Here is a 144,179-nt window from a genome sequence, read left to right on the forward strand (position 1 = left end):
AATTCAGGGAAGGATGGAGGCCTCCTCCACCTGCTGCAAACTCTCTTCCTCTTCCCTTAAAATGGGATTTCCCTTTAATTTTATTATTCCTCTAAGATTCTGTAATTAATACATTATTGGGAGTTAAACATGCTTTCTTTAAAGTAAAAATTCATTTGTAATAGTTACCAGGTTATCAATAATGAATAATGTGTGAATTGATCATAGTGTTTTTTTAATACACCTGCCTAAAAAAATGGCCCCATTTCCTATCTTGGAACGGAGGGGAGGGAGATGAAGGGAAACAGGAGTATGCAGCAGGCCAGGATGAGGGGTGCCAAAGAAGGGTTCAGAGCATGGTGAGAGCAGAAGAGGCCTGAAGGGACACAGATGATAAATGCAGAGAGAGCAGAAAGGAAAGTAAAAAATACTGGAGACACATCCCCACTTCGGAAATTTTCTTGAAACATCTGGAGATCAAGAGTAAGATGAGAGAAAAAACATCTTCACGGACTCAAATGGACCCCAAATGTGGGCTCTTATTGCTGAGTCAGTTATCTCACGGGCTACAAACGATTCCAGACTAAAAAGGTTATCCTGACCTAGCTTCCGTTTCCTACCATCCAGTCTGATGGAGCACTGTCCAATCCTCTGGCTGCATCCCCAGGGGAGTGCACACTAGGGTCTGAGATGTACTGTGGGGGAAAGGCTGCCCAGCCTCGGAACCAGGGATAACTGTGCTCTTTATAGCGGATGCTACGTGCCTCATGCATGTGATGCTGTCCTTGCACCGGCTGCTAGGAAGTTGAGTCACATGGAGGCCAGCTCCAGAAAAGCGAGCGGTATATTATGGTGTCTATGACATGTTTTCTGGATTCCAAGCTGCTGCTTATTTTTCCTATCCTTTTTGGTATTTGCCATCCCCCTTCTCCTCTCCCATATTAAGGAAAACATTGCAAGCCACCTTAATTTCCTTTTTGTCATGAGGCAGGGCGAAAACAATAAATATGCATATTGACATTTGCTTGGGAACCTCGAATGGAAATTCAAGGCTCTTTATTCTGGTTAGACATCAGATCACAATTAAATCTTCCTCCAATTCTCTGTCGTCCTGGTAACTGCTCTCTACTTAGAACATGAGGGCGAGATTACCCAAAAGGGTCTGGAAGGGGAGCAAGAGCTTATTAAGGAGCTCTTTCGGATGCTCAGAATCACGCAAGCTGTGCCAGAATGGTAGCGTGGAGTCGGAGAAAAGCCCCCCTTCAGGTTATCCCAATCGCTGTGATGTATTTGGGCTTTGCTGCCGTTAAGTAGTTATGTACATTATAATAACAAGATTGGCTATGGCACACCAAAAATATTGACAATGAATAGTATTTTGGATAATCACAGATTGCAAATCCTCTTAAACGCATTCAACTCTAACAGATATATTTAGACTTAGATGAACAGTAGCTGGAGGAATTTCTTAAAGTGTCAATTGGTGTGAATGAATAAAGATGGTTTTAAAGGAGCCATATTGCTTAGGGATTAAGGCCAACTGGAACAATTCACGTTAAAAAAAAAAAAAAAAGCCTCCAAGCTCAAGAGAGCAGCTCCCCTTTATTCAATTGAGGCACATACACTGGAGTCCTTGAGGCCTGGTGCTGGCAGCACTGCCATGACGGTTCAGCTCTCTCCATCCATAGAAGAGTTTTTAATTGTGCATAAACGGGAACGCACAGCTCCTGTGAGACAATGTTTGTAGCAAGGAGGAGGAAAACAAAATTTAAGTAGCAATCATTTTTATTTTGGCTTAACAGATTTTAGCAGGAAGACTCTGAATATGAATCGGCTTCATTTTTAAATCCTGAAGACAAATTCTGAAGCAGCCCATAAGGTGCCACTTTAGTCTGAGGCAATTAAAAAAAGCCTAGAATAGCAAGCAAGAAAAATCACACAATTTGTTTGGACATTGCAGGGGAAAAGTTACAAATTATATGAGCTCCATTCCTATATCCTCCCTACATCTCTTTGCTTTTATCCTCTTCCAGGGTTTTGGAGGTGGGAATGGGACAGGAGACATGGGCATAAAGCGTTAAGAAACGAAGAAACGTTTATAATACTTAAGATACTGCTTGTCGTGTTTTAATTGCCGTAATATAAAGCATGTTACAAGCACTTAATAAGGATTTATCCCCATAAGTGAGTGGGTCTTCTCAAGAGTTGATTCCCCTCTTTGGGGCACTTGATGGGATGAGCACTGGGTGTTATGCTATATGCTGGTAAATTGAACTCTAATAAAAAAAAAAAAAAGAGTTGATCCCCTCTTTGATAATTTGGGGCAACACTAAAAAAAATAAAGACTTACTAGAAGTCATTTCTCTCTTTTTTTTCCTTTCATGGTCCTTAAGGACCACCAGAGAAGGCATTTTCGAACTTACATTCTTTGTTATCTAGAGTGACCTGGAAACTACTAGGAACGTAGTTTCTCAAAGTGAACTACTGAGGGAGGGTGCCCAGGTACTGGGATTTCCTGTAGGTTCCACTTTTAATGTCGCCTTCACCATCTTCCTGTAGCCTGTAAGAAAGCCACTTAATGATGAACAAAACTCATTAGTATAAAATCAGGCTGAGTCTGTATAGTAGCTGTTCACAATGTGGAAAATCACTTTTTCATGGCTTATTTTCTTTTAAAATGTATGCCCCTTTCCCATCCTTAATGTGTTCTGTATATATGAAACAAATACTCTTCACAGCGGGACCTGGACTCAGGGGCCTCAAAACCCAATAAAAGAGTCCTGGAGCTTAATGGTCCTTAAACGCTCGACATCTTTGTCACTTAATGTAAAATCCATCTGATCTAATAGCCGTGACTGAATTATAGATATATAATTTTTTTTCTATTAAATGTTAATCTTCTGACTTGGCAGAGCAATAGAAGCTCTAAATTATTAAGAAGGCAATAACCTCTCTAAACTCTTTCCTGAATTCAGAATATTCCCAGGACTGCTATCGTGAAAAACAAATTGCAAAGCTGTTTAAAATATAAAAATCAGGCCCACTCAGTACAATTTGATGCCAAATATCTATTATAATGGGCATTATTTTTATTGATGTCTCTTCCAGTATTTCACAGAGTAGAACATATATAGGTAGGTACAGATACAGACATAGACGCACACACGTAGACACACACCACTACTGGGGAAGCAACCCTCACAAGTCTTGGCTCTTTCTCATTTACATATGACATTTTTGTAACCTTCCCTTTTTGGTTGAATCCATTCATCATCGATGTTTGTTCACGCGGGCATAAATAATGAACATGCCCCCTAATGCATAAGTGATGTCACATGACCAATTATGCTAACCACGAGTGCTCTTAAAGCCCAGGGAGCTTCCCTGGAATGCCACCTCTGCGGCAGCTTCTTCTTTCTTTCTTTCTTTCTTTTTTTTTTTTAAATCTCTACAATCATGGCTCTTGTGAGGCAGAGGCCCCTATATGTGGTCAGAAACAGAAGCCCTAAGAAGCAGGTTATTATTAATCTGGAGAGGTCCAATCTAGGCAGCTTCAAATAGCCAAGGCTGGGGCATGGAAATAATTTCCAACAACAAAGTCTTGGGATCCAGTTTAGGCGGGGTTATCACTGAATGAAAGGGAGCAGAGATGCCCATTTCCCGTTTTGTATTTTGTACATAATATGTTTTACAGTGCCATTTTTCTTCATGCTTTCTGAAACGTAGTCACTGCTGAATATCGCTCACCACATTTAGCAGCCAGGAGTGAGGCCCAGTCTCTTCCTTCTCTGGCAGGCGCGTACCACCATATTTTTGCATGCTCATCTCAGGCAATTCTCTTTCCATCCTTATTTTGGTGCCAGAGGTACTGCTATTACTTTGATGCACAGAACTTGCAAGAAGAAAAAAGATCACGCAAAGTTGCAGAGTCCAGCGATGGGAATAAAGAGGCAGTAAGAAGTTTTCTTCCACTGTAGTGAAGTGGATGTCCGGAGAAGCTTGTAGCCACTGCCATCTAAGATTTAGCTTCAGTGGGAGTGGAGACTAATATACCTCATCATCCTGGGCACCCGAAATTAATGTGAAACTCTTCCCTTTTCTAGCTTGAAACAAGTAAACCAAGAACATGAACCCTTCAGGTAGATAAGAAGCATGTGTATGAGAACAGTTTTTATTTTTTTTATTTCTTTTTAAATATTTTTTTAAGATTTTATTTATTTATTCATGATAGTCACAGAGAGAGAGAGAGAGAGGCAGAGACACAGGCAGAGGGAGAAGCAGGCTCCATGCAGGGAGCCCGACGTGGGATTCGATCCCGGGTCTCCAGGATCGCGCCCTGGGCCAAAGGCAGGCACCAAACCGCTGCGCCACCCAGGGATCCCTATGAGAACAGTTTTTAGATGTTTGTTCGAGGAAAGCTGGTAACAGTGGGGGGTGGGGAAGCACTCATGTTGGGAAGCTGCAAGGTTTTCAAAGCAGCAGCAATGATCCAATGCAGAAGAGAGTTTTAAACCATGTAATATTTGGCTAGGGTCAAGAGCAAAGGCTGAAATAAAAAGCAAGCCAGCAGAAAGATTTGGCTGCATTTATCTGGGGTTTTAGAACAGTGCAGGTATAGCTAGTGAATAGTCACTGTAATATTCAAATTTTAAGATGGTCATTAAATGAATATTCAATTTTAATAGTTATTTTATAACATGGACCCTCTGGCAAAAAGAATGAGCTTTCCTGATGAAGCAGGAATGATAAGAATGAAACTGAACAGTGGGAGAGTAATAGAGCTTTCAACAAAGGGACACATCCCAATAGGAATCTGGTGATTCTTTCAGAGAGCACTCACATCGCAGACACAACTCATCTTCCTTCAGATGTCATAATTTTTCTGAACACAGAATAGCAGAGAGACCAGCATTGCCCACTGTATATGCTACTTGTTTACCGTCTAAAAAGCTTTAGCCTTCGGTGTTATAAATGCAATGTCTGCCTCTGATATCAAAAGGTGGGTGAGAGAAACACTGGGATTAATTCAAGGAGGTTACTCGCTCCTCCACTCTGTATCACAGACCAAAAATGGGCAATACCATCTGTACACTGGACCCCAACACTCCCTATTCCAAATTCTCCAAAGTGGCACATGCCAAAATTGGCCTTGTAAATCTTTTATGAGGATGTTCAAAACAATATTCTACAGAAAACATTTTATTAGTGATTGAAAACAAAATAAAGTACACACAAGATTCCCCTCCCACTTCTATTAAGGAAAATACAACACTGAAATGTGAGTATTCAGTAAAGAACATTCTCTACTTCAGAGCTTCAAAGGAGACCTAAATAAAACTCCCAACACAGAACTCATGCATAAGAACATGAAATATAAAAATCAAAGAATCCAAATATTACTCATGTAAACTATCTAAAGAATTAAAAATAAATCCAATTCTGATTTTTCACTGTTTCTACACTGAAGAAATATGATGGCTTCTGGTGGGAGAGGCTATTTTGAGGGCTGTTTGCCTTGTTATTACACAAAATCGGAACAAAAAAAATCTGGTTCTGGATGTTCAAAGATTATTGCTGGCATGGTCAGCGGAATATGCGACTCTTGATCTCGGGGTGGTTAGTTTGAGCCCCATGTTGGGCACAGAAAAATAAGAAATCTGGTTCAGGACGCTCAAAGATTATTGCTAAGGCATATTTTGCAATTAAAAGAAAATGTGTTTGAAAAGATTAATTTGTTCAGTTTATTTGCTAATGGTCAAAATAGTGATGTTTAATCTGGATGGTAAACAAAATACTAATAAAAAGAGCAAAAGATATAACTTTCCTTAATGAATGTACTCAGTAAAAATGGTTGGTTACAATAGAGTATTTACTAAAACATGGACAATTTTATTATTTCCTTGCAATCTACATTCTTACAGTTTATTATTGCGTTTTGTCTAAAACCTAAAAAATCTGTTTTCTAAAATCAGTTCTCTAATGTTGCAAGAAAACTGCATTTCACATTATTAATTTCATTAGTGCAATTTTCCTATAAATAATTACAAAGCATTTGGAGGATGTGTGTATAATGACTGTTTGGTTTGGTTACTATAGTAGCAAATGTCAACGTAATTGCTAAAAAAAAAAAAAAAAAAAGCCTAAAATTTTTGACAGTTTTTGAAAAATCTACTATCCCATTTATCATAGTTCTCAAAATACTGTGGCAAGAGAAATCACCACAATTGAAAATTAAGGTACTGTTGTGGATATTATGAGGCCATTTTAATACAAATTCCTGATACATTCTACCCTCATCTGTTTTTAATCTAAATGTAATTTAGCACTGCACACCACTTTATGAAAAGAAATGTATTTAAAGGGGCATAAAAGTTACTAGTATAAGAAGAAAAAATCTGTACTTCCAAAAGAAGTCAAAGGCACTCAGAAGTTACTTCAATAAAAATGCAACTTGGCTGGCCAAGTTATGTATGATGCGTTCCTTAAAATCACATTCAGTCTCATGGCTCAACCGAAGACCTGAAAGATCTTTTGATCCACTTACCAAATTAATTTCCCTGAAAGAAATCTTTAAACAATTATTTCAGCCTACCCCCTCTTCACATGCTCCTACAAAGGTGGCTTATGTTTTACTGGGGACTCAGCAGCTTAAAAATATGTAGCCTATCCAAGGCAAACTGTTACATTGTTTGCCTAACCATAAAATTAACCTATATCGAATATAAGATTTAAACCGATATGGAAAAACTCAGTAACATACCCATCTAATTAAAAAAAAAAAACTTGCTGATGAAACAAAATATATTTTATTTCAATTATACTAGCACAAGGCCCAGAAAGGCCATGGAGTTGCAAGGGGAATGCTTGGCACCATCAGCCAAAGCACACACCAGCCAGTCAGCACTGCCTGCTAGCACACGAGCCCCTGCCTCATCTGTATGATCTGGAGTAAGGCCGCCTGCACATCTTCATCCATGTGACCCTTGAGAGAAAGAAGAAAGGCAGAAATATTTTATGTCATCTTCATTTATGCAAGAACTCTGAAGACTGAGGCTTTGAAACAGGGCCTATGTGGTTGTGATTCAGCAAATGCTAAAGCCTCATCATCCCAGTGATATTTTAAAGGATTTACTGGAAAAGAGGGCAGAGCTTTGTGAAAGAAAGAAAGAGAAAGGGAGAAAGGGAGAGAGGGAGAGAGGGAGGGAGGGAGGGAGGGAGGGAGGGAGGGAGGGAAGGAAGGAAGGAAGGAAGGAAGGAAGGAAGGAAGGAAGGAAGGAAGGAAGGAAGGAAGGGAAAAGAAAAGAAAAGAAAAGAAAAGAAAAGAAAAGAAAAGAAAAGAAAAGAAAAGAAAAGAAAAGAAAAGAAAAGAAAAGAAAAGAAAAGAAAAGAAAAAGAAGGAAAGCAAAGGAAAGCAAAGGAAAAGAAAAAAGAAAAGAAAAGAAAAGAAAAAAGAAAAGAAAAAGAAGAAAGAAAGAAAAGACAAGACAGACAATTTAAAAGAAGCACAAACCAGCTGCTCTCAACACTTATTATCGGAAGACAGATGGATAAACTTCTCTCATTCCCTCTTTTTTAATAATAGCTGGAATAATAGGGGCAGCGTGAGTTATAGATGAGCAAGGTCAACTACAAGTTTTTTTTCTGCTCCTGATGAGATACGTTTTTGTAATTAGAAAAGTAATTAATGAAAAAGACCCTTACTTACATACTTATCCTAAGTAGGATCACATGTATCATTCTGCAACTTGCCATTTCACCTAATGTCACAAAGTCGTTCCCCAGCTATATCCCTAATTATTTTAAGTTACTGGATAATACTGCACCATATGGAAGTATCATCATTTCTTTACTTGTTCTCCCACTGACAGCCATGTAAGGTGTTGCCTGTCTTTATGGGCAGATTCCTAGAGAAGTTGCCAGATCAAAAAGCAGGCTCGGGGCCCCTGGGTAGCTCGGCTGGTTAAGTGTCTGCCTTCTGCTCAGGTCATGATCCCAGGATCCTGATTAAGCCCTGCAATGGGCTCCCTGCAGAGCAGAGAGTCTGCTTCTCCCTCTACCTCTCCCCCTGCACCTAGTGTTCTCTCCCTCTCTATCTCACAAAAAAAATAAATAAATAAAATCTCAAAAAAAAAAAAAGGCAGGCTCAATTGTTAATTTTGCTAAGCACCACAAAACTTCCCTCTATGGGCATTGTAATGATTTATACTCCCACCAACAGGGTATACATGCCAATTTCCCAGACACCTTGGCCAACACTACAGAGTATCATCTTATTTAATATTTGCCAATCTCATAGGTGAAAAATGGTACCTCCTTGTTTATTTGCATCCATTGCCAATGAGGTTGAGATCTTTTTATATGAATGTTTGCCACTTATACTTAGGAAGAAACACTTTGAACTTAAAAAGATGGCAAGAGGTTGATTAAATGCGAGTCAATATGGTAGGCTTACAACACCCTCTTCCCCTTTTTCTTTGCTTGAACACTTGAATAGGTTTCAGCATAACACTTCCTATTAATATAAAAAGTTATGCTTCCAAAATCTGTTTCTATAACAGCAGGATGTTTAAATTTCAAACATTAGCCATAGTTGACTAAACTGAATTTCTTAGTTAACTTTATGATGCCAGAAGGCAAGACTACTTCAGATGCCAGTTGTTTTTGTTATGTTTCATTAGGAGTCAGTAGAATTTCAACTTTTGGAAGCATACATTATACAAAGTTGAAAGGCTCCTTAGTCTGCAGTGTCTTTTGGCAAGAGAATGCTCTTCCTCCTTTGGCCAATAGCAGGTCCAAATGAGTACCTCATCCTCTCTAATACACATCTACACTTTTCTACAATTTCCCTCCTACAGTTCCCATTCTGCCGGCCATCAACTGTCTTTTCTAACAGTTGCAATATACAGTTGACTCTTGAACAACACGAGTTTGAACCATGTGGGTCCACTTACACTCAGAATTTTTTTATTATTAATGCCACAGGGTATTATAGATGTATTTTCTCTTTCTTATGATTTTCCTAATGAGATTTTCTTTTCTCTAGCTGATTTTATTGTAAGAATACAGTATATAATAAATATAACATACCAAATATGTGTTAATAGATTACTTATATTATTGGTGAGGCTTCCAGTCAATGATAGACTATTAGTAGTCAAGTTTTTGGGGAATCAAAAGTTATATGCAGACTTTCGACCATGTGGGGTTGGCACCCCTAATTCCCACTGTTCAAGGGTCAACTGTATGTTCAAATCCCAGCTCACTCTCTAGCTCCTCAAAAGAAAGTAGCCAAGGATACTTTCTCTTATCATACCATCTTTTTCCATTTGTTTCCCCCTCACCTCTGATAGAAAAGAAAGGCTTTTTGATTTTAAGAATTTGACACTGTAAAGTTCTTCCTTTTTATTATTTTACCTAGTTCTTTTTATTAAAAAATGACCTTCTTGGAAGCTTTCTCTCAACACTTCAAAAAAAAAAAAAAAGGCAGCGTGGGCTGACATTTCAAATTCTAAACAAGTCCTATTATATTTCACCTGCCATTCTAACATTGTCTCTTTTAGTACGTCTTCTTGAAAAACCTATTCTGAGAATTTTAGAGATGCTGATCATAGGATTTCTACAGAGCATTAAGAATGGTATCCTTCATATGCTAAACATTTTCTTAGTGTGATTTATTTTTCTAAAAAAAAGCTTTCTCATCATACCCTCAAAGAAGGAAATTCTTAACATTATGCTTCACCGAGTTTAAGCCTTAATAAAGCCTCATTATTGATAATCTCCTAACAGAACCACTTTTTTCCCTTACATTTTTATAATTTTGTGCACACCTTGCCATTTTTGCACCTCTGTAGTATTTTTTCTACATTTCAAAGAAATACTCCTGAGAAATACTGAAGTCCTCTCTCTTTAGCTGACAGCCAGGTATGGATGTCAAGGCATTATCTCCAGCTAGCAGTACCATTAACATGTGCTGCCATCATCTGTTGCCAAACGGTCTAGAAAATGAGTGACAAGCAGATGGAGAGAACACGAAATTTAAGATGTTGTGTTACCATATAGCTTTGTAAATTTCTCTGCAAGATACACAAGCCATGATTAAAAGAAACACAATTATTTTTAAATAAGCAGATGGGATACAACTACTTTACACATCAATGACTTTCACATAAATTTACTTGACAATTAAAAAAATGTCTTCTCTAAAATGGGGATTAAGGACTGCAACTGTGTTGAGCACTGGGTGATGTATGAAACTGTTGAGTCACTATATTGTACACGTGCAACTAACATAACACTATGTTAATTCTCTTGGAATTTTTTTTAAAAAATTGAAAGGATTCTCATAAAGAAAATAAAAAGGATAAAATGAAATCTTTTCCAAAGGAGAAATAGTGTTTTACCTGTGCAGCACTCAGAAGGTGTGTCCGATAAATCGCAATCACCTCTTGGTGCTGTCTGTCAGTGTCCTAGAAATGTGGAAAGATGGACAGATCAGAGTACATTCACGTTTTCCAACACATGGAGGCTCGTGACAGTGATAATGCCACCTTCAGGCTTGATGCTACAAAACCGTATTGTGCTCCTGCCACTTTATGTTCCCGCCACATCTTCTAACAAACCACCTTGGGCCCACCAGATGCAAAACTTCATAGCATAATGATAGGATAAACTTTCCTAATCAATTGTGGGAGCATTCATAGTGAAAGTGATGCCACTTGTCCTAGGTAGAATGAAATTACCACCTTGGTTCACATCTAATGCCACGAGATCATGCACTTACCAACTTATATTTTGGATTATTGCAAAAGCTTTCCATCTTGTCTTCCTGCCTCTAGATTTTATTTTCTCTCACGCTTCTGAGATTAAGATAGCTCTTTTCTCATAGCACTTTTGGCTCAAAACCTTGGGAGAAACTTCATTACATATAAAAGAGAATCCAAACTCATCAGCTTGCTTCTCAACAGGGTTGGCAATTTAGCCACAAATACAGCTCCTACTACCAGCCAGGCTGATCAGCCTTTCACTGCCCCGTGGGTATGCCACTTGCATTCCACCTCTATGTTTTCTTTCATATGATTTCCCTTGCCTGGAAGATTCTCTGTTTCCCGTTCACCTACCAACACACCATCTACCTTACAAATTCAGGCCACATGTTCCCTTCCTGTTTGACTAGCTCCCACCACCACACCAGTGATCTTTCCTTCCTGTGAATTCATATCACTTAGAATCTGGGATCTTATTCTCAATTCTATATTTTACATTTTTGGTCTTGTTATTTTACTTTGCATGGATCTGTATTTTTGCTTCTTTAACTACCCAGAACTCCTTGGAGCAAAAACTATACTCTATCCCTGATGGTGTTTAACACAGTATCATGAACACACTAAATGATAAACAAATATTTCCAATTTTTGAAGGGACTACCATATCCTTTTGATAAGATCCAATCAATAATTTGTCATCATTAATCTGCAGGCCAGGTGAAAAATAGCTTTCTTCTATTCAAAAACAACTCCTTACCCAACTCCTACAGAATGAGACATCATTAGGAACAATTTACATTTGAGCAGACTATGTTTTCTTTAGCATTTCCATGTAATTGTATTACCTCATCAGATTAAAAAGGCAAGCAAATAAGTAATCAGTTCTTATTAGCCTATTTTACAGATAAGGAGGCCAAGGATTAAGGGGGATGGTCCATATCACTTGCTTTTAAGTGGTAGAGTTTAGAACTGAGGTCCAGTCTTCAGTTTCTCAATCCAGTTGCTTTCTTTAACTGCATATGGGATACCTATATGTGGATGGATATATATATATATATATCCATCCACATACACACACACACACACACACACACACACACACGGATGTTTTCTTTGAATATACAAGGTATAAAACCAGAAGGATACCTACCTTTATTTGTAAGTATAAAATATTATTTTTTAAAAACCCTCCTTTAGTTTAACGGACCAATATTTTAGAGTGTGCTGCAGTTAGAAAGACACTAGAGTTGGAGTCGGCTAGTCCCAGGATTAAATTCTAGCTGCATGTCCCTAGGCACCAAGTATTTTCATCTTTGCTTCCTTAAGAACTAAAGGGGGGGGAACAAAAGCTCTTTGGGAGGGTGGTGATGAAGAATCAAGGTCAGAGTATGTAAAGTGTTTAAGGTTGTGCCTGCCATACAGTAGGCAGCAAATACACCATTTAGTACAAGTAACTTTTAGCAAAAATGATTAATTTCCTGGAGCTGAGCATAGCCACAAATTATTGTGATTTCTAAATAAACTTTAACAGACTAATATGAACCCGCACATATGGGCATGAAGGACTCAAGTCCAGGGTACTCACAGCCAGCTGCTGCTGTAGAGACTTCACTTGGTGCTGCAGGGTGTCAATCAGCTGGCTCTGCCTCTTGCTGGGACTCCCACTCGGGGAAGTGAGCTGTGAAAGGCCACTGAGTGCCTGTTTGAGTCTTTCCACATCATTAAGCAGTTCTGTTATCTTAGAAAGAAAGAAAAAAGGTATGGGAGAAACATAGATTATTCACTTATTCGATTCTAATGAACACCTTTACACAAAAATCACTCCTGAGGCACACAATTTACCTTCATACACCAGAAAATTGAGGAATGAATATTGTCAAGATTGTTATCAATGGTATATACAATATATAAATAATGTAATTTCTTTAATTAAATCCCTCTCAGCAAATTCCTTACAAAAGCATTACCAAATTGAGAATATATATCCTAAGATCTGAATGTGACCTTGGCCTTCTTACTCTTAGTTAATATTTAAGTACCTATTTGAAACATAGGAACTCATGGGGCATTGCCTCCAACGAAGTTTGAAATGCGAGCATGTAAATCTAGCATTAACTCAAGTGCCTTGTTCGTCTCAAGAATGTATGATTTTTAGACTACTTTGTCTTAAAGGGTGGGGAAAAAATCAGGAGGCTGTTCAGACTAGAAGAGAAAGCAAAGGCTTTAGTTAAAGTCAGACTGATCTATTATTAGCTATATGAGCTTGGTTAATTTCCTTTAACCAAGGGAAGGGGTGGGGGTTCTACCATAGTTAAGAAAATCAAATGCAATCATAAATATGTGCCTGGAATGTAGTATATGCTCAGTAAGTGGCAACAATTTTAACTAGTTATTTAAGAACTTGCTACTACACTTATACACTCTTATATTCATAACAACCTTCTGAACAAGCAGAGAGCATTTAAATTCCCAGCCATATGAGTAGATGGATCAGGTTAGTGCTTGTATTTCTCCACTGAGGAGGGCTAGGGGTGTGCCTGCTTTTAGTTGTCACATTCCTCCGAACTGACCACAGCACCTGGCATATCATATAGAAAGCATTTAATAATTATTTATTGTACTGATAAAGATGCACCCAATCTTCCTGGTTTCTCGTCTTCACAGTACACAGTACTTCTCGTCTTCACAGTACACAGTACTTTATGCCAATTACCAGGTTCAAAAATATTGTTGAGCACCTATTCTGTAAATTGTATCATGAGAACGAATGAGAAGAAAAGGTCTGACCTTACTAGCTGGTTGAGAAGATCAACCACATAACTCTTGAGACAGAAACGTAGACATTTTAAACGGATGGCAATGCTAAGAGAAAACATGCATTTGGGGAGAGGAACAGTATACCGGAGGCTAGGCTGGATGGTGAAGGCTTTTGGGAAGGAGGATACGTTTTGAGGTGGGCATTAAGGAATGTATGGGACTTAACTCAGTAGGACGGAGGGGCAGGGCACTCTGGGCGAGGAGACCAGTCTGTGTAAAGAATGAGGACAGAGTATACAAGGAATGGGAGGGCTCGGTTACTGGCATGGGTGAATGCCAAGATCAAGTCTGGGGTGCTCCCCAGTGTCCTTCGTTTCTTGCAGCCTCTCTCTCATCACCCTTCTGGTACCCTAAAACCCACTGGATCTTGACTACTCACTTACGAGGCAAGTGAACCTTGAATCTCCCCATCTTTCTTCAATTCTTGGCTCTATCAGCTGAGGAAACCAGAGGACAAAAGCTTTTGTCTGTAAGACTTTACTTTTTTTTTTTTTTTTTGATCCTGAATTTCTTTGCACACTAGTAGTCTAACCGGAAAGGTGGCATTGAGCGGTCACAGAGTTAATGTTTTTGTAACCCTGTCCTGTGGGATGCTGTGATAAAGGGCCCCGCTCCACCCTGGCAGCTCTGCTCTGGAGCTTCCAAAGCAAAGCCATGCAGACTACTCGGTGCCTACCTTATTATCTTTCGCTTCGATCTGTTTGGCAGATTCCTGTATTCTTTTCTGTAACTCTGTGATTGTTGTTAAGGACTTATCACACCGCTCCTGCTGATCCTTGATTTCTTGCTCAATGCTGAAATGTAGCAACTCCTTCTCATCTTTGGCAGACAGTTGCTTCCTTTGGGCACGCAGCACCTCCTCGCAGGCTTCTTCATACTTCCGATTCAGATTGGCCAGTTTTTCATTCAGGTTGGAAATCTGGGTCTCCAGATCACTTTTTGTTGCTTTATATTTAGACAAATCAACTACCTCTCTTGTCTCTAGTTTTTGTAATGCTTGTTTTGTGTCCTGAACCTCAGACTGCAGTTTGGAGACCTCTTCGGTTTTGTTTTGGCTTTCTTCTTCCTTTTCCCTCAGGCTGGCCTTTATCATGCCCACTTCCTTCTCAAAGGCTTCCTTAACCCGCAGATGCTCTCCCAGGGGCACTGAAGAGTTCTTTTGATTCTCTAGCATCTGATGCAGTTTGGCCACTGTCTGCTGCTCTTTCTCATAACACTTTTGCTTATTCTTCAGTTCTTCCTTGAGATGCTCAATTGTGCTGTTAAGAGATTTTTTCAGGGTCTCAACTTGTTCCAATGGAACATGTTGCTTTTGCAGAAGGGTCTGGGCTGCAAGAAGCTCAGAAGTCTGTCTGGCATTGTCGTCAACCAGCTTCTCCTTCTCAGTCTTTATCTCACTGTACTTCTGCAACAGGTCTTTCAACTGTTTGTTGAGCTCTTCTGCTTTTCTGTTGAGTGCTCTTTCCATGTCATGAGAGTTCTCGATGAGAACATTCTTATCTTTTAAATCCTTCTGAAGAGTGAAAATCTCCTTCTTCAACTTGTCATTCTCTTGCTTGTACTTCTTGGCCTCTTCTTCCCTGACGTGATATTTTTGCATCTGCTCCGATAACTGTTCTTTTAGTTCTTTCTCTGTGGCTTTAAATTTTCTCTCGCACTCTTCGAAGCTGATAATAGGAGCATATTTGAGCTTAATGCATTCTTGGATGGTGTCAAGTTCCTTTTTCTGGGCTTCAATTTCTGCGTGTAGTGTCACAATCTCCTCTTGGCCCTTTCTGTAGTTGGCCAGTATTTCTGCACTGTTATCCTGTACACTCTTCATGTTCTGATTTATGGCACTCATCTTCTCTTCATGCTCACGGAGGCTGATGTACTCGGCTTTTATTTGGCTCTGAGTGTTTTCCAGGTTTCTTTTGAGGATTTCATTCTCATCTTTTGTTTTTACAAATTCCTGATTGAGATCTTCCCATTTCTTCTTCGCATCTAGTAATTCTCTATTGGTCTTATCCAGCGTGCCACTCAGCGCGGTCTTAACCTCCTCGTGGGTCTTAGCCGGCACATACTGATTACTCAGGGTCTTTTTCAAGCTAGTGTTTTCCGACACGAGGGCGTTTATTTTCTCTCGGTCTTCCCCACACTTCTTGTTCAGTTCCGACAGCTGTCGTTTGAGGTCAGCGACGCTGGATTTCAGAGCTGTGACCTCTTTTTGGTGTTTCTCAGGAGGCACAAATACAGTTTCTAGGCGGCTAACGTTCTTACTTAAACTGTCATTTTCCAACAGCAATTTCTCCATTTCCAGCTGCTTGTCTGCGCATTTTTGCGTGACATCTAAAAGCTGTTTCTTCAGTTCCTCGACGGTGACATCATGTGACTTTTTCATTTCTTCACTCACTTGTAGGGGAACATAATGACTTTTTATTTCACTTGTTAAATTATGTACTTGCTGATTGAGGAGCTTATTATCCAGATAAACCTTTTCAACGTCCCTTTGCAACACCTGATTTTTCGACGTGAGTTCCGTGACCTTCTTTGCAAGTTCTCCTGCTCTTTGCTCCAGTCTGCTCTTGAGCTGCTCATGCTCCTCTGGCTTGACATGCTGAGCAAGTTTGGCCTTACAATTCTCAAGCTCTCTCCTTAACTGTCTGATTTCAGTAAGTGATTTTTCATACTCTCTTTCTGTCTCTCCAATTTTTTTCACCTTCTCATTTACTTCGCTTGATAATAAGCTCTTCATGCTCTCAAATTTTTCAGTTGGAACTGACAAGGTCAGCTTTGCTAAGAGTTCCTTTACCTGGCCTTCCACCTCAGCAACCCTCCTTCCTTTCTTGTCTCGCTCCGTTTCACACATACTGAGTTCCTTCTGCAATCGCTTATTCTCTTCCACCAGCTTGCCTTCATCTCTCCTAAACTGTTCTACTAGCAGCTCATTTTGTTTGATTTGGTTTCGCAGTTTTCCCACTTCTGCTGATGCACCCTCATATTTCGCTTTCATGTCCTTCAACTGATCCTTCAGCTCCTCCATTAGTCTGTGATTCCCTATAGCTGCTTCACTGGTCAGGTGCTCTTTAAGGGCAAGAAAGTGTGTCTGCATTTGTTTTACTTTACCTTCCGACTCATACATTCTCTTCTGCACATCTTTCAATGCGTCTTCTAACTGCTTTATCTGCTCATCAGAGTCCTCCTTGATGCGTTCACATTCTAGTCCTAAAGCTTTGCACTCAGCCACCTTGTGCGCCAGCTCGTTCTGGAGCTTGAGGCGGTCTTGTTTGGCTGATTCGCAGAAAGTTCTCATTGCTTCTAACTCTTTCTTTAAGAGGTCATTTTCAGAATATGAGGTTTGATTGGGTAATGATAGCTCCAGTGGTCTTAACATAGACCTGCTTTGCATGTGGGCTGGCACCCCTGGGGAAGTACACTGAAAAGGGAAACAAAAAAAAAAACAAAATACTAATCACAAAGGCATAAAGAAGACATTAACTTATTTGCCAGACTTATAAAGTTCCCACATCACCAATAGTCTGTAGCTTGCAGACTAACCTAGTGGAAAAATCAGTACTGATTTTTGAGGTAAGAAAAACAGTTCTGGGTATGATTCACTTAATACACTCTCAAGCAGTGGTACTTTGAGAGTCTGTTCACTTTAAGTGTATTTCTGGCAAACGAAAGAAGAAAGGGGTGGCCTGGGTGGCTCAGAGGTTTAACGCCACCTTCAGTCCAGGGCCTGATCCTGGAGACCAGGGATCAAGCCACGTTGGGCTCCCTGCATGGAGCCTACTTCTCCCTCTGCCTCTCTCTCTCTGCCTCTCTCTCTCTCTCTCTCTCTCTCTCTCTATCTCTCTCTCTCTCTCTCTCTCTCCCTGTGTGTCTCTCATTAATAAATAAAATCTTTTTTTAAAAAAAAGGAAGAAAAACAAAGAATAAAAATAGTTATGGTTTCTGGAACCTATTTCCTCTTCCTTTCTCTACTCACAGTAACTATCCACAAGTGATATCAACTTTATCAAAATACATGTATTATTTCTATGCTTTATAGCACATAATGTGCTTAAAACTTCCAATTCTGAAGCAGGTCATCAGAAGCCTTGAATCAAAATAAGTATTACAATTTTAAATCTGCGAATTATTTCATAGAATGACATATTATTTAACTTCTAATAAGATAATTTCTGAATATCTTCATTAACTCCAACGTAATATTCTTCAAATTATATTTTTATAACCAGATTATATTTTTTTTCAGATTATATTTTTGCCACCAAAATAAACACAGCTAATATGAGTTGTTGAGAGAGTATTAGTTAACTCATAAAAATGAAACCAGTTTTCTTCTCTCAAGGAGGATGAACTAGAACTTAGCATATGATCTTAGTACAAAATTTGATTGACATCTTATTCCCTCCACTAAGAGTTGACACAAAAAAGAAGTATAATTAAACTTCCCATGAAATAGTTCATAAACATAACATATAACCACACGCAAGACTAAGTTCAATTATTTTATTTTTTCCCATACAGCCTATTACAGTAAGGGCTCTTTGCAGATACTAACTCAATAAAAGCCACGTGCTGTGCATAACATTCCACTATTTTAAGAGGCAGGTTTTATTGTTGTTCAGTTAAATCTACGTTGCCTTCCCCTGGATCCAAAAGAAGAAAATTAACAACGTGGAATAATTTCCCAGCCTCATTCTTCTTCTAAATTACCTTTCAATTTACCAATGATCTTTAGACTAAGACTGATATAATTTACCGCTTACACAGCTTTACAATTTCCCTTACTTGTTTCATTACAATCAAATATTTACCTAATCTTAAATACTTTTCAGATGAGATTCATTTTCTCAACTTAGAATCTTAGAAGTTTCCAGCTTAAAGTGATCTTAGACATCACACAGGCTAACTCTCTCTGCCTATAAATGACAGAATGTTAAAAAGCCCTTAAAAGCCCAAATATTTATCAGTTCAATCCATGGCAGGTGCTAAAAATGCAAACTTATATATACTATAAAAATAAGAAGCAGACAAACAAGAAAATCAGACACCGCTACCTCTTGGAAGCTTTCCTTATTTTGAAGTGAATTTCCAACACGTAGAATATATATTTGAATACAAGAAAAATACATTTCAAAGCTAAAAAAATCTACTTCTGAATTATTCATATCTGTCTTCCCCTTTATATGGGCAAATAAGAAGAGCTGACCAAACACGGTTAATAAATACAAGCTTACTACCAAGGACAATGGAATTGTAATTCAAATCTCTTATTTAAGCTACTGTCATCAAAAACACTCTAGAGGGCACCAGAAACAGTAATATCTGCTTTTATTAAATTCAGAACACCAAGAATAATTTCTCTTTGATAATGAAAACCATATTCAATGTATATATACTGATATATAATGCTGCTTTCCTCTTTTTAAAAAGGCACAAATATTTTTAATAAATTTTTTAAATCAAAACAGAATTACCTGTGAATCTGTCATGTACATTTGACCCTGTTTGAGAAGCATATCTTCTTTTCCTACATAAATCCAAATAAATGATATCTTAACTTAAATATCCACACCAAAGTAGGCTAAGAATTGATTTGGTGTTATTATGTCTCTTCTATTATTCAAAAAAAAAAAAAAAACCAAAGCCTGGGTTACAACATAAAATTATCCATGTTCTAAAATATTCCTGTTTTTCCCTATTATTTCTACATACATAAAGGAAGTAATCATATTCTTCTGCATAGATCCTAAGTTGATTTTTAGAAATATATGACTGTTAGACTACATAAGCTACATAATTATTATAAAATAATCTTACAATCAGTCACAATAAAAATGGTGTTCTTTACAATTTATGGAATAAATATTACTGTTGTACTTAGCTTGAGGATAATTTAATATTTACTGGGAAGCAAAAAATGGATTTTCTAGAGAAATTATATATAATCAGCAAACAATACACAAAAGTTATTAATCAGTCTTAAAATAATTAAGAAATAAGTATTTATGCAACTTCTAATTTTAAAATGCCTCTCTGCATTGAGACTATATCCAAAGATTTCTCCAACTCAGAAAACTATGTTTCTTTTCATAAAAAATAAGCTCCAATATCACAAGATAAGTGTCTATTAATCAACAAGGCAAGTTTGGTAACTCATACAAGATACAATTTAAAAATAGGTGGCTAGGGAAAATCAGAGCCCCAGTTTTACCAGATTTTATGTTAGAGGCTACAGTAGTATCTTCACCACTTCTACTTCCAAGTGTTTGGGCATAACACACAAGTAGTAGAAGTTTAGCGGCAAGATTCATATACAGTTAGATGAAATAAATAAGCATAAACATTCTTCTTTGTTTAAGCTAGGGGGACGGTCATGATAATCTATGCTTTTGTACTTACGGTTACTAAAATGACTTCCTGATCCTAAATGATCGCTCTGAAATCAGAAGCATAAAAAAAAATTTAGGTGAATACTGCTTCATTTTGTTAAATTCTGTATCTATTTTAACTCTAAGTGATCCAATCATTAAAACCACATTTCAATATTCCTTGTATCTGCTGAGTATTACTCTACTTGAAACCATAAAAAGACACAGCACTAGTGACAATTTGAGAGGCCAGGTGGGAATAAACTACTTCACTAAGCATTTTAATAAAAGCAGCCAAGTGTTTCAAGGAAAAACTTTATTGCTCAAAAGAAAAAAGAAAGTGAGCCTCAAATGAACTGAAACAACTTTCAATGCATACGCTGTGCTGCTTCTTTACCTCAAAAGGAAGAAAATGCCATTCATGCATCAAGTACTCACTTTCCCACTGTTAGGAGCAGGAAGCCTGCCTCACTCTGAAATATTCACGAAATCCCTTTTTTTCAGAATTTATAAAATACAGATTACTTTTGGAAGGCAAAAGAAGACAGAGCTGGAGATAACACTGAAGCAAGGCCTACACACAATCAGAAATAAATCCATCAATGCATCAGTTAGGAGAAGGAGAATAAAGGAGAAACTTCAGGTATTCTGAATTGAAGTCTATTTGAACTGGTCCTTTTTTCAAGTCAGAATTGAACATATAAATTCAAATATTATACCTACGAGAGTAAAGACATACCGATATGAAACTTAATCAAGGAAGTGAAAGACCTGTACTCTGAAAACTATAAAACACTGATGAAAGAAATTGAAGTCAACACAAATGGAAAGATATTCCATGCTCACAGATTGGCAGAATTAATACTGTTAAAATGTCCAGACTACCCAAAGCAATCTACAGATCCAATGCAATCCCTATCAAAATACCAACAGCAGTTTTCACAGGACTAGAACAAATAATTGTAAAATTTGTATGTAACCACAAAGACCCCAAAGTGCCCATGCAATCTTGAGAAAGAAGAACAAAGCTGGAGGTATCACAATTCCAGATTTCAACATACATTGCAAAGCTATAGTAGTCAAAACAGTATAGTAATGGCAGAAAAACAGACACACAGATCAACATAACAGAATACAGAGCCCAGAAATAAACCCATACTTATACAGTTAGTTAATTTAAAACCAAGGAGGCAAAAGTATACAATGGAGACAATACTGTATCTTCAACAAATCGTGTTGGGAAAACTGAACAGCTATGTGCAAAAGAATGAAATTGGACCACTTTTTACACCATACACAAAAATAAACTCAAAGGATTAAAGATCTAAATATGACGTGTGAAATCACAGAACTCTTAGAAAAAAAAACAGGCCATAATCTGTTTGACATTGGCCATAGCCACATTTTTCTAGATATGTCTCTTCTGGCAAAGGAAACAAAAGCAACGATAAATTGCTGGGATAACATCAAAATAAAAGGTCTTTGCACAGCAAAGGAAACCATATAAACGCCACCTAGCAAATGGGAGAAGATATCTGTAAATCATATATCTGATAAGGAATTAATATCCAAAATACAGGAAAAACATACACAAGCCCCACATTCCCCCCAAAATAATCCAATTTAAAAAATAGGCAGAGGACATGAATAGACATTTTACAAGAGAAGGCATACTGATGGCCAACAGACACATGAAAAGACACTCAACATCACTAATCATCAGGGAAATGCAAGTGAAATCACAATGAGATACCACCTTACACTTCCCATAATGTAAAAATATCAAAATATCAAAAAGACAAGAAATAACAAGTGCTGGCAAGGATGTATAGAAAAAGTAATACTTGTATCCTTGTGCACTGTTGGTAGGAATGTAAATTGGTGTGGCCACTCTAGAAAACAGTATGGAGGTTCCTTGAAAAATTAATAGAAATACCACATGATCCAGTAACTCTATTACTGGGTAATTTACCCAAGGAAAACAAAAATACTAATTCAAGAAGATAGATGTACCTCTATGTTTATAGCAGCATTATTTACAAAAGCTAAGATATGGGAGCAACTCAACTGTCCATCAATAGATGAATAGTTAAGAATATGTGGTGGACGTACACACACACACACACACACACACACACACACACACACACACACTGAAATATCAACCTAAGAAAGGGTGAAATCTTGCCATTTGCAAAACACGGATGGACCTCGAGGAAATTATGCTAAGTGCAATAAATCAGACAGAGAAAGACAAAACTGTAGGATTTCACATTATATGTGAAATGCCAAATACAAAACAAATTATCAGATAAACAAAAAGTAGAAACAGACCCATAAATACAGAAAATCATCTTATGGTTGCTGCAGGGCAACCAGGAGGTAGGAGAATGGGCAAAACGGATGAAGAGGAATGGGAGATACAGGCTTCTAGTTATGGAATGAATAAGTCATGGGATAAAAGGTACAGTATAGGGAATATAGTCAATAGTATTTATAACAGCGTTATATGGTGACAGGCAGTAGCTACACTTGTGGTGAGCACAACATAACATAGAGAGTTGTTAAATTACTATGTTGTGTTCCTGAAACTAATGCAACATTGTGTATCATCTATTTTCAGTTAGAAAAAAGGGAAGATGTAGTTCATGTTTGTGTATCTGTGTGTGTACTAATAGCTATGTGTCAAAATCAAATAGGTGACAACAATAAAATGGTCTATAGTTCTGTAACTAAGTTAATGCCACCTCCACTAATCCGTAGCGTCCCAAAGGTATGGAAATATGTCTAAATTTAGTTAAGCTCTTTGTTTTATATAATTTTTAATATTAGACTTTGCAGTAGCTACCAAATGAGCTTATACATATATAGGTTGGGGGAGACCTACACACATAAGGAGTTCAAAAAAAACTTAGTTTGGGTTTATTACTTTTACTTGATTACCCAAATAAAAATGAACAGATGAGTTGTAACATAAAATTAGCTTCATTCTAAAATACCCATATTTTCCCATATTTTTCCTATCAACATAAGGATACTGCTTACATATTATATATTACACATAATGCAGCATTCCTGTCGGCACTTTATGAGGAATTTTTATCATGTGAGATGATATAGCGGTAGGTACTCAATATTTATAAATAATACATTCTTAGCTTTTAATGGTTACTTTCATAAATACTGGGTCACATATAAAGTGGGCCTCTAATTTTCTTCTTGAAAGTAAAACACTCATTTCTAGTATAAAAATTCATCAAAATTAATTTATGTATCAACTAAAGAAAATGTCCCCATTGGATTATGGGAAGAAAGTTATAAAACAATATTCCCACCTGTTGAATGTGCATGCACAGGTTATGCACAAAGGAAGTTCTGAAAGATCAATCAGGGGCTGAGAGTGCTAGGATTATAGGTGTGTTTATTTTCTGCTCTTAGTTTAACCACATTTTCTCAGTATCCTAAAATATATGTGTTGTTTTTATAAGACAAAAACGTGTTGTTTTTCTACAATATATTATAACCTCGTTGAAAGTTATAGACTTGGCTCCCAAGTTTGTCGAAAGCTGCAGAAAAACATGTTATTATTAAGATGCAAGAGTCCACTCTTAGAAGAAAAGTAATACACATAAATAGTATCTGATTATAGATATCCAACTTTGATGGACACCTCAGGAATCTCATATACACATCTGTATTTTCTCATTCAAGCTATCTGAGCATGAAACTAGTCAGATCGCCTAGGTTCAAAGTTCTGGCTCTTCCACTTACTATTTACAGAGCCCCTCATAAATAGACTGCTCTGTGCCTCTGTCTCCTCATTTATGAAGTGGAGAAAAGAATAAGATCTACCATACAGAGTTGATGTGTCTATGAAATGCATGTACAGTGCACAGAGCAGTATCCTGGCACACGGTCAGTGCTATAAAATGTTAGCTATTACTAGTTTCACTATTAACCTTAAAAACAAACATCTTCAGAGAGCCTGGGTGACTCAGTCAGTTAAGCGTTCTCCCTGGCTCAGGTCACGATCCCAGAATCCTGGGATCAAGCCCCTTGTTGGGTTCCCTGCTCAATAGGGAGTTCGCTTCTCCCTCTGCTCCCCCCACCCCCACCCCATCCACGTATACACACAAACATGCATGGTCTCTCTCTCTCTCTCTCTCTCTCTCAATAAATAAAATCTTTTTTTAAATTTCAAATGTGAAAGATAGAAGCCACTCTACTAGTTCATAAGCTTATGAACCTGTATTTCTGAATAATCTTCAGAATTCAGTCATATATATGCAAACATGCATCAAGGCATAATTCATCTGCAGTACAGTGCATGAATGTTAAATGTGCAGCGCAATAAATGTCTGCATATGTATACCTTGGGTAATCACAACCCAGATCAGGACATAGAACGTTCCCAGCACTCTCAGAAGCTTCTTCACGCCCCTAGTCGGTAACCGCTCACCAAAGGGTGGCCTCTACTCTGACCTCCATCACCACAGATTAGTTTTGTCTGATTCCAAATTTCGTAAAAATGAAATCATGAAATATATACTCTTTGTATCTGATTTCTTTTCAGGCAACCATCATGTCTTTACATTTTTTTTTTCACCACTGCACACATATTTTTCATCTCCAAAGAAAATAATTGCTTTTCTTATGTACTTTGGGGTTATAGTACCCAGTAAAGATAAAAGATTCATATTGAATTAGCCACTTTCTTCAGTAGCCCCAGGGATGAACAATATTTATTAAAATATTCATTATGGCCTTGCAAAACAAACTTTGCAGGTGAAAAACTCCACTCTTCAGGAGAGTGGGCATGTCAGGGCAGGAAGCATGGTCGTGAAGGAAGCAAGTGTGAGGAGGCTTCTAGGTACTGGGTGTATTCTACTTTTTGATCTTGGTGTGTTTGACTTGTCAAAATTCTTCAATGTACACACTTTAACATGTGCACTTTATAATGTACACTGTATCTCAACAAAAACTTTTAAAAATACCACGACTTTGGAAAAACTAAGAGCTAACTGATTCAACTAAAGCTGAGTATATGAACTGAGCCTTACTGATACACTACTCTCAACCAAGCATTGTAGTTAATGCACACACACACAAAACCCTTTCTGAGATAATCCTGGAAACACACTATTCATTTGACACTTTGTTCTTGTCACCAATCCTGGAAATACGCCATTCATTGTTTGACACTTTGTTCTTATCACCATCATAAACATTGCAAATAAGAGTGTGAAGTTCTATAAAGGTAAAGACAAAGAGGAAGGCCAGGGAAGAGGACAGGGACGAAAGGGAATGCCCAGCCCACGAAGGTCAGTTCAGTGGTCTCAATTAACCTTTGCAAACTACTCTGTGGAGAAAGGCACCATCACCCCAATTTTGCAAAAGCAGCAGCAAGTTCAGAGACTTTAAATAAACTGCCTGAAGTCACACAATAAGGAAGAAAGTAATCATTCAAATTCAAGCCTGACTCCAAGCTCCTTAGCACTGCCCATAATGTGTTATACAAAATAATTTATTTAAGCTTTCTATACCTCAAAATATTTAAATCTGTTTTTCAGAGACTCAATAGTTCTTAGGCTTTCTTCATGTTGCTTTTCTTTAGCCACCAAAAGAGACTTCAGCTTTTCTTTCTGAAATGGAAAGGAATGAACATAGAGCAAAATCACTATGTGCAACTGAGTTAAAAATGTGTTTCAGAAATGTGAATTAGAATTACTTTGATTTTTTAGTATTTTAAACTATTAGTAGAGTTCAAAATTTCTACAAATATACTAATAAAATATATAATATATACAAACAATACTGTGAAAAATCACATTTCTGCTGGTTGTTTCAAATCTTAAATTTTCAGACATTTTATTTATAATGTTTAGAATTTTACACCTTTTCATAAAAGGTTTCACAGAAAATGAGGCATTCAGAGGCAATAACAACAAAATGCCATGCTTCTGTACTTAAAACATATTTTTATAGTCACAGTAGGTTTTGTTTTTCCCTTTAATCCTCGTGCCCATCCCAATTCAGGACTCAAACCTCTACAGCAATATCATCTTCAATTTACATAACATTTTACAGCTTTAGAGTAAAATCTATCATCCTACCTCACTTTCCAGATCATCAGCAACCATCACTTCCTAAATTTAAAAAGAAGAAATGTATTTTCATTAGTGAAAGTTTATTTTTAAAGGCATGAGCTCAGTGAATATTTTTGTAAAAAACTGGCACGTGTCTTTAAGATTGCGAACACGGGGGATCCCTGGGTGGCGCAACGGTTTGGCGCCTGCCTTTGGTCCAGGGCGTGATCCTGGAGACCCGGGATCGAATCCCGCGTTGGGCTCCCGGTGCATGGAGCCTGCTTCTCCCTCTGCCTATGTCTCTGCCTCTCTCTCTCTCTCTGTGTGTGACTATCATAAATAAATAAAAAAAAATTAAAAAAAAAAAAGATTGCGAACACGGACGTAAGGAGAAAATGTCTCTGGATGACCAATTCTGTGGTCTGAGCTGTCACTCGTTCCTCCCACTGACCACGTTCAAAAGCACTTTGATTCTTCTGAGAACCCATTAGTTATCAACTCCTTAATCCTCTTCCTCACATCTTTCGTCTACTCCTCTCTCTCCAACCCTCCAACCATGGTTCAGTGCTTTGCTATTACCGTACACTAACAGTATTCCCTATTCTTATATGTGACACTGAAAGATTCACGTAAAGATCCCAGTAAGATAGAACTTTCCTCAAGGGCAGTGACCTGGTTGTACTTCCTTTAGCATCTAGCACCATGACTTGACGTGGCAGGTGATCATTAATGATTTGTTATCAATGATGATCACGGATAGTAAAACAGTTTTTAATTTTTTAATATTATGTAGATTATTTACCTCATTCAGCTGTAGTTGTAAACCATTGACTTTATCCAGTAATATTCTCTGTTCTTGCTGAATTTTTCTCAACCTGTCTTTCAAATCTTCATTTTCAATCTCCAGCTCCTTAAATAGTAAAGATAACAGGTGCTAGACCAGGCTTAACAGAGCAATTCTTATGGAAGAAATTTTTAAAAGAAGTTTGTTATCCAGTACAGATATATACATACATAAAACAGCTTTAAGTCCAAAGACATGATAGTTTCAATGACATTGAAATGACTTAAAATTTATAGATCAGAAATAATATACACGCATACTAGTTTTATAGAGATTTGCTTTACTGTGCTTCGCAGAGATTGTGTGTGTGGGGGTTTTTTTTTTCTTTTTTTACAAATCGAAGGTTTGCGGCAACCCTGCATCAAGCTAGTCTATCAGCACTGTTTCTCCACCATCATTTGCTTACTTTGTGTCTCTGTCACATTTTGGTAACTCAAAATATTTGAAACTTTTTTCATTATGATATTAGTTATGGTGATCTGTGATCAGTGATCCTCAAAGATACTATTATAATTGTCCTGGGGCACCATGAACTGTGCCCATCTAAGATGGCAAATTTAACCAATAAAGGCTGTATGTGTTCTGACTGCCCTACCCACTGGCTGTTTCCCCACCTCTCTCCCTCTCCTCAGGCCTTCCTATACCTTGAGACACACAGTATTGGAATTAGACCAATTAACAACCCTATAATAGCTTCTACGTGTTCAAGTGAAAGGAAGAGTCACACATCTCTCACCTTAAATCAAAAGCTAAAAATGATTAAACTTGGTGATGAAGGCATGGAAAAGGCCAAAAGCTTGGCCTCTTGTACCAGTTAGCCAAGTGGTGAATGAAAAGAAAAAGTTCTTGAAGGAAATGGACAGCGCTACTCCAGTGAACAAATGAATGATAAGAAGGCAAAACAGATTTACGGCTGATTTGGAAAAAGCGTGAGTGCTCTGGAGAGAAGATCAAACCAGCCACAACATTCCCTTAAGCCAAAGCCTAATCCAGAGCAAGGCCCTAAGTCTTCTTCTATGAATTCTATGAAGGCTGCTAACGAGACATCCATTCTGCAGCCTATGGCTCAAAGAGTAATTTCAACTTTTAAGGCTTATTATTCAAGAAATACATTTTGTATGGCCACCTGAGATGGAGATTCTTCTGATGGATCTGAGCAATGGAAAATGAAAACCTTCTGGAAATCTAGATGCCATTAAGAACATTTTTGATTCATGGGAAGAGGTCAAAATACCAACATAAGCAGGAGTCTGGAAGAAGTAGATTTCAACCCTTATGGAGGACTTTGAAGGGTTCAAGGCTTCAGTGGAGGAAGTAACTACAGATGTAGTAGAAATAGCAAGAGAACTGTAATTAGAGGAGGAATCTGAATATGGGATTGAATTGGTAGCAAATTCCATGATAAAACTAATGGCTGAGGAGTTGCTTTTTATGCAAGAGCAGAGATGGAATCTACTTCTGGTAAAGATACCGTGAGGATTATTGAAATGGTGAGAAAGGATTTAGAATACGACATAAACTTAGTTGATAAAGCAGCAGGGTTTGAGAAGATCTTCATTTTGAAAGGAGTTCTACTGTGAGGAAAATGCTGTAAACAGCACACTACCAAGAAAACTTTTGTTAAAGGAAGAGTTCATCAATGTGACAAAATCCGTTGCTGTCTTATTTTAAGAAATTGCCACAGCCACCCCAACCTTCAACAACTCCCCACCATCAACATCAAGGCACCCCTCTATCCCCAGTAAAAAGATGATAACTCACTGAAAACTCCAATGATGGCTAGAATTTTCTACCAATAAAGTGGTTTTTTTTCTTTAAAAAAAAAAAAAAAACATTTAAGTAATCTGTACACCCAACGTGGGGCTCAAACTTATGACCTCGAGATCAAGAGTCACACGTTCTTCTGACTAAGCCAGCACCCCAGCAATAAAGTATTTTTAAATTAAGGTATATATATATTGGTTTTTTAAAATATAATACTACCACATACTTAATAGACTACAGTATAATGCAAACATAACTTTTATATGTACTGGGACCAAAAAATTCATTTGACTTGCTTTATTGCGATATTTGCTTTGCTGTAATATTTGCTTTATTTAACTGAACTGCAGTGTCTCTGAGGAGTGCCTGTAGAAGATTATGGTCCTATGCTATCTAACTAATATAAGTATATACAAGACAGCAAACCACCATGATTCTAATAAAATAAATAAAAGCATCACCTGGAAACAGAATATGCCATTTTAACTTTTGCTTAAACCTCTCAAGTTTATGAAAGTGTCCTAATGCTTTTACTACATTAATTATTTCAGTGCTCTGATAAAACATTTAAGGCTCCAATTTAGGGCTAGAGTTCACTTTCTTAATACTACATAGTAAAGTATAAAAGCCCAAATAAAATGCTTTTGCCTTATCATATGGAAAACAGCTACGTGATTTATATTTTAATGGCATTTCAGTCACAGACCATTTCATTATGGAATCCTCCTCCGACATAATCCATATAATAACTATTTTCTGAACACTCTGACGAACATAAAATGTATGGTTAAACAAAGTGGTTTCTTCTCATCAAAATAAAAAAATGCTTAAACAAAATAAATATTCATTTACGTTAACAATAACCATCATTTTTCATCACAGTACTTAGCTTTCTAAAATGAATACAAATTTAGGATTTATGGCCCAAAACAGATATATTTAAATCAATAAAAAAAAGTTATATAAAGTTGATAAATGATTTGCTTCCAGATACATACTAAAATAATACTTTCTGTAAGATAATGGGACACAAACATTCATATTAAAAATCAATTCTTTTATAAGGGATTGGGCAAGAAAACAAAATCACAAAATATAGCAGGCTGTCCTCCCTTCCGCTGCCCATTTATTTCCCCCACATTCCCTGCTCCTTCTCTTTCCATCCTACCCGACTACAAACAACATTGCAATCCTTTACAAAGAAGATACCATTTTTTTCCTTCTTACCTGAATGTTTCGATGCTCCCTCTGACTTGACTTCACATTTACTTCATCTAGCATGTATGGCAAATTTCGCTTTGGCAAAATATGAGAATACATGTTAGCAACTATGAAAATACAGAAAAGTACATTTTCCTCAGTAGGCAACATATCCAATTAGGGATCTGCAGCTTATCCAACATTAAATTTTGCTGTACATAACACAAGGTGGCAGTGTTTGCACTTAAAACTCCAAGCGGAAAGCATCTTTAAGGATAGAGGTTTTAAATAAATCGAGTGTAATTGATTTCAAAATACTAAGACATAATAAAATTTAAAATCCTTACTGTTAAGAAGGACTTATTTTAACTAAAGTTACCAAGATTTAAAAAGTAGAATTTGTACTAGACATAAAACTAAAGTTGAACTATATAAAGCATCATCAGCCATTCCCAAAGGAAAGATCTAGTACTTAAAAAGGAAGAAAGGGAGTTATATTAACTTTGAAAGGAAATATGGAAATCATTTATTTCCTTATGCACTGATAAAATATCAAAGGTATGATAAGAAAGAGACAGACAATCCTCTGACCAGCGCTATATAAAAAAGATCTCTAAATGACTTGGTTCAGTACATGCTCTGTTTTGTACACTTACTGCTTTGAAATCTTACTCCAGCCTAGAGATTTGCTTTAATAAAAACATAACACAATTATTAAACAAGAGAGCATATAACCTTCTTCTGGCCCAAACTGACATTTAAATCTACATAACAATTTAGAAAGCTACTGTCTTTCTTTCTGAGAGCTTAAAAAAAAAAAAGTGCTTTAATTCTCCAAGAAATTTTTTTTATGTTTTGCATTATATGTTGAGTTTTGTTTAACCACGTGTTTTCACTATCATTCAAATGAGTTTGTATTTAGAATTAGGTTGCATTAGAAAGATATTCCATATCCATGACTTGGCCCAAACTATATTTCTAGCCTAATTCCTTCCAGCAAAGGACTGTTCTTTGTGTGGGATCTGACCCATTTCCTCATTCTACCTTCATCCCCGCTGCCTTCCCTTCAGAGGGTCCTTCATCATCTGGCAATTGCTTATGTCACCCGCCTCTCCTCCTTGGTCATGTGCAGATCACTCCTCCGTGCTGACCTTCTACTGCCCCATGGATGTGTTAAACATAGTCCTATTTCAGGGCACTGGCACCTGCCCTGCCCTCTGCCCATGAGGCTTCTCCTACAGAGCCCTGTGGCTCCCCTCTTGCTTCCTTCAGGCCTCTCTGCTCAAATGTCACTTCCTGAGGAGGCCTCTGCTGACTGCATCATCTAAAATAGCTTCCTGCTTCTCCCCTCTTCATCCCCTAATCCTGTTCCACTTCTCTTCAAAGCAGATGCTATGATACCAAATACTAGCATTTGCTTATTGTTTTCATTTCTCTCAGTAGGCTGGGAGCAACAGGAGACAACAACTTTGTACACTATGATCCTCTAGCACTTAGAACATATACTAAGTGCCCCACAGAGGTCTGTTAAGCAAATAACCGAATAAATCTCTTTAAAATTTAAATTCAATTAATTAACATATAATGTATTATTGGTTTCAGAGGTAGAGCTGAGTGATTCATCAGTCTTATACAACACTCAGCGCTCATTACATCACGTGCCCTCCTTAATGCCCATCACCCAGTTACCTGTCACCCCATCCCTCAGTTTATTTCCTCAGTGTGTTAAGAGTCTCTTATGGTTTGTCTCCCTCTCTGATTTTGTCTTGTTTTATTTTTCCCTCCCTTCCCCTAAGATCCTCTGTTTTGTTTCTTAAATTCCACAAATGAATGAGATCAAATGACAACTGTCTCTGACTGAATTTGAGTAAGTCTTATTTTAAAAACTATACTGTAGTCTTCTTGATAACAGGGACTATATGTCCCTTAGTACAGGAACAAATCCTATTTACAGCAGATACTTTAAAACGTATTCAACAAAAAATGGAAGTACTGAGTGTTACCACTCCTAGCAGAATATTAACTCTGTGTATTCATTTAGATACCTCCTAGAACACTAAGTAGAATGCCATTCCCACATTAATACTCAATGATTCTTTATTTTAAATATATGTATATTTCGGAAATCACTTTTCTCTGATCCCATGTAAGATAACTGGCACAGACATAACATGGTGCATTTTTTCCCACTCTACTTCCACTTAGGTCATCTGAGGAATGGGGGAGAAGGTGGAAAGGGCTGCTCCAGATAGAAAGGTAAGGTGACAGCAGACATGACCCATGCATGAATGTATTACTTAATTCTGATGGACTAGAGAGGAAAACATGCTCTAGTATAGCTTTCGGATTCCGGTGAGAGGTAGAGGAATGATGTGCAGAGAGAATGATGATCAGAATTTCTCAGAAGGTACCTGATTACTCTCCTCAGGGTTTGGAAGTGCTCAGGTTCCTCTCACTAGAGAAAAGCTGAAAGTCTGGAAGGGAACAGCCAACAGAAGAGGAAAGCTGCCTACACTAGCTCTTGAGCAAGATGGTGACAGTGCAGTAAACCAGCCCCACTTACGCTAACCTGAAGAGATTAGGGGAAAACAATAAGACATTTACTGAGACTAGGTGGGACACAAAACCAGGGTTACATAGTGATTTGATAATACAACTAGAGCAAAGTATGAATTACTTCATGTACTGTGTTTTTTCAAAGTCCTTTTAAATAACAAGGCAAAAGAAGCACAAAGAAAGCAAACTATTAACAGTGGTATTGAAATCACAATATTAATCACTTTTGATTTGTTTTCTTTATTTTTTACAGCATTGGAAGAATTTTCCAGGAACAGTAAACATTTCACTCTATTAGTAGGGGGGAAATGTTTATGTTTATGACCTGCTAGGCTAAAATTCATAATTTAAGAATCTCAACAAAGTACAATATCTCTTATTTGAAAGGACTAGATGTTCAAAGTCAGCAATCAGGAGGCTATTTATTTCCTATTGGATATACTCTTTATATTACTGTACTTGAGATCCACAGTCTCAAGCTGAATGATTACATCAAAGCCTCAGGATCTTAATACCAGGGTTCTACATGGGCATGATTGAGCAGAGAAAACAGCATGCACTTAAGCCTGAAACAGTTACATTTAATCATTAACTGATAAATACTTTACTGAAATTGCAAAATATATACAATTTTTAAAAATTAAGATCTACCTGCTGTAAAGATGGTCCTTTCTTCCAAAGTTCTCTCCCTAAAGATTTAGAGAGAGAGAAAGAGAGAAGAGAGGGAAACAGTAAAAGAGCAGGTTACCTTGGGTAGATTACAAATCATGGATTCCCTAACTATACAATTGAGTCATTAAGGAAATCACTTTTAAACTCCCCTCTAAAGCTTACTACTTTACAGTTAAAATGACAATGACTTATTTTTACCTGTCAAATTACAAAATTATTAATTTTTTTTGCTATGACTACATCCACGTAGATAATATTCAATGCTAGGAAGGCAAGGCAATTGCAAAATACAAAATTTTTAACACTCGAGAATTGGAAGGCAATTTGTCAATATATATCGAAAGCGTAAAATGAGTATTTCCCAAAACCCATGATTCAATTTCTAGGAATTGATCCTAAGACTATAATAAAAATATGCTAAAATATGTGTTCATAACAACAGTCATTAAGTTTTTATACACATTAGCAAAAACTCTAAACAACTTAAATGACATGTACAGAAAACTACTTAATTACATTAGACTTTAATATATGGAATTTTATGCATTAATAAAAATCATACTATTGACAAAATATTTATGAGGGAAAACCCTTCAAAATTTATTACACAAAAAGTAATCTGCAACTTACTACATGTGACCTCAACTTCACACATAGGGAAAAGACTGGAAGGATATTTCTCTTTAAAAAAAAAAAAAAAACATAAAAAAAACTATTTGGTACAGATATCTGATAAATACTAGTTGAATATTTTATATACATGTTCAAACAATGATTCTTTCTTTTAAAACTTTCTAAGTATAAAAGCCAAGCACTGCAACCCTCCTCATCAAAAATCCGGATACATATTAGTAAAACACACTTGATTTGGCTCTTTCTCCCCATTTCTTAACTTACTCCATAGTACGGAGGCTTTACTTGATAAACTAGCCAACACACGCAACATGCACAGCCTCAAAGCAAATGACTGCCACAACACAAATACACAATGCCATGGCATAGAGGGAGATAGACCAGTGATGTGTGGCATTAAGGAATGCTTTGCTTCTTACCAACTGCAGTTCCACCATCTGAGTCTTTAAAAGCTGCTCTTTATTAAGCTAGGCTTTTCTAGCTACTTTGCTACCTACCTTTGTTGGTATTTTCTGACGCAGTCTTCAATAAAGTTAGAATGTCCAGATTGTCACCAATTCTTGCATAGTAAGAACTATCATGGCCCAAGGCATCCAGCAGGCTTACATCAGCACCATTTTTAAGTAAGACTTCTACAGCATCCTTACAACCATACTCGCAACCAAGCATGAGAGCAGTTCTAAGAAGGAAGACAGAAGCAATAAAAGACCTTGAGAAGACCCAAGAAAATATTTCAGAAACATTCCAGAAGTCCCCTTCCTAAAGAATAGATACTACTTTTAAAAGTCATACTTGTTATACAGATTTTACTTCATATTTTTATCTTGCATCAGCTTACATACATTTGTTACTTCTACTACCAAACTAATCTCCTTTATTCCAGTCCTTCCATGTTCTACAAGTTACCACAAAAATCTTCCACCACTGATAAGGTCACCCCAACTGCTTAAAACCTATAGCTATAAACCCAAACTATTCAAGTCCCTTCATGAACTGAATGAAACTCATCATGCAAACCTCTTCAACAAATCCAGATTCCAGTTCTGATTTCTCTCCTCAAAAGATCTTTCCTTCTCCTAACTGGAGACCTTCATATCTTCACACTTAATTTTAAATCCTGCCTCCTCGATAAACCTTTCTTAATTATCCCCATTATCATGGACCACTGGTTTATTTTGCCCTGACAGTATCATCAGCACTGAAACAATTAAAAGTACAAATAGCAATAATACCATGTAAACAACTGAATCATCATGGAAATTTAGAAGGACCCCTGAAATTATTTTGTCCCATTCCTATTTTAATTGTTGAGGAAACCAAAAAATATCTAATGAAATGAGGTTGACTTATCCTATATCTAACACAGTCCTTGACTGAAAATATTGGATTTCATAAGGAAACAGATTCTTGCCTTTATTCTATGTATGTCCTATTTCTCTTTCATACTTCCCAATAATTACTGGAATACAATTTTATATACACCAGGTACCACCAACAAAGTTGTTTTTTTTTTTTTTTTTTTTTTTTGTTAGGGAAAAATATTACAGATAAAGCAAGAAAAAAACAGAGTTTTAACTTGTTTTTATATTAAAATTTTATTTGAGATTTTAATTATTTCTGAGATTTATTTATTTGAGAGAGAGAGCAAGAGAGCAGTGGGAAGGGGAGAGGGAAAGGGAGAAAAAGTCTTAAGCAGATCCTGTGCTGAGCATGGAGCCCAACGTGGGGTTTGATTGATCTCATGACCCTGAAATTACCACCTGAGCCAAAACCAAGAGTCTGGAGCTCAACTGAATGCACCATTCAGGCATCTCAGATTTTAATTTTTTTAAAAGCCATTTGCTACCTTGCCTATTTAATATACATTTCCCTACCTCATTGTGTGTGTGTGTGTGTGTGTGTGTGCGCGCGCGCGCGCATGCATGTGCGGGGGGAGAGGGGAGCGTTCCAAAGTGCTTAGGAAAACAGAAGATCTATAGAAAAAAAAAATAAGGCATTATACATGGATCAACCCGATCATCCTTCTCTGATCCTAAACTTTATTTTTTAAACCCAATTTTCTCAGTCATGCTTGGAACCAGATTATAGTATCTGCAAAAACAAATGCCAAAAAGCCACTTCCTTAATAATCACATTAATGATTTAATTGCTTAAGAATTTCCTCCTTTGAGAGGTCTGAACAATAAAAACAAGGAAAGCTATAAAATCCGACATCTAAAGACTTTTATTACACGTGTATTTCCAGTGAACTACAAAAAATAGGATATATGTTTAGAAGAATAAAATTAAGTCAAAAGAAACCAACAATTTTACTAGTAATCATTTACAAAATACCAAAAATTTATTATAAATTACTGAAATGCTCCAACTAGGGGATGGGATATATTTCAGATATTCCATTGTCGGAAACATTGTAACTATGAACCTAAGAATTATAATAGAGCACCACCATACACTAGGCCTAGAGGAGAGGAAGGGGAGAATTATGGAAAGTATTAGAGCACGTCTACTAAAATGACATGGAACACAGAAGCAAAAATAAGCACAGGGATCTTCAGGGTGCAGAAATGAACTCGGTTTCAGAGATGGAGACGGTATTAAGCCCAGGCAGGTTAAGGAGAGAGAATACATCGAGAAAGTCTACGGAAAAATGCCAAGCTTCAGGACACCCAAGAACCTTTATTCTCAAAAGATTCACTAACAAAGAAGCAGACCAGAGGTGTGATTTTTTAAAATTATTCGCCCTCATATCTTATCCAAGCCCATTTTTCATTAAAGATTGTTTTAAAACTTTAAAATAAATAACTGGAATGTAATTCCTCTTTCTTTGGTTTTCTAACCTGAACACAGGCTCCAATCACTGCTTGGATTCCACATTTACCATTTACCCTGTCATCTCCCCCTATTTTCCTCTCCTTCCTTCATCAGACTCTGGGGAAAAAAGAAAGAAAGAAAGAAAGAAAAAGAAGTGGGTGCTAATTCCAAGGAAAGAGATATCCAAAGGGGGATGGAAAGGACAAGTCACAGCAGCAGAGTTTCAGAGTCACTGTGAATCCAGCTGGTGTCTGCGGAGCTGTGATAAAAAAATTACCTGTTTTGTTTGTCTCTGGAATTAATCTCTGCCCCTCGATCTATCAGCAGTTGACAGATTGCTGGCCTACACATCTGAGTAGCCAGAACCAGCGGTGTCCGCCCATCCTAAGCAACAACGAAAATAAAACAGCATTAAGACAACAAATCTCTCAAAACATAGAAGTTAGAATGCATGAGTTGAAATGACAAACATGACTGACTTACCACATCTTTGGCATTCACGGAGGCCCCATGGTCACAAAGCAGCTGTATGCTGGAAGGACAGTCTGCCATTGCTTTGAGGAACAAAGGAAAATGATAAATGGTGAACATCTGTTGGTAAGACACATGGTGCTCTGCTACGTCCATGTAAGGCATAAGCTCTCCAATTTCTAAACTACCAAGCTTCACATCGTCCACTCTCAGTGTAGCATTATAAGTCCCCATTATTGAATATGGCTAAGACCAGATCATTTTATAAATGTTGTATACAATTTACTGGGACCAAGGAATATTGTCACCCTTGCAGAAGACAATATACTGCTACCCTAAATGTAAACATGGAAATAAAGATATTTAAATTTTCTACTTATATTCTTAAATGTGGCTATAACAGACTTGATCCTCGAAGAATTAGCTCAATTTTAATGAATCATATTCAGGTCTTTATAGAAGAATCACAGTAAATAAGGTTCGACTCCTTTAATTCGTATTTCCTTTTAAAAGCAGAGATTGAGATGTCTGGCTTTAATGATGCAAAACAGGGTCATTTTGCTGAAAATTATATTATAAAACCACACACTACTTCCTCTCGACCAACACTAGGGTTCATATTTGTATTATGAAAAAAAATTGTTAACTTCATAAAATAATATTGTTTCAACTCCCCATGAGTTTTTATTAAAAGTTTTTATATTATTATTCAGAAATACTCCCCATGAGTGTTTATTATGAGTTGAGACTAGATCCATAACCACAAAAATATACTGACAAAGTCAGCATTCTTTTGTGTAAAATTCAATAAAATAAAACCAAATATACATAAGAAAATCAAGTAAATTTTCATTTCTGCTGTTTTTAATCCAGCAAGTCGTTTATATAAAATGCAGGATCAATCTTGAAAAAAAAAAAGGATAAACTGAAACTGAATACCTTAATTTGGGAATTGTAAAACTAACAACCTTTCAGGTCCAATTAAAAATAAGAATAAAAAAATGTAAAGCATAATAAATTCCAGAGCTACAATATATTGAACCAGTAAAGTCAGTATTAAAGGTGCCATAGCATAGTGGAGAGTGCCAACTGTTCACTAAACCGTGGTCACCCTTTCTTCCATGATAATGAAGCTGTGCTGGGCATACGGGGGCTCACCTGGAGACCACAGTTCCCAGACTCCCTTGCATGCAGGCACGACCACATGCATTAGATCTCACAGTGGAATGTGACAGCAGTGACGTGTGCTATCTTCTGACTCTAGGGCTTAAAAAGAGTGGTTTACACATTCCTTCATGATCTTTCCCCTTCCTACTAGCAGGAAGGCAGGAGTGCCTGCCATCAGCCACAGCTGTATAGACAAGGATAACCCCCCAGGCGATGGTAAAATGGCAAAATGGAAGAAATCCTGGGTCCCTGAATGGCCACAGTGACCAGAAGCACAAGCCAATCTGAACATCAGGACTGTGACATGAAAGGAAGCAATCTGTGGGGGTTTTTTAAGCCAGTGTTATTTTCTGGTGTCTTTGTCACAGCAGCCTAGCCTTATTCCTGAGACAAAACTGCTCTCAGGAGGTAGGTGCTGTTACAATAAATACCTAAATCATATGGCACTGGTTTAGTGATCGGGTACTAGGGAGTGACTAAACATATTTCAGGCTAGAAATCTTGTGATTTTTTTTCATGCTGTGGCAAAACATTTGAAAGAGCTATCATCCGTGATCATTTAAGTGTACCATATGACTATGGAGCCTTTCAAGCTGAAGCAATAGGAAAGAGCCAGAATTTTAGTGCATATTGGGCAGCTGCTTACTGCTTCTAGTAAGGTATGGAAAAGAAACAGAGGATGTCAAGCAAGAACCAGCCAGTTTATGAACACAGAGAAAAGCGAATAGAGAATGTCTAGAAATTTGGGACCTCAGAGATGTGGGGAAGCCAATTGTTTCTCTATGTCAAACAGCAAGATAGCACACTATTGTTGGTCACAACTTTTCTCAAGGACCTCCCAATAAGAATAAAAGAAAAAAAAATCTAGTCTCAGAATGAACATCATCGTAAGAAAAAAAAAATCATCGTAAGGATATTATAATCCTATTCAAGAGTAGTATTTCAGATGGCTGAGAGGTAGCAGCCATTAGATGAGGAGGCAGAGAGTCATCAGTCTACAAACAGGACAAGAAATAAAGGAGGGTTAAAACTTTATGTTCAGAAAATAACTTTGGAGATGGACAAATAGAAGTGGCTGACCACAAATAAACTAGAAAGCCTACCAAGGTATTATGGGAACTGTATGACCCAAAGTCCCAGAAGGCCAATCTGCTAACGCTCATGACTTTTCCAGCCTTCAGCTGCCTCTACAGTGCTCTTTGATGCACAATTTATCTGTGACCCTAGAGAATAATGGACGAGTAAGAACCTCCCAGGAGGCAGAGCGAGGGCCCACAGAGAACACAGGATAAGGGATCTCTCCTTAAAACCAAAAACCACACAGGGGTCATCATTATGAGGCTCAAATGATAACATATATGAGAATGCTTTGCAAATACCACCACTTTATACAAAAATAAAAGAAAAAAACACCTCGTGTAAAAAACTAAACTATCATAAAAGCACATAAAACATAAAAAGAAAAAAGTTGAAATAAATTAAGGTACCAAAGTTTGAAGGAAATTTGCAGTATATTGCATTTTTTTTGTATATTGCATTTTTAACACAGACCACTTTCATCTACTGCAGATATATTCCATAAACGTGAAAACAGAGGGTAGCTACTTTTCTTTCCTTTGGCTTTCCAGTCAACTGTACAGAATATCAGACTTAGAAGAGTCACATCAGAGGTCAGACTGTGGTATTTAATATCTAACTTTTGTCTCTAAGACACTTGAAGAATAATGCAAATACATTTAAATACACAGTATGATTTTAAAAATCCATGAAATTACTAATATAGATCCTTTTTAAAAATACAGCACGTTACAGTGATATGAAATGTAGCACTGAGGCCTAAACCAACAACTACCACCACCATTAAGAAATGACTACACACCAGGCACTAATTACGATTTAATTATAACCACTTATTGCAGTAGTATTAACTTCATTTTGCAGATGCAAAAAATGATGGTCAGACATGTTAATTAGGCAAATGTACATTTTAAGGAGTAAAGAATCATCTTCCCCTTTCTCCTTCCTACCAATTCCACCCCCACCCCACCCCCCACACACAGTCACAGGGTGCTTGGAGCTCCTTGAAAGCAGGATCATGTTTATTTATCTTTGGACTTTTAGTATCTAGCCAACCAGCCTGTAAACGTTGGCTGAATGAATCTTTTTAAGCTGTACAATCAAACTTCACAATATTCCGTTTCTCCATGAATTATACAAATATATGCATGTTAAAACTTTGAAATTAATTTAAATGCCAAGCTGTTTCAACAAATAAGTGCTATGTCCAAGTGAAACCCTCACTCACCTGCGTCATGAAGTGCGGTTCTTCCCTGCAGGTCTGCATGTTCAGTGGGACAATTGTACTGTTAAAACATAGAAACCTGGTCATCGGGGAGGGTTTTATTTTAAAGTTATACATCTAGACTCAAATGAACAGCTGTTATTTAATCTTAAAATGTCCCATTTATCAAAAATGCTAAAGACTACCAGACAACCCACTAAATATTTTGACATGAAACAAATATAATAACATTATACTGTAAATTTGCGTTCTTTACCAAACAGGAAAACATATGGTACATTATAATAGCCTGGGATGTAGGAACTGTTATTGTTTGGTTTTTTATCTCACCAAGAGTTAAAATTTGAACAACTGAATCAGGAGGAACAATTTCGCCTGTGAAACTTAGCGGTAGCGATGTTTCTGGAAATGTAGGATGGGATCCTGTACTTACTTACTAACTTACTTATTTATTAAAGATTTTATTTATTTACTCATGAGAGACACACACAGAGAGGCAGATACGTATGCAGTGGGAGAAACAGGCTCCCTGTGGGGAGCCCGATATGGTACTCCATCTCAGGACCCTGAGATCACGCCCTGAGCGGAAGGCAGACGCTCAACCACTAAGCCACCCAGGTGCCCCTGGATGGGACCCTTTAACTGAAAACTTTATTCAGCCCACCTGTTCTAGGAATTTTGTAGCTGCCTGACTACAAGTTCAACTAATATTGTGGATATCACATAATCTAAGTGACTGATGTTTATATAGAAATATATAGCTCCTATGCTGTATCACTTTATGTCATAGACCAGACGGCAGAAAATTCCAGTCTCCAGCTAATGTCAACAGGAAGGTCAAGCCTTTGTTATTTATTTTTAATACACTGAGTTATGCGATTCACTTCCCTCAGAGTTTTTTCTTTTTATTGTTCACATTCTTTCACAAATGATGGAAAAGAAATTACGTAAGCTAACAGTCAAAATTAACCTACTATTTTCTTTGATCTTGAATTCCAAAAACACACTGAAAACACATCTATTATTTGCAGTCAAAATAATAAAGCCGAGCTATTAACCACTTTTACTACCTGTAGAAGTTTTTGTAGACACAATGCATGCCCATACTTTGCAGCCAAGTGAAGAGCATTTCTTCCTATAAAAAAAAATATATATATATATATGTATATATATAAAATTTAAGATACACATGAAGGGTTATTTTATTCACAAGTGAATTTTCCATAGAAATTTTTCCAAGATTAGTTGACAGGATACTTATTTTGTAAGCATGCTTGCATTTTGGTTGATATTTCAGTAAGAGATAAAGTACACATCAAAACAATGAAGGTGGAAGGAAAAATTAAACATATAAACCCATAAAGAGCAAGAACTCTTGTCTTACCACTGTATCTCCAATACCTAGAGCGGTGCCTGAGACAGGGTAAGTAAAGTCGACACAGGAAAGAAGGGAGGGAGGGGGAGAAAGTGGAGGAGAAAAAGAGAATGGGAATAGGAGGGCGAGAAAGATACATAGATTTCTGATAACATTTCTGAACAGGCAGTATGAACACTAAAATGCAGGAAGTTAAGAGACTGAAGGAGCCTCGATGTCCATCAAAAGATGAATGGATAAAGAAGATGTGGTCTATGTATACAATGGAATATTACTCAGCCATGAGAAACGACAAATACCCACCATTTGTTTCGACATGGATGGAACTGGAGGGTATTATGCTGAGTGAAATAAGTCAATCAGAAAAGGACAAACGTTATATGGTTTCATTCATTTGGGGAATTTTTATATTCCCAAAGGGAATAAAGGGAAAGGAGAGAAAATGAGTGAAAATATCAAAGGGAATAAAGGGAAAGGAGAGAAAATGAGTGAAAATATCAGTGAGGGTGACAAAACATGAGAGACACCTAACTCTGGGAAATGGACAAGGGGTAGTGGAAGGGGAGGTGGGCAGGGGGTTGGGGTGACTGGGTGACGGGCACTGAGGGGGGTACTTGGCGGGATGAGCACTGGGTATTATGCTATATGTTGGCAAATTGAACTCCAATAAAAAAATTTTTTTTAAAGACTGAAGTCAAAGAAACTAAATTTCAACTAAAATTCAAAGTTCACTAGGACTGTGTCTCTGAAAATCAGACAACTTGTTCAAATATAATGTGTATTAAAATGTGCTGTTTTAAAGGAAACAAATCATCTGGAAGGTTAGCTCTGAATACAGAAAAAGGTAAAATTACAGAGAACATTCTACCTCCAAACATTATTTCTCCTCATTGTATTTCTTTACACATACATCTCATTGGATGGTGAAATATAAAAGGGTGTCACCAGGCCATTCCAGCTTCCAATCTTTCATGCTCTTGCCTTTCCTCTTTCTTCACAATCCTCTTAAAAAAATGATCTAGACCCTTCTGCTAGAAAATAAGTCATTTTATGTTCTGTTCATCCTAGAGGAAGGAATATGCTGACTTCAACTTTCAACTCTCACTCAGTTTTATGTGAGTTAAGTGGATGAAATTTTCCTGGATCTGTTCACTTGTGTGTCCTGACTAATCAGGTTCCAGAAGAAACAGCAGTGAGGCCCAGGTACAACATATTCATTCATACCTAAACACCCTCTAGTTACACATAAGTCAGATGTGATGATTTCAAATTTCAATTTGTTACTGTTCACGGACAAGTTTCCTAGAACTATTTAACACTGTGAAAAGTGACAAGGAAAATGGTCCTTTACATGGAAATTAAGAGGGAGTAGGATGGTGGGGACAGTTCCTAGTGTCCTACACAATGCCACAGAAACTTGGGTCGCATAAAAATGTCAGAGGTCGAGTATTTCCTTAGCAAAATCCAGATCTAGCCACTTGAGATAATGCAGAAAAAAAATTAAGGAAACATCAAATCTAAAGTACAACACTATGAATTACACCCAAGAAGCCTACCTGGTAAGACCGGAGTCACAAACACCTCAAAGCCAAAACCACACTCACTTGAAATCTGGTTATTTTCAACATACTTTCATACTACTAGCAAATAGAGGAGTTAAGATAAAACATGTAAGTTTTTTTTTTTTATCAAATTGCTACTGAATATCTACATCTGGATTATAACAGACAATATTACAGCAAATAAGACAAGGTCCTTGTCCCCAGGAAAGGACAACTCTAAGGACAAAAATAGTAAAACGAATAAATAACAGCAAAAACAAAAGACAAAGAGTTTAAGTGGAGTATGTGGTGATGCAGCATACAAAATGATGTCTGGTGTGCCTGGGAAAGCATTTGAGCTTGATCTGCACTGAAGGAGGGAGGGCAAAAGTCACATATTGGCCACTAGGCAAAAATATCCAGAGCAGAAAGAACAGACAAAAAATAAGATAGATACTTAAGTTAGAATCAGAACAATAAATAAATAAAGTCTAAAGGGCTCTAAAAAGGCATATGGTTAGTGTAAAATTTCAACAAATATTCCTCTACATCAATGGAATGCTTTTGTAAGTAATTAACACATTTTTTATTCATTCAAAGGTGGCAGATAGAGTTTGCACTTCAATTCAAAATTTGACATATCTTTAGGTCAAGATTTTCCTCACTGTGATCTCTTTTCCTCTGCCTCCCCTCCATTTCTAAACACAGTGCTGATTTAACTATAATGTATTTATTTGTCTTTATATGGAATCACAGGATAAAATATTAAAGTTGTTAAGGAGATTGTCTGTTCTAGGTCACCTCCGTATTTAATTGAATAACGAAGTAGAACTGCAGAGAAATAAGCTGTCAAGAGAACAGAGAATGGTTAGCCTGAAAAAACTAGAATGCTCACTGAAGAAAAGCAATAGCTATATTCAAATATTTAAAGGTCTACCTTGTGACATGTAGACAAACTTATGCTGTAAGATTTTTAAAAAGACAGACATGGGTATAACTAAGTTTAAGCAGAAGGCACAATAAGAAACAGACTTAAAACTGTCTCCAAGAAATATATAAATATATAAATATAGCTAACCAGATACAGAATAGGTTTCCTTGTAAGGCATCATGGTTAGGGACACAGACTCTGACCGCAGCTCATCCGGTTACTGAAGGGCTGGCCCAGTGACTCCCAGCCTCATTGGGACTGCGTGAGGATAGAAAGAGTTGCTATATGTAAACAGCTCAGCAGAGTAGCATGTACTGTGTCAGCTCTTCTTGTTATGGTCATTATTGGGAAGGCTCTTCTGGTTATGAGGCAGTTAGCTCCCCATCAGGAGAAATGCACAACTAAATATCGAATGACCTCATGATAGCATGGATTCACACACTCAAAAGTACATGAGTATAAACTAAAGGGCCTCTAGAGGTTCTTCAAACTCTTGAGATTCTAAAATCCTCTAATACTGATTTCTGTTTTGTAACTGACGCAAACCTACCTGCAGTGTCACTGGTTGTAATATCAACTCCATGTATAAGGATGGCATTCAAACATTCAAGATTCCCCTTTGAGGCCACAACATGGAAGCTAAACAAGAAGAAAATATTTGTTATGCCATAGAAACTACCAAACGTCAACTTAAATGTTATACTAATGTCACCTTCTATTCGACACACACACACACACAATTTTAAAGGCTACATTAAAACAACTATATATTTTATACCAGAAAAAAGAAACCTATCCCTTATTCTGAAAAACTAATTTTAACCCAGATTTACATAAGGAGCCAATACTGTCTAGAAGTACCTTAGAACCAATGGAATATTTCAACATTCAATAGTCTTTTTTTTTTTCCCCTAAAGATTTTATTTATTTATTTATTTATTCATGAGACGGGGGGGGGGGGGGGGGGGGCAGAGGCAGAAGGAGAAGCAGGCTCCATGCAGGGAGCCTGATGTGGGACCCGATCCCGGGACACCAGGATTATGCCCTGGGCTGAAGGCAGGCGCCAAACCACTGAACCCCCCAGGGACCCCTCAATAGTCTTAATAACAGAAAATTTACACCATGATACCATTAACTCTATAGCTTATTATTATTCAGTGCTGAATGTACTGGTGCTGGGGGCTTGATAAATGCAGTGAAAATTTTCTATTAGATTATTTTGCTTCATTTCAAATATATTGAAACTGCCAGAACAAATGAAGTTATAGCAGAATGCTAAGGCCAAAAACAGATCCAAACATTTATCCCTTTTCTTTAGAATGATCAAATTAAACCGTACATAGAAAAGCCTTCAAAACAACAAACTAAGCTACACTTGAAAAGCCGTAAAAGACCTGGTGTCATCTTCCCCCAAAGCACCCGCAACTACCACCTAATTTTTCCCTTTGTTCATAGACCCGTATGAGTGGGCCAAGTTTTACACAAACAGCCATGACTATACAAGCTTGTTAATAAGGCAAGGAAAGCCTGCTTAACTAATCTTAAGCCATAGGGTATTCAAGATACAAGAGAAAATATCCCTTTGTTTCTTTGATCACCTAATACTTTATTAATCAACAAACATTTACAGAAATATCCTGTGTGCCGTAAGAATGGACAGGGACTGATGGACTATACTCGACCAAATCCAAAGTGGTAAGTGAAGACAGTAAGGTTTGCTGACAAAGGATGCTGACTTCAGGTCAAAATAAAACTGAACCCTAACCAAGTACAATAACCACTGTGAAGATGCCAGGAGATAAAGGCTGCATGAGTGCTCAGCAAGCGGCCTGGATACAGACAAACTCTGTATCACACTCTCAGGAGGGGTCTTCCCTGACCACCCCTTAGAAAATTTTTACGTTTCCTCATTCCCTGAGATCTTAGTACTCCTGCTTCTCCAATCCTTGTCTTTATTATTCTATACAGAACTACATATTTTCTAATATGAAATGTAAATTCAAGATTTATTTTCTTTATAGTCTACCACTCTCCTCCCACTCAACTATAAGCTCAGCGCAAGCAGGGATTTTTGTCTGTTTTGCTTCCTATTATATTCCCAGACCAACTTACATACCAGACAGATGATGGGCCCTTAAATATTTGACTAACTGAATGCTTAGAGACAAAATCTAGAGGTGGGTTGCAAATCCATTTCTAGATATTACAACACTTACACCAAGTGTCTTGTAGAGACACTTGGCCATGTGTCTCTATTACGATAGATGTGAATACAAACCAGAGACCAAGTACTACTAAGCAAAATAAAGGAAGTTTGTGTACAATTTGAATTCAAGAAACAGAAATAGTGTGTGCACAGGAATCAAGAAAGTTCTCCTTACAGTGGAATTAAATTGCTGTAAAGCTAAGGGTATCAACCTCTCCAACACCAAAATAGAGAACTGTACTATGCAATGCACTGTTAGAACCTTTGAAGAGGGCAGCCTGGGTGGCTCAGCGGTTTAGTGCCACCTTCAGTCCAGGGCGTGATCCTGGAGTCTCAGGATCGAGTCCCACATTGGGCTCCCTGCATAGAGACTACTTCTCCTTCTGCCTGTATCTCTGCATCTCTCTCTGTGTCTCTGTCTCTCATGAATAAATAAAACTCTTAAAAAAAGAACCTTTGGAGAAATGGTAATTTCCTTCAAGCAAAGGTTTTTAGTCTCCCAACAATCTCGGAGGGAACATTTTTTGTTTGCTTGTTTCCCTTTCTGAGCTCAAAATATTTGGAAGCCTTATTTCTTCAAGATAATCAGCATTATGCTGATGATGTACTGAAGGGCAGAAACCGAACAAATCTACAATGCATTATTAATGCTGATGTGCTATAAATAGTGGACTTCGGAAGGAAGACATATCGATCACTAAAGTGTTTGCAAAGCATCGTAAAGGAAATTCGAAAACTTACTTCATAGAAATACTCGTTTTCAACTTCAAGTTGTCTTTTTTTTTAAATAAGATGTGTGTTTGTGCTTCCATAGTAAGAAATCCAGGTAATGTGGATGACCTCTGACGACAACTAGAAAAGCTGAATAAACTATAAACATATGTTGGAAGGCATCAGTGAGCTAAGAAGACTGTGAAAAATAACTAGGCCAGGATGCAGGGAAGGGCAAAGACCCAGAAAGGTGAGCTTGGTATTTGAAGCCATTTTTTGCCAAGGTACATGTGCTGATCCCAGAGAAAACAGCTGGGAGGCCAAACATCCTTCTGACAGTCTGAGGGGACAAGGAGACAGGAATTGGCATCTGGCTTTCCAAGTGGCAGCAGAGATTCCTGGTGGATCTGCCCCATTTTGCTTTGGCCATGGGCTTTTCCTCGGAGAGAGGTGAACATGCAGAAAACAAATCCTTGTAGTAACTTTAGCTAGGCTTTAAATATTTCATTTTTGAAGCTGGATCAAGATCAAGAAGCACATGCTACTTTTGTCTTAAATTTCAAAATTAAAAACAAACAAGTCACTCAAAATAAAATTAGTTTTATAATTACTGCTAATAAAGTGTATTTGTAACATGTCCTATACTTGACTAAATATGAAATGCTCTAATTAAGGAAGAACAGAGTTTGAGTTTGTGTGTGAATAGCAAAAGGGAAATATTTTATCCCATGAATCCTAAAAGAATTCTATTTCCTACAGTGAAAACCTCAGAGACTAACACTACTCATACATCCCACCAAACTGAAGCCCATAGTTCATCAAATTACACCAGATGTTTCTAACTCTGGCCCTTAATACAAATAGCTTTACTTAAAACTGAACCTCACACTGAAAAACTATGAACAGAAACTCAAGCAACCATTCATTCAGAACATTCAAAGCACGGATGAGCAGAAGTGAAGAAGTAAGGTTTCACTGAAGATTTTCATCCCAAAGATTTCCTTCATCTTCTAACACCTTGGCGTTTGGGAAAAAAGAAACATGAAAAACAAAGTCGCGTGAGGATATTAAATTTTCACTGATTATAGTGTGAGCCCTAGATATAGCTTAAAATTTAGCAAAACTAGGAGCAGGACTCAAAATAAGCAATGTTTCTGTAGGTATCAAATTGCCTACTTGATAAAACTGAAACAGTATTAAAAACCTGGAACTTTTCAGGGCACCTGAGGGCTCAGTGAGTTACATGTCTGCCTTTGGCTCAGGTCATGATCCTGGAGTCCCAGGATCAAGCCCCACGAGGGGTTCCCGGCTCAGTGGGGTGTCTGTTTCTCCCTCTGCTCCTCCCTCCAGCTTGTGCTCTTTCTCTCTTCTCTCAAATGAATAAAATCTTTAAAAAAAAATGGAACTTTTCAAACTTTATTGGTATTAAGAACTACTTGGTTTTCACGCCATGCTTTGCTATTTTTCCTATACTTAGCTATTTAAGCATCTAAGGTAGTGCTCTACAGCAAACATTAACTATTCACTTCCTAATATTCATTTCTATATTTAGTATCTGGTTTCCAATTATAATATTCTAAATAAACTCATGCAAGACTGAGAGGAATTTTAGGAAATGAGACTTTTCACCTCTAACTTTGGAAGGTTTCCCAGATAAGGTTTTCACTGCTATAATTATAGTGGGCAGTAACAGAACATACACCTACCCTTTAACCCATCCTTGACAAGAAGGAAGTGAAGAAGATGGGGAGGGGTAGGAGGAAAGCTAGCATGGAAACAAGCCAGCAGTCCTTGGTGAGACAAAAAAACAAAGGGTGGGATCACTACCTATGCCTCCCTAAGCCACGCTAGGCATTCTTCTTTCCTTTCTGTTCTGAAAATTCTTATTTAAAATGATTGCCCAAATATAAAAATGGATTAGGAGCTGAGAAAAGTCAGTGTAATTAACAGAGAACTCTTTCAAGACAGAAAACTTGGGTTCACATCCCAGCTCTGTGACTTTTCATGAGATTAGACCAAGTTATTTAACCTCTGTATACTTTTTCCTACTGCTTTTAGAGGGCCCCTGAAAGGATCAATGACGGTAAGAAACATCAAAAAGCCGATAAACAAAAATGCACCAAAGAACCCAGGCTACTGTTTGCCATGGGGCCTAAACAACTGGATCACTTGACAGTATTTTAGTATTCTCTCTAGCTTGGATATCTTTCAAATTGGGAACAGTTATTTGTCCATAATGTTTGAAAGCAATGTCTGAAAGATTTTATAGTGTGGGCTTTGATAAATTGATAAGCTGACAGCCACAATACATGAATTTCACTTGTCTCAAGGGTCTACCCAAATTCTCTTGAGGGAATTATCAGCAATACTTACGCAGATCTGCCTTCCACATCTAGTTTGCCTGGATTGATGCCCTTTTTAGCAAGGATTGAGGAAACTTTTTCTACATCTCCCCTCTCCGCGGCTTTCATCAATCGGTCATCATATTTGTTCCAATCTGCTGCATGCTATGAAAAGGAAAAAAAAAAAAAAGTAAATGTGGCCTACTCTACTATATTAGTAAGACTTTGTCAAGAAGGAAGGAAAAGAGAAAGGAAAGCAATACTGCATAATATATCACTCAATCTCCATTGCATCCCACATTTCCTTCTCCCTGCTGTGCTAACTTCATGAGAAGAGCCTCTCCAAAACACATGACATTCAAGCAATATTTTAAGTTCTACTTTTGAGAAAAAGCATGTTTCTCATTTTCTCTGTTTTCTTTGCCTTCAGAGCAAAGAAAAGAGATTAATAGCTGTTGAACTCCTACACTGTGCCAAGTTGAGTTACTCAAATGATCCCCACTAAACTAAAATTATCATCCCCATTTAACAGATGAGACAAGTCAAGGCTCCAGGGACATTAAAAGACCTGAGTGGCCAAACCCAACCAATACTTCTCATTACTTCCAAAATCAATGTGCTGCTCCTAGTCTCTAATTCCTGCTTTCCGATTTGGCTCTGATTACATATCTCCCGAGACCTTAGATGCAGCGGAATTCTGTACACAATTTAAGACACTCCCCCCTCCCCATTCACACACACACAAACACAAACACACAGCTTGTTTAAAAAGTACTGTTGGAAATATATTTATGGAGACAAATTAGATACATACATTCACACATTTACACATACTCTGTCTCAACAGAGGAAACAATTCATTAAGCTTATATATTAGAATAAAAAGAAACTTCTACATAGAAAAAACTGAAAAGGGATCCCTGGGTGGCGCAGCGGTTTAGCGCCTGCCTTTGGCCTGGGGCGCGATCCTGGAGACCCAGGATCGAATCCCACATCGGGCTCCCGGTGCATGGAGCCTGCTTCTCCCTCTGCCTGTGTCTCTGCCTCTCTCTCTCTCTGTGACTATCATGAATAAATAAATAAAATCTTAAAAAAATAAAAAAAAAGAAAAAACTGAAAAAACAGAAGAGACTCTAAAGTATTAACTACTTTAAAATCTTAAAACAATAGGATTGCAGGAGACTTTGATTTTCTTCCTTCTTTTTTACACTTAGCATGTATTTTTTTTTTTGTTTAAAAAAGGTTTTTTGTTTTAACAAAACTCAGTACATATATTTAAGAGGAAGGTCAAAGGCAATTTTTTAAATAGGAGGATGTATCACATGATATACATTTTAATTGTATCAAGGCTATTTTTAACTTTGGAGAAAATATATTCAAGACATTCTGAAGCCAATAACTTGGATTTTTTCTTAGGAGGCAGAAATGTAGAACCCAAAACTAAAATACATACTATTTAATCAAGTAAGGTTTTAGCCTTTTAAAATATTATACAATAAACTTATTGCTAAATTCTATACTAAGCCCAATACTATTTCTAGAACAAAGAAAGATGAACCAATATTTCACTGAAAGTTACAAAGCAATTCCTCTGTCCATAGATAGCATAACAAATCTCTGAGGGAGGACAAAAATGAATCTTTCATATGAAGCATATCCTCTAAATGACCAGTGGGATTACTTTATATTACCTATAGCCTTCAAACAGCAACACAAAATACCAAGTTTTGAGCTAAATAAGCAGTGTCTTCACTAAAGTGAAAATAAATATGAAAATTGAATATGAAAAAAAATGTAAAATCATTAAAATTTTAATCTACTCCTGAAAAGTAGAATTTCAATGGAATCTGGTTCAAGTACCTACACCAAGCTTCAGCATTTTTGTTGCCAAATTAGTTACATCTGGAGATGAGCCCACTTCCTTCTAACTCCAAAAACTCCAATTGTCAACTCTGAGACTAGCCCAATTTACTGGCTCAAAGTCTAAACTACATTTTAGGCAGTCCGCTTCTTTAAAACGAAACAGTTTACAGACTCTAAATTGGGGAGTGGTAATAGATGTAGGCTTAGGAGACTGTGTTTTCAAATGCCTTAGGGATTAAGTCGTGTTTTAACACACAGATACTCGCTCTAAATTGATTAGTTTAACATTGCAGTTGAAACGATCTCAACGTTATTGCCAAGTAAACTGGCTGCTGGAGAAAGGAGCTATTTAAAACACACACACACACACACACACACACACACACACACCCAAAAACCTGTAAAGTCCTAGAGCAAGGCTTTTTAGAAGATAATCAAAAGTGATCCAAGTCTCATATGATCATGTGATTTTTCAGTTCCACTTCCCCAAGCACTGTTTTCCACTCCAGGTCACTGTCAGTTAACAGAAATACTGTTCAATTATTAAGATTCTATGATGTGCTTTTTTAAACCCGGAAAAAGAAACAAGAACTTTTGTTTTCTATCACTAGCCCCAACCTGCTAATCGAATACATCAGAAACAGAGGACAAAGAGACTAAAATTAATAAAACAGCAGTACATTTTCAAAGAACACAGTTGAGAAAGCCTAACCAAGAATCTTTCATCGCACTGGGCAGCAGGGATACCTACTCTGTTCTTGGGAGCACAAGAAAACCAACAGTTCATCATAGACAGGATTTGGTTTCTGGTTGCTAGCAGCAAACTACTTGGCATTAAGTTACAAATCTCTGCGGCTCACAAAGCACGCCCTCAGACAAACTCCTAGCCGGTGAATCCGTCCCTCTCTTTACAAATCTTCCTGTTCATGCTGGGCTACACTTAGCTTGGATCTCTAAGGATATTTTCCTCGTCTTCGGGATCCTTCTCCGCCTTCATAACGCTTGGAAAGTATCTTCCCGGCTGAGCAGCACTGGATTCAGAGCAGCCCCGAGTCAGGTACTGTAACTCCTCCTCTCACTGTGCAGAAGCTTTCAATGAAGCTGGCCCCTTCGGGGACTCCGCTGGAGAACCTGAACAGCACTCTACATCCTGCTGCCTCAACCCTGCAGCACAGACGCTCCGGTGCATGATAATAAAACTGTCCACCTCCGAATCCCCCCCGTAAACAGTGGCTAGACGGCCTCCCATTGGTCAGGCTCTATTTTAGATTCCATACGCCTTGACAGCTGAGTGATAGAAAGGAGCAGCTAAGAATATACTGTAAATGCATGCTTCTCCTCTGAGTAATAAATTTCAGGTCCACTGGGGACAAATGACTCAAACACATTGTATAACGTGCTTATTATACACCGCGTGACGTTAGGACAACACTGGTGAGGGGTGAATTTGGCTATTCCACGAGACAATGTTTAAAACCAGTTTCAGTCTTAGGATCTATCATGAAGTTATAATAGTCTTGATAAACAGAATATAAAATTCTATTTTAAGCAAATGTGTCACACTTTAACACACACACACAGAGTAACGTTTTCAAATTTTCTCCATTTTCTTTCATACCCCTATCAGGCTCACTGCATACAACCAGGTTTCAGTTTACAACTGCTGCCAGTCTGTCTCCTAACATGTTAAATGAGAAGAGCCAGAGGCACTGCCAAGATATTAAATAGACTGCATTATGATGAATACTTTCAACAAATTTTAAATTTAACTCAGTACTCTTAATTTCTAAGTTTAGCACCCTGCCCGATATGACAAGTAAATATTTTATTGGTGGAAAATCAAATTATCTGGATTCAGGAATTTTAAAAAAAATAAACAGATTAAAAGCTAAAGGAGGCAAATGCATATTAAACACTGGGCTAGACTGTAAATACAACTCCATCTGGGGACAAAGCAGACTACGTCTCTACATTCCTTATGATGTTTAGCATACTTGTGCCAATGTTCCTTACATTATTAAGGAATATAACAAACATCTGCAAATTCCAGGGTGTTTTCTTACCTTCTATTACCACAATAGCGTGACAATAATTTCTACTTCCTAAAAAGACAAATTTGGGAAAACTGTTTCATGGCAATGCAAAACACTCCCAATACATTCTTCATTTACAGGAAGGAGGTAACTGCTATACTATAGATCATGCTGCCAGTTAAAAATTCTGCTATGAACTTAAGCAATCCGCTCCCTACTAAGTTTAAAATATTAGATACATATTCTAATTATTAAATATGTAAGTTCATATACCATAATTTATTGTTTTTGAAACAATTATTTTTTCCCCAAAATCACATTAGACATCACAATGGATTCTTGGCTAGAGACTCCACTCACTCTATCTCACCCTTCTTCAGAGGAAATCTGGGATGAAACTCAGACCCTGTCCTTTGGTTAACAAAGCAAGCACATTCTTTCTAGAAATAGGACAGCAAAAGCAAAGGAAGTAAAAAGGAGGAAATCTGTAATGAGTAATAAAAGCCATATAAGGAACTGTTCATGCAAAGGCTCAGAAAGATGGGATTTACATGCCCTCCTATACTGCAGACGTCCTGAGCCTCTCCACCCACTCACAATCTCTTGTTCCTACTCTCACACCTTCCTTCCCAGCTATTTCTCAAAAGCTCTAAGTCCCACCTTTGCTGTCCCCCATGCCTGTAGGTTCTTCTCTCACTTTCTCAAAAGGTACTACCTCAGGGGGCTTCTCAAAACTCATATCTAAACAACCCCAGCCTTACTCTACTCTTACCACTTTTTTTTTTTTTAAAAGTAACATCCAATGTGAGATTGAACTCACATCCACAAGATCAAGAATCACACGCTCTGAGCCAGGTAGGTACCCCTTGCTACCACTCTTAACCTTCCTGCCCTGTTTTACTTTTCTTCATAATACCCATCACTATCTGCCATTATATCATATGTTTATTTATTAGCTGACTGCCTATGTCTGCTTTTTGCTTCAAAAAGAATCAAAAGAGGAGCGCCTGGGTGGCTCATTTGCTTGAGCATCTGCCTTCAGCTCAGGTCATGGTCTCAGGGTCCTGGGATTGAGTCCCATATCCAGCTCCCTACTCAGTGGGCAGTCTGCTTCTCCCTCTCCCTTGCCCCTCCCACCTGCTTATGCTCTCTTTCTCTTTCTCTCTCAAATAAATAAATAATATCTTAAAAATAAAGAATCAAAATAATCATGCAGCAGACTGAATTCAACAGCACATTACAAGGATTATACTCCATGACTAAGTGGAGTTTATTCCTGGAATGTAAGGATGGTTCAACATATGAAAAGTGACCAATGTAATACAACACATTAACAGAATTAAGGATGAAAATCACATGAGCATCTCAATTGATGTAAAAAAAAAAAAAAGAGCATTAAACAAGATTCAAACATCTTTCATGATAAAAACATTTCACAAACTGGAAATAGAAGGAAACTACCCAAACATAATAAGGGCCATATATGAAAAGCACATAGCTGACTGTAACATACACAGTGATGAAAGAGTTCCTTAGAGAGTTCTTAGTTCCTCTAAGATGAGGAATAAACCAGGGATGCCCATCCTCACCACTTTTATTCAACACAGTATTGGAAGTCACAGCTAAAACAATTAGGCAATAAAAAAAAAGGAAATTTTATAAAAACTGGAAAGGAAGAAGTAAAATTATCTGTATGTAGATTGTATGATCTTATATCTTAAAAAAAAAAAACCCTAAAAATTCCACAAGAAATTACAATGAGATAAGCACTGGGAGTTCTACTATATGTTGGCAAATTGAATTTAAATAAAAAAGAAGAAGAATTTACCTTCTGTGAAAGAGATCCTGCTGTTAATTCCCTAAGTTATAGAATTATAATAACGTATGGTTGAATAAATGAATGGTAGCTAAATTTTAAAAAACAAAAACAAAAAAACTTCTGTATAACAAAGGACACAATCAACAGAGTACAAGGGCAACCTATGGAATGGGAGAAAATATTTGCAAATTATATTAGATACAGGGCTAATATGCAGAATATATGAAGAACTCCTACAACTCAGTAACAGAGATACATATAACCCAGTTAAAAATGGGCAAATGACATGTATAGACATTTCTCCAAGGATAATACACAGATGACCAACAAGCATATAAAAAAATGCTCAAGATGGCTGACCAAAATTTAAGATCTGACCACAAAGCTCTTAAGAAATTATAGGGAGGAAGCTTCGTGACATTGTATTTGACAATGATTTCTTCCATAAGAGACTCTACACTCTGGGAAACAAAGGGTTGCAGAAGGAGAGGTGGGTGGGCTCAACATGATTAATCAGCAGAGAAATTCAAATCAAGATCATGAGATATCACTTCACATTCATTAGAATAACTATCAAAAAAACAGAAAATAGGGGGGATCCCTGGGTGGCACCTGCCTTCGGCCCAGGGTGTGATCCTGGAGTCCCAGGATCAAGTCCCACATCAGGCTCCCTGCATGGAGCCTGCTTCTCCCTCTGTGTCTCTGACTGTGTGTATGTGTCTCTCATGAATAAATTAAAAAAATCTTAAAAAAAGAAAAACCAGAAATAGTAAGTGTTGGTAAGGATGTGGAGAAACTGGAAACTTTGTGCACTGTTGGTAGGGACAAAAAATGGTGCAGCTACATGGAAAACGGGATGGCATTTCATCAAAAAGTTGAAAATTTTAAAAATTAAAAATAGAACTACTATATGATTCAGCAATCCCTAGTCTGTGTATGTATCTGAAAGAATTGAAAGCAGGGTCTCAAAGAGGATCTGTACATCCATGTTCACAATAACCAAGATAAGGGAAGTAACACAAATATCCGTTGATGAATAAACAGATAAACAAAATGTGATATATACATGCAATGGCATATTATTCAGCCATAAAATGGAAGGTAAATCTATTACATGCTACGACATGGATAAATCTTCAGGTCATTATGCTAAGTGAAATAAACCAGTTCCCCAAAAGACTGTATGATTCCATTTATACAAGGTACCTAAAGTAGTCAAATGATAGAAACAGAAAGTAAAATGGTAGTTACCAGGGGCTGGAGGAAGATGGAAGTGGTGAGTTATTGTTTAATGGGTGTAGCTTTTCAGATTTGCAAGATGAAAAGATTCTGGTGATCAATTACACAACAATATGAATATACTTGACACTACTGAACTGTACACTTAAAAATGGTTAAGATTGTAAATTGTATGTGTTTATCACAATTAAAAATAAAAATACTAAAATGAAAGAAATGCAATCTCTTCCAATAATGTTAGCATGATAAAAAATTTAAGAAAAACAAACAAGAAAAAGATTAAAAAAAAAAAACAAGACAAGAGAGTATAGACAAAACAAGATTAGCTATAGGCTAATGATTATTAAAGCTGAGTTATAGGTTCATCAAGATTCATTATACTATTCTCTCAACTTCTGTATATTTTACACATTTTTTTTTAAATTTTTATTTATTTATGATAGTCACACAGAGAGAGAGAGAGAGAGGCAGAGACACAGGCAGAGGGAGAAGCAGGCTCCATGCACCAGGAGCCCGACGTGGGATTCGATCCCGGGTCTCCAGGATCGCGCCCTGGGCCAAAGGCAGGCGCCAAACCGCTGCGCCACCCAGGGATCCCTATTTTACACATTTTTGATACATGGTCCAATAAATCTGGTTGTTGTATAAATGTGTAAACTATATTACATGCTTAACACCAAGGCCCTTTACAGACTCATTAATATGTAGGAAACACAACACATCCTTTCTATTCAGTCTCCTCTAGATTAAAATTAAGCTATTAACATTTCAACATATTTTAGTGAGTCCACAAGCGTATGCTAACAAGATAAGCCCTGTGATATCAAATGAAAGCATTCAAAAAGCAGCAGTAAATTTTTTAAGGAGCACTAATGTTTACTGGATATTATAACAAATACATTTCTAAAGTCCGGGATTGCAGTCTTTTGGAAAAAAAAGATATTCATCAAACTCAGAATGCAGCAAGCCAAAGTATGTACAGTAAATGACAAAATACAGCTGTTTCTAGAGAATAAATAGAACACTCTAACACAAGTAGTTATCTCGCTTTCTAGACCTAATGGGATGATAACTTAAAATTCCAAATCAACATAAAGGAAGTCACTTAAAAAGTTGTGACAATGACTCCGTCATATTAACATCAATTTCAAATTATTAAGTTTTTTGAAAATTATGAAATGTTTAATAAAAGTATTTCATGCTCAGTGCAGCAAATCTATAATGCATTTCAGTTTGTATGTTAAAATAGAGAATGTATAATTCCACCATGCAGAAAGATGATTAAAAATGTTGTATATGAACCTCTAATCTCTTTTCTATAAAAGATTTAATCAAGATTTATTTTAAACCTACATGAGTTCAACAGTTGCTTCATTTACTCAATATTTAGGATACAAGGTCTCCTGAGAAGAGATTTATAGATGCAAATAAAGATACTCTAACATATACGCAAATCCACAGAAAATACTTATATTTAAGAGGTAGACTCAACAGATTACAGCCAAAATGACTGATGGCCAGTTTTAACCTAAAGGGAATTTTTTAAAATTTATATAAATTTATTTTTTATTGGTGTTCAATTTGCCAACATATAGAATAACACCCAGTGCTCATCCCGTCAAGTGCCCACCTCAGTGCCCATCACCCAGTCACCCCCACCCCCACCCACCTCCCCTTCCACCACCCCTAGTTTGTTTCCCAGAGTTAGGAGTCTTTCATGTTCTGTCTCCCTTTCTGATATTTCCCACTCATTTTTTCTGCTTTCCCCTTTATTCCATTTCACTATTTTTTATATTCCACAAATGAATGAGACCATATAATGTTTGTCCTTCTCTGATTGACTTATTTCACTCAGCATAACACCCTCCAGGTCCATCCACGTCGAAGCAAATGGTGGGTATTTGTCGTTTCTAATGGCTGAGGAATATTCCATTGTGTACATAAACCACATCTTCTTTACCCATTCATCTTTTGATGGACACCGAGGCTCCTTCCACAGTGTGGCTATTGTGGATATTGCTGCTATAAACATTGGGGTGCAGGTGTCTTGGCTCTTCACTGCATCTGTATCTGTGGGGTAAATCCCCAGCAGTGCAATTTTTAATTTATTATTCCAAAGAGAAATATACAGGATAACAGTAAAACTTTCATTGAAAACTGCTTAAAACCATGAGGAGTCAAAATATCTAGTTAATTAACAAAAATATCTAATTAACAAATCTTAATAATTTTTGTGTCATGGACCCCCTTTAAGAATCTTATGAAAACCATAGATCCTCCTTTAGAAATTATACATATTCAGAAAAATTCACATTTCTTTTCAGAGAGTTCACTGATCTCCCTACAACATGGAGTCCATGAATTCCTAAATAGAAAACAAATCCTTAACGTAAAGAGAGGCAGCAAGAGAGTTATGTCTTTTATACAAGGTTTATAAAACAAGTACTGAAGAACTGCCAGAGGATTGGAAAATTTGGTTGTTCAATAAAAATTTACTGAGCATCTATGTATAAAGGGATATAAAAACTTCACTCAACTTTCAAATATGTATGATCATTTGCTATGTGCCATGCTGTATGCTGGGTGTTAGGTATACCATAGGGAGGAGACAGACATGAGGCCTGGTCTCAGGCAATTCACAGAAATAAAACCCTCTTATTGACGTCCCAGTGTAAAGAGACAGACATATATGTATGTAAACATGCATACGAGCACAATACACTGTGGTAATCCACAATAACTATGTGTAAGCTATAGAAGTAGTTCAAAAGAGAGAAAAATCAGAAAAGTTTTATAGAAAAACATAACTAAACCATCCACTGAAGAATGAGTAGAAAATCACTAGGTTTGAAACAGCACCACAAATTAGGAAAATACTGGGGATCCTTGGGTGGGCTCAGCGGTTTAGCGCCTGCCTTTGGCCCAGGGCGTGATCCTGGAGTCCCGGGATCCAGTCCCGCGTCGGGCTCCTGGCACGGAGCCTGCTTTTCCCTCCTCCTGTGTCTCTGCCTCTCTCTCTCTCTCTCTCTCCCATAAATAAATAAATACCAAAAAAACTTAAAAAAAAAAACAAATTAGGAAAATACCAACTCAACTTGTAGCCCTTGATGGTTTACAAAGCACTTCATATTCATGATTGTCAACTAAAATCTAGACACGATTAACTCACATACACGCACGACCCAGACTTCTTTAAGCTCCAAGCCCACGTATTCAAATATCTTCTTGACAATTCTTCAGCATCCTAAAACCAAAAAACATGTTCTCCCTCCTGAAATCTCATCCTATTGCAAGCTGTGGTAACACAGCAAATGATCCTATGATCTATCTAGTTGCACAAGACAAAAATCTAGAAATAAGTCTTTTTTTAAGATTTTATTTATTTATTCATGAGAGACACACAGAGAGAGGCAGGGACATAGGCAGAGGGAGAAGCAGACTTCCTGCAGGGAGCTCAATTCAGGACTTGATCCCAGAACTCCAGGATCACAACCTGAGCAAAAGACAGATGCTCAACCACTGAGCCACCCAGGTACCCTAGAAATCAGTCTTGATGATCCTCCTTTCTTTGGTCCTCAATCACCAAATCCTGGTGATTTTACTTCCCCATAATTGCTCAAATCCCTCTGCTTCTCTCCATGCCTGTCAACATTACCTGACTTCAGGTAGCAGCATCCCTCACCACAATGAACACAGTGATGAACAGTCTGGCCATATTCATTTCATCCCTTCCCTGTATTCTCCACACTGTAGCCAGAATGGTTTTTCCAAACTGTAAACCTAGTCATACTACTGCCACCAGCATTCCCTTCCATGTACCCTGCCCCAACCCCCCACTCACGATCCTTCAACATTTTTCTATTCTCGTAGGATAAAGACAAAACTCCTTAATGGGGTCCATAAATCCCTCAACAGTGTTGCCCCAACAACCTCCTCACCTCATCACATGAGTTAACAGTGTTTCTCCTGTTATGTATGTAGCTACCAAGGCATAGGAGATCATGGAATTTTGTTCACTATAATTAGTTGCAGAATGATTTGGGAATCCTATCATTACAACTTCTTGTCCGGTGCTTTCCGATAATTAAGCTGTTTCCATTTCTCTAATTGTCTGAAAACAAATCTTTGTTGTAAAAAACACAAGTGGTATTTTAGAATTTTAAACATAAGCTTTTAGATCTCCTTCTAGCAGAAAAGGATGAAAGCTTCCACATTTGCATATCTACACTTTTATGAAGTACCTACTACATGTCATGCATGGTACTAGGGATACAGCAGTGAATAAACCAGCCTAAGTATTTTTTAAATACTTTATTAAAGTGTGACTGACATGTAAAAAGCTGTACATATTTAATTCATAAATTCAATGGGTTTGGGGATAAGTATACACCCCTAAAACCATCACAACCATCAGAGCCACAAATTACCAGTCACTCTTCTAATGGAATTTGATGTTCTAATGGGGTAAGATAGGTTAACAATTATGGAAAACAAGAAAGCATCAGGTGCAAACAGGGAAAGGAGATGTGATGGAATGCTGGAGTATGATTAGAATGCATAGACTTGGTAACTCAAAAGTTCTGAGAAGGTGATGCTGATGGTGGGATTCCAATGACAGGTAGCAACCAGATTGTGAGAACGGACATTTCAGATGGAGGGAACAAACTAGTGAAAGCATGTCTGAAAGAAGGCCAATATAGCTGATGTATAATGAGTAAGAAGGATCACAGAATGAGATGAGGGTACAGAGGAGATGAGGATCTAAAAGTGGGATTCTCTAGTTTTGTCTTAAACATTTTTCAAAAGAGATTTCCTCAAGAACTACGACAATTATTTTTCATAGGGTTCTTCTGGCCACTTTAGAATCAAGACTAAAAAAAAAAAAAATTCATCCCGACATACTATCTTTTTTCACTTCCAAGAATTTATTTAAAAATAACCGGCTGAAGTTCAACTTGCCTTGAAATGTTTATAAGATTAATTATTTTAACATAAGAGATATTATAATCTAGCAATCTAGCTCACCCACATCAGACCTAGAAACCTGAACAAACCTGGACATGAACTTCACTAAAAAATCCACCATAAAAGGAAAACAGCACCTCCAAAAAGTAGGATTTCATAATCACATCCACAAGATAAGGCTCTTCAAATAAAAAGATCACAGGGGCAACTAAATAGAGTCTTCTCCGAGGGGGAAAAAAATCCTAAATATAAACTAAACAACATGTACGTTTAGGCAAACTGCCCTAAATATCTCATTGAAACAAAGAACAGGCACTGATAGGACTCTACAATTGTCAACATTCCCCATTACTGAACCCAAGAAAAGCTCTGCCACAGCTGAACACTGAGCGAACAGCACAAAGCAAAGCTCATGAAGCATAAACATTCCTTGCAGATTAGGCTGTACAATTAAGAACTGTTCTACAGTTCATTGGATTGGTGATAATTAGAAATATTTCCCCTGTTCCATGTAGTCCAAAGGTTATTTATTTCCCTCCTCTTACATAACAGCAAATGAGAGCTTATGTAATCGAAAAGGCAACAAAGAATGCTAAAATAAACCAGGAAAACAAAAGCTCTACATCCAGCTTCTCTCTCCCTGGCCCCTCTCTTCCCTTTCTCATTTTTCCTTATCCTTATTTAATTATGCCCCATCTGCTTTTCTTGATTTCTCAAACTTCCACTGAACAATCTGAAAGTATGTAGTTATTACTCAATGAAACAAATAGAGGAAAGGGAAAATTATAAGCCATTGATCATTTTTCTGACCAAGACAATAACAAGTTTAATCCTTCTTTAATGGAATTTCTCTACATAAAAATATCATGGGCCAAAAAAGTAATAATAGTTTCTATTATTACTGTTTAAATAATAAATGTAACATCTTCAGGACTAAAGGTGGCTATGAAATCGGAAGGGGGAAAGAAATTTTAAAGAACTCAAGTCGGACAGACTCAGAGAAAGCACTGCTTTGAAAAGATTTCCGGACCACCTGGTTTGAGCCTATTCTAGTCTGTTGTATAAATGCCTTCCCATATTGCAGGGGTTCCTTAACAAATTCCTATAACAAGTTCCTACAACAAATGTTCCTTTATTAAAACTGTCTAGGCACCCAAAAGAGTTTGAAAAATACAGACAGGAAATCTCCTCTCCAATTTTAATGAGTATCATTCACCTTGTAATATTATTTATCTCAACCTTCCTCACTAGCAGAAGCATTAAATTCCAAAGTAAATACATGCATAGATCTTAAACACAATAAATGATCATGTCTATCACGTAAGAATAGAGCTCTCAGGCTGCAGAAGTAAGATTTAGAATGTTAAGCAACTGATTATTGGGGAAAAATAAACTTTTCCCTAGAAAATGTTATGGAAAAATGCATTCAAATTAGAGTTAAGTGCCTAAACGCCATGAGTGAAATTATTTAAATACGAAGGCTAAAAACTGAGGAAGGTCTATAATGCTTCCTACCCAACCCTACACACACGAATGAACAGTTTAGTGAGTTTTAACATTTTTGCCAATGTCTGATATATATATATCATATATATATGTCTGATTATATATTTTATATATATATATGATATATATATATAAAATCTCAAAACAGGACAGATTTAGGAAGCATTCTGTGTTTATTCCTAACAAAGTCAAGAGCAAAACAGATACACTTTTAAAAAAGCCTCTGATGGAGTTTGACCGCAATGAAAAATAAGAGATATTTTTGTTCCTTTGGCTTTCTATTTTTTCTTGGCTTTGCAAGGAAACATTAGCTAAACAAAAATATGTTGCAAGTACTCAAAAGACTCTTCAAGAATTAAACTGATACAAACCTTACATTACAGGCCAATATTTTTTAAATCTAAAAGAAGAAATATAAAAACACACAGGGCTATGGGACAATGTATGTTTTGTAATCATATCATAGTTAATTGCTTTTCTTTTTACCTATTGAATAACATAGTTCTACAAAAGTCTAACTCTTCGTACACAGGTATTTTACAGAGGATATCCTTCCTCTGAGTCTTAATATGTCTTCCATATAAAAATACCTAGCCAAGGTAATAATGAGAGAATATATACTCTCAAAATATTTATGTCTATAATAAAAAGCACAATATTTAAAATAAAGATTCAATTTCGGAATTGTTTCAGAAATACCTCTGAGTGTTTTATATATATGTAATTGCCAAACTTTAGGAAGGATTCCTCATACTGGTATTTCTACTTTCCAAATGGGGTATAAAGAAAGTAAGTGGTGAATCTACAGCAGTGAACTGTGCAGCCATTACTCATTCTTATAAGTCCACCTCTCTGCCATGTGACTTTGCCATGCTTCCCAACAAGAGATGGCATTTATTTCTTCATCCCTTAAATCTAAGCTGGACTTGTAACTTATTTTGAAAAATAAAATGTGGCAGAAGACCTTGTAGGACTCCTGAATCCAGGCGTCAAGAGGCCTTGTACCTCCCCATCTTGGCATACTACGGGCACAGGGTGAACAAGCCATCCTCCTAGAGCACCAGAGATCTTGGGAAAGATCCCAGTCGCCCAACCATGACAGCTAGCCATGCTGGCTAGCATAATATGTCAGGTATATATCAGTGTGGCCATCTTAGACCAACCAACCCCTAGAGGAGCTACCAAATGGCAGCAGCCACATGAGTAACCCCAGACAAGACCAGTGGAACAACCATGTCACAGAGCCCAGCTCAAATTGTTGATCCATGCAGTCAGCAGCAAATAAAATAGCTGCTGTGTTACAAAGCCACTAAATTTAAACCTAGGACTGTCTGAAACCAAGGCCTAGACTCTCTCCATTAACTAAAGCTGCGATTTACTCTTTCGTTTGGAAACAAATACATCAAAACAATACATTATAGTCTAATTCAATTTCATAGATATTATATAAATATATAGATATTTTATATATTATATAAAAGCAATCAAATTGAGAAATAAGCTTATTTTTTCATCCATTATCTTAAAAAGGGGGATAAAAAATTAAAATTAAAAAACTAAAACAGAGGATGAGTTGGGCACACCAATACAACTTTTTACCATCTTAAAAGAAAATAGATATGTTAAAATCTATAATTATAATAATATGAAACTGATAAAATTTTGTAGAAAGAGTACTTTCTAAAGTACTTTCTATATTCCTAAAGGTACACAAGTATTCATTTAAAACTAACAGCATTCATATGCATTTTATCCACAAAAACTGAACTCTGTATGTGATCTAAAAATCTGGATGGTGGGATCCCTGGGTGGCTCAGCAGTTAAGCACCTGCCTTCAGCCCACAGGGCGTGATCCTGGAGTCCCGGGATCAGGTCCCACATCGGGCTCCCTGCATGGAGCCTGCTTCTCTCTCTGCCTGTGTCTCTGCCTCTCTGTGTGTGTGTCTCTCAAGAATAAATAAATAAAATATTTTTAAAAATAAAAATAAAAAAAATAAAAATCTGGATGGCTACGCAATAAAGATTAAGAAACCATTAACTTTTATGAATCTAATAAAATTTGTGACTTTAAACAATAAAATATTGCTACTGTAGTGTTTAATGAGGACATACTTATTCTTGAATAGAGACACTGCACTAGGAGTAGGCCATGAAAAAGCAAGAACCACAAGATCTTTTCTCTATAGTAAGGATCAGCAAACATTTTCTGTAAAGGGCTAGATAATAATATTTTCAAATTTGCAGGCCATGCAGTCTCTATACTGAGACTGTAACTGAGTTGTAAATACTCAACCATTATGGCCATTATGGAATGAAAACAGCCAGAGACAACATATAAAGAATAAGCATGGCTATGTTCCAATAAAACTTCTTTTAAAAAAAAAAAAAAAACTTTCTTTATAAAAACAGGCAGTGGGCCATAGTTTGCCAAGTCCTGTTTTAGGTGCTCAATTATCTTCAGCCAAAATATACTGAGTTTATTAGCTATGATCAAGCTAATTTGTTTGTGCTTTACATTGAAATCTGTAAGAGAGTAATCTCTGTGTTCACTCTATCTTCAAAATAGCCCTATGTATATATGACAGTAAATTCTGCATCACCTTGGCTCAGCTATGGTGCCCAGTGTTCTGTCAAACATGAATCCAGATGTTGCCAGGAAAGTATTCTGTAGATGTGACTGGCATCTACAGATGCCAAATACGTTGACTTGAGGTAAAGGAGATTACCCTTGGTAATGTGGATAGGCCTCAACCAATCACTTTAAGACCTAAGAGCAAAAACTAAAGATTCCCTGACAAGAAGCAAATCTGTCTTATGACTGTAACATAGAAATCCTGCCTGAGGTCCTAGGCTGCCGGCCTGCCTTACAAATTTCAGATTTTCTGGCCCCCACAATTGTGTAAGTCAATTCCTTTAAGTAAATAAATATCTCATAGATACATAGATATAGATATATAAAATTATATCTCTAGCTCTATTTCCCTGGAGAACCCTAGATACAGTATATTAAGGTAATATGCCATTAAATTAATATATATGTGTGTGTACATATATATATTCTATTTTTTGTGCATCATCCAACACTACATGACAAAATTGTGATAGACTGTATCATTATTATTTGAGACTAGTCATTCCTCTGTTTCCTTGCAAGATTATACACACACATATTTATGTATCTCGCCATACGTAAATGTGTAATTTGTGCATCATCTCATAGTGAAAGAACAGCCACCCCTAGGTTATTGACTTGGGGATCACTCATGAGATATGATTCGGCCAACAGAATGCGAACAGATGTGACACACATCATGTCTAAGCAAAAACTTGAAGTCTGTGTGTGACTATCATAAATAAATTTAAAAAAAAAAAAAAAAACTTGAAGCAATAAGTGCAAGTTTCTGCCAGTCTTCTCACTTCAGTCAAGAGACTAATAATGTACCTCATGAAAGGGCTTTTCCGTTAGCCTTGATTCTGGAGGGGAGCCGTAGGCTGTATCTACAGAGCTGACTCACAGTCTACAACACATAGTAGGAAATACAAGTTTGTTGTTATTCTGAGAAGCCTCTGCAATTCAAAGCAATTGCTACCACAAAGCTGAACGCTGCATACATTGCCACCAGGAGCAGGATGGTACCTTAACAACCTACCAACACCAAAAATAATAACAATATGTGATGCAAGCTTTAAAGCTGAGTGATGGACAAGAAAATGGTTACTGGAGGTTGGCGAGATGGGAAACCACATCATGTAGTGGTAAATAAAACTGTTCATGTGTAAAAAATGACATAACTTGGTGAAAAGACTGGGCCTGTGATTATCATCCAAAGTGAGAGGGGCACAGTCTTATGGAGCTGAGCCCTTAACCTGTGGAGTCTGAGCTAACTCTAAGTAGTCAGTATCAAGATTCAGTTAAACTGGAGGACACCCATCTGGTTCTCAAAGAGAATCGGGGAATTGCTTGGTGTGGAAAAACACACACGCACTTGAGTACAAAAGAACCATTCAGTGAATAGTGAGTAAAGGAAACAAGTGTTTTCCTTTAACCCAATAAACCCTTTCAATGAAACAAAATGGCTCAGAGGGAGACTCCCCACAGGAAGAACCTAAGGATGTGGTCCCACAGAAGCCCAAAAAGCTCAAGGTAACTATTGAAATCTAGAGAAAAATGCACAAAGAATCAAGGATATAGTAACTAACACATGGATGGGACTCAACCAAATAGATAAAAAGACATAAAGTAACTTCCAAAACCACAAGCCCAGCCTGGGTTTAGATCCTGTTACACATCTAGACCATATTTCAGTCCCAAGGTTTCTACAGGCAAGAAACTGGCCAGGAAGCTGTTCAACCCCTACCTCATTTCCCAGCCAACAAGGGCATACCCACCAATGCTCTGTTCAAATTTGGACAAGGACTATATATGAAAGGAAACATCTCACGAAGGGCACAGCCAAAAGCCATGAAAAATAATGGACTAGGGAGCTACACACAGGAGCATAACGGGGGCCAAATCAAGGAACATCCCCCTAGTGCCAAGAAAAGGAGCCCCATTACATTTACCCAACAGGATTTTTACAATTAATTGCCAGGGACCAGTTATGCTCAGTGCCTCCATTCTTCCCCCTTTTTTCACAGAAATGTCTACTGTGGATGGCCTATCTCTGTTCTATCACTATATGTTGGAGAGATGGAGGGTAGAAGAGAACTGGTCTCTGGATCAAGAAAATCTATATCTATAAAAGACATATAAATTCTAATGAGGTTCTAGACTTCAAAACTAATGGGATTGAAAGAAATTCTTGAAGTATTTTCCTTGACAAAGGGAGAAACATATTTTGTAAGCAGAAGAGAAGTTGGCATTTGTAATGAAGATGACAAATTGTGGTAGATTATATTACTGTTCACTATTTAGCACCCTCATCCTTGGAAGAAGCTTCCACATTCCTGCCTCTGATTTATAACTTGCTTATACTTCCAGTGGGAAGAGTATTTGTCCCTATGCCTCACTACTCAGAGCCCAGCCACGTAACGGGCTTTAGCAGTCATGATGCACTGCATACCTGAGCAGAAGCTTTGAGAGACATCACAAGTTTGAGCCAACCCTCTGAGTTCTCACTACCACGCAAATGGCAAGTCCAGATAGAGGCTGCTCCTTTGATCTAGGTCTAAGAATGAAAATCCGTGGAGTAGAGCCACTCTGTAGAGGCAGCTCAAAATCTATGTATAATGTAGCACTGTTATAAACCACCGAGATTTGTGGGGGTTTTCTAGAGCAAATTTAATTAGTATAGAACTTGAATGAAACAAAAGGTTAAAAGAGAAAATATTATGTGATTCATGGCTATTATTCTGGTAGCTGATTATAGTGTGGTATGCCCATGGTTGTAGGTAAGTACAGTTAGTGATGGATCTATGCTTCTATGGCAGCTTCTATTGGTATGGATAAATATGGGTTCTATAGAGGATAAAGCAGTTTAGTTGTTGGAAGTGAGGTTGTGGCAAAAATAAAACTAATGGGCAGCCCGGGTGGCTCAGCGGTTTAGTGCCACCTCCAGCCCAGAGCGTGATCCTGGAGACCCGGAATCGAGTCCCACATCAGGCTCCCTGCATGGAGCCTGCTTTTCCCTCTGCCTGTGTCTCTGCCTTTCTTTCTCTGTGTGTCATGAATAAATAAAATCTTTTAAAATATATAAATAAAATTAAGATTGCAAACCTGATAAATTAACATTTATCATTAATAAACATTTCACATAGCCTTCAACTATAATCAAAAAAGACTTTTTATTACCATCTTCATTCCCCATATAAAGCAAAAGAAGCCTAGGGAGGTTCAGTAACTTGCCAACGTTAAATAACTACTAAGTGGCAGAGTTAAAATTCAATTTCCAAGACTAACTAATTTTAAACTTCAATTAAAGATAGATTATTTAGTAATCATTGCACTGAAGTGATAACTTGATTTTATAATATTTACCAATTCCATAACATAGATGCAAGAGAAAGCTGATACCATAAACTCAGTTCTAAGTCTGAATCCTATTAAACAAATTTAGTATATATAATGACTTTTTTCTATTATACTCTGTAATATTCTTATTAATGTGATGACCAGGAATCTAAAACAAAATATGTTTCATTTCTACTTGGTACATTTTCTTAAATTAGGCTATAGTAATTCAGAATTTTAAAGATTCAGATAAATTATGGCCTAGATTTACCTTGTCAATACAGAAAAGATGTCCCAAGGAAATTAACAATGCATTAAAATGATGGGTGATGCATATTAGACTAGAACACTTTACAAATCATTTATAGCCCTTCCACTACTCACATAAACGACAAATAAGAACTATTTTTTACTACATAATACATGTTCATTGTAGAAAATTAGACAAGACTAATATGTATGCCCAAAAAAAGGTGGCAAAGAGGAAAAGATAACCTAGCAAAACCAATGCTAAAAGATAACAATAACTTTATACTTTCTTTTATCTTTCCATACTTCTTCTCAACACCTAGATACACCTTTTAAATCAAAATTAGAACATATTATATACATACAATGACTGGTTTGGTCATATAAACAATCACTCTTAATAGGAGTTCAATAGAATTGCTTATGAATAAATACTCCTAACTCGCAGAATTCCAACACTTATTAAAGTATCAATCTTTCTGGCTCCCTCTGCTGGCAACTAAGAGAAGTTGTGTTGTTTTTTTTTTTTTCAATTAGGTATGAAAAAAATCAAAAGAAAAGAAGCATTAATTTATCATTATTAAAAACATCCTTAAAACCCTGTCTGAATGTACTTTGGCCAGAAAGTGTACAGTAGATAACTTTTGGAGTGAATTCCTATTAGCCGACAGGGATTTGGCATCAGAAAACCCTGAACTGAGTTCCCAGCTTGATCACTTATTTGCTAATGACCTTGGTTAAATTACTTAAACCTTCTGAACTTCAGTATGCTCATCTGTAAAAGATCAACCACGTCACTAGTTATAAAAATCAGTTAAAATATTTATACCTTGGGTATGCTCCAAAGTACTAACACAGAGTAAGTGCTAAGATAAGTGGCAGTGAAGTGTTACTACTACTACCAACTACTACTATAGAAAGTGTAAGTACTAAAGAGTTCGAGTAAGTCTACTTTCACAATATAAACTTACTATCCTTACACTTTTAAAAAACTTCCTGTTGCTCTCAGGATCTCAAAGATTCTGCATGGTCTGGCCCCCACTTGACCATATTCTCTCTCCAACTCTCCAATCTCTTTTCAGAGGGAAGTTCATCAGAAGTACCAAGTTCCTTCACAGGGTACCTGGGAACACCCTTCCCTTCCTCTGTGCTACTTAACAATAACCAGGTTTCTTAGATCTCAGCTCAACTCTTTCAGAGAAACTTTCTCTGACTTCTCAGGCCAAGTCAGGCCTTCCCTGTTACATATTCTGGAATATCTCTCCTTTACAGAGCTTACTACATAGAGCTGTAGCTTTATGTTTAAATGTGTTAGCATTGGAATAATGTCTCCCCCATTCACCTATCTACATGTTTCTCAGGAGCAAGGAATACCTGCATCCTCACAACCTAGCCACTTCTCTGCATGGAGGCAATTAAGTATCTGTTGAGTGACCAAATAAGCTAAAATTAACAAATATTGAAATTAAAGAATTATTTCTAAACCCAACTGCTTCAGATAGAAGGTGACCATATAAATAACATTTATGAATATTTGCCTTCGTACTGCTTCTCAGGCTAGCTGATAGAAAAGAATATACCCACACTCCGAAAAAGTTGTGTCCTTCAAAGAGAGGAATCGTTAAGAACACAGAAGCCTAATATACGACAGTCCTTTAACACTTCCAATTCAAATTTTTAAAAATTTTAATGCCTGTGGTTTTTTTTAACCAACTAAAAACGTACCTCAATCTGAATATTTCACACTGTAGCAGGGAGTTTCACTTTTCAAGGAAACCTGTGGTAAATGAATTGGTAGAGTTCACAATAACCAGCTAAAAGGTGTGCTTCATGGTTTCTCTAGGAAGTACCTATACTGCACTATTTTAAACCAATGATTGCCTTAAAAAGCTTCACCTTTTTTACAAATTAAGTCCTTTCTTTATACAGTAAGTATTCCCAAGTGTATTTGGTAAATTTTGGCCCCAAATGGCTTTTTCTTCTATTCATTTACACCAAAACCAGAAAATAAAATCTGGAAAGCCCAAACCAAAGAAAGCAACAAGGTCTGCAACACATCTTTCAGATTAAAATCTTTATCTTATAGATTATTTGATAGATCTATTTGGCCTAAATTAATAAAGGGAAACCTCACTAAAATAGGCAGGAAGCCAGAACGGGAACTCTGAGGCTCTACCACTCCTCAGTAGCAGACCCAACAGGAAAAGCACACCTTGCACATCAGTACTATTAGCTCCTGCAATACCACCTCAGCAGGAGGAAGAAAAGTTTTCCCCGGGACCCAGCAACAGCCAGCCAATGAGAGATTGTCAGGACAGTCTCAGCCAATGAAAAGCTGCTATACTTCAAACTCCACTTTATTCCAATGGACTTTTTTGTTTACAACAGCCCATATAACTGCACCTACCCCTTTCCTTTATGAAAGTGTCTCTCTCCTCTGTTCTCAGAACTTCCCTATGATTTGCAGTGGTTTGCTCACCCAGAATTGTAATTCTCTGCTATTCTCAAATAAACTCATTTTTGCTGGTAAAAGACCTGGCAGTTTGGTTTTTAAGGTTAAACATTATGATAGATTGTCAGCACATCCTATGGCTGCAAAATAGCAATAGTTATTTTCTTCCCCCACAAGCTGCATTATGTGTAGAAAATCCAGAAATTAATTTCTTCCATTGTTATGTTAAAGAAAATTAAATTTTAAAATATATCTCAGATTAATAGAATCAAGACCTCAAGGAATCATCAAGTCCAAGAATGTAAAAATTTGGCATATCTGTGGCCACTCCCATGGTGAATATGGATAAATCAATCTTAGCGCCCCTTCCTTTTGACCAAGGATGTGCACAGGCTCCCTGGACACTGAGTATAAAGCAGTAGTCAATAATGTAAGAACAGGGAGCCTGGGTGACTTAGTGGTTGAGCATCTGCCTTTGGCTCAGGGCATGATTCCAGAGTCCTGGGATCTAGTCCCCCATCAGGCTCCCTGCAGGGAGCCTGCTTCTCCCTCTGCCTGTGTCTCTGCCTCTGTGTGTCTCTCATGAATAAATAAATAAAATCTTTTAAAAAATAATGTAAGAACAGCACAGTCATTTTAATTGCCACAGAGAACATCTGCTGCTAAGTGTTGTGAAAGGAGGTAGATAACTACTTCAGGCAAATCTTCCTCCCCACGGAGGTAGAGGGATTATGACAGTTCAACAACATATTTCCTTTGTGATCATTGAACTGAGAGTCGGGGCGCAGCTGAAGTACCTTTCAGTGTGCTTGAATGAGAGCAGAGGTATGCTGATAAGGCAGATTTTCAAGAATTCTGGCACGGACCATGCTGGAACAATCCAAGATGGCGAAGACATCTAGTCATCAAAACGCCATGGCCTTACACATTTATATCCTCCCATTCATTCCCATCGTTCTAATTCAACAGGCAAACTTCTGATAAACTTGCTTCCAGATTACAGAGAGACTGGACGGAAGTAACCAGCCCCCTGGTCAGCTATTTAGTTCTCCTTACACGTTAATAAGATGACACTTCACACCACAGTGAACTTGCAGTGTAACTCAGCATCTTTGAATCCAATCAAGATTGAGTTTCTGCTTAAACAAGGCTCAGGTGAATTTATCAAGGTAACAAAAGACCTTCACCCTGCAACGGGAAACTGAGTCTCCCCTAACAAAACTTGTAATTCAAACTTTTACAAGATAACAGAATATATTAGAAGCACAGAGGAAACTGTAAAAACTGTAAGAAATATGTACTTTTTTCATTAGTTTAGACGCTTTTTTGCTCTTTTCATAATGATAAACTAAATCTCTCTAAAATTCAGGTTTTAAAAATATATTCCCTACATAGTTTCTTCCAATTATTCATTTCACTTGGCTTTAATTTTCTTCTTAACTACAAATAAGATCACAGGGCTCAGTACATTGAAAAGGCATGCAAACTTTAATCAAGGTTGTAAAATCACAATTTTAAGAAGTAAACATTCAAAAAAAAAAAAAAAGGCGGGGGGAAGGGGGGGGAGGAAATAACCGAAGAGTTAACACGTATGGAATGTAGTATTAGAGAACACTTTTTTTTTCCCCTGTATTTTCTCAGTTTTCTATAATGAGTATTATTCTGTTCCGGCTTCTTATCTTATTAGAAACACCCATTCAGTTGCCTTAGAAAAACAGGATTTATCGTAAAGATACACAAAAAGCCACAAGGGAAATCTCACAGAAAACAAATAATGGGAACCACAACTGAACTGAGCCCCAGTCAGGAGCTAGAGGGTGGCCCTAGAGTCACCTGCTTTGTAGAAACCTCCTGAAGAGAACTGGAGCTGCCACCAAAGCTCTGTTATGGACACCACCCAGCATGAGTCTAGGTGATCTTAACCCACTCGCCCACAGCCAGGAATATTCTTTGCTTCCATCTTAAACTCTGAAAATCCGAATTTCTTTCACTTTTTGTGTAGGCTGTGGCTGAGGTAAAAGAAAGGACAATAGGCAGCTTTTGCTTAAGGATTAAGCAAATGGATTTTAGATTAAGAATTATACATACACTTTTTTTTTTAAAGATTTTATTTATTTATTCATAAGAAGAGAGAGGCACAGACAGAGGCAGAAGGAGAAGCAGGCTCCCTGTGGGGAGGCCGATACAGGACTCCATCCCCATACACATAGTTTTTATAAAGATCCAATGGTATAGGGCTGGATATATAAAAAGATCAAGTCTCCTTCCTGTTCCCTGGCATTTTTGGGATATGGATATAGTAATCAACACAAGGAAAATTTACATTTATATTTCTAAAAATCATAAAAATATCACTTAACAAAGCACAATATCTGTAAAGTTTTTTCTCATTGTAATACATAAACAATTATTGTGTAACTAGAAAGAGCACATAATCAAAACAGTTACTTCAAAAATATCTGATATCACTTCATATAGAAATAACAGAAAGCACTCTAAAACTGATTGCTTCTACTTTAAATACTTTTCTCAACCTTACTGTCCACAGGGCAGATAAACTTATATTGACAACCTATTTATAAATTATGAGAGATACTTCATCATTGTAGAAAGATTTCAAGTCCTATTATACTTTTCATCTGTCCTACTCAGGTTTAATTCCCTAAATTAAAAAAGAATTGTTGAAAGTGTTCTCAAAAATAAAAAAAACATCAAATAAACATAAGGTAGTGATGTTTAAGATTTTAAATTATTGAATACCCTCTTAGAACTTCTACTCGATATGGGCAGTTGTCTAAGATGGTAGTTTTCAACCTTCTTAATTTCAGAAATTTTCTTCAAAGAAGCCCTGAAATAAAGAAAAGTTGCTGTTCCTTTACAGCCGTATTTCTTCCTTTGTCCCTGCACCACGGAAGATCTTTCATAGGGCAGCTCAGAGTACATGGCAGGCAAACCATTTGCATCAAATGCATGTGTTTATTCAAAATGCAGAGAGCCACCACCACTCCAAACCTTCTAAATTCATCTCTTCAAGTGTGGTCCAGGAATGTTTGAGACTCCATATTCTAAACTCTCCAATCATAGGAATGTATTTTTAAGAGTTTGGTGAAGAATTTGGCATATATTTTTCCAATTAAAAAAAAATCTCCACTAGAAAGGGGAACCCTCTTGCACTGTGGGTGGGAATGTGAACTGGTGCAGTCGTTCTGGAAAACTGTGTGGAGGTTCCTCAAAGAGTTTAAAATAGAGCTACCCTACGACCCAGCAATTGCACTGCTGGGGATTTACCCCAAAGATACAGATGCAACGAAACGCCGAAACACCTGCACCCCGATGTTGATAGCAGCAATATCCACAATAGCCACACTGTGGAAGGAGCCTCGGTGTCCACTGAAAGATGAATGGATAAAGAAGATGTGGTCTATGTACACAATGGAATATTACTCAGCCATTAGAAACGACAAATACCCACCATTTGCTTCGATGGACCTGGAAGGTATGATGCTGAGTGAAATAAGTCAATCGGAGAAGGACAATCATATGGTCTCATTCATTTGGGGAATATAAAAAATAGTGAAAGGGAATAAAGGGGAAAGGAGAGAAAATGAGTGAAAATATCAGTGAGGGTGACAAAGCATGAGAGACACCTAACTCTGGGAAACGAACAAGGGGTAGTGGAAAGGGAGGTGGGCAGGGGATTGGGGTGACTGGGTGATGGGCACTGAGGGGGACACTTGGCGGGATAAGCATTCGGTGTTATATGTTGGCAAATTGAACTCCAATAAAAAAATTTTTTTTTAAATCTCCACTAATCAAACAAGGATTATACTAACAGACCATCTTCCAACTTGCTTTCTTCCCCATAATAAATAGATCTTGGACATCCTGACCAGTCTAAATGATAATTTCTAAAGATTTACAATTTTCCATGATCAAAGAAAACAAAGATTTTTTAAAAGGGTAAATAACAAATGCTTGAGTTTTATTATCTTTGTTATTTCAGGTATTCTAACTTGATTTTTTTAAAGATTTTATTTATTCATGAGAGACACAGAGAGAGGAGGCAGAGAGAGAAGCAGGTTCCATGCAGGGATCCCAATGTGGGACTCGATCCCAGGACTCCGGGATCACACCCTGGGCTGAAGGCAGATGCTCAACTGCTGAGCTACCCAGGGATCCCCTAAATTGATTTTAGAATTAAATGTTAGGTGGGTTATAATACTAATATTGTACTGGCAGACACCTTTATGACACCTCTGGTTTGGGGTTTGGAAGAAATTGCCAAATTTCTAAATTAGTTAATTTTCATATATTATTTATTTATTTGACAATTATTAGAAGCAATTTTAACTGTTTCAGTTCTATTTTACATCAAACGACTGTCTATGAAGAATAATTTAAATTTGGCATGGAGTAACAAGTAGTTTCCATATTAATTAGGATGCTTTAAATATTTTGTTTTTATAGTCAAATTCTTATTTATAGCAAAGTATTCTAAAACTTTTATTATACAAATGGAATTAAAATATTTTGTACTGATTTTAATAGAATGCCGACATAATCAGCAGGCCTTCAAATAATACTTTCTGTATTTGAGAAACGGAGCTTTAATATCTTTATTGTCAATATCTTTATTGATCTGCTTTATTATCATCTTTATTATCTATTTTTTTTAAGATTTTATTTATCTATTCATGAGAGACACAGAGAGAGAGGCAGATACACAGGCAGAGGGAGAAGCAGACTCCCTATGGGGAACCTGATGTAGGACTCGATTCTGGGACCTGGGGATCAGGACCTGAACCAAAGGCAGATGCTCAACCACTGAGCCACCTAGGCACCACTATTTTATTATCTTCTTTAAAAAAAAAAAAAAAAAACTTTAAGGAGTTTTTTGGGTTTTTTTTAGATTTTATTTATTTATTCATGAAAGAGAGAGAGAGGCAGAAACACATGCTGAGGGAGAAGCAGGCTCCGTGCAGGGAGCCCGACACAGGACACGATCCTGGGTCTCCACGATTATGCCCTGGGCCGAAGGCAGATGCTAAACTGCTGAGCCACCAGAGCTGCCCTATTTTATTGTCTTTATTATCATCTTAACAGAGGGACTGTACTTATTTATATTGAGATGATTATTCTTTTATTTATTTATTTAGAGAGAACTTGAGCAGCGGCCGGGTGGGGGGGGGGCAGAGGGAGAGAGAGAATCTCAAGCAAACGTCCCCCCTGTGTGCAGAGTCCAACTTGGGGGCTCAATCCCAGGATCCTGAGATCATAACCTGAGCCAAAATCAAGCCTGATGCTTAACTAACTGAGTCACACAGGTGCCCCCTGAGGTGATTATTCTAATTGTAGTTAATAAATGCTTATGTTTGTAACTTTTCAGCTGATGACATAGCACACGACCTTTCCTAATGGCAAGGCCTGGCAGCGTGTGTCACAAGAGTTTCAGCTCACTGGTTCTCAAATGTTGATGAGTGATAATCGTAGGTATTATAAGAGGTATCTAACTATAGTGTCTCACAGACATATTTTTCTCTGAATTTCAAGGATGTGGGAAAGGTTTTATAATGAGCAGATCTGAGATCCTGAATAGTTGTGGTGCTTTAAAATCATTACTGTGCAGAGCTGGCAGGCTAATTTGAATCGGTGGCTCCCAAGGTGTCTGAGGCGGAATGTCTTGAAGATTATCCCTTTTGAATATAACAGTACCTATTTGAGAACCACTCCTATTTTGTGAACAGATTTTGAAGAGTGAGACGTTTCAGAGTCTTATGAGTGTCTACATTAAAGAAGAAAAATAGTGTTTTTCTTGAGGTCAAAATCTTATATTTTATGTTAGAGTCATTCTAATAAGTTTCATTCAGTTTTTAATTTGCACAGTACTTCTTCATTTAGAAACACTTCTTATTCTATCTGCTCATACATATTTATAAGATATAATAATTTTGTTATATAGATGTCTGAATCTTTTAAAGGAATATCTTCTGTACCTCAATCACAGCCTTTTACTTAAAAAAAAAAAAATCACATAGTCCTTAAACAGAGAAGTGAGCCACATTTAGAGGCCAACTTTTTTTTTTTTTAATTTTTATTTATGATAGTCTCACACACACACACATAGAGAGAGAGAGAGAGAGAGAGAGAGAGAGGCAGAGACATAGGCAGAGGGAGAAGCAGGCTCCATGCACCGGGAGCCCGACGTGGGATTCGATCCCGGGTCTCCAGGATCGCGCCCTGGGCCAAAGGCAGGCGCTAAACTGCTGCACCACCCAGGGATCCCTAGAGGGCAACTTCTACAAATAATTTGCTTAAGGCTTTTCCAACAACACAGTCTCACACATGCAATTTGTTATTCCCTTCTCAATCCCTCCTGGACTTAACATTAATGTGCTGGGAAAAGATGAGTTTTTAAATAGACCGAGGAGCACATTATTTTAATAGGCCAATTTTTTTTAATTGCGTGGTTTCTCAAGTGACAGTATGTAGATAATATAAAAGAAAGTTTTAAAAATAGCCTAGCATAAAATTAATTTAACCAACAGCAATAAGACCTATTCTAGATTACATTTTTTCTGGTATCAGCTTCCTGGACTGGATTATGATAATCTACTAATTGGTCTCCTCACTTCTACCCTTGTCCCTCACCCCCCCACAGTTATTCTCCACACAGCAGTCAGAAGAGTTTATAAAACAAGTCAGATCATGTCACTCCTTTGCTTAAAATCCTCCAGTAGTTTATATTCTTGCCACAAATATTGAACCTAAAACTAATAATTAGGAAGCAATCAAACAAACCCAATATGTGGATGTTCTGTAAACAAATGAATGAAAAAAATAGTCTGCTGAACTCTTTAGATTGGGATCCAAATACAATCCAAAGCCATTACCCAAACATGACCCAGACTCCAAGAGATCACTGATTTAATCTCTTTGCACTTTCTCCCCTTTGCTCACTTGAGTCCAATCTTAGTGGTTTTCCTGTTTTTAGAACATGAAGATAACAAATACAATCCCACATTAAGGCTTTTTTAACAAGCCCTCTGCCTGGAATTATTAATAATTAGATGAGAAAGCAAAAAAGTCCATTCCCCCACAAAACTGTTACTATACTATACATAACGTATCAGTTTTCTGTTGCTGCAAAACCAAACACAGTGATTTAAAACAGCTACCATTTACTACTGTTCACAAATCTACAGGTCAACTGGGGGCAGTTCTGCTGTGCTAGGCCAAACGGCATAATCTCAGAGGCCTCTGCACGCGTCTACTGCCAACTCCTCAAGTTGGTTGGGGGCTGGCTGGTCTAGGATGGCCTCCTTCCCATATCTGGTGACTGGTTTGCTGACAGCTGGGGCAACAGAAGTAACTGCTAACTAGCTTTGGCATGGGCTTGTTCACAAGAGAGAACAGAAGCATGAAAGATCTTTTGAGATCCAGGCTCAACATCCATTTCCAAAACCTTCTACTGTCCAAAGTGAGGCACAACCTAGACTCAAGAGGCAGGAAAACAGTTACATTGCAGACTGTGGATACAAGGAAGGGTAGAGAATGAGGTAATTTTTGTAAGCTACCCAATATCATGATAAGAGCGCTTTCTCAAAAATTCTGGTTCACCTAAAGTGGAGGAATAATGGAAAATGCAAAGAATGACATGAACTATACTTTGTTAGGAGTATCTAGAAGGCAGGGTTTCTCTACCTTGGCACTACTGACATATTGAACCACAAAATATTTTGTTGTGGAGGGGCTATCCTATGTATTATAGGATGTTTAGCAGCCTCCCTGGCATCTACCCACTACACATCAGTAGTACCCCCCAAGTTGTGACAACCAAAAATGTCCCCAGACATTGCCAAATGTGCCCAAGGAAACAAAACTGCCTGCAGTTGAGAACCACTGCCATAAAGAGGTGAGTTAAGGTAAAGATAATCTGGTCTTATTTCTGCCAATATAAACTAATTTTGCTTATTTAAAAAGCTCAAATGATTCTAAAATGCGAACTTTATAGATATGTAAGTCATAAACCAAATTCTCAAGGGACTACATATTAAATATTCAAAAGTCCATTGATAATAGATTCCTGCTAATCTATATAATTTAACCAAAAATTCAACCATATTTTTGAAGTCAATATGAAAGAGAATTGTGTTAGAAGTTAAACTAATCTATTGGCTCTAGAATTTGGTATGTAATGTGTACCCAAGCCCCAGGTTGATTTTTATTTCTTTATTTGAATACCAATCAATCATGCTGTTTCTCTCCCAACCTCCAAACATAAAATGGAGTCTCTTCCCACTTCATGACAATGGCAATTTACGTCCCAATTCCACCTCTTAATCTAACACCAATTACAGATATGAAACACACCACAGAAAGCTTCTGTAATAAATTACAGGAATAGAGCATTAATTTTAAAAATAAGCACAACATATCAGAATATTGTCTCAACAATTAAAAAAAACCCAAATAACATATTAGAAAAGTCATATTAGCAGTTACAGTCATGAAATACTTATGATCGAAACTGTTTCCACAATACTTAATTGCTAAAATGGCCATATACAAATCAAACTATTTCAACTGCGTAAAAAATCTTATGAATCTTTTTAACTGAAGATTCTCTTACATTTATGTATAAATCTAGGATAGCATTGACCAAGTCAAGTCATATATACAAGAACCAATTTAAAGACCCTAGTTGTATATTCTCTGGGGGAAAAAGAATAGTTTCGAGAAGAGGAGAGGAGAGGGGAGGGGAGGGGAGGGGAGGGGAGGGGAGGGGGAGGGGGAGGGGGAGGGGAGCCAGGATCAGGGTTTGGGGAGAGATTTGCGTAGGGTACCAAATTTAAGGAGAGACTCATTCTCAGGGCCAGCAGATGAGCCAAAACACGAGGCAAGAACCTGCTGTTTTAATCTCACCTCCATCCAGCAGGAAATACATTTAGCAGAAAATGATTCCCACATCCCTAGGGTCTATCCTGTACTAAGCCATGGCACTTACACTCTCCCTGCTCATCATCTGTGCCCCCCCCCCCCCCCCACCAAAGAACCACAGGGTCTGCTTAGCCTGTTTAGAGTGATAGTACAAAACGGGGACAGGGAAACTCAGCAGGAAGGGTCACCTACAAGCATACAATCGGACCACTTAGATATTTTGAAATTATGAAAGTGGAAAAGTCTATAGACATTCCAGGAAGTTTCCTAAACTGTCCTTTATAAAGTTTGCCTGGTGTTTAAAAGTGGTTTATGGAACCCTTGGGTGGCTCAGTAGTTGGGCATCTGCCTTCAGCTCAGTGTGTAATCCCAGGGTCCAGGAATTGGGTCCCGCATCGGGCTCCCTGCATGGAGCCTGCTTCTCCCTCTGCCTGTGTCTCAGCCTCTCTCTCCCTGTGTGTCTCTCATGAATAAATAAAATATTTAAAAAAAAAAAGTGGTTTATAATTTTTAAGCATGCGTATTCACACTTTAAATGGAAATGCTGTCATTTTTCCTAATTATTGCCATTTAACTGAATCAGTGTTATCACCCAGGAACAATGAAAAGCAACAGTACCCCATGTGGTTAGCAGTGTTAGGTTCAAGAATCAGTCTGATTCAAGAATAACTTAGAAGATAGGGTTTCACCTTCAAGATGCAACAACATTCCCTCCCTCCTTATTGTGCTCTTTGAGGAGGATCAACTCTGCTAAGCAGTCAGGAGCAGACCCACGAAAGTTTATCTTACAGGTCAGAACCAACAAGAACAACAAAAACCCTCCAGGATAGCCTCATTGTGTTAAATGAGACACTTCATTTGTCTTAGGAGTACACCCAAACACACCACACCCAAAAGTCTTTATAATGGGTCCTAAGTGCAGTTCCTTCCTCCTTTGTGACTCATCCTTTCCCAAGCCCTCAGCACAGTCCCACTGCAGGAATGTAATTAGATCTCAGCAATTAGGAAAACTGCTGCTTTACTTCCTGTGTGTATAGAAAACATCCTGATTAATAAGTGTTTAACTTACAGGACCCCTTGCAACAAATCACGCTTTAACTTTAATAAAGCTAAAGGACTTAAAGTGGCTCAAAGACAAGTAATAATAAGCAGAGATCCTTTCACATCTTTATTTTAAAGGCCATACACAAGCAGCTTTAAATCTACCTTTCCAGTGGCCACTCCTAGACCTTTAGTCAGAACCTCTTCAAAAAACATACAGGCCTGTGCATTCTCCTTGTCAAGTCAAGAGGAGCCAGCAAAAGCTATTTCCTCAGCAAATGAGTGATGTGGTAAATGTTAGGAAATACAGGGGGTTTAGTTAACTACCTACAGGTTCTTGCCACCAATGAGTTTTTGTGACATATTCGGTAATTAAGCAAAATTAGGGGGACCGTTCAGAAGTTTTTCACATTTAACATTTGCCAGCAAGAGTCTTTCAGGCCTACGAATTTGCATGTTCCCAGTAATAAATTCCCAAATAAAGTTCTTAGCTTTACATAAATAGGTTTATTATAAAGTCTAATAACATAAATCCATTTTAATTATAAAACATAACAGGACAGAAAATGGAAAATAAAAATTTCATAATTCGTAACTGATCATCTTTGTATATCCCCTCCTGGTCTCTTCCCAAGTGAATGTTTTATGACTATTATCAGGTTGTAACTACATTTTTTATTCTGATTTTTTCACGTATAAGAATTCTCTCTCTTCCACAGAACTTCTTTATGGTTGCAAGATAGTCTTGCATATTAGTTTTCTACTGCTGTGTAAAAATACACCACAAACTTAGAGGCTTTAAAAGGACACTTATTTATTAGCTCAAAGTTGTGTTGATTAGAAATCCAGGTGGGATCGGCCAGGTTCTTTGTTTAGGATCTCACAAAGCCAAAATCAAGCTGCCAGCCAGGCCCAGCTCCTACCTGGGGACAAATGTGCTTCCAGGCTCATTCTGGTTGTTGGTGGAATTCAGTTCCCTACAACTGTAGGACCGAGGCACCTGTTTCCTTGATGGCTGTCAGACCGAAGCCTCTCTCTCACAGCTCCTTGAGGCTACTGGCATTCCTTCTCCCACGGCACTGTAGACCTTCAAGCCAGCAACATGACAAGTCCCTTTTGTCCTTCAAACCTCTGAGTCAGAGAAAAATCTTTAAGAGTTTGTGAAGAGTTCATGTGATTAGAATAGGTCCACTTGGACAATCTTTTATTGGCTAACTCAAAGTTAAGTGATTACAACCTTAAATTACATCCACAAAATTTCTGTTGTCACATAGCAACATAATCATGGGCATATTATCTCACCATAGTCAAAGTCCTGGGGATGCAGGTCATTTTTAGAATTCTGTCTACCACCCCTCTGCATCACAACAGAAAATATAATTCTAACTGTGGGTTGTAGCTGAAAAGCTTGAAGATAATTTTGCCAGTGGACCAGAAAACCTTTACAGTCCTTTCCAATTCTAAACTGCTAAAATTCGAATATTTAAATGCATTAAAGAAATAAAATGTAAGGTTATTTTAAAACTTGGAAAGAAAATAAAATTATACGAATTTTTCAATTAGTTAAATAAAAAAGAGACCTAAGGTTTCTTCTAGTTTAAAAACAGAAGTTGTTTTGCAATACTGTCACCTTTTAGGGGGCCAATTTTCTAGTCACAACAGGTGGTTGAACATTTCGGAAAATAATGAACCATTAAAGTGGAAATAAAGGTTAGTGCCACTTACATGCCAAATCATAACTCCTAGGGAAACAAGAAGCAAAGAACTCTGAAACCAGTGACAATTTCCATAACACAAAACTCTAGTTTGATTCTAGATAGAAAGATTAGAGGAAGTAAATGGACCAAATGAAAAATTAGTTCATATACAGACTCTTCCACCCAAAGTTCATTAAAAACCAGGATTAAGGATACAGCTAAGGATCAGGCTGGCAGGGCCTTCTCAGGAGGGAGTCAGCTAACCGATTTTGGTATAAGATGGTTCCCATTCTCAATACACAAACCTAGTGATGGAGGAGGAAGAGAAGGGAGTGAAAAAGAGGAGGAGGAAGAACCAGGAGAAGGAAAGAGGTCTCAAGGAGAGGAAGAAAAAGAAAGGAGAGGCAGGCAGGCAGGAAGAAAGGAAGGAAAAAGAAGAAAACCTGGCATATAGTTGGTGCTAAATATTTGTTGAATGAAAGTACAATGCAACAGATCATAAGCATGTTAGCCTTCAGAAAATTCACCCCCTTAGCCAGAGAAGAGAAGTCTTTCTAAATCTCCACTACTCTTGGGCTAAAAATTACCCACAGCCTACCAGGAGGCTGACCCTGGATCCAAGGTAGGATAGTCTGCAAGAGGCTGGATAACAGTTCCTAGGAGTCACAAGAAAATGAACACAGGCAATAAAAGTGTTAAGGAAAAAAAAAAAGTATGTTAAATATTGGCAGAACTGAATTTTGCTGAAATTTTTAGTCTCAGAGTAATTACAACTTACATAGTGGCAAATATACAAGTAGACAGAGTGTCCCTCAACAGAATTCCAAAGACTTGTTTCCAGCAAAATAAGCCAGGAATCTGCCTATTGGTACTAACCAGTAGAAAGAACACATTGATAGCTGTGAATGACACCATGGAATGAGAAGCTCCTAACAGTCATAAATACAAAATACTACCCATAGTTTTAACTCGTATCAAATGGACAAGTGTCACGTTTTCCACCATTTGCAAGGTTCTCATTCACTGTGCTACTCTACAATGAAAGTTTAGTGGGGAAAAATATGCATTTTGTAACCTTACAAAGATTTTACCCTCTCAAGTGTGTTTCTATTCAGCTAACCAACTCAAAACTCCTTTGTACAAAAACAAAAGTTGTACTCTTCTTATTCTCCACTCATGCAATCAATAGGAAAAGCATTTCAAATCAGAATTCAGAAGATCTTTTCATTCTACATATAACAATAAACTTGACTCTTCACTTCATCAAGATATGAGCAACGTCTTCTATGTTTTCACAATTGGATCAGTACAATTTTAGGTACACCGAACAAAAACTAATGTAATGTTTTAACTGACAGATAACAACCACTGCTTAAATTTCTATTTATATTGTTCTACAGCTTCCAAAATGTGCTCATTCTTTTTGTACCTAAAATCCCTGGCGAGATAGAAAGGCAAGTAAAATTATCCCCATCCTACAAGAGAAAGAATTGAAACTTACAAAGTAATTTGCCCAAGGTCACACAGCTTTTCAATAGCAGTGCCTGGACTCAAACCAAGCTTTTGTTGTTATTCCTGGTTTATTCCCAATCGTTTGCCTATAGAATATCTCTTCTTAACTGGTATGGACACTAAAATGAAAGATGCTTCTAAAATTGCATCACATTTTCCTTCTCTTTAACACAGGGAAACGTAAAATCATAGAAGAATTTATGCCAAAGAAAAGCACTGATTTTTATAAAAATTCTTACAAACAGACCAATATAAGAAACCAAAAGCTACAAGAAATACAAAAAAAAAAAAAAAAAAAGCCATGTACCTAATATCCTACACTAGAATATTTATTTAGTAGTCAAATAAAATATTGGACACAGGGACGCCTGGGTGGCTCAGCGGTTGGGCGCCTGCCTTTGGCTCGGGTCATGATTCTGGGATCTGGGATTGAGTCCCGTATCGGGCTCCCTGTGGGGAGCCTGCTTCTCCCTCTGCCTGTGTCTCTGCCTCTCTCAGTCTGTGACTCTCATGAATAAATAAATAAATCTTAAAAAAAAAAGAAACTTAAAAAATATATTGGACACATTAATAATTTACATGTTCATATAATCTATTTGAATATTTCAATAACCTACTTGCCATTCAAAAATGGTTCTTAAATATAATTCCAGGTGATAATTAAACTTAGAGAAAAGAAACTGAAGAAAAACTCCAAATAACCTTGAATATACACTAAATTATGTTTACATTCTGTAGCAAGGCAGCACCTGGGATATAGTAAATACTTAAAGAATGCATGATTTTTTAAAATGTGCATTCTCCAATTTTAATGACTGAATAATTAAGAATTTGAATAAATTATCATCCTTAGCTATAAAGGAAAGTTGGGTTTTTTTAAATCGCAAACAGGATAGTGGGAGAATACTGAAATTGAGCATTTCTCAAGTATGACCTATTCACCCTATACATATACATATCTCACTGGCACAAGGACAGTCTTCAGGCAGCTCCTTCTAAGGTTCCAGATCATTCAGGATCAGCCTGCAGGCAGGGACAGATATAGCAGTGGGGCCTGGACCATGGAGAGAGAAATAAGAGAAGCCCAACATAAGAAAAATAAGAAAAGGTTCAATAGGAGGAGCCAGCATCAAAGCCATGATCCCTGGCTCAACTTCGAGACTGAACAAGCAGAGCACAAGTACTCACACACTGCCTGCAACCACGTACTTGTACACCAACCTGCTCTTCCCTTCTGCCTCTACCCCTTTATTACTGCTCCTTCCCTAGAGATGCTCATCCTTCATCCAGTTTTCTTCTAAATAAATCATTTTAAAAGAATATTAACCATTAGCAGGAATGTTTCAAGAAAGTGACAAAAATCATCAAAATAATGCATTAAGGGGCAGCCCTAGTGGCCCATTGGTTTAGCACCACCTTCTGCCCAGGGTGTGATCCTGGAGACCCGGGATCCAGTACTGGGATCGAGTGCCGCGTTGGGCTCCCTGCATGGGGCCTGCTTCTCCCTCTGCCTGTTTCTCTGCCTCTGTGTGTGTGTGTGTCTGTCATGAACAAATAAATAAAATCTTTAAAAAAAAAAACCCTAGCTCTACTCAGATATCAGAGTGAGCTGCCTTTGGCTATGAATGACTTGACTATGAAAATTTGGTGATAGGGATACTTAAAAAAAATTTTTTTAGGATATGAGCATTATATTATATGCATTATATATTATATGCATATATATTATATGCATTAATATTACTAAAATTTGAGATAGTATTATCACGTACAATATAAGAGAAAGGAGTCTGAGGAATTGCAAAACATTATTTCTTCCAATTTTGCTTCAACCTCATATGTCATATAATGCCTCAGTTTCCTTATCTATATTCAAGATACCACTATTACACTGTAGATAAGTAAAATGTCTTATTCTTAAGTGATAGAGATGCTATAGTATTTAAAGGTAAAATATAATAAATAAAAATAAAGGTAAAATATATTGTCTACAACTTACTTTCAAAAGGCTTTGTGAAAAATGTGTGTATATTTTCTATACTTAAATACATACACATATATAGATAGAGCAAATACAGCAGAATGTTAACTTTTGAGTCTAAGTAGTGAGCAGGTATATCTTACCTAGTTAACTGTGTTATTCTTTCTTATATTTCAATTTTTCATAATAAAAGTTGGAGTAAACAAATTAGATATGTGCTCAGAATCTGTGCTTATAATGATTATTAGCATCATAAGTAAACTTTCAAAACTATTTTTGCAAACATCGTCAGAACACTGAGTTCTGCATCCAAATGGGTATATATCAAGTGCACATGAAAACAACGCTAACTCGGTAGCGTACAAGAAGACACAGGCAGTGTTTGTTTTGTTTTTTTTTTTAATAATTTTATTTATTTATTCATGAGAGACACAGAGAGGCAGAGACAAGTTCCCAGCGGGGAGCCCGATGTGGGACTCGATCCAGGAACCAGGGATCACAACCTGAGCCAAAGGCAAATGCTCAAACACTGAGCCACCCAGGTGCCCACAGACAGTGTTCTAGCACGCAATTACCTCCAGTCAGGGACCGCACGTCCCACACACTGCATCATACCCAGGGGGCTTACTGGGGCTCCCTCAGGGTCAGCAGGCAGGGTTCTTCTATGTGTTGATCGTGTGTTACTTTGACAAGTCACAACTTCTCTGGGGCTCAGAAACCATGTTCCTCTCATGATGCCCTCCTCTCCATCCCCTGCAGCACTGTAACAATTCAGGCCTCAAGAATTTCTACCTAGACTATGGCGGCAGCCTCATACACTGTCCATCCACTGCCAAGCTTGAGCCCCTCAACATCCTGAAAAGAGCTACCAAGTAATGCTTCCAAAACACATTTGATTGAGTGGTTCCCAACTTCTGCATATGCAGTACAAGTCCAACGCTCTGAATATATGGCGTATTTTAAGCCATTCCAATATTTAGCCCCAACCTCCCCTCCTATCTCCTGCTCAATCCCATTGCCTATTATTCTAGGGTTCACCAAAGCTAAGCTGACAAACTAACTGCCCTCTCCCCCAACTCCAGACACTTCACTTCCATGCCTTTGCTCTTGCTGTTCCCTTGGATCACATAAGCTACTGCTTAATGGATACTGAGTAATTCCTTCTAGGGTGATGAGAATGTTCTGGAACCAGACAAAGTAGACAAAGATGGTGTTACACAACATTGCAAACATACTATATGCTGCTGAACTGCTCACTTTAAAATGATTAGATTTAAGTTATGTGAATCTCACCTCAATTTTTTCAAAAAGCAGCAGCAGCTCATGCTGTAAAAAATTTAAAAAAATAAAAATAAAAAACACCTTTACCAACTCCTCAACCCCAGACAGGATCAGCACTGAGAACACTCCCCTGCCACAGCAGTTATGACTCTGTATTACCTGTTCATAGAATTTCCCACCATATTTTGAGCCTCTTATCTTCCTCATCTTCTCATTCCCTTGTGCTTAGCCTAGTCCCTCATGAAACATTTTTTTTTTTTAACAAATGAGAAATATAAACACCACTTATTTCCTTTGGTGCAAGAGGCTAGAGCATATGGTCTTTTGAAGATCTAGATCTACAAGTCTACAGGGGCATGTATTAATTGTAAAGGAAAAGATCAGGAAAGACTTCTGTTCACCTGGTTATAAAGGATAAAAATGGAAAGACCTTTGGTGAGATTTTTCAGTTAATACTAATGAGGACTAACATTTTTTTGAGTTCTTAACCATAATCATTAGTCCCATTTTCCAAATGAGGAAACAAATATATTTCAGTAACTTGCGTAAGGTCACAAAGGGGCAGCAAGACTCAAATCCAAATAGGCTGACACACCGCCCTGCCTCCATTCTGCCCCAGGCATGGTTACAAGAGCTATGAATGGACATTCTTTGGCCCACAATTTGGCTTTTCTAAGGCTGAAAAACACTCCATTTTCCACATTTATGTACGTAGCCACTGCCACAAATGTTTATATTTTATAATGTGCTTTTTAAAATATAAAATGTTAATTTTTAAAAAGAATCCAACCGTAAAAAGAGATGGATCAGGAAAAAAGAGCTCTCATTAAAAAGATCTCTCACATGTAAAATAGCAAGTGCTTGTGGGAGCTTCCTCACTGACACAGCTGACACAGCTGAAAAGATCAGGGCGTACTGTGCTCACTAGAACGCAACTATACCCACTAGGCTCCCCTACTGGAGACCCATTTTCAAAGTACCCCAACCTCTGCACAAAATAAGTACCCTGCAGATGAGAAAATCATAGAATAACAAAAATAAGCTAGAAGAAAAACTATACACTCACTTTTTTAGTTTAGAAAGCATGATGTACATGTCCTTCCCCTCTTACCCTCTCTTTCTTTAATAATGTGACAATCTGGTTAAAAAAAAAATGAACTAAAAGTCACTGAGACATAAAAGTATTTCTGCGCCTGAATGGAAAACCTTACCACAGCGGTAATGTCAAATCTTGACAATATATCAATAAGGTCAATATTAAAAACATAACATCCCTCCAAAAAAGGATATATCCTATGTTATACACTTGCACACTCACATTGCCAGATAGTTAGCCCACAATTTTCAGTTTTACTGGATTCTCAGCACTTGCTTCATCCATACGTCCTCCTAAATATCTAAAACCAAGAATGGTAGGACAATATGTTGGGCAAATAAACACACACACACACACACACACAAGCAAAAAGGAAGAAGGGATAATAATATCATAGATAATATGACAAAGTAGGATTCAAGACAAAAGTTGGATTACAAATTAGATACTTTTATACCACTAGTTACACACCACGGTGAATATAAAATAGCCAATAGACTTAAAGTATCAATTATCATAAAATTAAGTACATAAAACAGAAACTGGAATATAAATAAGGGAAGGTGTCAGTAACATAGCTATAGTGAGAGATATACACTACTCTCAAAGCTACAATAAACCAAGTAGCAAAAATAAAGATGTGAAGCCCCTAAAGATTAATATGAACAAGGCTTTGAAAGGAAAAAAAAATGGTCAAAGAACACAAACAGTTCCTAAAACAAGTGAAAATGGCAATAGGCATAGAAATATGTCCACACTCCCTAGAAATCAAAAACTCATATTAAAGCTGTATTTTTAAAGCTATTTTTTTCCAATCAAGTTGACAAATATGTTCTAAATAATAATGTTCATTACTGAAAAGGTGTAGTGACTGCAACAATTTTATACACTGCTGGTCATGATCCCAGGGTCCTGGGATGGAGCCCCACATCAGGCTCCCTGCTCAGCGGGGAGCCTGCTTCTTCCTCTCCCTCTGCCTGCAGCTCCCCTCTGGAATCTTTTTTTTTTTTTTTTTTTTTTTTAAGATTTTATTTACTTATTTGTGAGACACACACAGAGAGAGGCAGAGACACAGGCAGAGGGAGAAGCAGGCTCCCTGCAGGGAGCCCGATGCTCTGGGATCAGGCCCTGAGCTGAAGGCAGTTCTGGGGCTCTGGGATCAGGCCCTGAGCTGAAGGCAAAGGCTCAGCCGCTGAGTAATCCAAGCGTCCCCCCACCCCTAGAATCTTTAAAAAGAGCATAAACCAGTGGTTTATGGCATGGCATGGTGACTTGTTTTATTCTTTATATTCAATTGTATTGTTTTCTATACCGGACATTTATGACCTCTATGTGGGGGGAAAGATTTTTAAAACAATAGACAGCCATTTATCTTGACTGGTTCAGTCATATACAGAGAGTCTCTCTCAAGGGTACTTAGCAGGGCTGATTCGATTATATAATTACATCTTATCACATCTCAACCTTTGCCAGAACTTTAGTAACTCAACTATATGGGTTCATCTTTTGCACATTTCAGAGATTATACGATTTAGAAATAAATTAGTCAATGTTGGTAATATTCAAGATTTCTGAGGATAACAAAAGTCCAAAAGACAAAACCATTTCTGTAACAACGAACAGGTAAATTTATTCTTGTATTTTTGTGTTACATATTTAAGCCTAGAAGAGGAAAGCTATACAAAGCTTTTAATTATTTTATGACTTAGAAAAATGAGGCAATAAGCATATATTATCCCATCTTTCTATTTACCATTTCAGTAAGTGCATTTCAATCATCATTCTTTGGCAAATTAAATTCCCTCCAGAAATCAATTTGATTGCTCTTGCATAAATAAGCTCGGGCAGGTGGAAATTTTCAACCATTTGTTATATTCCTTAGGTGTCAGGGCAAATGTTTGCATGATTACTAACAGGACACTTAAGTCCTCCATTACAATAGAGATGTAATACATGAATTATAATGTTTAAATCTAATATTCTTGGATGTAGATTCCTTCACCAAGTGTTAGCCTGTAAATTAAACAGGGTTGTTAAGAATAAAACGTTGCAGGCTATCAGCTAGCTCTAGGGAGAAAGGGAAAAGAGGAAGGGAGAACTTGTTACCTCCCCAATAAGAATCATTTCTTTAGATGAAACTTACCCACTCCAGTAAGAAATCTCTCTGAACAAGGATTTACACTTGCTGAGGAATACAAAATTTTAATTCAGGTTACAAAACAAAAAAAAATAAAAGCCTTCCTTTAACTATTTCCCCCTAGCTGGCCCCCTCTCCACCTCCTTACTCTGACCGAAGTTCTGCACCTCCTCTGCACCACCCCCTACCATATACCAAAGTTCCTTTCGAAACCTGGAGTTCCCTCAGTGCACTATATAATTTCACAAATCCACACCACTGCACTTGCTGTTCACCGTCTATCTGGCCCAGCCTCAAGCTTCACTTTCCTATCTCCTCCCTGACCCCACCCTATATATCTGTGCTCCCACAGCAATTTATATACACCTCTGTCAATGGCTTTTAACATAAGATATTATTATTTTATGTCTAGCTTTCTTAAAAATCTGAAGGTTGTGATTAGATTTTTCTTACTATAGAAATTTTAGAACATATGCAAAATACAATAGCATCACAAAAGTAAATATGATTGTATCATGAACCCACCACCTACAACAATTAATTCATGATCAATCTCTCTTTCAACTATATCCCCTATTCACTTCTCCTACCCCCTGTTCACAGGTTATTTGGAAACAAATCCCAGACCTCACATCATTTCATCTGTAAATAGTGTTTCTCTGAGAGATAAAAATGCTTTGCAAACATAACCACATTACAACCACTGTCACATTTAAATATTTTTAGGTAATAATTCCATAATGCCATCACATATCACAACATTTACATTTCTCAACTATCATAAAATATTATTTTTATTTTTTAAAAGATTTTATTTATTTATTTAAAGAGAGAGAGAGAAAGCACAAACAGGGGGAGAGACAGAGGGCAAGAGAGAAGCAGACTCCCCACTGAGTATAGAGCCTGAAGTGAGGCTCAATCCCAAGATCCTTAGATCACCACCTGAACCAAAGTCAGATGCCTAACCGACTGAGCCACCCAGTCAGCTAATTAAAAAATTAAGCATTTTAAAATTAGTTTTATTATTAATAGTTTTTATTATTAATCAAGGTCTACATGAAGTCTATCATTGCAATTGGTTAATGTCTCCTAAATCTCTTTTAATCTTCAGATTTTTCCTTCATTTTCTTCTTCTTATAATTTATTTTTGAAGAAACTAGGCCATTTGTTCTAAGAGTTTCTCATGATCACAATTACATCCTTTGCATCCCCATGTTCCTCCATCCCTGTATTTTCTGTTAAATGAAGGTAAGATCTGGAAGCCAATCATATTCAGGCTTGGTTCTTTTGGCAAGACTATTCATAGGCAGTAATAAATATTCCCATCAGGAAATAAATTACATCTGATTTTTTTTTTATTTTTGAGACATTAGTAGCCGCTGATAATCACTGTCTTTGCCCTAGATCCATCAATTTTTTAGGAGCTGTAAAATTGTGATATACTAATTCCATCTCCCTTCTTCCTCTATTAGCTGGGATAAAACACCTTCTATAAAAGAGGAACTCCCCTTCCTTCCTTGGTTAGCCTGAGGAAAAGCATAATACCTTTGTCTTTAGTTTCTGAGTTTTTTTTTTTAAAGATTTTATTTATTCATGAGAGACAGAGAGAGAGAGAGAGAGAGAGAGAGGTAGAGACACAGGCAGAGAGAGAAGCAGGCTCCATGCAGGGAGCCTGACTTGGGATTTGATCCCGGGACTCCAGAATCACGCCCTGGGCTGAAGGCAGGCACTTAACTGCTGAGCTACCCAGGGATTCCCCTAGTTTCTGGTTCTTGAAAGAATACATCAAAAAGTGACAACTATCTCCTTTTTTTGCAATAATTATTATGAATTCACATACTTAAAAGATTTTGACACATTGACACATTATCCATATTGATGATGGAACTACCCCATTGCTGGATAATGGGAACCTCTTCAAGTTGGCTCCTGAGTCCTAATCTTTGATAGCCTCCTTTATTTCTAGTGTGACAAAGGATTCCAGGCTCAACTTGCACATTTTCTGTTTCCAACTTAGAATTATCAATTTCCTTACAAAGGACTTAATTATTAATACATTCTTTTTTTTATTATTAATACATTGTTGAGCCTAACTTATGTGTTCCATTAATGTTTTCCAAATTAAATAAGGCAACTGCTTAACAAGATCCAATTTCTGAACTAATTTTAAATTTGAAAAAAAATATGTATCATGCACAATAAAGAGATACAATTACTATTCCACTCTTACTAAAAGAAGGAATTTAAATGGTTAACTACTCATCATTTGGTACACAATGAGTTCTTGGACTCACTGTATACCAAAAGATGTACCAAAGCAACTCAACCATTCTGCTTTGTATTATAATAAAATTCAGCAATTCAAATAACCATGACAACCTGGGATTGACATCAAAAATATAAAGAGACAAAGCTTCTTTATTGTGATCTTCCTTCAAGAACCACAAGAAATGCAGTGCAGAGATGACTCTAGGAAACTGTTCGAATAAAACTTTAAGCTAAACATTCTTAATCAAAGGCTGGCATCTTTAATGAAATTGAGTAAATAGTGCTCAATTAAGTATCATGAGTTTAAATTTAACAATTTCTCACCTTAATTATTCACATTACCCAAAAATCATTGTTATAATATTAACATCTTTTCAAACATACTCTAACCCCTAGAAGGAAAACACAAAACTCTCCTTTTCAAAATCACAACTGAGACAAAATTTAATCCTTTATGCTTTCTAAACATCTCAAACTTTTTTTTTTTTTCTTTTCTAAAGATTTACTACTTTGAACGAGAGAGACAGAGCATGTGCACCAAGGCAGGATGCTGGGGGCGGGAGGTGGGGGCAGAGGGAATCTCACTTAGCAGGAAGCCCAATGTAGGCCTCCATCTCAGGACATAACCCGAGCCAAAATCAAGAGTTGGACACTGAACCAACGGAGCCACCCAGGCGCCCCAAACATCTCAAACTTCTGTTCTTAGTGGGAACCAAAGGAATTTTGTTGAGGATATTTTTCAGTTGCTATATTTGTAACTCTAAATGTTTTTAGAAATATCAGTATTTTTTCAGGGTCCTGAGACATTAACAAGATGCTTTAGAACATATTTGATTGCTCCTATAGAATTCATTGTTCCAAAATCAGAGTCACTTAGAGAAACGGCGGCAAAAATAACTACAGAGCCTCCCCATATCAGAGATAACTTTAACAATCAAGCACTGACTCCACTACAAATGTCAAGTGTAGGTACAGTTTAAGTGAAGCCCCCTTCCAAAATGTCTGCTTACAATATCTGTTTGCAGTATATCTACTAGTTCTTGAAATATAGCCCCTTAATTTTAATTACTCAATTTTCCTAGTCTGAAGTAGGTGAAAACGGAATAGCCTATTCTCACTGTACGTATAATCGTATACATAATTGTACATATAATTGCACACATAATTGACTAGATTTGAAATGGCATTTACAGTCATTTAATTACCCCTTTCTGAAATCTGAAGCTCCAATTTAGTGATTAAGATAAATGTCAACAACAAAATAGTCTTATTTTATGATTAAAAGAGGCAGTTATCTCCAGATTCAGCTAGAACAAGATAAAAGTCTCAAATGTATTTTACTACATTTATGTATACGTGTATAAACATAACCTCTGTTGAGTGAACTCTAAACTCACGGACATATTTATAACCATGGTACTATTCAGAATATTTTAAATGATTTTTTCTACATATAATTTAGCATGTTAAGCTAAGATTCTATATTTCACATACTATAAAATATTTACATACCTTAGACTATTGCTAATGCATCTCTTTCAGATGCATAAGTTTAAATAAATATGAGAAGAAAAATATTCATGAAATACACATTTTAAGTTTTTTTTTCCCTCAAATCAAAGTTGTGCAGGCCATATTGTGATTATTTCCATGATAATTAAAAATGACTGCTTTGGGATTCAAATTAGGTAATCATGGAGAAAGCAAGATATATACCCCTTACCTTATGCCAAAATAGATCCTATACAAACATTTAACTTAAAATGTTAAAAAAAATGAAACGAATTAAAAAACTAAAAGAAATGGGGTGCCTGAGTGGCTCAGTGGTTAAGTGTCTGCCTTTGGCTCGGGGACATGATCCCAGAGGGTCCCAGGATCAATCCCACATCAGCTTCCCCACAGGGGAGCCTGCTTCTCCCTCTGCCTATAGTATCTCTGCCTCTCAGTCTGTGTCTTACATGAATGAATAAATAAAATCTTTAAAAAAAAAAAAAGCTAAAAGAAATGAGGTGGGGAATTTTTTTCTTTTTTGCTTAATATTGCAGAGTACAAAGGGCAAGATATAACTTAAACCTAAAAGTCACAAAAGGTTGACAAATTCAATTGCATAAAAATAGCCACGTCCTGCATAGCAAAACCCACCATAAAATCATAAGACAAGTAATCAGTTAAGAAAACATATTATGCATATTAAAATGACTAATTTCCTTGATACGGAGTATGTACAAATGAATTTTAAAAATCAACAATCCCATGGAAAAATGGAAATGATAAACTGCTCATGAAAAATAAAGAAGAACATGCTGTGGGCTCTTAAAAGCCCAGAAAAGTAATTTCTCACACTTTGGGTGCATGATGTATGGAAAGAAATTTAACATTCTTCAGTATTACCAGTGTTCCATATCCTTTAACCCAGCAATTCCACTTTTAGGAACGGATCCTACATGTGTGCCTGCACACATGCACACACGTGCACACACAAACTTTAAATATACACAGGCTTATTCATCATTGCATATTACAGCATGGATTTGAAGGGAGATGTTCTAAATGGGCCTAATTATTTACAGTTTTTAAAAAAGATACAGAACAAGTACAGTGTCCTAACCATTCCCATAAGGGTGAATATTTATATTCCCATTTGCTTGTAGTTACTAAACTCTTTCTGGAAGAACATATAAGCAACAGATAACACCAACAATACATACCCATGTGACCAAATCTGACATTAGGGATTATGGTACAGATTGAAAGCAAAAGGAACCTATTTCTCCTGCACATTCATTTTATTCTATCTTGGTTTGGTTTTATTAGTCATCACACTCAATTATTTTCTTTTTTAAAAAAAAGATCTCATTTATTTATTCATGAGAGACACAGAGAGAGAGGCAGAGACACAGGCAGAGGGAGAAGCAGGCTCCATGCAGGGAGCCCAATGTGGGACTGGATCCCCAGACCGGAATCACGCCCTGAGCAGAAGGCAGGCGCTCAACCGCTGAACCACCCAGGCGTCCCATATTCAATTATTTTCATGGAAATATTTTACAAAACGTATTCTAAGATTTAACTTAAACAGAGATTAAGTTCATGTTTTCTAACAAATCTAGTTCTACCTCTTTATACTCTGTATTTCTCTTTATTTTTACGGACTTAAAGAAAAAGAATGCCCAGTTTATTAAGTGCTAAGATTTAAATTCAGAGAGATGCACTTCATGTTCCAAATGTATAAAATGCAAACTGGCATGCTGATAATAGCAATAACAATTAGATACTCTGCCTTTCTAGAAGAGAAAACAGGATAAAATCAAGGTATAAAAACCTCCAAGTGGGGTGTGGATATGTAGTGCAGGCCAAAGAAAATGGGAAAGTGGAGCAAAGAAATATTAAAAAGCATGTCTTTTATAAAGCTACACACACAACCCGCACTACCAAAAAAGCTACACACACAACCTGCACTACAAAAAAAAAGTTGAATCTTTAACTACACTGACCTCTGACATCACTAAACGACATTTGTCAATTATTATCTAAAAAAAAAAAACAACAATGTGAAACAAAGTAATCTCTATGTGCTTATAAAACAATTTCATGCTTTATTAAACAACATCAAATCATCAAATACCATGCCTCCTATAGCTTTCCTTTTTTAATTGGAAATTAAAAAGCCTACTTTTGCTACAGTTTCCTGTTAAGTCCAACTAACATCATCCCAGAAGTAGGTGGAGAGAAGAGTCACAAGCCTGAATTAACTCATAACCAAAAGCAGATTAATTAGTATTCTCATAAAAGGCATGTAATCATTTGGTAAAACTAGTGAGAAATCATAAAGGTTCTTTGCAATTACTCCAAAGGGGCAAGTGGAGCTGTCTGAGCATCCTATCTCCTTTACCTTTCTGACTCTTCATGGCTTTTTAAGGGACCTAGAATTTTCCTAATAACGTAGAAATGCTGATGACACTGCCCTTCTTCTGACTCGCCAAATCATCTAAATCCCCAGCATCTGCAGTCAGGCTGTTTCTCAAGAGCTCTGATCTGCTGCCAACTTAGAGAGAGGCCCCGAGGACCCCTCAGGGTGCACAGGGAGGCCGGGCTGCAGATGGTCACGCACGCCTGTCCCGCAGGTGAAGGTCGGCTGCACAGGACCCCCACGTTCCCAGCTGCACCGCCGCCTGCAGGGTCAGCACGCACCGGGCTTCGTCCGCGTGGACGCCGCCCTCTGCAACCCGACCTCCCCGCGACAGGGCGACGGCCACCCGCCCCAGCCTCGCCGTCCGGGACGCACGGAGCCCGAGCCTCCCAGGGTGCAGGGTGCGAGTCCTCCCCGCGCAGGCCCGCGAGCCCGGGATGGAGGACGCGGGGCCGGGGGGACCCCGGGGCGCTCGGCGGTGTGACCCGCCCCGGGCGGGGGGGGGGGGGGTGCCCGGGGTCTCCGCGCGGAGCCGAGCCCCGGCCCCGGCCGACCCGGGAGGCTCCGGGGAGCGCAGCGCCGGGAGCCCGGGACGCGCACGGGCCGCGGGACTCACCGCGCTGGCGGCGGCGGCGGCGGGGGCGCCGGACGAGGCGCCGGGCGCGTCCTGCCTCCTCAGCCGGGACTTGAGGCTCTTCATGGCCAGGTGTCCGCGCTCCGGCGCCCGAACCTTCAAGCGTGCGGGCCGCGAGCGCCCGGGGAGGCGGCGGCTGCGGCGGCGGCGGCGGCCCCAGCCCCACCTGCCACCTGGGGACTCGGGGGCGGGGCGCCCTCCCGCAGCCAATCCTGGCGCGGCCTCCGAGGGGGCGGGGCCGGCCGCGGCCAATCGGAATCCGGGAAGGGGGTGGGACTTCCCTTTCAAACTTACTTACAGACCCCCTCCCTCTCGCAGCTGCAGAAGTTTGGGGCCGCGGCTGCGCGGGCGGCGGAGGTGAGCGGCGGCGGCGGGGACCCGCGGGAGAGCAGGGCTCCGGCCAGCGCACTTCGGTGACGGGGCCTCAGGTCAGAGGAGAGCGAGGGGTCCGGCCGCAGCCACCTCCCTCCCCCCACCGCCGCGCACGTGCTCTTCCCTAAGCTCAGGTCCCTAACTCTGCTCTGCTTCCCAGCAGGACGCGCAGCAGCTTTCAGCTTCCCTTCCACCCGCCGGCGTTTCATTGCAGCGCCTGGGAAACAACGGCCTCTAAGGAATAAGGCGCTGCCCAAGAACGTCCAGCTACGACCGGACTTTGAAAGACATGACAATAAATGTGAAATGATCGATAATCAATTTGATGAGTGAAGAACCCGCTGCTTTGGAGAGAGAAAGCGAGAGAGATGGGGTGCGGGTGGGGAGAGCATCAATAAAAATACGGTGGTAAAGCCTGGCTAAAAGGAGTGACAAAGTTTTTGAAAACCAGAAATATAAAAAAATAATAATAAAAGAAAAAATAAGAAAACCAGAAATAAGTATACCTGGAATTCTTTGGGCTGTGCCAAAGAGGAAACAAGGTCTAGCTCTTTCCATATGGTCACATGCTGCTATACTTTTTGCTTTCCACACTTGACCTTTCCTCTCTGCTGTAGTAGTCCCTACTTAATCTACTGAATTAATTTGTATATCTCAAAAAAAAAAAAAAAGACCTGGCTGTTTGAACGAGAATCCAGGCTTTCAATAATATTATTTCAGCTAAAAGTTTATAAATTATTTCGATTTGTAGTATATTTTGTATTTCTCAGCTATATTGTCCTTCCCCCCCAAAAAAAAAGATTATTTAACTAATATCTGTTGGTGCTTTTAACAGCAGTCTGTACAGACATCTCATTTTGTTTGATCATCACAAATCTTTGAAATAGACAATCCAATCCAATTCATTCATTCATTCATTCTTTCTTTCTTGCTTTCTTTCAACCTACACCTATGTTTAAGGAGTACTATACGCTGCTAGTTACTGGAGGAAAAGTGATTAACATGATAGGTCCTTTGCATCCAGGAAGCTTACAATCTAGTGAGTTAGACAAACCATAAAACCATAATATCACTAACATATGCAGAGTTTGCCTCAGTTGCTAGGAGATGATATAGATAGCCAAGTTCTCCAGTCTACGGGGTTCAAAGACCTGATGGAAGAAGCAAAGCCTGATATATATATATAATTTTTTTGCAAAGCCGGATTTTGATACTTATTTATTTTTTTAAAATGACCCATAATAGCCAAAGTGATACAAAATGTCATCAAAGGAAAACATATCATGGTCTTTTCTGCAAAATATTGTGTTTGCTTTCTGTAGAAACACATTAAAGCTAATTAATTCATCCTGCCCAGAAAATTTGGATTAGTGAGAATCATTTCAAGGAAGGATGAAGAAACAAGTAGGTGAGGAACACTCAATAATTTGCTTTTAACATGACATCTTCAAAAGTCTTCGTTGGAGTCAGTTTTTCTCAGCAAAATATTTATTCTAGCATGTACCCATTTGAAAAGACAAACAGTCCATGTTTCCAACAAACAATGGATTCTTTTTGTCTGAAAGGTCAGTTGCTCTCTTTAGAGTTTCCTTAGAGTAACTCAGGGTTTTATTTGAATACTGTAAATGGGGCACCTGGGTGCTCAGTCAGTTAAGCAATCAACCCTTGATTGATTTCCCCTTGGGTTGTGACTCAGGGTTATGGGATCCATGCCTGAATGGGGCTCTGCTCAGCGGGAAGTATACTTCTCTCCCTCTGTCTCTGCTCCTCCCCCCACTTGAAGGTACACATGCTCTCTCTCTCTAAAATGAATAAATCTTTAAAAATAAATAAATGCTGTAAAAACATTTTTTCAGAGCTCTCTTGGAGAGACAGCATCCAAGTAAATGGCAGTGAACTTTGAATAGTCTTTGAAAATAACACTGTCTTTGAAAATAACAGAAAATTATTAAATGTTGTCTTGATTAGTTCTATGGAAGGAAATTTTCTTGAATCCTCCTCCTTCCTCAAGATCCACAGTCATTCAGATTTTAGTGGCTCTTTATAGTACCTGGACGCTGTGTCTCTGTCCTCACCTACCACTGCAGGACCAAACTTCTATCTGGATATTCTATAAATTTCCCAATGAGACACCCAACCTCCAGTCTCCCCTTTCCCATCACCAGTAAATTATCAATCATCAAAAGCCTTACAAAATATTCCTCTCTAGCTCAAAAACCTTCAGCAGTTAATGAATAAAATCTAACTCTTTTACTTGGCGTGTAAGGCTCTACTACATGGACCCAACCCTGTTCTCCCTGTGGCAATCCAAACAAATTACTCCTCGTCCCATTCCTCAAACGTGGGTCATGCCTTTCAATTTTCACATCTTTATGAGGCTATTACCTCCTCCGGTAATTTTCTATCTACATTCATCTAACAAAATCCTACTTCCTCCAGGAATGATTGGAAGAAGACATAAGGAGGCTTCTGGAATACTGTACTATTCCATCTGGTTACATAACTAGAGTTCTGGTTATGTAACTAGTGTGTTCAGTTTGTGAAAATTCAGTTATCCTACAGTCTCTATGATATGTACACTTTTATAAGTGTGTATGCTATACTTTAATTTAAAAAAAGCCTTTTTGGGCAGCCCCGGTGGCGCAGCGGTTTGGCGCCTCCTGCAGCCTGGGGTGTGATCCTGGAGACCCGGTATCGAGTCCCACATCGGGCTTCCTGCATGGAGCCTGCTTCTCCCTCTGCCTGTGTCTCTGCCTTTCTCTCTCTCTGAATAAATAAATAAATCTTTAAAAATAAAAAAATAATAAAATAAGCCTTTTTAATCATAAATCTGTTCCAAGTGCCCTCCTCTCTAACAGAGGCCTCTCTGATCACTCCACTGAGAGTGATCTCTCCATCCTCCAAATGGCTGAATTGTACATCTCAAATGATGCTAATACATACTTTCTGAACAAGCATTATTTCACTACTAGACTTCAAACTCCTTAAAATCAGGGAATAACTGGTATATGTTGGAATTCCCTTCGATACGTAGCATGTAGTAAGTGCTCAATGAATACTCCTGAATGAATTGATGCATTCTTTTAGAGTGAATTATGGTTGTTTGTCCCATGTATTCATGTGATGCAGGACTGGTACTCCCGCTGTTGTGAATACTGGCTGTCTTCTGGAGCATCCAAGTTCTCACTGGCTCCTTTTCTGTTGTTACTGCATAACATCAAGGAAACAGACAGAGACACAACTCCAGCTTGCATCAGTTTCCAAAAATGTTGGGCAAGTTATTTTTATGAACTGTCTGCATGATGTCCCCATGGTGTCTGTGTCTAGTGGCCTTTATGGATTTTTCCAGGCGAGAAACTTGATAGCTGATGTCTGCTTATTCCCATTTGAGAACAGCTAAGTAAATAGCAGTGGTTTGAATATGGAGTAAGGCTTTTTATATTGATCTGGAAGCCCTTACATGAAGTAAAGTCACTATTATTAGAATTCAGCCAGACAGGTTTGGTTTGGTGTTGTTAACTATTATCACTACTATTTATTCTTATCTTCCCTCCAGAGCAAAAGGCACTTATCAAACCTAGATAGATTTTTTTTATTTGTTACCATACGGAATCTCAGTGAAAGTTTTTGTTTTGCTTATGTATTGTAGTTTATGAAACCAGGAAGGAAAATGAAGTTCTAGAAATTATTTTCATAGGTTATACATGCACAATGTAAAGAAATCTCAAATCATACAAAAAGGTGAAGTTAGTCTCCTTATCACCTCTATCCCTTAGCCCCTGTTGTCAAGGAATTTGTGTTCTAGACCAAGCTACAAAGCTCAATTGAAGAATGACTACTTAAGACATGTAGAGTTGGATTGCAGATACAGATGGTATTCAGGGAAGGAAAAGGGTAGGTAATAAGTGTGCATAAAGGGATGGTACCCAAGGTTGGATGGAGCTTCAGTGAGTGCACCCAGATAAGAAGCAACACCAGGTGGGAAAAGGATACCCAGAAGGACCAGCCAGAGCAGGTAAGAGAGCACAGTTGGGAGATGCTCACTGAAAATAATCTGATGATAATGGCAACAAGATGACAAATACCAGTCCTTAGAAGAAGAATAAAGAAGTGACACACAAAATCAGAAACATACACATAAAAAGATCCCTTTTGAAACAGAAAGATCTTCCAGACAAGCTCCAGTTATGAACTTCATGTGCAATGACTTCCCTCTTCATTTTTAGAGCTTCTTGCCACTCCTGGTATCTCAGGGAACCTGGCCAAAAAGCCCGTCAATAATTCCATGGAGGAACCATGGTGGCCCAGCTCAGATGCCAGGGCCATAGCTGCCAGAGCCACGTGTGGCTATGGGGTCACAAGGAAGGGCACCCCCAGCCACAACCCCTACAGCATCCCCAGGAATGTGAGACCTGAGGCAGTTCTCACACCCTCGTCTCTTGCCACATTCAAAACTAAAACATATTGCATAAGAGAGCTTTTAAAAAATAAATAGGTCATCTTTGGCACTAATTTAAAAACCATCTGCATTTCTAGTGAGCTCTCCAATGTCTCCATCCCGGAAAACTAGAGTGGGAAGGAAAAAAGCAGGAAGAAGGGATCATTCTGCCCTATAGAACCATAGACACTTGTGTGAGTTTTCTTACTCCACTTAAAAACTTCTAGAGATGTCAATTCCCTTTTAAAGAACCTTCTCTAATTTCTCCCACAGAGTTGTTTTGTGCTCTGCTATAGCGATCTCCCACAGAGGGCTGCCTTCCATCTATCTCTCTGTCCTCCGTGGCATTTACAGACCACCATCCAAGTGTGTCATTGGGTTCAATACTGAAAGAGGGAGCAAAAAAAGCAGGGAGGGGCATGGTCAGGAACTTCCTCCACATGTCTGAACTTACACCTAAAGGCAGTTGAGATACTCAGTTATTTCTCTGAATGCAGGTTTAGTGTAAAACAAACAAACAAACAAAAAAACGAAAAAGACCGACCCGTTTCATTTGGTGAAAATGAACTTTTCTTATCAAGTTTTGATTACACAAACTCTAGAAATGCCATTGGCTTCACTGTAGTGAGATGGATGGCCCTGTGTGTGCATGGTTCAAAGGCAGAAGCCCTTGACTGCCTCTTTTAAAACAGTCTTACTCATCCCAGAACCCAGATAAACATAAGGAATTTGGTTCAGGGATCAGTAACCGTCTGACTCCGTAGTAAACTTTCCTGGACCTTGGAGTTCTCTTATCTTAACTAGGATGCCAGGATATGCACAAACAATGAGCCAAAAGACTCCCAAGATTCCAGCATTCCTGAATGAGTAGAAAAGCTTCTTGCTTTTGAGTTGAAAATATGGCAAGTAAAGAAGATCTCCATAGAATTTAAAGGAAAATTTTGTCCTTCTTATAACTTCCCCTTCTGGATCAGATCTCCAGGGGGGAAATTTTTTGTTATTAAGGATTTTATTTATTTATTCATGAGAGACACAGAGAGAGGCAGAAACACAGGCAGAGGGAGAAGCAGGCTCCTCACAGGGAGCCTGATGTGGGACTTAATCCCCACCCTGGGATCACACCCTGAGCCAAAGGCAAACACTCAACCACTAGGCCACCTGGGCGTCCCCAGAGGGACTTTTTAAATTCTGGCAAGGTATCAGTAAATACTCTTCATTGAATTGTTAAATTACTGGTAAGTTATATGACTAGTATACCACCTGTTACTCCATGCCAATCTTTGCTACTCATCCTAATGAAACAACACTGAAGACAAAATAAGTCAAGGTAAATCTCATGTTCAAGGGCACTTGGTAAATGTCCAGGCTTTATGATGTACATTTGACAATGATCATACTGTCACTTAAATTAAAATTACTGTTGATTTTAGTGAGGTTTTTCTTAAAGATTTTATTTATTTATTCATGGGAGACATGGAGAGAGAGAGAGAGAGACAAAGACATGGGCAGAGGGAGAGGTAGGCTCCATGCAGGGAGCCCGAAGTGGGACTTGATCCCAGGACCCCAGGATCATGACCTGAGCCAAAGGCAGGAGCTCAACCCAGCTGAGGTGCCCCAACTATAGTGGTTTAAATTCTGATAAAAGGAAGTCTATAGGCAATATACTAGATATGTAGATGTTCTAACAAAGTTGAGTATAAACACAGTTTATTGCATATATTTTACATAAGATTGCATATTATATTACGTATTTCTAACATACCATTTGGAATTCTTTCATAAAATATCTCTACAATTTAATATATCATGTAAGTCCTAATTTTTATGTAAATATTCAATCCATATAAGTGTAGATGAAATGTGTAATTTAAAATGTTAATCTTGAAAATTAGTTTCTTGCACAATACCACACAGGATTTGTGGATGGATGGATGGATTTGGTTACCAAAAGACTCAGACTTTAGCTTCCTGGAAAACAGTAGCTGGAGAAAAAATTTCCTGCGTTCCCCTTCTTCAAAACTACTTTCAACAATGTTTAAATTATCATACAATGAAAACATAATTTGTATCAAATTGGCAAGTAATATTTAATTACAATGCTGGTTTGAGAGAAAAATTTTAACCAATGTATCATTCTTGTATACAACAGCATTATTCCACCTTGCGTATGAGTCATTAGAGCAATTTTAAAAAGCATACTTTATGCAGAGAGATGTATCCACTACTCTACCCTCATGGATAATCTATACATTCTTTACATCATCTACACTGATTTAATACAAGCATCAAAAAATATTCATCCACCCGATCATTGATTGATGTATGCTTTTCCTTTTTTTTTTTTTTTTGATGTATGCTTTTCCTATTGCTGTCGCCACAAGCAAAATGTGTAAAATAGCTAATAAATTAAAATACCAACTCATTCTGGACTTCAAAAGAGTTTTCATTTTGCTATGCTAGAGAGAAGCATGTATATATTATGCTTCATAAACTTCAAAACCATCCCTAACCTAAACAACAATTAAGAACACTTCCTTTGAACTTTAGAGGGTGTGGTCCATGAATTTGCCAAAGACCAAGGCACAGCCTTTTAAAGATAACCTAAAAGCATGTTTCTTCCACTACTGAGAGTGGGGCTCTGAGAGAATAATAAACTCCAAGATCCATCACCTTCTTAGCCCATAATTCTGAAGTGTCACTCATCAAGCCAGCAAATACAAAGAAACCTGAAAGCTCTAAAACCAGAGGGTTGGGCTCTTATCAGATAAGTAAACCCTAACTGAAGTAACCTTATGGAATTTCCCAAATATGAATCACAGCAGATCACCTAACAATGATAAAGTTTCCTCACACTGCTGCATCAATACTTACAGCCAGTCATCTGTCGCTGGACATCTGGGCTCTTTCCATAGTTTGGCTATTGTGGACATTATTGCTACAAACATTGGGGGGTACAATGAAATATTACTCAGCCATCAAAAAAATGAAATCTTCCCATTTACAATGCCGTGGATGGATCGAGAGGGTATTACTCTAAGCAAAATAAGTCAATCAGAGAAAGACAATTATATGATTTCATTCATACTTGGGGTTTAAGAAACAAAACAGAGGATCATATGGGAAAGGAAGGAAAAATAAAATAAGATGAAATCAGAGAGAGAGAGACAAACCATAAGAGATTCTTAACTAAAGGAAGCAAACTGAGGGTTGCTGGAAGGAAGAAGGGTGGGGGTATGGGGTACCTGGATGATGGGTATTAAGGAGGGCACGTGATGTAATGAGCACTGGCTGTTCTATGAAACTGATGAATCACTGAACTCTACCTCTGAAACTATACACTATATGTTGATTAATTGAATTTAAGTAGAATTAAATTTTTTTAAAAACTTAAAGCCAGAAAGCCCCCATTTGCTACCACACTACCCAAGTCAACACTATCCAGCCTATGCAGGAATGTTAACACTTTACGTACTTTTGTTTAAATCACACCTCTCCAGAAAGAAATCAAATGACTTCTAACAAATGCGGTTACCATACTTCCCATAACAAAAGTAGGAAATGAATCTGAGGAAGGGGGAATTTATGTTTACTGTTAGAACAACTATTATTGCTATCCTGAGTCTGAAAGTTGGCTTTCAGCTTCCTAAGAGCCAGGGCAAAACGAAACTGGGAACAATCAGTGACAGCTTTAATACTAGAAAAGGAAAAGGCAGGGTAGGTTCTCCATCGAGGTAAAGTTTTCCTGATGTTGCATTCTACAATAAATTTCTCACATGGGTGTGGCTTTCTATGTAGGGCAGTGAGCGGTGTAGCAGATGGTCTCCTCGACTATACTTACTATTATAATATTTAGAAATGCCTTTGTGGGATGCCCAGATTGTTCATTCAGTCACACAGCACACACAGAGTTGGTTAGTCACAGGTGATGTGTGAAGCAGCCCTGGGGGAAATGGCAGGGCAGACAAGTTAGACAAAGCACCTGCTAGCTCTCATGGAGCTGGATTCCAGCAAGAGTGGTGGGAAGCAAACAAACTAAACAAATAACAGGAGCAAGATAAATGTAGATAGTGGACATAGAATGTGCTAGAAAACTGGCTACTACTATAGATTGGTGCTCAAGGAAATTCTTTCCGGAGAAGTGACTGAGCTAAGGTCTGAAGGACAGAAAGGAACCTGCCAAGTTTAGATGTGGGAAGAAGAACACTCCAGGCAGAGGAAAGAGCAAATTCAAAAGCCCTAAGGGGAGGTCCAGCTTGGCAATGTTACAGGAACTTAAGTGTGGCTGAAGGATAGTGGTAGAAGAATATGAGCCAGACGAGTTTGGAGAGGCAGCCTGGGGCTAACAGGAGTAGGAATTGTAGGCCAAACTAAGGATTTGGGATTGTTTTCTTACAAGAAGCTAATTAGGTTTTTCTTTTTTTTTTTTTTTTTATAAATTTCTCTTATTTTACTTTTTTTTTAATTTTATTTATTTATGATAGTCACACAGAGAGAAGAGAGAGAGGCAGAGGCATAGGCAGAGGGAGAAGCAGGCTCCATGCACCGGGAGCCCGACGTGGGATTCGATCCCGGGTCTCCAGGATCGCGCCCTGGGCCAAGGGCAAGCGCTAAACCGCTGCGCCACCCAGGGATCCCTAATTAGGTTTTTCTAATGGGAAGCAAATTAGGCAGGGGATGATGGATCTTATTTATATACAAAAAAAAAAAAAAAAAAAAACACAGATTCCAGCTTCTAGGGAAAGAATTGATAATAAATGAGTAAGAGGAAAAACAGGAGAGCATAAACAAGATTGAGATACAGACTAGAAATGAAGGTGACTTGTTAGTAGAATTGATATGGAGAGGGAGACATCAAACCACTAGATGGGTGGAGATACCGTTTATTGAATGGGGAGGACATTCTATGTTTTGCAAATTACTTTTTTTTAAATTTTTATTTATTTATGATAGTCACACACACAGAGAGAGAGAGAGGCAGAGACATAGGCAGAGGGAGAAGCAGGCTCCATGCACCGGGAGCCCGACGTGGGACTCGATCCCGGGTCTCCAGGATCGCGCCCTGAGCCAAAGGCAGGCGCTAAACTGCTGCGCCACCCAGGGTTCCCGATATGCTATGTTTTGAAGGGAAAACGAAGGGTTCTATTTTGGTCATGCTGGTTGGAACTGCCCATTGAGGAGCCAAGCAGGGAGATACTACAGAGGGGGCCTAAACAGCAAGAGTAAAACTCATTGGAGAGATGAGGCTAGAGACACAGCCTTGGGAATCCTGGGCAAGCACAGAGAGCTTAAGGCCGTGAGACCAGATAAGATCTATTATGGAAGAAGAAGGCCAAAGGCCAAGACATGGATACTGCAACATTTAGAAAGCAAACAGAGGAGAAGGCACTGCATAGAAGATGGAGAAGAGACTCCTAGAAGGCAACCAGGAAAAGAGTATGGTGCTGCAACAGCCAGGAGAGGGTGGTTTTTCAAAGGCCAGCCCTGATGAATACTGATGAAAGATGGACAAGCGTGAAGACAGATGAGCAACCATTGAGTTTGGCATCATGTGTGCTTCTAATGACAAAACAGCATCCATGGATTTTGGGAGAGAAGGCTGAGTAAACTGGGTTCAAAGAGAATGGAAGGTAATGAGGTGGAGATTATGAACAATGTGGTGTGAAGAGAAGCAGAGAAACGGGGATAGTAGCTGGAAGGAGGCAAGAAATCAAGAGAAGTCTTTGTATTTTAAGGTGGGAACTACCAAAATTTTTCTGCAGGCTGGGAGGAGAATGAGCCAATCCAGGGGAAGGACTGAGGAAACAGAGTAGGTGGACATGTGTAGGAGTTAAGCCCTTAAGAAGGTAGAGAAAAAGGATGTGATCTTTTAGCTAAGAGGTTGGACCCGGCATCTGTAATAACATGAGTGAAGGCAAAAAATACAGGCTCAGATGCACATTGGTTGGTATATTTAGTGGAAGGTAGAGAAGAAGGTCTCAACTGGATTGCTTCTGTAATGATCACCAGCCAAAAGGAAGATAGGCAAAGAGAAAACAGGACTTTGGGATGTTTGAGGACAATAAGGAGGTACAAAGTAGCCAATATTTTTCAATCTTACAGCTCTGAAGTACCAACCTGGTCTGCTGATCTCTGAAATCCTCCATGTTATCCTGAGAGCATGATGATAATTCTCAACTGATATTGTTCTATCACAAAATGATGGGCTTAGATAGGGAACCCCACTATCTAAACTACCAGGCAGCAAACATTGGTTAATTTGTGTTCCTAACCTACATAGGGATTGATCAAAGTATTTGTTCACCAAGCACTGCATCTCACCCTTATTGTGTGTGCACCCCACCACACCGAGTACTACTACCACCATGACAACACAACAACTAAGAGTTTTGGGCATATTACCATGTGCTAAGCATTCTGCAAAATTCTTTACTTGTATTATTTCTCTTAATACTCCCCATAAGTAAATAAGCAGTGGGCACCATTATCCCAGTTTTATGAATGATGATGAAGCTTACATAGACTAAATTATATCAATATTAGAGAGGGGACAGGACAGAGTCAGCAATTACTCATCATGCCATGTAGTTATAAATGGAGTTGTGTAAACAATTGTAAAACCAAAGCCTAATAAGGGATTCACACTAGCAAATCATCCACTCATAGAGGAAAAAACAGAAAACAAAAAAACTATACAGCCAAAACTTAAATAAAATGACCTGTAAATGGAAGGCACCTGGGTGGCTCAGTCGGTTAAGCGTCTACCTTTGGCTCAGATCATGGTCTCAGGGTCCTGGGATTGAGCCCCCAGTTGGGCTTCCTGCTCAGCAGGGAGTCTGCTTCTCCCTCTCCCTCTGACCTTTCTTCCTCCTTGTGCTCTCTCTCTTTCAAATGAATAAATTTTTTAAAACTTTTAAAAATGGCCTCTAAATGATTTGCTATAGAAAATTAAATACTTCACAGGGAAAAAAAAAAAAAGTCCTTTGAAATTTACCAGTCAGCTCTTGTGAGAGCTGGAAGCAGCTAGTATGAGTCCTTTTAGGACCATCAGAACTCACATTCCCTCAGGTAGTTTTAGCAAGAATAATGATGAGACCTCAGAGCATCAATTGGTCTGAGATTATAACCCCCCTCCTATGAGCCAAGTGAATGAAATAAAAAGGAAACTCCAGCTGCAAATTATGTGGACTCTAATATATTTTTGGTATTAGGGTTAGGAATACGTGTAACAGACCATCTTGTGTTTTGTTTTTGGTGTTTTTTTGTTATTTTTTTTAGTCTTAAGGTTTTTTTTAATTGAACTCAAGAATTTATTAAGAAACCACTCTGTGCTAGGAAATACGGATGCAAATCAGACCATCTTGTTTTAGTCTTTGCATTTTGTTTGTATTTTCTCTTTTTTTCAAGATATCGAAAAGGTTAAGTGAATAAGATATGATTGCATGTAGAGATTCAGAGTGGTCACTTCCTGTGTTTCAACATGCCTATGAAATTGCAGGCCTATGTTCCCAAGCAGTAGTTATATGACTTCTTCAAGCAAGTGCCCAAGAAGTCAGTGTTGATTTATTGGATAATATAAGTGACTGAGTTTTCTGAATGAAAACAATTCTTACACAAGAGACTTAGCTTAATGCCATTTTAAACAATGGATCCATTGACCTTCTGGTTTCAGGTTTAAGAGTATGAATAGTCCCGAAAGTGAAGCATTTATAAAGTCATGGGTGATTGTCATGTGAACTTTCAGAATTATGTCTTTCCAAGTTCATCTCTGATTCAAGTCAGAACAAGCATGGTTTAGAGTGCCGAGTGGAAACGAGACTCTAAGGTAGAATCAAGCTTCCAGACATGTTCCCTAGGGGGCTTTTCTGGGTTTGTTTTTTGTTTTTAATATCACTGTTCCTGGTTTTGTAGGAGCTTTGCATTCTAAATCAAAAATCAAAATATTCAAAAGTCTAGTCAATGCTATCCAAAAAACCAAGATTCTAGATACATCTCTTACACAAGTGAAGTGGTAAAGAGCATCATTAAAAACAGAGAGAATCAGGCAACATGAGAGCTTGTGATTAAGAACATTCATTTGTTCACTCATGAGATGTTTACTGGGTGCCTCGTAAGTGCCAGGCACAGTTCAGACTCCTGAAGACTGATCATTGTTCCTAAAGACAAAGATCCAGAAGTGAAAAGTATCAGTGTGGTGGGAACAGAATGAAACAAAGGAGGAGAGATCAAGATGGCCTGAGGGATGGGAAGTGGAGCAGAGATCTAGGTCATGTAATGCCTGCTAGGATATTGTGAGGGCTTACAGCTTTTCGGAGGGATATGGGAAATCATACCATGGCTTTGCAGTAGTCCAAGCAAAAGGAAATGGTGAGCAACCAGACCAGGATAGTAGCAGCAGATCCGATTCCAGATATACCTTGAAGGTTGAGCCCATAAAAATTCCTGATGGATTGAGATGACATGTAAGAGAGTTACGAATCTGAGCACCTAGAAGTTGTATACAGAGACAAGGAAGGCTGTTGGATGAAGCAAGTTGTGGGTGCCGGGGGGAAGATCAGGGGGTCAGGGTCAGACATGTTTAGTATGATATGTCTATTACACATCCAAGTGGAGATGGCAGGTAGGAGACTGGATGAATCTGAAATCCAGGAGAGAGTTCGGGGATGGAGAGATAAAGTTGGCGATCATCTGCACATAGTTAGCATGAGACTGCATGAGGTCACCAAAGAAGGAAATACTGATAAAGAAAAGAAGGTCAAAGGCACTCTAAGACACTCCAGCATGAACAGGTTGGGAAAAGATAAGGAACGAAGGAGACAGATAGGGAGACGTGACGAGTGAAGAAGGAGAAAAACCAAAAGGGTGTGGAGTACTGCGAAGCAATGGAGCCAGTGCATCCGGGAGGAGGGCATGGTCAGCGACGTCAGTGCTGTTATGTTAACCAGACGTCTGACCACGGACTGAGAGCTACCATTGGATTTGGCAAGTAGTGGATGGGGTCATGGGTACAAAGGCCTGACTGCACTGAATTTAGGAGGAAACAGCAGAAGCACTGGAAACTATAATAATAGATAATTCCCACAAGGGGTTTCAGTGCAGGGAAGAGCAAAGAACTGGGGAGTAGCTGGTGGAGCAAATAAGATCAAGAGAAGTTTTTCTGAAATTGGAGAGATTAATGAGAAGTCTCCAAATAAATCTTGGGTATGTGGCTCCATGAACACACATCAGTCTTAGCACTCTTACTATTCTGCTCACATGTTTCTCTCAATAAATTGTGAATTTCTGAAAGGTGGGGACCTCATTTTACTCAACTTTATATATGCCCACAGACTAACCCAATCTATTGGCTTACTATTGCCCCAATAACAAATAACCAGAAATTTCATGGCTTAAAACAATACAGCTCGGTAAATTAGAGGTCTGACACAGGTCTCAATGGGCTAAAATCAAGGTGTCCATAGAGTGTTCATTTCTTTGCTTTTCCTGGCTTCCAGAGGTGGCCCTCCTCATTACTCAGTTGGTGGCCCCTTCCCCCCTCTTCAAAGCCAGCATCATTGCATCTCTGAGACCATTCCTCCACAGCCACATCTCCCTCTCACTCTGAAATCAACTGGGTGACATCCTCTGATTTATTTTTTACGATTGTATTTATTTATTCATGAAAGACACAGAGAGAGAGGCAGAGACAGAGGCCGAGGGAGACGCAGGCTCCTGGTGGAAGGCCGATCCCAGGACTCTGGATCATGACCTGAGCAGAAGGCAGATGCTCAACCACTGAGCCCCCCAGGTGCCCCAACATCCTCTGATCTTAAAGAGGCATCTAATTACAATGCCCCCACATCCCCAACTATCCACAATAACATCTCCATCTCAAGGCTCCTAGTTTAATCACATCTGCAAAGACCCTTTAGCTATGTGATGTAACATATTTACAGGTTCTGAGGAGTAAGACATGGACATCCCTGGAGGTCATCATTCTGCCTATCACATCAAGGGACGGACACCCAGATGAAGGAACATTTGGAATGCACGTGTTACACAGTTTTCCTTTTGACATCTATCACGCCGCATTATAAAGGCCTAAATTCTTCAAAATCCTGCAGTCTCTATGAGAGCAGAAACTACTTCACTTTTGTCCTTCACTATATTCCCAACACTTAACACAGGGCAAGAAGTGGCTGCTTCATTAATATTTGTTGAATGAATGAATAAGTGAGCAAACCTATTGTTTTATGTGAGCTGCTATAGGGGAAATCTCTTCTTTGGGCTTAGCAGATAATATCTGAGCCTTCCAAGAGAAATGGGGCTCCTTCTCTGGGAGCAGGGTGCATCTCTTCCTAACAGGGTATGCAAAATCTACTTCTGCATAGACAATTTTTCTATATAAAATGGACGTGTCCTGGGGCATCTGGGGGGCTCAGTCAGTTAAGCACTTGCCTTCAGCTCAGGTCAGGATCCTAGGGTCCTGGGATCAAGCCCATCTGGGGTTCCTTACTCATCCGTCCCTCCCTCTGTCCCTACCCCCTCCCATGCACTCGCTTTCTCTCTCTCTCTCTCTCCCTCCCAAATAAATAAAATCTTTTTTTTAAAAAAAAAAAGGAATTTCTAACATCTTAAAAAAAAATGAAAGTGTCCCAAGACAAACTTCTGTACACCTTGATTTTTTCTTTGACGATGTGAATCTTTCAGACAGCTGCTCAGGATGCAATTAAATAAAAATGCAAGAACTTAGGACACCTTTATAAATAGGGCCCCAAGGTGGTGACTCGAACGTGATAGAATTTCGGGCATCCAAGGCAGAGGGAATGTGACTGGTCCTGCAAGGGGACAAACACGGAGGGAAGTGGCGTGTAGGTGGGGCACCTGGAAGCCCAGACGTATGTCCCAGGCAGATCTTAAAGCATGCAATGGGGAGAGGGTTGCAACAACCAGAAGGCAGCCAAAGAGGTCTAGATGTGAGAAGAGAGAAGGCCAAGAGGGCAGAAGGAATGGGCTCTCAGGGCTCTTTACAGCCTGGTCACCCACTCAGACAGGTGCACCTGCCTCTGCCCACTAGAACCGCTCCCATCCCTGCTCCCATCCCTCAGCGTGCACATTCCTGTACGTGTGCTCACATCCTCCTGCTTCCTGGGATGCACTGGCAACCACGGAGCACACCCTCCTGCCTGAGCTCTCACCTATCCAGGTTTCTGGGTCACCTCGCCCAACCGGCCAGTCCTGTCACCTCTCTGAACTTTCTCCAATCATTCCCTGGATCCTCTTTTGCATTCATTCCCTAAAACTGCTGTCACAAGGACCACAAGCTTTGTGGGGCTGGAAGCAACAGAAATGTATTGTCTCACGGTCCTGGAGGCTGGAAGTTCGATGTCACGATGTCCACAGAGCCACGCTCCCTTTGAAACCTGTAAGGGAGGCTCCTTGCTTGCCTCTTCCAGCTTCTAGTGTTTGCTGGCAGTTCTTGGCTCATCGATGCATCACTCCAGTCTCTGCTTCCCTTGTCACATGGCCATGTCCCTGTGTGTGTCTCTACATTGTCTTGTTTTCCTTAGCGTCTTCTCTGTGTATAAGGACACCAGTCATAGCGGGCAAAGGGCTCACCTGCTCTGGTGTGATCCATCTTAATTAATTTCACTAACTACACCTGCACTGGCCCTCTTTCCAAACATGGTCCCATTCACAAGCCAATGGCCCTTTTTCCAAACGTGGTCACATTCACAAGCACAAGGGGTTGGGACTCGAATGTATCTTTTTAGGGGGGGGACACAGTTCAACATATAACATACTTTCATAAAACAATGGTCTGCGGGGACCCCCTCAGAGTGCAGGGGATCATCCTTTGAGGAAAGAGGGGAAAATATTAAAATTCTATTTCTATGTGATTTTTCTTTTTAAAAAAGGAAGCAGGCCTTATTGATATTTAATATGTGGATCGATACTGGTGATCTCTTCTATATTCTATTGGCCAGAGTCCCATGTCATGCTCCAAGAGTACCAGGCCCTGAGGGAATAGTGGACTCTCCCAAGTGCTGACAGCATTAATGGAAAGGCCCCCGCTTCTCGTGTAATTTTGGTGTTTCACCACATATTGCAATTTATGGGATTCAAGGGGACATCAATATGACTACTTTTGTGAAAACTATTTAGATAGTAGAATCATTAGAGTACTTGGTGTTGAGATAAAGAGCGATTGTGGTGTCACTCTAAAATCCAACCAGAGGGGCACCTGGGTGGCTCAGTGGTTGAGCATCTGCCTTCGGCTCAGGTCATGATCCTGGGGTCCATGGCTCGAGTCCCACCTCGGGCTCCTGCATGGAGCCTGCTTCTCCCTCTGCCTATGTCTCTGCCTCTCTCATAAATAAATGAAATTTTTTTTAAAATGTTAAAATAAAATAAAGCCAACCAGAAGATGAGGTTATACTTTATTTTACAAAATTACAGATTTTCCAACTTGGCTAACCTTCTCTGTGATGACAGTAATGGTACATAGTATGCTACCCAGCAAATACTGTTGGGAAAAAAACAAAAGTGTGGGAGTTGGAACTAGAAAGCCACCGTAAAGCTGGGTCTTCCGTAGAAGCACGTACTGGAAGAGAGCCACCCCCTGGCAGAGACACATGGAGAAAGGTATCAGAGTCAGCCTGGTCATCAGGCAGGAGAAAGGTAGTTCCAATAAGGATTTTTAACTTCATCCCAGCCCCACACCATCTGGGCTTTTGAAACTATGGTAATCGCATGACCCAGACACCCCGAAGCCAAGAAACTGGCATTAAAATTGTTCTTAAGCCACTTTCCTCCACTGGCAGAAGCAAACTAAATGCAACTCAGAGCGACACTCCCTCCACCTAGGTCTGATGTGATTCCTTCTAATACCGTTTTTGTTGTTTTTTTTTAAGAGTAAAATATTTGCATGGTTTTAAGCTAGTCAAGTAGTTGTGGGAGTCCATGTTAGAGGTTCTGACGCATGGACTGGAGTGGGGTGGAAGCTAAGAGGTGGGTTTAAAGACTTTTGGAAAAAATAAAATAAAATAAAAAATAAAGACTTTTGGAGAGTCAGCAATAGCTTTGATGACAATGTGGATGTTTGGTTGGGGATGGGAAAGAAAAGAAAGATAAGCATGGCTTCTTGGTTTTTAACTTGCACACCTGGGTGAAATACTGTTGCCTTTTAGGAAAAGGACAAGCAGGAGAAGCAACAGCTTTGTGGGGTAAGAGAGTTTGTTCAGCTTGGGTTATGCTGAGCTGGAATTGCCCCTAAGGCATCCACATCCAGCAGCAAAGAGGATATTCTGGGCTGGAGCTGAAGGTAAAAATTCGGATGTTGTCAGCAGTTACAAAAGGTAATCTGAGCCATAAGAATGAATAGGAAGGTCCAGGAAGGGTGTAGAGTGACCCAAGCCTAGGAAGAACCTGAAGAATGGCAGCTTTTAGGGGATGGGTGGAGAAACACTGTCCAGCAAAGAGAGCAAAGTCTAAGGTCACAGAAGCCAAATGTCAGTAAATAGTAAATGCAAGTGGTATTGACGGGAGTCAACAGCCACTTTCCTTCTGTCATCCTCACACAGAACACGGCTTGTCCAAACACTCAGAACACTTCTGAGCCACACCTCTGCCCAATTTGCACTCATGAGAGAACAAATAAACCCAAAGCACCCAACACAGCAAGGCGGTGTTTGCACAGTCGATCACGATTATTTGAGACATTTATTTGCTCTCCTCTTTTTGGTATTTCAGTATTTCGATTAACCAATGTGCAGAGCGAAAGTGATTACTATAGCAGTGAATCCTCTATACTAGCAAGAGCTCAGCCCACTGCTATGAGAACTACGGGTTTATCTAAATGATGGGGAAGGTCTGTATAATGATTTTCCTCCAACAGGGCTATGTGGCATCCAGTGACTCAGATCTCCCTGGCATCAGCCTGTGTGTGAGACACATGTTGGCAATTGACTGGCTCAGCTCAGACACTAGGCTAGCAAATTTGGGGTCATGGGACTTGTGGCCACACCTTGGCCAATTCCCTTTGCACTTTCTGTGCAACTTTTTGTGCAACTTGCCCATTGCTCAACATTCATCTCAAGTTGGGATGCTGGGGGCTGGGTGGCTCAATTGGTTAAGTGTCTGCCTTTGGTGTCCCCGGGATCGAGTCCTGCATCGGGCTCCCTGCTCCGTGAGGAGCCTGCTTCTCCCTTCCCTCTGCCTACCATTCCCCCTGCTTATTCTCTCTCTCTCTCTCTCTGTAAAAAATAAATTGGGATGCCATCACAAATCTTTCCTTGACCATTCTAGCCTGTGGATATTTCTCCTTCCTATGACCTTTTATCATATTTTGTCATTTGCCTGGTTCTTCATGGCATTTGGCTTGAAATGAACTTCACTCTTTATCTCATTTCTTCTCTGAGTTATTTGCTGTCATATTGAAGGCCTTGACAACTTGTATTCATTCCTCCGAAGCTCCCATGGACCTACATCCTTGGCATAGTTATTACTAATAGCTAATCACCTCTTATATAACTGTATATAAAACACAGACATATTTACAACTGTATGTAAACATAATTATGGCATCCTTAAATGTTTTTTTTAATTTTTTTTTAATTTTTATTTATTTACGATAGTCACAGAGAGAGAGAGAGAGAGAGGCAGAGACATAGGCAGAGGGAGAAGCAGGCTCCATGCACCGGGAGCCTGATGTGGGATTCAATCCTGGGTCTCCAGGATCACGCCCTGGGCCAAAGGCAGGTGCCAAACTGCTGCGCCACCCAGGGATCCCGGCATCCTTAAATGTTTTAAGGTCAAAGACCTTCCTACTCAGGACTGGTTGGGTTTTGTTTTATTTTTCTGAAGCAGTTCATTAATTACTGAAGAATAGAGGTGAAGAGAGCACAGAATGGGCTAAGATCATGTCTGGTCTAGGGGTTCCCTGGTGGCTCAGTGGTTGAGCTTCTGCCTTTGGCTCAGGTCATGATCCCGGGGTCCTGGAATCGAGTCCTGCATCAGGCTCCTTGCATGGAGCCTGCTTCTCCCTCTGCCTGTGTCTCTGCCTCTCTCTCTCTCCCTCTCTCTGTATCCCTCATGAATAAATAAGTAAAATCTTTAAAAAAAAAAAAAAGCTCAAGTCTTAGGTACTATACAAGTGATTTTCTTATTACATACATTTTAGTGTTAAAATGGAATGAATCAAAGAATCATATATTATAGAATGATAATGTACCAGTTATGGATTTGTTGCTTCTCGTCTGCTTTATTTCCTTCTTACTCCTGTGGCTTTCCTGTGGCAGAGGTCAGGGGGTGGGGCCTGTGTACCTCAAGGGAGTTTCCGTGGCACCCCCACAGGAAGTTTCTGTGGAGTTCTACAAGCGCCCTAGCTGGCTTCTCAGCAAGACCGGCAGCACTATGGGGCAATTTCTCAACAAGTTCTACTACTGGTCCAGTGGATGATGACTCCTTGCCTCCCCACCCAGCCCATAACACCTGTGCCATTCACTGGATTAGCCTTGGGTCAGCTTTGGAGGTGGACACTCTCCAACTTGTTCCTTCCTTGGGTACTCTGCCAGCCCGAGGGTAGGCCCTAGGCTGCTCCCTCTGCGTGCTATTCCAGTACTCTTCAGAGCTCGCTTCAGCCCTCAGTAACTAGTTCTCTGTTACTGGTTAATGATTCTTTACGTGGCACTTACCTTGTTCCCAGGACCGTGTAGTGTCTGTCTCCTAACTGGATCCTGAATCACGCGGGCAGAAGAAAAGGAAATCATTTCGAATGACCCTTTCATTTTATAGATGTTGAGATTGGGCCAGAGGTACAAGGAGGTGGACCAGAGAAGTAAACGCCTTGCTCAGGTCACCCCGCCAGTGAGCAGTAGAATCAGAGGTAGAAGTCACACGGTGGTCAGTGTAAGTGGTGACTGCACTATACTAACCTGGCCCAACAGATACACATTGAGTGAATGGATTAGTGAATTAAGGCTCTGAGAAAAGGCTTTGTTGGGGAAGGTCAGGAAAGAGAAAGCATGAAAGCCCAGAAATCTTTGATAGTGATGAAAAAAGTTATCACAGAGATAAGAAAAGTACACAGGAGAGGCCAAGACCCCTTAGCTAAGAATTTGCCTGTTGCTTCACACAGGAGCAGGTTCAACCGATAGCTTGACTTCAGTCCACAGATGGTGAGGGCATTTGCAGCATAATTTCTTGAGGGCATTTGCCCCCCAGATTCCTGAGCCTCGCACCTCCTTGGCAGAAGGCATGTCTGTGTATCCCAGTGCCCACCCACTGACTTTTCAGATCACCAGGGTGCCTAAATATTTACCAGATGGTGGTATCTTCCCTGGCAGCGTCCCAACCTAATTGCTTTGTGGTATTGTAGGGGAAGCAGCTTTCTGTTGTGGGTGAAAGCTAATGGCAGTAAAGAGGGCCCTTCCAGAACTACCCCATCTCCCACCCAGGCTCACAAGATCCCTACAATCCCCAAAGCAATGACTTGGGTTCTGTAATTAACAGTCTGTCTTTTACAGGGATGGTTTTGGCCTAGAGGGTGCCAATACACAGTCTCTTTGAAGCTTTGGCCCGGGCTCAGGAGTTCCTTCGGATTTCGAATTAGAGCATGTTTAGACAGCAAGAGAAGAAAGGCCAGTCTAGCATTGTGATTAGAATTAGAAGGTGATGGGACGGGTTAGCCTCAGGCACACTTATTTTAGACAAGTTGTTTTGACAAGTTCAGTAAAAGAAAGGGGATTTGGGGGTAGCAAGATAGAGTGGAAAGGCTACCAGTCTGAAGTCCAGCTCCCAGAGGTCAAGTCCCAGCTATGCTAGGAACCGGTTGTATGATCCTGGCCAAGTCACTCTGCCATTGGAGCCTCAATACTCTCACCAATGAAAGGTTGACCTAAGTGATTTCTGGATCCCAGCAATAACATTCTAAGAGAGATTATGGGATTCAGGGACTCCAGGAAAGAAGTAGGAAAATACCTCTCCTCTTCAGCCACTGCTCCTTTCAAGAAATAGACTCCTGTGTGTTTCAGAGTAATGTTATTCTTTTTTTTTTTTTTTTAATGAGGGTTTCACTTTGTACCTGTGTAGGAACAAATAACCCAAAGTACTTTTCTTCTGCATTAATTCATTCAGGTCTTCTCTGAGCACCTTCTAGGGCTGAAAAGGGGGCAGCCAAGTCCTGATCATTTTCATTTCACACTCAAGGCTCTGCTCTCCTCTACAAAGCTGTCCTGTTCACAGGCACACACCAACTTCTCTTCTGTCTTCCTAGCACTGTCTGTACCACTCCGTGCGTAATTGATCCTACACCCTGTAGAGTTCAGCCATTAAAGTGCTACTTGCTCTCGGAGCCTTAATTCATTAATTCATTAATCCAAATACAGAGACATTTGCCACATCTTTATAACTAGACTATCAGATCTCAAGGCCGAGAAGTGGATCTTATGTTTTGTATCTCCCAGAGTCAAGTTCAGTGTCCTCCATGTGGTTAGGGGTCAGTTAATGATGCTTAATTGATGAGTCTATTAGCATGATGGTGGTACAAAGGCATGTAAGAGGATCTTCTGGTCCCCCCAAAGGATTAGGTCTAACTGTGGATATAATCCAATCTGAAGAGTTAAGTGACCATCATTTCTTGGTCTGTGATTCTTTGATATAAATGAAATAGATGAATGGTTCCCAAACTTTGAACTTTGGTTCCCCCATAATCAATGGGTTGTACGAAGCATCACAAATTCTTTTTATTTTTTATTTATTTATTTTTTTTTTGCATCACAAATTCTTATATCTGTAAGATAATTCAGACACAGCTCAGAAGGTACATACACTTATTTTTTTAATGTATATTGTGATTGCAAAACGCATAGCCCCTTATAAGCCTAGGGTTTCATGCCATCCTTTGGTCTTCACGAACTTTTATTTTTTCTTAAAGATTTATTTATTTATTTGAGAGATAGAGACACAGAACATGAGCTGTGGGGAGAGGCAGAGGGAGAAAGAGCCTCCCTGCTGAGTGGGAAACCTGATGCAGGGGTTCCATCCCAAGACCCTGAGATCATCCCTGAAGCTGAAGACAGACACTTAACCAACTGAGCCACCCAGGCGCCCCCTTCATGAACTTTTAAAGAACAACTATTGTCATGTGGGTGCATAAACAGTTCTTGAAGTTAAAAAGGAGAGACTATCATACCCAAATAGGGTTGTTCAAACCACTGGCATAGGTAGCCAAAATTTAGAGGAGAAAGTGAATACTTAAGCATAAGCAGGTCAAAGGACTTTTTTTTTTTTCCCTGAAAGAAATGGGATTTGAGTTCAGCCTCGAATAATGATTAAGTTTTTAACTGCCTAAGATCATAACTAAGGTTAAACCTATGCCAGGTGCCCCAGTATATATGAAAGGAGAAAGGCCATGAGACTCATATCTATGTGCTTTAATTCTCTCCATGACAGGGCCTGATACTTCAAGAGCCGAAGGTACAGAGGTGAACTGAGGTGCAGGTAGATGCTCACCTCCTATTCATTAACTTACTTTAAGAGCATCCAGAAAATTAGCAAAGACCCAGGAAACCATTCACACTCATAATGAATGCCAATCAGCCAGGAAATTCTGAACCTTACATTATTGGAATTTTTTACAGTGAGCCTTCTAAGCCACTAGGGGGGAAGTGTATGTACGGGGAATCATGTATACAAGGGTTGTGCTGAACAATGGTGGCTTCTATCTGTCAGCAAAGGTGATGAGATATGGGTGCTAGTCCAAGATTTGCCAACAAACTAGCTGTGAATCACTTCTGGGGCAAGTCAGGCTTCGATCTGATAAAGTGAGGGCTGGACCAGAGAATCTTTAAGATCTCTTCCTTTTGGATAGTGGCTATGGTGGGCAAAGCAGAGCCGTCTGCCCCCAGGGAAGCTGTTCGCTGCCACTGCTCAGCCCTCCATCCTAGGTGAAGTGGGCAAGGGAGCTGCCCAGGGAGGTGAGCAGAGGAAAAGCATATGACTGTGTCCCACATTTATCTGGATAGAGTCCCCAAAATCTGTCCCTATAACCTTTGGTCAAAGTCAATCTTTCTGCAAAAATTGACAGTCACATTTTCCCTTTCTAACCTTTTGCTTTAGGCTAAAATTTGCCTGTGAATCTGATTTCTTTCTTGGTTTCACTCACGTCGAAATGCTGCCTCTTCACTCCTCTGCACTGCTCAGAGGAGGTCAGGAAAGATGATCCGGCTCTTTTGGAAAACATTTTGGCACGAAAGATCACAATGCTCAAAAATATTCATTGCCTTTTATCTTATAATCCTACTTCTAGAAATTGATCTCAAGGAAGTAATTCTAAATGTCGTTAAAGATTCAGGCATAAACCGTGTTCGTCATCAAGTTGTATAATTTATAATTGCAAAAAATTGGAAGCAACCTCAGAAAAAGGGAATGGTTAAGTAAGTGAGAGTTCACCGAGACCATAAAATACTGTGCAAACAAATGGTCTTTAAAAGTTTGAAGTAAAAAATTGAAAACTGCTTATTTTGCAGGATGAGAAGTGGAAAAATGAGATACAAAACTGATTGCGTGGTGTGATTTCAACTCTGTAAACAAAAAATGAGTTGAAAAATATTGAAAGGCTTTTATGATCATCAGAATAAAAATATGATTCAGATATAAAGAGATAAGGCTTGACAAAATATTACAAGGAAACCTCTTAGTGAAGGTAATGCAAATCTTGTTTATTTTCTGTTTCATATCTGCATTTTCCAAATTACATATGATTTACATAGGCTAAGAAAAGATTTTAAGAAAGCCCACAGTGCAGGAAACCCCACCAGGATGACTACGGTGAGGCTCCCACACCACACCAACTCACTACCCACCCCCACCCCCACCCCCGTGGTCCCACGTCCCTTAGCGGCTCAGTGGCCTGAGGCCAGGCAGAGGGTGCTCTCCTGTGCTTGTCACTAAATTTAGACTACAGGTGACAGGAAGGACACAGGGGGAAGGATAAAGATCCAAGGGGGTGGCTGCTTAGGATATCTCAGGAACTTAAATCTGGGTTGTGCTGTTGAGTGGAAACACCACGTCCAAACAGCTCGGCCACCACTGCTGCACGCACCGTTCATCCTGAGAAAAGGAGGTGGACTCGCTCGTCCCCACAAATGCCCAGCCCGTGTGTCACCAGCAAGAGTCAGTTGAGAGCAGGAGCCAACTGCACAGAGGACCCCACTCGAGGCTTTGGGATGTGCTCTGCCCCTTTACCTCTGCTGCTCCCAAAGCTGGTGGACTCCACCTGCTGGGAGGTCAGATTCCCGGCCGATTCCAAGCTGGACAAAACCCAGGGAATGCGTAGCTCTTCCCTCCATGTCAAACATCTGGCATAGAGGTAAAGAGTGGGGGCCGTGGAGTGAGCTCGGTCTTCCAGCTCTTCCACTGACCCCCTGGGGGATCTCGGGTAAGCAGCTTGACCTGTGGCTCAGTTTCCCCATTAGCTTTCAACATAGAGTTGGAGCTCGGTAAAATGAACGACAAGGAATAAGATGGGAGGGAGGGCTTGTCAAGCGAGCCCTGGGGAAGGTTCACAGGGGCTTCTTCCCATTCAGAAGAGACATACAGTGCGGGGTTGCTTGCCCTCCCACACCCATACCCCACTTATGACAGGTAAATCCCCTTCTGGCTTTCCTCTTGGTGGCTGGCACGTGACAGTCCAGTCCACCATTAGGGGTGACTCTTGTCTCCAGGATCAACCATCTCAACTTCATTCAATGTCTGTTCAAATGCATGTTAAAGAAATAGATGCTAAATGGAGCTGGAAACCCCATAGATCTAAAACGCCCAGTCCTCATCTTTTCCAAAGCTCTTCCTTGAGCCAGGGGCAAGGGAGCTAACTGCGACTCAAAGTGCTAGGTGTAAAGGAGAAGCCTGAATCCAGTGCCCCGAGGGCAGGGGGGGGCCCAGGCTGCAGATGGGGGAGGCTGGTGGGAAAGGTGAGGCAAGCCTTCCCCTTTGTGCTGATGCTGCAGGAGTAGCAGGTAGCCTGACAATAGAAGGAGAGTTAAAGGGAGGAGGAATCAGGGCCCCTCCGCAGAGGACTGGGTGAGAATGGGACAATCTGTCCTGGGGACAGAGTGCAGAGATGTAGCGGCAGAGAGAGGAGTCCTTTAAGGTGGGCAAGAGTGTGTGCAGGGGGCGGAGGAAGGAGTCCGGTGTGGGAGTGGAGTGTCAGAGCTCAGGGTTTGCTGCTTGCAAACCAACAGAGGCCCGAGGTTAGCCTCGGGGCTATCGCAGGGTTAGAGATACGCTGCAAGAGAGATTCGAGGTGCAGGGAAGAGAGGGCGTAGGGCATCTCTGCGAAAGAAACCCAGGGCTCTTAAGAACTCACCAGAAAGAGCTTCGTTGTCTCAGGCGAAGGGGTGGTCAAGAGCTAGGCTGGGGGGAGCGGCTCTGGGTTGGTGGGGTAGTGGGAACTGCTTTTCTCCATCTGTCCCACAATCTCGCTTCCTCTCGCATAGTTGCCTCTTAGTCTCAACCGTGATGTTGTTGTATTATCTTTAAAAAATGTGGAAAAGCCCCGCACCCCCATTTCCCACCACCCCAACCCTACTACGCTGCCTCTGGTCACACACAGTGGAGGCCAGGCCCAAGCCAAGTGCAACCAGCCCACAAGGGTCAAGGCAGCCCCAGGGGACCTCAGCCATTCAAGGAAAAACATCCAGGCATCCCCACGGGGCCAGCCAAGAGATGCTGAAGCCCACACAAACTTCTCCAGGGGTCGAGAAGGGTGGGAGAGCTTCCCCAGAGTGGGCCCGAGGGGAAGATAAACAAAAAGGAAAAGTAGCATCCAGAGGAAAGGAGGAGAGAGCAGAGGCCACCCCCAGATGTGGCCTGAATGTCTGAGTACCCTGAGGGATAGGACGGTTCATCCAGAGGGCCCCCCAAGCCCGTCATACAGAACCGCTCCATGGCCGTCGAGCCCACACTGATGGGGGTACCGCAGTGCTTTCCTTTTGACCACAAAAGCAGAGGCCCGGCCACACAAGGAGTATGTCCACTGGTCCCAGTGACCAGTCCACGCTGGGGATTCAAGCAGAAGAGGGCACATGTAGTCGGTTTAATGCCTGGCTGGGCTTTGTGGATGTAGGGGTGAGTGTGCCTGTGTAGGTGTGCATGCACGCTTGTGTGTGCACGTGCGTGTGTGTGTGTGTGTGTGTGTGTGTGAGAGAAACAGAGCTTGCCCGCAGCAGATCAGACCCACCAGCAACAACTGCACCGGCAGTTGGGGATTAGGGAGCTTCCTGCAAGGCCAATGTAGCTAATTTAAGTCATCTGTCTTCTGAAACTTAGTGAAAATGAAGTTTTAGTAGGATTCTTCATGTGGGCGCTGTGGTTAAACAGAAATTCCTTTGAAATGATGTCTGAAGAGTGAGTCAAAATAAGGCCGAAAGCGAGGGATGAGTAACCCGGGGATGGAGTGGAGCCGAGGCTGGGTGGAGAGGGTGTTTATGTAGAGCACGCAGGCCTAAGTGGGAGGGAGATGCTGGCCTCCCCAGCTCTCAGCCCAGGGCGTGGGGCCCCCCTCCCCATCCCACCGCTCTTCCTGGTCCCCCTGCATGGAATATTGGGGCATGACTGGACCTCCATAATCACAGCCAACCCCCACCCCCATCCCGCTTTGTCAGAATAAAGTTTCTTTCATTGCTTTCTCTCTTTAAAAAGCACCATTACTCATGATAGAAAATTAGAAAATACGGGCAAGCAACAGGGGGAAAAAAATAGGTAAAATACCTATAATCTCACTCGCGTTAAACAATCCCTGGTAACACTATGTTGGATAATTAAAATAGCCCTCTAGGTAAATAGCATAAATTCCTAATGCTTTCTTCGGATACATTCCTGGAAGTCAAATTTTGTTTCTACAATTTGGATAATATTTTGCACCATCAACACCATGTTAGATCCTTAGAATGCTCTCCTAGGTAAAAATATACGTCTGTGCTATTATACATAATATAATACAGATTATAAAATATGCATCGTACAGTATGTATAATAAATGCTATGCTATACATAATCCGCTATATATATTTTATACACACATGCAAATGGACCTTTTTTACACAAAAATGAATTCAACCCATATGTACCATTTTTGTGATTTTCCCCCTTTTACCTAACATTTTCTGTGCCGTAGATACATTTATCAACATCATTTTAAGGCCTGTGTGTTATCCTATTATCAGAACCACTGAGCGAATGTAACCAGTCCCCTGTGGTTGGACATTTAGGTTATTCCAACGTTTGCTCTATTAATAACAGTGTTGTAATGAACATTCATGCCGCTAAATATTTGCATAAATTCTTAATGCTTTTTTTGGATACACTCCTGGAAATGAAATTGCTTGCAGCCCCTTGATTTTCATACATGAGGAAAATGAAACCCAGAGATTGGCCTGAAGTACTAGAAGAACAATATAAGGTGGTGGGGCCAGGGAATGGACAACCCACGAACCGGAGCCCAGGCCTATTGGTTCCAGATGCGGTGCTCTTTGCACTGTACGAGATCAGAAAGGAACTCTCCAGATTCCTCAGACAGCTGGAAACAGCAGCTGTGAGAATGAGGGCCACAATTAAGATACGATTTCTTGTAAAAACAGGGGCTCTTAATTCAAAGTCACTTATGGGGGTTACTCAGCTTCTAGAGCCTCCGGTCTGGATGCTGTTGAAGTGTGTGCAACAGACAGCAGACCTGTCGGCCTTCACCCCACCATCAGCGTGCTCCGGCGCCCCATCTCTCCCCTCCTTCCCTCCAGCGGGCCACAGGTGAATTGGGAGATGCTTCTTTAAACTCTGCAGGAATTTCCTGGCCCATTATTACACGGAACCCACTTCTCGCCTAACATCTCTACCCTGAGATCCAGAGAACAATCCAAAGGCCTCAGAACAGAAACACAAATCGTCCTGTTTATTAGGAGGTAGGGCGAGGTTGCTCCGCTCCAGATCCCCCCCACACTTGGGTGGCACAACTTACACTGAGCCTCGTAGTGGCTGACTCCGCAAACTGGGCATCTTCCCCCGGAGCAAGGAGGTGGCTGGGTGGCGAAGGGGTGCAGGGGCAGATTTATAGAGGACTACGGGGGAGGGTTTAGAAGAAAGGGGAGATTGTGCTGTGAAGTCAAAAGACTGCTGGCCTTTGAGTGAGAATCCTGGGCTCCGCTTCTGCCGACGGGCGGTGTGGCTCTCGGGGAGTTGCTTTCCTGCTCTGGTCCCGTCGATTCAGCAGGTCACCAGGGCACCAAACCAGTTCGGCTGGACTATCCCTTCCTGCTTTAGCTGCTCTGCTGTTTTCCTCACTCATTTGATGCGTGTGCTTAGTAACACTGCAGAGTATTTCTTTTGTGACCCTTGACAGTCTTGTGTTTTCTGAATCTTACAGATGGATTACCCATCATCGATCCTATGTTAAGACCATGGAAAAAACTTCCGGGCAAGCTCTGATGGTCTGATGCCAGTGCCAAGGCCCTCCAGGCACCTTTCCCATAGCAACAAGCGCTTTTTCATAGCTGACCATGCCCCTTGTGTTTGCAGCCTGGCTCAGGGGCTCCAGGAGCTCGAATGTCCACCGCACATTCACTTCTGTCAAGGCTTTTGGGTCACCTGGACTACTGAGTGGTAGAGAGAGCCGCTCCCTCTTGCCAGCCTAGTCAAGCTGTAGTGGCTTCCTCGACGGTCATACTACGCAGGACTCTAAGCTTCTCTTCCCAACCAGAGAGACCGTTGTGTCTGCCACACATGGGGAAATGTGGGGAAGTAGTAGCATCACTATTTCACACTCTCCCAGACCTACACCGTAGGATCAGGTGATCCTACAGGATCCTACAGGATCAGGATATTTCTCCAGTCTCAGCTTTCTAGAGGGTTCCTGTGCTCCAGGGTGGTGATAAAGAAAGTCAGCTCTCCCAAGGAAGATGAAGTTAGGGGGAAGGAGGTAATAGGTGCCATCCAAGCAGGCCTGCATCTCACCCCAAACCTTCTAGAAGCATGGGGGCAAGGGCGCTCCTGTCACTTGTACACTGAACTTCCTTCAAAGGCAGTTCCCTCTCCAAGGCTTCTCTTGATGTTCCCTTTGAATTTCTCCTGGTTCACGTTTTGTTTTGAGGGGGCAGGGTGTGTTGTCACCGTGAAATTGGCTCTGGGCCTCTGGTTTCCATCAGGAGGACGCTGGCTGTATCATTTATGGGTGGAAGTTGGAACTTCAAAGGGAATCCGCTATCTCCTCCCGGCAACAAAAGATTTAGAAGTTAGGCCCCAGGGAAATGTTTAATGTTTTCTCCTCTTTCCTTCTCTGTGAATGAAAAGTAAAGCAAGTTTGAAGTGGGGATTCGTACGTAAGGTATGGGGTGGAAAACCCCAGAAGGGTTATTAGAGTAGACTTCCTAGGGCTGAGGAGAGCAAGCAGCTCTGTCATGGTGGTGTGACCGCTGGACGAGCCAAGATCTGGAATGGGAAACCGGAGCTTCGCTTCCAGCCTTGTCGTTCCCGGGGAAAGTAACTTCCCCTCTCTGGGCCTCAGTTTCCCCCCTCTGTTACCCGCCCTGCCTAACTCGAAGGGTTTGGGGAACAATCTGGTGAGGGAAAGGACACTTTTCTTTGAAAAGAAGGCCCAAGAGCTCTGTAAATGGAAAGGATGACTGTTTGTTTTCACAAGTGGAGTTGTCTCTTTGCCATCACCACTGGAGAGGCTGCTTAGGCCGTAAGTATTTGGCCTCTGAACTTTGCTCAGACTGGAGCAGCTGTGGGTGGCAGGAATGTGGGGAGGGAGGAAATATCAGAGTCAGCGAGCATGAGCCTCAGTCTCAGAGTTGGCCAGGTTTCTAGGGGGGAAAACAACCTCAAGTGGCTCTTTGTGGTCATGAAGAATACACTTATGTGATTGTCTTAAATGTTTCAGAGTCTGGGGAAAAAAAAAAAGCTGTAAGGGGCATATCACAATGGACAACAATAGAGCTACTCATTTAACCTAGGCTGCACAGATCCACATGAAACGGAGAATAGAAGAAGTTATCTAAATAATTCAATGCCCCTCTTCCGTCGAGCACACACTACAAACACGCACGCCCGCACACACACGGATTGTTGCACCCGCAGTGATTCAGATCATGGTTTTAATTCTTCCCTCTTTGCTTCTAGCCACAGCCTTTCCAGTCTTCAAAGTGCTTTCCAATCCTTTTGTCATTTTATCCACAGTGCCAAACACCGTTGCTGGCTCATAGTAGGCACTCAGGAAGTTTCTGGTCAATGAAATGCCACCTAATCTGGAATAGACTGTTAACAGAAATGGCCCCTCATGAATCATGCCTCCCTGAATCCAGGTCTTCATGGAGCCCTCTCCGCACTGACTCTGGGCTTCCTTTGCCTGCCTGGTGAGACCTTAGTAAATGTGATACAAACAGAACTTGTAAAGCACATTGGAGCATGCACACCATATGAGGAACCCTGGGCCAGTCTGCTGGGGCCACATGGCCCAGTCAACAGGCAGCTCCAACTATGAGTCACGTGAGCAAGGCTGTTTTCGACCCTCTAGTCCCCATCGAGCTACCTGCTGACTGCAGCCAGGTGAAGTCAGAACTGCCCAGTTGGGCTCAATTCAAGTGCTGGCCCAGAGAATCATGAGAACATATATTGTATTTGCAAGCCACTGAATTTTGGGTTGGTGTGTCATACAGTCATAGATAATTGAGATACTACTTCTTGAAAAAGTGCATAGACACCTTAGGAGCAGAAATGATAAACATGCTGCATCTCATCTAACAAATTTAATGGATTTGTCCTGTCTTCCTGGAAGGCCAAATTCTACCTCCATTTTGCTAGAAAAGAAAGCCATGATTCATTAGTAATGTGCGCAAAGAACGTGGGTGGGAGTAGTGGCGATATGTATGCCTTATATTTGCCATCTTTGTTCCATTTTATATAAATCAGGGGTCAATAAACAAGGAAAGAAGAAATATCAAGGTTAAATGTCAAGAGGGCCAATTGGTAAGGGGATTTTCCAATGATTTAACTCTCATTTCCTAAGCATGGTGATGGTGAAGATAGGACTCCTTGAGTGAACTCAACCAGACATTATGTCACTGGAGAACACAATTCTGTGACTGCAGAAACCAACAATTTGGGACTCAAGTTGGCTTCCCAGGTTTGCCTGGGACAGCGTACAAGTGACTTTACTCTGATTACAGATCTGGTCATCAGCCTCATAGGCACAGAAACTCAGTGTTGTTGGTGCATCCGGAGCTGATAGGGCTCTTGGGAACAATCTTATGAAAAAAATCACATTCATGAGATATTGTTAGCAAAATAAAATCCAAGGACTTCCCAAGGATACAACAATTCTTATCAGTTCCCCAGACTAAATTAGTCATCAGAAAAGCTCCACCCCACAAAGAGGATGGAATGAAAAGAAAGGAAGTGTCAAGGCTCAGAGGAATATTTCACACAAGTTAGGAAAATATCTGTCTGATGACAGTGCCCTCCTTCTAGTAGTGGGAAGCCCTGAACCTCAGGCCCAATGTCTCTCTCCCTTGAAAACAACTGGACACTGACCAATTGTAGATTTTATCTTCTGAAGTCTCTACAGATCCCATTCCTTCTGGAGAGATACACTTCCTTGACACATTAACATCATTGATTAAGCCATTGCTATTTTTTGGTTCAGAAGCACCTTCCGGGGATCCCACCTTCCTTACAGTTTGCCTACCCATGTTCCTGACTGCCCATTACCACCTTGATTTACAAGGCATCTTTCCCCTTCAAAGATTTCTACATAATACATTGATTTTGTCCATCCACCCATCCATCCATCCATGCATCATTTGATCTATTTATCCTATAAATCATATGCACTCAGTTGGTGCCGGGGGACACACACACAAAAATAAAGCACAGACTCTGCCTTTAAGGAGGCACCTCGAAGGTGAGAAAGGAGACAGGAGTCTAGGTGAAGATCAGTCCTAGACAAGTCCAGGGAAGAAGTGAGGATACTCTAAGAGCAGAGGTGATTGGAAAGAAGGAGCAGATTTCAGAGAAAAGGAGTGTTACAGAGAGAAAAGGGACTGTGACTGGTGAGCGGGCATCAAGAGAGAAGGAAGAGACCAGAATAATAAAAATGATTGTTAACCACTAAGTATTTATTAGTGTCATCATTATTATCATCAATAACTGCCATTTATCAAGTACTTCCACCATGCCAAGTGCTACTCTCTATATATATACTCTTATATGCACAAATTCATGTAATTCTCACAACCAAGTGAGGTAGGTACCATCATCGTGTCCATATTTCAGATGAGGAAGTGGAGGCACAGAGAGATCAGTAACTTGTCCAAGGTAACACAGCTAGCTTGGCAGGGATAGGATGGCCCTCAGGCATCCAGGTTGGTGTCCCAGTGGACACCTCCCACAAATGCAGCAACTAGAGGAGGAAGAGCCACAGAACAGTTTTGGAAACGTGTGACATGGGATGCTCATCCCAACGGAGAGCTCCAGCAGGGAGTTTTAGGTAAGGGATGGAGGCCGGTGAGAGCATCTGTGCTGGAAATATCGACTTAGACTCCATCCATGTTTGTGTGCCATGGTGGGAGCCACAGGTCTGGTATGGCCTGCCAAGGACAGGGCCATGGTCAGGTCCTGGATGAAGATCCAAGGCCCCTCATTAACGGGCACTTGGAGGAAGAAGAGCTCGGTAGGGAGGTGGAAATGAATGATTACAAAGTTAGGATATGAACCAGGAATAGGAAGTGTCAGAGCAAGTGAGCCAGTCTAAAGTTTCAAAAAAGGAAGCTACATTCCAGTGACTCAAACGCCACCAAAGACAGGAGACAAATCCGGTCTGAAAAGCAACCACTCAGTTAGACATTCAGGCAGTTTGATGAGTGACCTTGACAAGCACAGTTTTAGAGGCATAAACACCAGCTCCCAGAGCACGTGGATCAGTGGTTCTCAAACTCTGGTGCAAAGAATCTCCTGGCAGTCGATTAAAATTCAGATTCCTGGGACAACCTCTAGAGATTTGAATTCATTTGAATTCATAAGGCTTGAGTCAGGGTCCAGGAACCTAAATGTTTATTTTATTTTATTTTTATTATTTATTTTTAAAGATTTTATTTACTTACTCATGAGAAGCACAGAGAGAGAGAGAGAGAGAGAGAGAGAGAGTGAGAGAGAAATACATAGGCAGAGGGAGAAGCAGGGACCCCGCGAGGAGCCTGATGCAGGACTCGATCCCAGGACTCTGGGATCACAACCTGAGCCGAAGGCAGACACTCAACCACTGAGTCACTCAGGTGTCCCAGGAACCTAAATTTTTAAAAGGCACTTTTCCCCCACCCCAAAGTGATTCTGATGCGGTTGTTTCCAAAACTCTATTTTTTTTTACAAGATTTTATTTACTTATTCATGAGAGACACAGAGAGAGGGGCAAGAGACACAGGCAGAGGGAGAAGCATGCTCCATGCAGGGAGCCCGACATGGGACCTGAACCCAGTACCCCAGGATCACGCTGTGGGCCAAAGGCAGGCGCTAAACCGCTGAGCCACCCAGGGATCCCCTCAAAACTCTATTTTGATAAGCACTCCCTGAAGACATAAGCATTCCTTCTCCACTTGCCCCAGGTTCTGGCTTCCTGCGAAATGATCCACAAGCTCCCTGTGGCAGGTCAACACTGAGTGGCCAACCTTTTCGGATCGTGCCTTCCCACAGAAGCCTTGCTTCCCGGGCCCTAGTGGTGGTGATTCTCAGCGGGACAGTTAGCCAAGCGTTCGTACGTCCCGCAGACACACATGCACACACTGTGCATAGGCAGGATAGGAGAGAAGCCCATTCACCCCAGACATGAGCACTTGGAGGCAAACAGATATAAAGACGAGTGACTGATCCAATGAGAAAGAAGAGGAGACTGGAAAGGAAAGGAGACTTTCCTTTCCAGAAAAAATAGGGAGCTTGGCTGTGGCTGGAAGGGAGGAGGTGGGGAGGTGGGAGGGAGAAGCAGATGGAATAAGAGGGAAGGAGGTTTTGAAAAGCTGCCTCGGGCTCCCCTTTGAAGGGTCTTGGATGTGGTCTAAGGAATTCAGACTTGACCTTGGAGGAAGTGGGGAGCCTCTAAGTGGGGAGTCTCTAAGCAGAGACCGTATCTTCTGTTTTAGGGAGCTAACAACAACATGGGGGGGGGGGTGGATAGCTAGCAGATCCCTTCCCTTCTGCCCACAATGACAGCAAAAGAGAAATTTCTAGTACAGCCGGAATCCTGAATTCACACAGTCCTCGCAGGCACAGCTTCTGAGGCTGTTTCTTCTTTGCTGTGGGACCTGAAGACGCTCCTTTGGGAAATAAACCACAGGGAACGAGGAGGGAGAGAAAGCGGGCAGGGTGGGGGGGGGGGGCCAGGCCCCGGCTCCAGTTCCTCAAATGGAAACAAGAAGGGGTAAAGTCTTCCTGTCTAAACATGGATTTAAAATAATCACAATAAAATGAAGTTTGGTTTTGCAGGGTGGGCTAGGGGAGGAGAACCAAAAGGGACCAAAGAACAACAAAGTAGAAAAAACAAGCAGAGGAGGAAAGAATATGAAAACAGGAAGTCAGGCAGCCGTTCCCCATGAGGTCCCTGGCAAAGGCCCCAGGGGCCGAATCTCTGCAGGTCGTGGGTCTGGGGAAGGGAAAAAGCCCTGTACAGGCCTTTTCTCATGGCCTTGGGCACTAGAACAGGCCAGAACATGGGGTCAGTGCCAGATGCACCCGGAAAATTTCAAAAAGTGCTTCTGTACAGGATGGGGGCAGGGTAGCCTCAAGGCTGCCCAGCTGAGTTCGGGGACAGGTGCGGGGGCGGGGGGTGTAAATTGGGAGGCATCCTCTACATTGAAGTCAGAAACTGAGTCCTGGGTGTGGGCCTGTGTGACTTTGGGCAAGGCCATGTGCCTCTCTGGGCCTGCTTCCTCATCTGGGATCTAGCCTGGTTGGCCGGGCCTCCGGGCCTGGGCGGACAAGGGCACATTGAAATCCAGCTGTGCACTCTGGTGTGAGCTGTGACCAGGAAGAAGGAGTGTTTTCTTTTTCTAATTTACACCCAAACATGCTTCTGCCAGCCAACCCCAGAACCCACAGGGCTGTGACCACTTAGGTGCCTTTCTCTCACATCTGGGGGCCTCCTGGGCTAATGCGGGTCGTGAAGCAGGGGATGTGGGTACACTGGACTCGGTGGGGAAAGTCTACTGAGCCCTCACTTCCCTGCCGGCCGGGGAGTGTTGCGTGTCATGCTCAGGAGCTTGGACTTAAAACAAATAAATAAGTAAAAAATAAAAAATAAAAAAAATAGGGAGCTTGGACTTGAGCGTGCAGGAAATGGAAAGCCAGACTTGCTGGAGCCCACTTGGCCCTCCCCACACTCTTCTCCTGGTCCTGCTCAATAGGGAGCCCCTGCTGCCATGCCACCCACCTCCCAACACAGCAGGGGCTCTCGGCCACCCTGGGGGCGAACACCGGACTTGGGCATGACCCTTTCTGTCCCCATCCTGATAGCAGCTGAAACAGCTCTGGGATCCGCGTCCAGCCTGACCTGGACTCACTGAGGTTGGCCGCAGAGCTGCCCAGAGGGCCCAGGCACACAACCCAGAAGGATGGGGCTTTAGTTAGTGCCCCTCGGGGTGGATTTTGACCAGCGAGAGACCCGAGACACAGGGAGGAAGCGACAGAGACTTCCTCACTCTTCTCCCCAACAGGTGTGGCGGTTCTGTGGCCTCCCCAGAGATGTCCAGCATGGCCACGCCATCCTTCTTAACCCACCCCAATGGTCTCAGAATAGACCATTTTGTGTTTGCTTACTCTCTGCTTTACCCCCTTTCTCTCCATGTCTCTGCCCTGGGATTACCTCCTCCTCCCCATAAAGCTTTAGCACAGCAGCTTCGCCTCTTGTTTTTATGAAAAAATGGGCTAGAGCCAAGGGCTCCTGGTGGCCGACAGTGGCCATCCTCCTGACGCTGGCCACACTAGCATGTGACTTTTCTCGCTTCTGAGTGTGTCAGAACAAAGCTGTGCTTGTTGCACACACTTGGGCCGCAGAATCAAGAGGGCATGGGGTCCACCAGACGGGGCCTTAAATCCTGGCTCTGTCGCACACCAGCTACGAGCATAAACTGCGATGACAGATGGCCTGACGTGGCCAAGTCTCAGTTTCCCCTTCTGCAAAGAAGATGGAGATACCTGACCTCACTTCGTGGAGCCGGTGCCGCTTAAATGACGACACGGTGTTTGCAGAAGAGTCGGCGGACGGCTGGACGCAGGGATGGGCTCAGACAACGCTGTTTTTGTGTAACGACGGGGAGAACTGAAGAGGAGGCATCCGGGAGGCCTCGGAGTCAGTCCTGCGACAGCACCTGCAGATGGGGACAGACGCGGCCTGCGGCAGGGCTGAGCCGTGGGGGCCACAGCCCCCCTGGGAGCCTGCCCGGCCCGACCTGGGTAGTGGGGATTGTCTGGCCGCGCAGCCAGGTTCCCCCCGCCCCCCGATCGTCCCCGGGCTGCACCTGCCCGTGGGTCACCGCTGGGCCCGGGCACCCCCACCTCCAGGCTGCCCCTGCCCCCGGCTCACCCTCAGCAAGGACAGGCTCTTTGCGGTCCTCGTCCCGCGTGTCCACCCGGCCTGGGTCTTGGAGCCCGGAGGCGGGTCCGGCGGGAGGCCAGCGCCGGGGACAGGGGCAGCCTCGGTGTCGCGGGGCCCTGATGCCTGCTCCAGGGGTACGTGGGGGGCTTCGGGACGGTGCCACACGGCTCGGCGCGGCCCGTGCTGGGGCCCTGCTCCCCTTCCGCGGGTGACGGACCATGAAGGGCCTCTCCACCGCCCCCCGGCACCCCCAGCCTGGACGCCTGGCCCACATCAGAAGCCCAGCTCCTTGGCTTGAGGAAACTGAGGCAAGCTTGAGGACGTGCTACTCTGGGGCACCCACGGGCTTCCGGGAGGGGTTTGTTTCGCTTTTTGATGACAGAGGAGCATGCACGTGGGAAAAGCCCGAAGGAGCAACGGAAGCTGGTGGAGCGCCCAGCCTGGCCTCCCTTCCCCAGTGCCCGGGGCACACAGACGTCACCCAGCGCCTGGCCTCCCAGGAGAGAGGGGCCGTGGGCCTCGCTTTTTTTTTTTTTTTTAAACTCCCTTTAACAATCTGTTGATCCACCTCTATAAAAGGATAAAGGGCCGGGCGGCCCGGGTGGCCCAGCAGTTGAGCGCCTGCCTTCAGCCCAGGGCGTGACCCTGGAGACCCGGGATCGAGTCCCGCGTTGGGCTCCCTGCATGGAGCCTGCTTCTCCCTTGGCCTGTGTCTCTGCCTCTGTCTCTCTCATGAAGAAATAAATAAAATCTTAAAAAAGGATAAAGAGCTGAAGCCAGAGGAACAGCCCCCCATCTGTGCTCCATCTCATGCCCCCAGGCTCAGGGATTCAGGGCTTTCATCTTGGCCTTTTTGTTGGGGGGGGTGCCCTCGGCCCTATTGTGGCATTTGTAATGTCGCCATCTGCTGGTGGCAGGGGGTCCCCGCCTACTCAGGCTCTGGTGCCGCGGTCCTGATTTCCTCAAGTTCTGTATTTAGTGGGAGAATCCACTCTGTGCCGCGCCCTGTGTCATCTCTTCACATTAAAAATCAGTGCTGGGAACCTGCCCAGGGATTGGGGGTAACCGCCATTCCACCACCTCCCCTAGTGGCCGCACCCTAGCACCTGCCACCCGGGACCCCCTTTACTTGAGGTCTCACCCAGAATCTGGGAGGCTGAAAGGAGTCTGAGAAAACAAGGTGCAGAATTCATTTCAGATGCAACAAAATGGGACCTTTTCCCCGTAGTCAGGCCTCATCCCCTCATCCCCACTCGCCGGTCAGTGGTCCTCAGCCCCGGCTGCCGGAGAGAATCACCTGCAGGCTTTTATTGTTTTTTTTTTTAAGATTTTATTTATTTCTTCATGAGAGAGAGAGAGAGAGAGAGGCAGAGACACAGGCAGAGGGAGAAGCAGGCCCCATGCAGGGAGCCCGACATGGGACTCAATCCCGGGTCTCCAGAATCAGGCCCTGGGCCAAAGGCAAGTGCTAAACCACTGAGCCACCCGGGGATCCCCCAGACATCACCTTTTTTATTGCTGTTCTAACCGGGAGAATTATCCCTGCACATACACATGGCACTCCCCACTCCACACACTCAGAGCTCAAGAGCAGCCTGGCCCCATCAGCTAAGAATTTCATCCGTCTCTCGTAGTACAAGGAAAAGCTGCTATCAAAAGGTGTATGGCCCATGGGCCCCTTTTTGTATTCTTGGCCAGACTAAGGGAGCGCTATTTGAAAGTAGAATGTTGGGGTGCCTGGGGGGGCTCAGCGGTTTAGTGCCACCTTCAGCCCAGGGCATGATCCCCGAGTCCTGGAATCGAGTCCCACATCGGGCTCCCTGCATGGAGCCTGCTTCTCCCTCTGCCTGTGTCTCTGCCTCTCTCTCTCTGTGTCCTGAACAAATAAATAAAATCTAAAAAAAAAAAAAAAATGAAAGTAGAATGGTTGGGGAAGAGTTGAACATAGAAGCATATTCTGGTCACCAAAAGAATGTAAAGTAAAACCCCAAGGGGAAGTCTTGCAAAGGATGGGAAGTTGGGGAGGGAAAGTCTGTTTTGTTTTTTTTCCATAAAGGTCTAAAATTAGTCTGTGCTCTCTGGGAATTGTCATTGCAAGGGGCATGTGTGCACTGTTAGCACATGGATATTTGGAAGCATAAAGAGGCCCATTTTCAATCCACATTGATGGGACACTTTTAAGAGGGCCAGATATACGGGGTTCCTCAGTTTACCTGACTCTGAGGGACTTGGAGAGCCCAAGGTCATCTTGGACTCTTGTATGAGCCATTCTGGACAGAGTAACCAAGACTTAGTTAAATGAACTGGGGAAAAGGGTGAGGCTGGGAGATCGCTGCATGACAGGCCAGTCTCTAAAGATGGGAGGTGGGGCTTCCCGGGCATAAGAGGGATTGCACAGCCCAGAGTGGGGAGGTCCGAGGAGGAAGGCTGTCTCTCCAGAAGGAAGGCACAGAATAAGGTCACAGCAACAAGGTTGGGTTCCAGAGAGCACCCACCTGAAGAGTTTCCTCCTGCGAAATGTTTCACTTCTTAGATGCTTGTCCAAGAAAAATGGGATTGGTGGCCGTTTAAAATCCTCCCTCTTCTACATTGTCACTTTAGCTTTTCCGATCTTTGGGAAAGTCTAATACACTTCTTCACGTTTGCGGGCTCATGTTGTGAAGAGAGGGAGAGGCCCGTGAGTCTGTCTTCCCCCTCCCGTAGGCCATGATTCAGGGGGGAGCAGGATGCTGGGGTGGCCTAGCCCCGTGCTGACCTGAGTTGGGCCCACACAGAACCCAGAGCCACCAGGAAGGGAAGAGGCCTCAGAGGGCCAGGGGTTGGGGAAACTCAGACGTGGGAGAAGGGAGATAATCCTCATTTCTCTCCCAGATATGGAGTGGGGGACGGGGGAGCATGACCTTTAATATAGAAGGGAAGCCATCACTTAGGTCACAGCCTAAAATTCCCCCATTGACTGAGGGAGAGGGGGGAAAGGAGCTCGCCTGAGTGGGCTGATCGAGGGAGGCAACTGTAGCTGAATTAGTTTGGGGTGGCACCAGGATATTCAAGCAGAGACTTGATATAAGTCTCCTGGTATAAGTTTTTGGAGACAAAGTCCTAGCCCTTTATTTTCCACACGAAGAAACCAAGACTCTGCAGGGGCCAGGGTCACTGGTGTCCTCACGGCTGCAGGACTATCTGGCCTAAGATCTGTGCCTTGATCTCACCTCTCCTGACTCCCAATTCAGCTCTTGTCTTGGTTCCCCGGTGTCATCGTGATCCCAGGAATTTCAACACTGACCGCGGTGAACACATGAAAGACAACGCGTGGGATGACCTGGGGAGCTCCACCAACCAAGACTCTTTCATTGGGGTTTCTGGTGCTGATTAAAGGTGAGTTTCATCTTCCATTCTTCAGAAATCTATTTTTGTTTTGTTTTTAGAGTAGCCTAACGACCAGTGTTTGTGTGGGCAGAGTTAAATGTGAGTCAGGACTTCTCCCCTTTGCTTTTGGTGCAGTCTGAGACTTCAGGACGGCCCGGGCAAAGCGTATCAAATGGTTTCCATTTAAAAGGGAACTTGAAATTGAGCCACGGAGCTTGGCTGCAGTCCTCACGCTGTGATCCCAGTGGAGGCAGGCCTGACCCTTTGGTGGGGGAGACATTTGCCCCTGCCCAAGGTGACCAGGGTTGAGAAGAGGAGAAAAAAGCAGGAGAGAGGTGCAGAAACATCCAGGAAACAAATGAAATGTCCCCTTTGAATGAGAATTGGCTAGCCAGGGACCACGAAAAGGAGGGAGTCAAGGATTCTTAGAGCTCGGTCTCAAATCTCTCTCCCTCTCCCGGTCCGTCTACTACAGGCTGATGTCTGCATAGCCATGTTGTCAGCCTGGACTTGGGGGGTTTAGGTTGGTGGTTTTGCCGCCAGCCAGGGGGTCCAGCAAACAGATGCCACTGTTGGCACTTGAGAATCACCTCTTTTCTGGATTAAATGAGAAGCCACCTAAAGCGGTGACTCAAGAGCCCTCCAACAGCCTTGACCACACTCATTTTCCAGAGCTTTCTGAGGTCAGAGGTGCCAGCCCTTCCCAGGGAGGGTAAGCCTCTCCTGTCCATGAGCAGCTGGGACAGCAGAGCACCTAGGTCTGGGGAGGTGCTCGAACTTGCCTAGGCCTCCTGAGTGGTGTGTTTATAGCAACAGGGCCCAAGCCGTGAGCTGCGAGAGGCTGGCAACGAAGCTTCTGTGGTCTGGGTCAGGTCACCCTGGACCTGGGACCCTCTGAAGGCCTGGAGACACCGCGTTTGCTTGTTCGGGGACAGAAGGCCAAGAAAACACATTGGAAGAAGCCCTGCCCCCGCGTCACCAGAGTTAGCCAGACAGGGAAATGCTGTCCAAACACAAGACAAAACAGCATTTTTTTTAAAAGACTTAATTTATTTGAGAGAGAGAGAGAGAGAGAGCACAAGTGAGGGCGGGGGGGAGTGGGATGGGAGGAGGAATGGGCCAGGGGAGAGGCAGCAGCAGACTCCCCCCTGAGTGGAGAGCCAGAGGTGGGGCTCGATCCCAGGACCCTGGAGCTCATGACCTGAGCCAAAGGCAGATGCTTAACTGACTGAGGCACCCAGGCGCCCGAAGCAGAGCAGCGTTCTAACAGCAAGCTCCCTTCTTCCCTTCCCAGGCCTTAGTCCCAGTCAAATGTTCCAATTACTAGGCCCTCTCCTCTCAAGGTAGGATTACTTTTCTTTCTAATTAAGCATTTTGAAAAACGAAAAAGCCCTTTTCCATAGCTCACTATCATGCACCCATTCTCCACATAGCAGCAAGGAAGAGCTTTAGGAAGCGGGACTCGATTCCAAGGGCTTCTGTGGCTCTGCCTGGGCTTGTGCGTCTGTCTCAGGTCGCTGATCACACTCTCCCCGGATCTTTGATCTCCGGCCACAATGGCCTTTGTTTCATTCCCCAAGCACTTCAGGCTTGTGCAGGAGGAGGAGTCAGCCACAACACACCTGAAACTACCCATCGGTCATTCTTACTGCTTTAAAAATTTAGCACACAAGGGCACCCGGGTGGCTCAGTGGTTGAGCATCTGTCTTCAGCTCAGGGCGTGGTCCCGGGGTCCCAGGATCGAGTCCCACATCGGGCTGCCTGCATGGAGCCTGCTTCTCCCTCTGTCTGTGTCTCTGCCTGTCTCTGTGTTTCTCATGAATAAATAAATGAATTTTTTAAAAAAATTTACATACAACAGACTGTGCTTCTGTTGTACAGTTCTATGGCTTTCACACATGTATAGATTCTTGGAATTGGGGGTCCCTGGGTGGCGCAGCGGTTTGGCGCCTGCCTTTGGCCCAGGGCTCGATCCTGGAGACCCGGGATCGAATCCCACATCAGGCTCCCGGTGCATGGAGCCTGCTTCTCCCTCTGCCTATGTCTCTGCCTCTCTCTCTCTCTCTCTCTCTCTCTGTGACTATCATAAATAAATAAAAAAATTAAAAAAAAAAAAAAAAAAGATTCTTGGAATCACCACCACAAACAGGACACAAAACAATTCCAACACCCAAAAGAATTCCCTCATGCTACCCCTTTGTACTCAGTTCCTGCCCCCACCCCCTGGCAAACGCTGATCTATCTGGTCCTATAGCTCAGCCTGGTGCAGACCATCACATGAAGGCAATCATCCAACATGTAGTCTTCGGAGACTGGCTTCTTTCACTTGGCACAATGCATGAGATTTCTCCACACTGCTGTGTGTAGCATTAGGTTGTTCCTAATTTTTGCTGAGTGTATTTCCATTGTATGGGTGTATCATGGGAGTTTTTTGGGAGTTATTTTTTCCCATTTACTCAATGAAGAATACTTGAGTAGGTTCTAGTTGGGGGCGATTGTGAATAATGCTGCTGCTACACATTAGTGCACAGGTTGTGTGTATGTTTTCACTCCTCTGTAGTAAATACCTACAGATGAGATTGCTGGGTCAAACGGTTAAGTATATGTTTAACTCCATCAAGAAATGTCAAACTGTTCTCCAGAGCGTCTGTCCTACACTATACTGTTCTCCACCAACCATGCCTGAGAGTCTAGTTGCTCCACATCCTTGTCATCATTTCGTATTATCAGGGTTTTTGTCTTAGGCTTTCCAATATACACATAATGGCATCTCACTGTGGTTTTTAATTTGCATTTCCCTAAGAGCTGGTGATATGAAAGACTATTCATATGTTTATTTGCCATCCACATATTTTCTTTGCTGAGGTGCATGTTCGAATCATTTGGCCACTTAAAAAATTGGGGTTGTTCACTTTCTTATTGTTGAGGTTTCAGAGTTCTTTATATATTGTGGATACAAGTCCTCTGTAGGATATGTGATTTGCAGGTATTTCCTCTCACTCTGTGGCTTATCTTTTCATTCTCTCGACAGCGTCTTCCACAGAGCAAAGGTTTTTAATTCAGTGAGTTCCAATTTATAAGTTCTTTAGAGGATCTTGCTTTGTGATCCAAGAGCACAAAGATTTTCTTATTTTTTTTTTAAATCTAAGACTGTTACAGTTTTTTAAAATTTGACATTTAGTTCCGTTATCCGCTTTCAGTTATTTCTTGTAAATGATGAGAGGTATAAGTTTTCCATGCAAATATCCAATTGTTTCCAGCTCCATCTGCTGAAAAGATAATTGAATTGCTTTCATACTTCTGTCAAAACTTCGAACAGACAGTTCACAAAAGAAAATATATGGATGACAAGCATGTGAAAAGATCTTCCACATTAGGAAAAGGATCTTCAGTGTTAGGAAAATGCAAATTAAAACCACAGTGAAAAAAAATAAGTAAAAAATAAAAAAAATTAAAAATAAAAAATAAAATTAAAACCACAATGAATTATCACCACACACCTTTTAGACCGGGTAAAATGAAGTGTTGAGGACAGTCCCGGTGGCTCAGAGATTTAGCGCCGCCTTCCACCCAGGGTGAGATCCTGGAGACCCGGGATCGAGTCCCATGTCGGGCTCCCTGCATGGAGCCTGCTTCTCCCTCTGCCTGTGTCTCTGCCTCTCTCTCTCTCTCTCTCTCTGTGTGTGTGTGTGTGTCTCTCATCAATCAATAAATAAAATCTTAAATAAATAAATAAATAAATAAATAAATAAATATAATGAAGTGTTGGCAAGAAGGTGACAGAGCTGGAATTCTCATACACTGCAGGTGGGAAAATAAAAGAGTACAGCCACTTTGGAAAACAGTTTACCAGTTTCTTTTAAAAGTTAAACACATAGTTACTATTATAATCAAACCATCCTACTCCTAGGTATTTACCCAAGAGAAATGAAAGCATATCCATACGAAGACTTGCTTGCGAGCGTTCCTAGCAGCTTTATGTGTAATAGTCAAAGCAAAATACACCCTGAATGTCCATCCACAAGGAGTGAGTAAGCCAAGTGTGGTACATGAATACAATAGGACCCTGCACGGCAATAGAAAAGAATGAACAATGGGTGGCTCTCAAAATAATTAGGTAGAGTTCAAGACGCAAGGTAAAAAGCACATTCTGTATGATTCCGTTGATATACAATGTCAGCAAATGTAAAGTAACAAAGAGGAGGAAGCAGATTAGTGATGATCAGGATATAAGGGAGAGAGGAGCTGGAAGGAAGGTTTACTGAAAGACACACGGAAACTTCTGGAGATAATGGATATGTTCGTTATCTTGATTGAGGTAATGTTTTCACAGATGCATATGTCAAAATTTATCAAATTGCACCCTTTGAAACATTTGTAACTTGTTATAAGTCACTTATAACTCAATGGAACTCTTTAACTGTATTTTATGAATATATCTCTGGAGTCTCCATTTTGTTCTGTTCATCTATTTTTCAGTCCATACTATACTATTTTGATCACTGTCATGTTTCTTATATATTCAACTCACGTAGTGTGAGTCTTCTAACCTGTTCTTTTATTTTCAAAATTATTTCGTGTACTCTAACTCCATTACTTTTACATATAAATCCTATAATCAGCTTCTCTGAAAAAAAAATCAGCTTCTCTGTATCTACAGTAGGTGAGTTTGACATTTTAACTATAGTGATCTTTTCTTTTCTTTTTTTTTTAGAGAGGAAGAGGGCTAGTGTTAGCAGCAGGGCAGGGAGGGGCAGAGAGAGGGGGAGAGAGAGAATCTTAAGCAGGATCCACGCCCACTGTGGAGCCTGATGCAGGGCTCGATGTCACAACCCTGAGATCATGACCTGAACCAAAATCAAGAGTCAGACACTGGGTAGCCCAGGTGGCTCAGTGGTTTAGTGCCACCTTTGGTCCAGGGTCTGATCCTGGAGACCTGGGATCGAGTCCCATGTTGGGCTCCCTGCATGGAGCCTGCTTCTCCCTCTGCGTGTGTCTCTGCCTCTCTCTCTGTCTCTGTGTCTCTCATGAATAAATAAATAGAATCTTAAAAAAAAAAAAGTCAGACACTGACTGAGCCACTCAGGGTGTAATATAGTGAATCTTCTAACACATAAACAGAAGCTATCTCCCCATTTGTTTATTTATTTATTTAAAAAGATTGCATTTATTTATTCATTTATTCATTTATTCATGAGAGGCAGAGACAGAGGCAGAGGGAAAAGCAGGCTCCCTGCAGGGAACCCAATATGGGACTCGATCCCAGGACTTCGGGATCATGCACTGAGCCAAAGG

General features: G+C 40.1%; 1 protein-coding gene and 1 long non-coding RNA gene across 5 annotated transcripts; one reads left to right on the top strand and one right to left on the bottom strand.

Moving 5' to 3' along the window:
* Window positions 1-6,766: 6,766 nt before the first annotated feature.
* Window positions 6,767-98,245, bottom strand: UACA (uveal autoantigen with coiled-coil domains and ankyrin repeats). 4 transcript variants are annotated; one of them, XM_077881709.1, is made up of 19 exons: window positions 98,086-98,245; window positions 49,568-49,701; window positions 44,828-44,916; window positions 41,501-41,565; window positions 40,434-40,491; window positions 36,974-37,044; window positions 36,768-36,874; window positions 34,174-34,355; window positions 33,023-33,060; window positions 29,843-29,911; window positions 26,810-26,917; window positions 26,035-26,067; window positions 25,465-25,563; window positions 19,953-19,989; window positions 19,028-19,080; window positions 14,236-16,974; window positions 12,328-12,480; window positions 10,380-10,445; window positions 6,767-6,961 (listed from the first exon to the last, which is right to left on the bottom strand). In XM_077881709.1, the coding sequence occupies exons 1-19, from the start codon at window positions 98,167-98,169 to the stop codon at window positions 6,890-6,892; spliced, it is 4,257 nt and encodes a 1,418-aa protein (XP_077737835.1). In that variant the 5' UTR covers window positions 98,170-98,245; the 3' UTR covers window positions 6,767-6,889. The 4 variants fall into 4 exon arrangements, with proteins under 4 accessions (XP_077737835.1, XP_077737836.1, XP_077737837.1 ...); XM_077881710.1 differs by lacking the exon at window positions 98,086-98,245 and adding an exon at window positions 52,151-52,579; XM_077881711.1 differs by lacking the exons at window positions 19,028-19,080; window positions 19,953-19,989.
* Window positions 98,246-98,392: 147 nt separating this feature from the next.
* Window positions 98,393-98,900, top strand: LOC144303479 (uncharacterized). Its single transcript, XR_013370527.1, has 2 exons — window positions 98,393-98,531; window positions 98,639-98,900. It is a non-coding gene; the product is annotated as an uncharacterized LOC144303479 (long non-coding RNA).
* The last annotated feature ends 45,279 nt before the right edge of the window (window positions 98,901-144,179 follow it).

The sequence above is a fragment of the Canis aureus genome, chromosome 32, assembly GCF_053574225.1.
Source record: "Canis aureus isolate CA01 chromosome 32, VMU_Caureus_v.1.0, whole genome shotgun sequence".
In the NCBI taxonomy this organism is placed as follows: Eukaryota; Metazoa; Chordata; class Mammalia; order Carnivora; family Canidae; genus Canis; species Canis aureus.

What these genes read in the sequence shown, in the direction of transcription:
- UACA (XM_077881709.1), bottom strand. Translation starts at nt 98,169, where the DNA reads ATGAAGAGCCTCAAGTCCCGGCTGAGGAGGCAGGACGCGCCCGGCGCC. An exon ending in TCCAGAGACAAACAAAACAG is followed by an intron (nt 34,356 to 36,767) that starts GTAATTTTTTTA and finishes CTTCCTTCTTAG; the next exon opens with AACTGCTCTCATGCTTGGTT. An exon ending in GTCAGAAAATACCAACAAAG is followed by an intron (nt 33,061 to 34,173) that starts GTAGGTAGCAAA and finishes CTAAATCTTTAG; the next exon opens with GGAGAGAACTTTGGAAGAAA.